The sequence below is a fragment of the Ornithorhynchus anatinus genome, chromosome 1, assembly GCF_004115215.2.
Source record: "Ornithorhynchus anatinus isolate Pmale09 chromosome 1, mOrnAna1.pri.v4, whole genome shotgun sequence".
Classification (NCBI taxonomy): Eukaryota; Metazoa; Chordata; class Mammalia; order Monotremata; family Ornithorhynchidae; genus Ornithorhynchus; species Ornithorhynchus anatinus.
Window position 1 is genome coordinate 88,402,984 of NC_041728.1, and position 144,179 is coordinate 88,547,162.

Consider the following 144,179-nt stretch of genomic DNA (forward strand, 5'->3'; position numbering starts at 1 on the left):
CTGCTGGAATGGAAGACTGATAAAGTAATGACTTTAATCATCAAAAAATAGAGCAGGTTTTCAGCTGGAAAACAAAACCGTGTTCATTTCTGAAAATGTACTTCCACTTGATGTACTATCTGAATATCTTGGCTTGATTTTGACTCCATAATGTTGTGCTGACCAAGCAATAGCACTCTACTAATTGCACCTGCCTGACCTTGATTGGAAAAGTTCAAAATGTCCTGTGACCACAATCATCTTTAGTGGACTGCATTTTGCAGTTCAGGGTGCTTTTTTGTAGGCTTACTCTTGTTCACTCACCTACTAGAATATCTGCTTATAAATTTCCATTTGAAAAAGAGTGGAATTAATTTTATGTTTCAAAAAACAGAGATCCCTATGGAAAAGCACAATAGAATATTAATGAGCCCTGTCATGGAAATCCTAAATCTTTTCAATCAATCAAATGATCAACCATATTTACTGAGTGCTTACTGCGTGCAGAACACTGTACAAAGTGCTTGGAAGAGTACAGTGAAACGGAGTTGGTGCACACATTTCCCCGCCCACAAAGAGCTTACAGTCTAGAGTGCGAGACAGACAATATAAACTAATAAATTATGAATATGTGCATAAGTACTGTGGGACTCAGGGTGGGATGAATAAATAGTGCAAATCCAAGCACAAGGGTAATGCAGGGCTTAGTCAGGGAAGGCCTCTTGGAGGAGATGTACTTTTAACAAAACTTTGAAGGTGGGGAGAGGAATTGTCTGTAAGATTTTGGAGATGGAAGGAATTCCAGGCCAGAAATAGGATGTGGGCAAGGTGAGATGGACGAGATGGAGATACAGTGAGTAGGGTCACATTAATGATAATAATAATAATAATGTTGGTATTTGTTAAGCTCTTACTATGTGCAGAGCACTGTTCTAAGCACTGGGGTAGATACAGGTTGTCCCACGTGAGGCTTACAGTCTTCATCCCCATTTTACAGATGAGGTAACTGAGGCAAAGAGAAGTGAAGTGACTTGCCCAAGGTGACAGAGCTGACAAGTGGCAGATCTGGGATTTGAACCCATGACCTCTGACTCCCAAGCCCATGCTGTTTCCACTGAGCCACGCTGGGGTCCATGCTGGGTTTTTTTAATCATATTTCTTAAGTGATTACTATGTGACAAACACTGTTCTGAGAGATGGGATAGACACAAGTGAATTAGGTTGGATACAGTCCCTGCCTGTCTCACATGAGGATCGTAATCCAAGTAGTAAGGAGAACAGGAGAATTGAGGCACTGGAAGTTAGGTAACATGCCCAAGGTCACACAGCAATTATTTGGCAAAGCTGAGATTAGAACCCAGGGCCTTTGACTTCCAGGCATGTGTTCTTCTATTAGTCTCATCTTCCTGCAGAAATGCTCTGGGCATGTCACTCCCCTTCTTAAAAACCTCCAGTGGTTGCCTATCAACCTCCGCACAAAACAAAAACTTGTCACTCTAGGCTACAAGGCTCCCCATCACCTTGCCCCCTCCTACCTCTCCTCCCTTCTCTCTTTCTCCTGTCCACCCCACACGCTCCGCTCCTCTGCCGCCCATCTCCTCAGTGTCACCCGTTCTCACCTATTCCGCCGTCGACCCCTGGCCCATGTCCTCCTGCTGTCCCGGAATGCCCTCCTTCCTCACCTCCGCCAAACTAATTCTCTTCCCCTCTTCAAAGCCCTACTGAGAGCTCACCTCCTCCAAGAGGCCTTCCCAGACTGAGCTTCCCCTTTTCCCTCTGCTCCCCCTATGCCCCCCCTCCTCTCAGCTAAGCCCTTTTTTCCTCCCTTTCCCTCTGCTCCTCCCCCTCTCCCTTCCCCTCCCCTCAGCACTGTGCTCATCTGCTCAATTGTATATATTTTTATTATCCTATTTATTTTGTTAATGAGATGTACATCACCTTGATTCTATTTATTGATATTGTTTTAATGAGATGTACATCCCCTTGATTCTATTTATTGCTATTGTTTTTGTCTGTCTCCCCAGATTAGACTGTAAACCCGTCAATGGGCAGGGACTGTCTCTATCTGTTGCCGATTTGTACATTCCAAGTGCTTAGTACAGTGCTCTGCACATAGTAAGCGCTCAATAAATACTATTGAATGAATGAATGAATTAGTCCAGAGTGGTATGTTAGGAGGAGGCCAGGTGATTGAATGCTTTAAAGCCAACTGTATGGAGTTTTGCTTAACGTGGAGGTGGATGGGCAACTACTGGAGGTTCTTGAATGTTTTTTTTGCAGAAAAACGATACAGGAGGCAGAGTGAAGTTCGGACTGAAGTGGGTAGAGAGGGTAAGCCGAGAGGTCAGTAAGGAGGCTGATGCAGTACTCAAGAAGAAAAGGTGATGTGTAGGGAGGTTGAACTGACCAGATATGATGACAGATTAAGATATGTGGGCTGAATGAGAAATATGAGTCGAGGATAATGCCTAGGTTACAGGCCTGAGAGATAAGGGGGATGATGGTGCTGTCTTTAGTGAGGGGAAAGTCACAGGGAGGACAGGAATTGGGTGGGAAGATGAGAAGTTCTGTTTTGGACTGAAGTATGAAGTGTTAGAGAGACATCCAAGTAGAAATGTCCTGAAAGCAGGAGACAATAAGAGACTGCAGAGAATTGGAAAGATCAGGGCTGGAAGTGTAGATTTGGGAATCATCCTCATTGAGATGTTTGTAAAAACCACTGGAGCGAATGAGTTGTCCAAGAGAGTAGGTATAAATTGAGAATAGAAGAGGACCCAGAATTGAGCTTTGAGGGATGTCCATAGTTAGGGAGTGGGAAGCAAAGGAGCCTGTGAAGAGATTAAGAATGAGTGGCCAGAGAGATAGGAGCAGAGTCAGGAGCGGACAGTGGCAGTAAAACCAAGATTGGATAATATTTCCAGAAGGGCAAGCCAGGTTTCAGTAGTGGCAAGGAAGAGCAAGGGTCCTGAACTATATGAATGAGGGTCAGGAGGGTCAGACGGTCAAGAACAGGTCAAGGATGAAAGGAAGCTTTCCCATGATGGAGTGGGCTGCCACATTTCTTTATTAAGGAAGAAATAAACCTTCAGAGAGACAGAAGGGAAAGTGAATAAGGGAAATTACAGTGCTAGAAGATCAACACCTCTATACATTAGGGAACCCTGTCCAAAGGTGGCCCTCAGTACAGTGTATCAGTTAGAATCTAAAGGAGAATTTGGGTTTCTTCTGGACAGAATTAAGGGTTGCATTACTCTATGCCCATAAACCAGGACCAATTCCTATGATCCTGTGTTTAGGAGAATCAAAGCTCACTGTGGACTGAGCAACTCCACCCAGAATTTCGTTAAGAAAACTAAGCTCCAGGGGACATGCTTGATCTACACCTACAGACAGAAAAATCAAATATAATTTAATTCTCAATATAGAAACAAGCACAGACTTTTGAAGGAAATGTTCACAACATAATTATGTGCAATTATTGAACAATTTTAGTACTAACACACCATCCACCTAGAAATTAGTTCTCAGCTGGCCATATCAACTGGTAATTTTTAGTAGTGGAAAGAGCATGGGCTTAGAAGTCAGAGGTCATGGGTTCTAATCCTGGCTCCGCCACTTGTTAGCTGTGTGACTTTGGGCAAGACACTTAACTTCTCTGTGCCCCAGTTACCTCATCTGTAAAATGGGAATTAAGACTGTGAGCCCCACGTGGGGCAACCTGATTACCTTGTATCTACCCGAGTGCTTAGAACAGAGCGTGGCACATAGTAAGCGCTTAACGAATGCCATCATTATTATTATTATAATGACATTTGTTAAGCGCTTACTATGTGTCAGACACTGTTCTAAGAGTGTGGTAGATACAAGTGAATTAGGTTTGAACACACTCTCTGTCCCACATAGGACTCACAGGGTAAGTAGCTAAGCTGTTTGAGAGATTCCTGAGTTCATAATAATAATAATTGTGGCACATTTCAAGTGTTTACTATGTGCCAAGCACTGTACTAAGCTCTGGGATAAAGAAAATCAGGTCCCATGTGGGACTCACAGTCTAAATAGGAGAACAGTATTGAATCTCTATTTTGCAGATGAAAAACTGAGACATGGAGAAGTTAAGTGATTCACCCCAGGTCACACAGCAGAGAAGTGGCAGTCAGAATTAGAACCCAGGTCATCCAACCCTCAGGCCTGTGTTGTTTCCATTAGCCCATTCTGTTTCGGTAAAATTTCAAATTTTTCACTAATGATGCCTATGACCAAGGTAGTCCATTCTAATTTTCCTTTATATCCCAAGTGTATCTTGGAAAAACAGAAATTTTACCCTATGCAAACTATATGGCATGCCTCAGTAGAAAGAGCCAGGGCTTGGGAGTCAGAGGTCATGGGTTCTAATTCCGGATCTGCCACTTGTCAGCTGTGTGACTTTGGGCAAGTCACTTCACTTTTATGTGCCTCAGTTACCTCATCTGTATATCCCGGCTAGACTACTGTGTCAGCCTTCTCTCTGACCTCCCTTCCTCCTCTCTCGCCCCGCTCCGGTCTATTCTTCACTCCGCTGCCCGGCTCATCTTCCTGCAGAAACGATCTAGGCATGTCACTCCCCTTCTTAAACAACTCCAGTGGTTGCCTATCGACCTCCGCTCCAAACAAAAACTCCTCACTCTAGGCTTCAAGGCTCTCCATCACCTTGCCCCTTCCTACCTCTCCTCCCTTCTCTCTTTCTACCACCCACCCCGCATGCTCCGCTCCTCTGCCGCCCACCTCCTCACCGTCCCTCGGTCTCGCCTATCCCGCCGTCGACCCCTGGGTCACGTCCTCCCGCGGTCCTGGAACGCCCTCCCTCCTCACCTCCGCCAAACTGATTCTCTTTCCCTCTTCAAAACCTTACTTAAAAATCACCTCCTCCTAGAGGCGTTCCCAGACTGAGCTCCTCTTCCCCCTCTACTCCCTCTGCCATCCCCCCTTCACCTCTCTGCAGCTTAACCCTCTTTCCCCCCCGCCATTTCCTTCTGCTCCTCCACCTCTCCCTTCCCCTCCCCACAGCACTGTACTCGTCCGCTCAACTGTATATATTTTCGTTACCCTATTTATTTTGTTAATGAATTGTACATCGCCTTGATTCTATTTAGTGCCATTGTTTTTACGAGATGTTCTTCCCCTTGACGCTGTTTAGTGCCATTGTTCTTGTCTGTCCGTCTCCCCCGATTAGACTGTAAGCCCGTCAAACGGCAGGGACTGTCTCTATCTGTTGCCGACTTGTTCATCCCAAGCGCTTAGTACAGTGCTCTGCACATAGTAAGCGCTCAATAAATACTATTGAATGAATGAATGAATGAATGAATAAAATGGGGATGAAGACTGTGAGCCCTACTTGGGACAACCTGATTACCTTATATCTACCCCAGTGCTTAGAACAGCACTTGACACATAGTAAGCGCTTAACAAATATCAACATTATTATTATTATATATTCAAACTATCACCAAATCCTGTCCATTGTATCTTTGCAGCATCTCTGAAATCTGCCCTTTTGTCTCCACCTAAACTGTTACCACACTGATCCAAACACTTGTCATATCCCGCCTTGACTCCTACATCTGCTTCTCCCCACTCCAACCCCTACTTCCCTCTTCTACCTGGGTCACTTTTCTAAAAAAATGCTCAGCATTTTAGAGCACAGGCCTGGAAGTCTATAATCCCAGCTCCACCACTTGTCTGCTGTGTGACCTTGGGCAAGTCACTTAACTTCTCTGTGCCTCAGTCACTTCATCTGACAGGGGCCACTATCCACCCCAGTGCTTAGTACAGTGCCCGGCACATAGCATTTATCAAATATCATCATTAGGAGTGTATGGTGTAGTGGTTAGAACATAGGTCTGAAAGTCAGAGGGCATGGGTTCTAATCCCGGCTCTGCCCCTTGTCTTCTCTATGACCTTGGGAAAGTCTCTTAACTTCTCTGGGCCTCAGTTACCTCATCTGGAAAATGGGGCTCAACACTGTCAGCCCCATGTAGGACAAGGACTGGGTCCAACCTGACTTACTTGTACCCACCCCAGCTCTTAGTACAGTGTCTGGCACACAGTAAATGCTTAACAAATACCATAATTATTATCATTATTATTATCTCTACACTCCTCAATACTCTTTAATGTTTGTCTACCTCTGCATCAACAGTTTCAAAGCCACCCTAAAATCTTATCTCTTCTAAGAAGCCCTCCCTGACTCAGCCCTAATTTTCCCTACTTGCTCTCCTCTCTGTGTTACCTACACATTTGGCTGAGTACCCTTTAAGCACTTTGTTACTCTTCCCAGCTTCACAGCATTTATGAACTTAATTTTTATACTCTTCTACTTCCCTTACAACTAATTTAATTTAATGTTTAGCTCCCCCAGTAGCCTGTAAGAACCTTATGGGCAAGAATCATATCTACCAACTCTACTGTATTGTACTTTCCCAAGTACAAAGTTCAATGTTTGGCACACACGGTAAACACACAATGACTACAACTGATGGAGTGATTGATGAATGAGACCTTTAGGTTTTTCAAGACAGGACCCAAAATGTCCTATCTTAGATCCAGTTCCCAGACAAAGAAAAATACATTTTCTTCCTCTCCCCACACCAGACTTTAGCTCCATCCCTGCCAGAGGGGTTTTTCATCCTATAGATTAAGAACAAATTCGTTTCAAACAATTCCAAAACACTCTGAAAGGGTTGATGGGGAAAAGACTATATTATCATTTCAAAACATCTCAGTAGACATTAGTGCGCATAGTTAAAAGGATCCTTTTTCAGATATCAACCAGCGCATTGTAATAATTAGTCTCTTTTCTCCATTGTACAAGTAATTCTCTTACACTTAAGAGCCCGTTCCTATAGTTAAATGACTGGAAGCTCCTCCAGACTGTCAGCTTTTTGTGTGCAGGGAGAATATCTACCAAATCTATTGAATTATGCTTTCCTAAACTCTTAGTACAGCACCCTGCACATAGTAAATGTTCAGTAAATATGATTGATTGATTGATAAGAGAGTCACTGATACAGGCAGCTGTTGGGCTCACCTTACATCATTACGGTCAATATCATATTCAAGGAAAAAAGTGGGATACTGGGGAGAAGAATGAAAACTTTGAAATATAACCATTGGCTTAAAAATGCAGGTCATTCAATTAATCAATCAATTGTATTTATTGAGTGTTTATTGTGTGCAGAGCACTGTACTAAACACTTAGGAGAGTATGATATAACAATATAACAGACCCATTCCCTGTCTACAACAAGCTTACATTCTAGAAGGGAAGAAAAACATTAATATAAATAAATAGATTACAGATATGTACTGTATTGATATGTGGGACTGAGGGGCAGGGGGTAAATAAAGGAATCCAATCAGGGCAATGGTGAAGGGAGTGGGAGAAAAGGAAATGAGGACTTGGTCAGGGAAGGCTTTTGGAGTAAGGCTTTGAAGGTGGGGAGAGTAATTGTCTGTGGGAAATGAAGAGGGAGGGCATTTCAGGCCAGAAGCAGAATGTGGGCGAGCATTCAGCAGCATGATAGATGAGATAGAGGTACCATGAGTGTGTAGGCATTAGAGGAGCGATGTGTGTGGGCTGGGTTGTAGTAGGAGAGTAGCGGTGTGAGGTAGGAGGAGGCAAAGTGATTTGGTGAGAAGTAGTGTGACTTAGTGGAAAGAGCCCGGGCTTGGGAGTCAGAGGTTGTGGGTTCTCATCCTGGCTCTGCCACTTGTCAGCTGTGTGACTTTGGGCAAGTCACTTCACTTCTCTGTGCCTCAGTTCTCTCATCTGACAAATGGGGTTTAAGACTGTGAGCCCATGTAGGACAACCTGATCACCTTGTATCCCTCCAGTGCTTAGAACAGTGCTTGGCACATAGTAAGCACTTAACAAGCACCAATGTTATTATTATTATTATTTAGTGCTTTAAAGTTGTTGGTAAGGAAGTCTCTTCTAAAGCAGGCAAACCACCCTTGGAGACTTGAGTTTGACATAATGGTGTCAGGGAACGGGTTCAGCTTCTAATGTGATAATCTCTATTCACGAGTTTCCCCAATCACCCACGAGATTTTAAAACTTCTACTAGTTTGTTGTTGCCCAAAGACAACATTAAGTTCAGGTTGTCCCAGGTGACAATTTGTCATGGTGCTCTGTGGTTCTCAAAGGGCTCTAATTTGTAATTAGTTCCTTTCACTTAATGGCTCATACAATATCCAATTAATATGCTAGCTATATTAGGGTCAGATTCTGGATTTTTCAGCAGTGGCTTTTACCCTTCATAGTGACATCTGGATGGCATCTTGGAGTTTTCCACTAAGTTTCGAGGTTCACTGTGTTCTTTACAATAAAAAGAAACTCAGAACACGGTCCACTTTTCATCCTCAGATGAACTGGCAGGAAATTGCTTTTAATGCTCTTCATCTCCTGGATTGGAGCCCCACAATTTATGAATGATGAGTGAGACTTAGAGAATCCTATAATGATTATAAGCTTGGAAAGGGGATCCAGAAAAAAATGGCTAAAGGAGTTGGGTATTTATCTTGGAAAAGGGAAATATATAAAGGATGATAATACTAAGAATACTGACCAGCTGTTCTCAATTTCTCCTGATTAAATGAGAGGAAATGGTGTTAGATTCAAGCAGAAGGAAGACATGTGAGATAAAGGTCTTCCTAATAGTAAGTGTTAGGAAAATGGGAATGGGCTACTGGAGGAATTGGGAATTCCTCTTCCTGGGAAATGTTTATAGAATAGTTGAGATATCCATTTGTCTGGATGATCTAAATACTACTATATTAGTATAGTATACTGTATAATGCCTTTGAATTTTTCCTAAGCACTTTCACATCATTCATCATATTTATTTATGTAAAATAGTATAATTAACAACCTTGTCATTGTAGGGAGATCATGGTCCACATTTTACAAATAAAGAGGGCAGGGACATGGCCACCTTTGAGAAAGTCTACTGGTTACAAAAGAGGGAGAAGTGGAGGGGTGAAACCATCTCTGAGAGAAGCCAAGCAATTGCCATCTTTAAGAAGGACTGGGTGACTGCCATCTCTGGAAGATTCTGTGTGACTTCCAACCTGCTTCGGTCACTCACTGTCTGAAATCGGTCTGGTGGTTACCTCTCCTTTCCTAAACTGTAACTGTCTGCTAGGCTTACTATATCATCCTCATTGGACTTTGGTACAGTCCTCATTCACATACCTTCCCTCTTTAGTAGAGAAGTAATAGTAATAGTATGAATAGTACAGCAGTATGAGTAGCTGAGAAGCAGCATGGCTTAGTGGAGAGATCACAGGCTTGGGAGTCAGAGGACGTGGGTTCTAATCCCAGCTCTACCACTTGTCTGCCGTGTGACCTTGGGCAAGCCACTTAACGTCTCTGTGCCTCAGTTTCCTAATCTGTAAAATGGGGATTAAGACTTTGAGCCCCATGTGGGACAACCTGATCACCTTGTATTCCCCCCCCCAGTGCTTATAACAGTGCTTGGCACACAGTAAGCGCTTAACAAATACCATCATTATTATAGAGCACCTCTGATGATATTAGTTTGATATTTTTAAATATTACACAATTCAATCCTGTGTAATTACACAATTCAATTGTGTAATTGCATACTACACAATTCAAAGTTTTGAGATAATGAAAAATACAGGCATAGAGATGCATGATTATTTATGGTATTTATTAAACACCTACTGTGTCCTCATCTGATAGTCTGATACAGAGATCACAGTCTAAGATAAGGTGAGTGGGTATATTATCCCCAATTTACAGAATCGATAGGAGAATCAATGGTATTTATTTAGTGCTTATTATATGCAGAGCACTTTACTAGCACTCGGTAAGGAACCAGAGACCTGTTTACTTGTTTTCATGTGTATATCTCTACAATTTTATTTATTTATATTTATGCCTGCTTACTTGTTTTGATGTCAGTCTCCCCTCTTCTAGACTGTAAGCCTGGTATGGGCAGGGATTGTCTCTTTTTATTGCTGAATTGTACTTTCCAAGTGCTTAGTATAGTGCTCTGCACACAGTAAGTGCTCAATAAATACGATTGAATGAATGAGTGAATGAAATGGCTGAACGGAGATTAGAATCCAGGTCCTTCTGACTCACAAGCCCATGCTCTATCCACTGGGTCATGCTGCTTCTCAAAAAAATCATGGTTCTTGTTAAATATTTACTATATGCCAAGCACTGTTCTAAGTGCTGGGTAGATACAAGTTAATTAGGTTGGATACTGTCCCGGTCCCACATGGGGCTCACACTCATTCCCATTTTACAAATGAGGTAACTGAGGCACAAAGAAGTTAAGTGGCTTTCCCAAGGTCACACAGCAGACATGCAGTGGAGCTGGGATTAGAACTCAGTTCCTCCTGACTCCCAGGCATGTGCTCCATCAACTAAGCCATGCTGCTTCATATGGAGGATTGCTATTCCAGGAAACCAGAATGAAATCAGGGATTCTTTAGTTTAACATCAAGAAATATCAACTAACATTGCCCCATAACCTAAAGCAAAATCGAAAAAAAAAAGATAATGAGAAACTGCACATAACCTGGTTAAAAAAGGCTAAATAAACCAAGAATATTTCAGATTAATAAGTGGCAAATTGTAGCCCTCCTCTCCTCTTCTCCCACTCCCTTCTGTGCTGCTCTTACTTGCTCCTTTATTCATCCTCCCTCCTATCCCCACAGTACATATTTATATATCTTTATATATCTGTGTATATCTGTAATTTGTCTATTTATTTTTTATCTCTCCATATTAATGTCTGTTCCCCCTCACAATGACTGTGAGCTCATTGTGGGCAGGATGTGTCTGTCTATTTCTATACTGTACTCTACTAAGCACCTAGGACTGTGCTTTGAACACAATAAGCGCTCAATAAATACAATTGAATGAATATTTATAGAATCATCCATTGGTAAGATGCATTCTATTAAGTTCTTGGGAAGTACAAAACAAAGAAGTGAGAGGTTCCTTGCCCACAAGAAGCCTTATACTTTAATGGGAGTGACAGGCACAAACAAAAGTGCAAATAGTGTTGTTAAAATAAATAATTGTAATTGAATTTATGGATATTCAGAACAGCCAAGGGGATGTATGAATAAATTCATAAGTGATAGAGGTAAGTGGCGGGTTTATGCAATTTAGAATGGGGGAAATTAATTGGGGAACATGAGGTGGGATTTTAGGAGAGCTTTGTTAGATGCAGAGGAACAATGAAAGACAACGGAGAATTTTGAGGAAAGGAGACAAGTGGGCTGAGTGATGTTTCAAGTAGAGCCATATAGAACAGGTTATCAAAAGGTCAGCTTCATTCATATCAGATTCAAGTTACATGGACAGGTGAAACAGCTTCAGGGAGGCTTTATTTCTTCTTTAACTAAAGTATTGGCACCAACATCAGTTTTCTGTAAGGCATTATTTTCAGGATTATCCTGAGTTCCCCAGACACTACAAAACAGCTGGAAATAATATGTATGTGGACTGCAACCCTAAAATCAAATGAAATGAACATATCTTCTTCAGGATTCATTCTATTTTCTAGTCAGCCTTTTATTTTGACCTCCTGCTTTAGGAACTTTGGGAATTCATGAATCTTTAAAATTACTTTCATGGAAAGTACAAAGCACTGCACCGAGTGAGCAGCTAATAAATTTGACCTCCATTATTGGTACTATTCTCTTCTATGAATCGATGCCTTAGTGGGGTGGGAGAATTTGCGTATGCTGATGAAGTTTAGAGCTATACCATATAGTTTAGAGCTATGCCATATAGGACTACCCATAATGGAAAAAGATCTAATCCAAACATCGGACGAAATCGATTCACCTGTGCTGGGCAGCAGCAGCATAAGGAAGAGTCAAAGACGGATGATCAAGTGAACACAACATTGATTAAACACAATGGCAGAGGCTCAAGTTTTTACTGCCCCTAAAAAGGCAACTGGAAACCACTTTCATATCTTTACCAAGGAAAGTGTATGATTACACACATAGAAGAAAGACTTCATGATAGAAGATGGACATTATGAAGAGGGTGAATCCATGGAGTCCTTATGGGTTGGAAACAACTCAATGGCATTGGATGGGTTGGATAACAACTCCAGTGGTTGCCTATCAACCTCCGCTCCAAACAAAAACTCCTCACTCTAGGCTTCAACGCTCTCCATCACCTTGCCCCTTCCTACCTCTCCTCCCTTCTCTCTTTCTACTACCCACCCCGCACGCTCTGCTCCTCTGCCGTCCACCTCCTCACCGTCCCTCGGTCTCGCCTATCCTGCCGTCGACCCCTGGGTCACGTCCTCCCGCGGTCCTGGAACGCTCTCCATCCTCACCTCCGCCAAACTGATTCTCTTTCCCTCTTCAAAACCCTACTTAAAACTCACCTCCTCCAAGAGGCGTTCTCAGACTGAGCTCCTCTTCTCCCTCTACTCCCTCTGCCATCCCCCCTTTACCTCTCCGCAGCTTAACCCTCTTTTTCCCCTTTTCCCTCTGCTCCTCCACCTCTCCCTTCCCATCCCCACAGCACTGTACTCGTCCGCTCAACTGTATACATTTTCGTTACCCTATTTATTTTGTTAATGAATTGTACATCGCCTTGATTCTATTTAGTTGCCATTGTTTTTACGAGATGTTCTTCCCCTTGACTCTATTTATTGCCATTGTTCTTGTCTGTCCGTCTCCCCCGATTAGACTGTAAGCCCGTCAAACGGCAGGGACTGTCTCTATCTGTTGCCGACTTGTTCATCCCAAGCGCTTAGTACAGTGCTCTGCACATAGTAAGCACTCAATAAATACTATTGAATGAATGAATGAACATTTGAAGAAAAAGATTAGTACTATTAGTACTACTACTATTAGTACTGCTTGTACAACTATTACTACTACTACTAATAATGAGGGTATTTGTTAAGTGCTTACTATGTGCAAAGCACTGTTCTAAGTGCAGGGGGAGATACAAGGTGATCAGGTTGTCCCACTTGGGGCTCACAATCTTAATTCCCATTTTACAGATGAGGTAACTGAGGCACAGAGAAGTTAAGTGACTTGCCAAAGTCACACAGCTGCCAAGTGGCGGAGCCGGGATTAGAACCCATGACCTCTGACTCCCAAGCCCGGGAGCCATGCTGCTTCCCCAACTACCCTCCTACTACTAGAAGCAGCGTGGCTCAATGGAAAGAGCACGGGCTTTGGAGTCAGGGCTCATGAGTTCGAATACCAGCTCTGCCACTTGTCAGCTGTGTGACTGTGGGCACGTAACTTAACTTCTCTGTGCCTCAGTTCCCTTGTCTGTAAAATGGGGATTAAGTCTGTGAGCCCCACATGGGACAACCTGATTCCCCTGTGTCTACCCCAGTGCTTAGAACAGTGCTCGGCACATAGTAAGCGCTTAACAAATACCAACATTTTTTTTTTTTACTATCATCATCATCATCAGTGGTATTTATTGTGCACTTACTGTGTGCAGAGCACTGTAATAATAATGTTGGTATTTGTTAAGCGCTTACTATGTGCAGAGCACTGTTCTAAGCGCTGGGGTAGACACAGGGGAATCAGGTTGTCCCACGTGGGGCTCACAGTCTTAATCCCCATTTTACAGATGAGGTAACTGAGGCACAGAGAAGTTAAGTGACTAGCCCACAGTCACACAGCTGACAAGTGGCAGAGCCGGGATTCAAACCCATGATCTCTGAGTCCAAAGCCCGGGATCTTTCCACTGAGCCACGCTGCTTCTCTGTACTAAAGGCTTGCAAGAATACAATGCTACAGAGTTGGTAGAAATGTTCCCTGGCCACAGTGAGTTTACAGTTTAGAGAGGGAGACAGACATTGATAATAAATACATAGTTTATAATACACAACTTGTAGATATGTACGTAAGTGGTGTGGGACTGTGGTTGGGGCAAATATCAAATGCCCAAAGGTCACAGATATTACCAAGACTACTAGCAAATCAATGGTATTGATTGAGCCTTTACTGTATGCAGGAGAGTATAATACAATACTACAGAATTGGTTGGCAGCTGTGTGACTGTGGGCAAGTCACTTAACTTCTCTGGGTCTCAGTTACCTCATCTGTAAAATGGGGATTAAGACTGTGAGCCTCACATGGGACAACCTGATTACCCTGTATCTCCCCCAGCGCTTAGAACAGTGCTCTGCACAAAGTAAGCGCTTAACAAATACCAACATTATTATTATTATTAGGCATGTTCCCAGCTCAACTATGTATCAGTGCTTAGAACAGTGCTTGAAACATAAAAAGTGCTTAACAAATACCAGAATTATTATTAATTAATACTAACACTACTCCTACAACTACCTTTTCCTCTAGAGGAGTGATTTTTATTAAAACCAGAATACTGACAGCAAAAGGAATTGTGTATATATTAATTATTTTATGTTCAATTTTTTATGAGTTTTTCCCTCTTTCCTTGACCTTGCTTTTTGCCAGTGGTATCTGCATTATTTTGTCCTATTCCCAAAGTTTCTCTGCCTCCCTCACTCATTAGATTGTAAGCTTCTCATGGACAGGTATAATATTTTTCAGATCCAATATACTTCCTCAACTCACTGTGGGTAGGGAATGTGACTATTATATTGTTATATTGTACCCTCCCAAGTGCTTAGTACAATGCTTTGCACACGGTAAATGCTCAATAAATACCACTGACTGACTGCTTGTCTAATAAAGAGTTTTATGTTCTCTCAAACACCTGCTTATTAATATCTATTCCATCACATTGATCAGTCCTTAGTGTATGATACATGTTTAAAAAATACTATGATCATCAGCAGGATCTACTGAACTTTCATTTCTGGTTGATTTTATTTCATACTAGCCCTGTGTCAGCCCACTGCTCCTTTCAATAATACATAAACTTTTCATTACATAGTAGGCTGGATTATCCTAGTTTCCAGCATCTAAAATTCCATATTATCCAAAATGGAAGATGTCATGATGAAGGATACTGGTATTCTTTTTCATATGGGGCTATATTTTTCATTCACATTTTCTCTAACCTTGAGTTGTTATCATTGATTAAGTGATGAGTTACAATAACACAATCACTGGGCTTAGCCCAACTTGCCATTGCCACGTTAGAAAACAGTCAGTATTAAGTTTTCAATGATTGAAATTGCTCTTGATTCTGTTTATCATAGAAAAATTGATTCTACTGCATTTTAAATAAGATGAATTCATCAAATCATAGATTCTCATAGCCGGAAGGGATGTGAGGAGATTATCAGCCTCTAGGTAAGTAATAAATAAACCATCCAGACAGCTGGATGTCTATTAAAAGATTTTCAGAAAGGAGGTTCCACACTCATCTTGATAACCAGTTCTGGTGTTTTATTGCCCAGACATTTCTTTAGGTCACACAGAAATTTCTGCTGCTACAGTTTAACCTTGTTTCCTCTTTTAAGTCTTTTAAGAAAACTGCTGCTCAGCCACCATCCCATGCAGGACCTTGCTATGCATGAAGCCGATTAAATCCTCATTTAGCCTGCTCTTCTCCAGGCTAAACAATTCCCAGTCCTTTACCTTTCTCTCAGGGAAACTGTTCCCTAATTCTTGAATCATATTTGCTGTGCTTCTTTGTACCCTCTTGTACTTTCTCCCTTTTCTCTAGGTCATTTGAAAGAGCAGTGAACCAAATCAGTCCATAGTACTGATACAGTTCTGAACAGTGCAGAATAAAGTTGGAGGGCCATTTTCCTATTCTTGCTCATCATTCTCCCGTGTATACATTCCAGTAACTCTGAGGGTGTTAATTTAAATGGCAAAAAGTTTCTGGCTTAAATTCAGTTTATAGCATTTCTTTAAATTTTAGTCTTGGAAATGTGTGATGTGGGTGATACTTTCTGATTGGATATAGAATAGAGGTTTAGGGAATTTGCTCATTCCTTCCCTCCCCTCCCCTTTGTACCTTCTGCAATTCACGCTTCAGGTGGAGGATTGTTCCATCTGGGGATTTGGGACCAATAAAGCATGTGGGGCTTTAAAGCACTCAATCACTTTGCTCTCTCCTATCTACCCTCTACTCTCCTAATACAGCTAACACACTTCACTCCTCTAATGCAAACTTTCTCACTGCAGCTTAATCTTGTCTATCTCACTGCCGACCTCCCTCCCACATCCTGCCTCTTGTCTGGAACAGCTTCCCTCTTCATATCTGACAGATAATTACTCTCCCCACCTTCGAAACTTCAAAAAAGAAGGCACATCTCCTCCAAGGAGCCTTCCAGGACTAAACTCTCCTTTTTTCTTCTCCCACTCCCTTCTGTGTCACCTTGATTTGCTCCCTTTATTCTTCCCCCATCCTGGCCCCCTAGAATGTATATACATATTTGTATTTTATTTATTTATATCAGTGTCTGTCTCCCTTTCTAATGTAAGCTAAATGTGGGCAGGGAATGTGTCTGTTATACTGGTCTACTGTACTCTCCTAAGTGCTTAATACAGTGCTCTGCACACAGTAAGTGCTCAATAAATATGACTGACTGACTGACTTCCTGACAGGTCGGGGAGCTGAAGAAGCCTGCAGGAGAATTACCCACTTGAAGCCACTCTATAAGCCTAAATAAAAATAGCCATCAGATTATAGTGCACTGCTTTTGGGGAGCATTAGAAAGTCTTAAGAAATTGTGGGGCTCCCTGCCACCCCTTCTCCCTCCCTCAGGTTACCTTATATCCTCTCCAACCTAGACCAGACCAGAGCCCTAGCTCAGTCCCCAGCCCTAGTAGTGTGAGGTAGAGAGAAGTGGGCCCAGAACACAGGTGGGCTTCCCTTTATGTGAGGGCCTCTAATGAAGCTACATATAAATCCCCTGAGCAACATGGAACATACCTCTCTGAACCCCCATCCACCGTCCCTTGACCTGGAGTAATTTTCTTCCTTGTAAAGGTAAACTTGGGGGAGCCACGAGAGAAATAAGAAGTCTGTAATCCAGGCTTCCAGTCCAGGAAAATTTGGGATAAATTGGTGGTCTCTGGAGACACAGTGTTCTAGTTGAGGGATCCCCATCCTACTGTCTCTCCCCCCCCGCCCCCACTCTGCACAAGCAATGCTGAAAACAGGTCTTAGGAGACTTAACAAAGAAAATAGTCACTTTACAAAGCTGCTTTGAAAATTGTCAGTCTTGGAAGTGACCAACAAGGGCATCTCTGGCCAAACAGTTAGAATGGCTTCATTCTGTAATTAATTTATATTGTCTGCCCCGCCCCCCCCCCCCCCCCCCCCCCCCCCGGCCCCAGACTGTCAGCTGTTGTGGACAGGTAATGTGCCTGTTTATTGTTGTTCTGCACTCTTCCTAGCATTTAGTACAGTGCTCTGCATAGAGTAAGTGCTAAGTAAATACAACTGATTGACTGGCTTCATTGGCACCACTATGCAAACAATGCAGCAGGTGTGGTGGTCCCCCAGAGGCCTTCACAGCTTTATTCGCACACAGGTAGGATTTTGCCAACCAAAGTGACATTTTGTAAAGCAATAACCTAACTGGAGTGTGAGATAGAATTTCAAGTAATGTTTTTTTGAGAATCTGGCACAATGGTACAGAAAGACTAACCTTTATGTCACAGGAAAATTTGATTCCATGTAAAGACTACACGTTCCCTGTAAAAGGAAAATATTTGAATGAGTAGTCCTCTTCCTTATCTCTCAAACCACTTTAAGCAAATGAATAAGGACAAATAACCAAAATTCATTTTTTTAATAGATGAAAAATCAGCATTTAGATTTCTGCTTTCTACTGGATGACTTATAGGGCAATCATTTTAGTACAAATGAATCTTTCATTTGATTAAATTTTTTATTAGACCAAATACAACATATTTATATTCCAATTGCATACTTAGAAGCACTTTCATGAAAAAATAATAGTCACTCCAGAACTGAAATTTCATGTGAATTGTAAAACTCCTGAGCAATTTTCTGCTTTCCATAGTCTTCTTTAGAAGTGGAAATAAGAGTCGCTGGAGTGAACACATTCATTGTAAGAAATCTGCTTTCTCATCTAGATTAGGTTTTAACTGAAAATAAACTCGGGATCCTTGGCCTCATTCTTTCCTTGAAGATGAAAAGTGGAATCATTTTTGAATGGTTTAAGAGGGTGGCCAGCCCAGGTAGTTTCTTTCAGAATACATTTTTTAACTGAGTAGATCATAGTGATAAGCCAAGGATTCATAGTTTTTGAAATGCTTACCTCCCTTCTCAATTGGGTCAAAATTATTTAAATAATGATGTGAGGCAATTTTAATATCCTGAATTCATGTATAAAACTACAACTCTGGGGTTGGGTTATTTGAGTTCAGGGTTGTAAGAAGTTTCTAACTGATGCTGGGTAGGACCTTTTCTTCTCAGCAGCTCAGGAGATAATCCCTCTGTACATGGGACAGCACCCACCCAAACTAAGGCTGACCATTTCCACCTTGGACCAGTTTGGCACAGTCTTCAGCTCCTAGACTATGCCTCCCCTGACTGAAATGAGTGGTGGGGAGGCTACTGGGGATGGGGAGGTGTCTGACATATGCCGCTTGGTTTGTAGCCAATCCCTGTCAGCTTTATCACCCACAAGATAAACTGTGTTCTCATCTCTATCTTGGAATGATACAAAGAAAGAAGATCTCTTCCCTGTTCCTGAGCGTTTTATGTTTTAGGTTAGGTCTCAGTACAAACACAACTATTAAATACAAGTCACAAATGATAGCACTCAGAATTAAGAGCACCTAGAGATACTCACAAGTGACAAGAGGATTCTAGAGGCATCAGAGGGAGAATGGTATCATTTATTGAGCATTCATTTGGTGAGGTGCACTGTACTAGATGCTTGAGCAGTACAGATGACTGAAGTGGAAGGTTCTCTGCCCACTAGAAGTTTACACTCTGGTAATTACCAGGATGTTGCTAATATGGGAAGGTTTCAATCAATCATCAGTCAAATAATCAATCAATAGTATTTATGGGCTGATTACTCTGTATAGAACACATGCTAGCCCTTGGAGGAGTCCAGTAGTTTAATAAACGTGATCCCTGTCTTCAAGGAACTTAGTCTAGTAATTTCGTGGAGGAGATGGGTTTTTGAAAGTGAAGGGAAATGATTTAGTTTGGTGATGAAGTGAGAATAGGCCTGTTAAGGCAAGAAGAAAAGGCTTTTTGAGAAGACAGGATTGTGTGACCTGGGCAAGTCAGCCTGGGTTTTTAATTTAGCTCTGCCACTTGCCTGCTGTGTGACCTTGGACAAGTAACTTAATTTATCTATACCTCATTTTCCTCACTTTGTAATGGGAATTCCATTCCTGTTTTCCCTCCCACTTAGAGCATGAGCCCTATTTGGGACAGAGATCTGTGCCTGACCTTATTATCTTGTATCTACACTTAGATTTTGAACAGAATAAACACTTAACAAATGCCACAGTTATTATTATGAATAAATGTTCTTCAAAATCCATCATAGATCAGTGTTTTCTTTCTTTAGGATTTACCATTTGGTTGATTCAAATGGATAGTAACATCTAGGTTATTTTCTTAGTAATCTTAAAAGATTTTTTCCCTGAATAAGACTTGATCCTAAAAGTTCAGTATTGGTGATCACTTGCCAGAACAGAAGAAGCATATAAACTTTTGCTAGCCCAATACACTGTCTGCTTCTAAAGTGAGAGTAGGCAAAAAAATCCTCAGAGGGTCGCTGGTTGAGTCAGAGCCCTTGTAAGTCTTGCTGAAAGGGCTGAGTTCAAATGAAGCTGAACCCCAAACTGCTCCTGATACAATCTTTCAAACTGGTGAATGGTGATAGTGAATACCTTGGAATTTGGGGATGCTGCAACTGGCTACCTTGGGATTTGGGGATGCTGCAACTGTCTACCTTGGGATTTGGGGATGCTGCAACTGGAAAATACCCCTGAAACAACATTTCAGGGGCTAGAGACCCTGGGCTACCAAATCTGGGCTGCTATGGGTCTGGGGAGAAGTCTGAGTCTTTCAGGGAGCCAGGCACATGACACCACAAAGCTAAAGACACAAGTCTGGCTGAAATAGAAAGTATGGGCAAGTAGATGGGAACGGGGGATGGAAAGGAGCAGGAGGTGAAGATTGTACCCTTATAAAAGTCAAAATCAATCAATCATATTTATTGAGTGCTTATTGTGTGCACAACACTCTACTGAAGTGAATACCAATCAGCAACACTTTTTGAGAAGACCTTTTTCTTTCATTAGGAAATCTGCCTTTCTTTTCCAAGGAAACATGCAACCTAAAGCAAGGTCAATTTCTTCTTGCAAATATGTGGCTTGCCACGTCAGCTGCAGTTCTCCAGATCTAGCTTTCAGTCCTGCCATCTTCCTCCGGGACTTGAGGAACCAGATGTTGGGGTGCAATTAATGGCCAGAATGAGAATGTCACTTGTAAAAAGAGTTTTTCTGGGCCTTACCTATGAGCCTCTTCCTTCTTGTTCTCTTGGAATCCCCCAATTTTCTCCAGCTTCTGCATACTTTATGAAAGTGTTCTTGAAAAGTACCATATCACTTGTTTCCCCAACATCTGAGAAAGTCTAAGAAATAACTGGGAGGGTTTGGAGGCCTTAGAAAGAAAGAGAGTCTCATAATTATGGTATTTGTTAAGCACTTACTATGTGCAGAGCACTGTTCTAAGCATTGGGGTAGATACAGGGTAATCAGATTGCCCCACGTGGGGCTCACATTTTTTAATCCCCATTTTTACAGATGAGGTAACTGAGGCACAGAGAAGTTAAGTGACTTGCTCAAGGTCACACAGCAGACAAGTGTCAGAGCTGGGATTAGAACCCATGACCTCTGACTCCCAAGTCCGTGCTCTTTCCACTAAGCTACGCTGCTTCTCTGACTTATGATATGTGTGGGCCTGGCAGGTATTTTTAAAACAACTCAATATGTCTGCTTGGCTGCAGTCCCTGTTTCATGCCCAGTTCTCTCCATTCCACTACAGTTTCCAACATCTAGTCAAGGTAGAAATAAATAAGAGCAAAATGTGGTCACCAGCACTCCCTAGGCAGTGACTGCAAGTCAATCAGGACACAATCTCATGGGCTGTGTCTTGGCCTGAATAATCATGGTATTGTTAAACACTTACTAGGTGCTGAGCATGGTTTTAAGTGCTGGGGTATTGTCCCAGCTGACCCTGGGGGACCGACCATCTCAAGGTCAAATGCTATGTCGTGACCTCCTGAGCCAGCAGGCGGGAACTCAGAAGTGAGGGTGGGACACTGCCCCCACAACCGAAACTGCCAGATTGACAGACCAAGCTGGGAATACAGAAGGTGCCCCTCGCCCCTGTGCCAATCAAATTAGGAATGGAGTAGGGGGGAGGGCAGAGATTGGATAAACTGAGGCCAGAAGCTGGAATGGCCTAAGGGCACAGGTGATGAATACCTGCCGCCTCTAACCTGTGCAGAGGAATGGGACTTGCAGCAGCCGGCTGCAGGTCGCCTCTGTCCAGAGCGTGAGAAGGTCGCTCTGCCTGCACCATGTGAGGAGCCGTGGTATGGGTGAGTGTCCTGTCCTGCTGAGAGCTCGTGGGGTTGGAAGCCAGATGCTTCACCATGGGTATGTAACGTTAAAAATGGATTTGATGTCTAAGTGGGTGCCTCCCAAGTGGGACATGAACAGGGTGGGAGCTAGCCGCCTCACCAAGCGCAAGTAACTATAAGTGGGTAATGCATTACTGGGTTTAACGCATAAGTGTATGTAATGCATAAGTGTATGTAACTCATAAATGTATGTAACTAATTAGTGTTTAACACATAAGTGTATTTCATATAAAGGTGGATTCCTCCTGGGTGGGACAAGCACATGGTGGGAGCCAGCCACCTCACCACGTTGTGAGAAAATCTAAGTGAGCTCGGGTGTCCGGCCACACACAAGTAACATATCAGTGTATTCCTCCCACTAGGGAAGCTCTGACACCATATTCCTCCCAAAGGGGAAGCTTTAACACCATGTTTCCCCCAAAAAGGAAAGGCCGATTGTCGCATCTAAATAATTAATTCAATTCTCCCCGCAGAATAAATTCTATACAAAACTCAGGTTTTCCATCCCCGGCCTCTCTCTCTCTCTCGCCGCACCGATTCCGAAAGAACCTGTCCCCGGTGACGGGTGACAGGTATATCCAAGGTAATCAGGTTGTCCCACGGGAGGCTCACACATTCAACAGATGAGGTAACGGAGGCACAGAGAAGTTAAGCGACTCGTCCAAGGTCACAGAACAGAAAAGTGGCAGAGCTGGATTAGAACCCATGTCCTTTGACTCCCAAGCCTGTGCTCTTTCCACTGAGCCATACTCTTGAGTCTATCTCAGTGTCTGGTGGCACTTTGTCACACAGAGTGATGGGGTCTCCTGTGTAAATGCTACCCAGCCTCAATCCAATGCCATGTGATCCAGAACCTAAGTAAGAAATACATTTTGAGAAGCAGTGTGGCTTAGTGGAAAGAGTATGGGCTTGGGAGTCTGAGTATATGGGTTCTAATCCCACCTCCACCACATGTCTGCGTTGTGACCTTAGGCAAGGCACTTAACTTGTCTATACCTCCGTTACCTCATCTGTTGCCTCATTGTACATTCGAAGCATTTAATACAGTGCTCTGCACACAGTAAGCACTCAATAAATACGATTGAATAATGAATGAAGTGCTTAGTACAGTGCTCTGCACATAGTAAGCATTCAATAAATATGATTGAATTGAACTGAATTGAATTGAATTGAATTGGAAAATGGAGATTAAGACTGTGAGCCCCACGTGGGACAACCTGATTACCTTGTCTCTATCCCAGCGTTTAGAAGAGTGCTTGGCACATAGTAAGAGTTTAACAAATACTGTAATTATTTTTATTATTATTTTCTCCTTGATCCACAGCAATCTGGCTTCTGCTTCCTTCATTACATAGAAACTTCCCTAACTAAGGTCACCAATGACCTCCTTCTTGCCAGATCCAGTGGTCTCTATCCGAATCCTTCTCTACTTCTCAGTTGCTTTCAACATTTGGAACACCCCATTTCCCTGGAAACATGATTCAGCCTTGGATTCAGTGACACTTTTTTCTCCTGTCAACTCTCCGGCTGCTCATTCTCGGTATCTTTTGTAGCTATACTTCTCTCTACCACCCTCTAACTGTGGGCGTGCCTCAAGGTTCAGTTCTGGGTCCCCTTCTATACTCTATTTATACACACTCCCTTGGAGAAATCATTCACTCCCAATACTTCAACTACCACCTCTAAGCCTAGTGAATAGAGCACGGACCTGGGAGTCAGAAGGACCAGGATTCTAATCCCAGCTTCATCAGTTCTCTGCTGTGTGACCTTGGGCAAGTCACTTCACTTCTTTATGCCTCAGTTACCTCATTTGTAAAATGGGGATTAAGACTGTGAACCCCATGTGGGTCAGGGATCGTGTCCAACCCGATTATCTTGTATCTACCCCAGTACTTAGAACAATACCTGCCACATACTAAGTGCTTAACAAATGCCATTAAAAAAAATCTATCTCTCCAGCTCTGACTTCCCTCCTACTCTGCAATCTCACAGGCATCTCTACTTGGATGTTCTGCTGACATGTCAAGCATAAGATGTTCAAAACAGAACTCCTTATATTCCCACCCAAGTCCTGTACTCCCACAACTTTCTCATCATTATAGACAACACCATCATTCTTCCTGTCTCACAAGTCCATAATCACAGTGTTATCCTCAACTCATCTTTCTCATTCTACCCACATAGTCAATCTGTCATGAAATTCTTTTGGTTCAACCTTCACGACATCATTACAATCCACCCTTTCCTCTCCTTCCAAGCTGCTACCATGTTAATCCAAGCATTTATTTTATCCTGCCTTGATTACTACATCGTTACTCCATCACTCCTCCTTGCTGACCTCCATGCCTCGTCTCTCTCTATTTCAATCCACATTTCATTCTTTTGACCAGACTATTTTTCTACAAATGTGTTCAGTCCATGTTTCCCCAATCTATGGGAACATCTAGTAATTGTCCATCCATATAGACTGATGGATGTCCATCAAATAGAAACTCCTTATAAAGCACTCAATGATCTTGCCCCCTCCTACCTTACCACCCTGATTTCCTACTACAACCCAGACTGCATACTTTGCTCCTCTAATGCTAACCTACTCACTGTACCTGGTCCAAAGAGCATGGGCTTGGGGTTCAGAGGTCATGGGTTCTAATCCTGTCTTTATTACTTGTCAGCTGTGTGACTTTGGGCAAGTCACTTAACTTCTCTGTGCCTCAGTTCCCTCATCTGTAAAATGGGGTTTGACACTGCGAGCCCCACTTGGAACAGCCTGATAACTTTGTATCTCCCAAGCATTTAGAACAGTGCTTGGCACATAGTAAGTGCTTAACAAATACCATTATTATTATTATTTACCTCAACTTCGTCTGCATCAGGAGGTGGGAACCTCTCACCCATATCCTGCCTCTAGGCTGGATCACCTGCTCTTTTCAAATCCATCAGATGATAATTCCTCCCATCTTCAAAGCCTTATAAAAGTACATCTACTCCAAGAGACTTTCCACAACTAAGCCCTCATTTCCTTTTCTCTCACTCCCTTCTGTGTTGCCTTTTACTTGGATTTTCATCCTTTATTCACCTCTCCTTCAGCCCCATAGTACTTATGTACAAATCCATAATTCACTCACTAATATTAATGTCAGTCTCCCCACACCTAGAATGTAAATCTGTTGTGGGTAGGGAATGTCTCCACCAGCTCTGTTATATTGGACTCTCCCAAGTGCTTATTCCAGGTCTGCCACAGTAAGTGTTCAATAAATATGACTGGTTGATTGATCCTAGACTATTAACCCCCAATCAGCCTGTATATTCAATTTATCACTAAATCCTGTTGATTCTACCTATGCAAAATTTCTAGAATTTGTCCTTTCCTTTCCATTCAAAATGCTACTATGCTGATCTATTACTTATCACATCCCTCTTTGACTACTACAACCATATCTTTGCTGACATTTGTCTCATTCCAAGCACTTAGTGCAGTGCTCTGCACATAGTAAGCGCTCAATAAATACCACTGAATGAATGAATGAATGCCTTTTCCCCCTCCAGTCCATATTCACTTCCTGTTAAGATTGTTTATTTGAAATACATTCAGTTTACATAGCCCTACTCCTCAGAATCCTCCAGTGGTTGCCAACCAACTCCTCAACAAACCAAAACTCCTTTTCATCAACTGTAAGGTCCTCAATCTGTTCTACACTCCAACTTTTCCTCGCTGATCTTCTAGGAGTAGTAATAATATTTAATAAGTGCTCACTGTTTAGAGCACTGTATTAAGTGCTGGGAGAGAATATACAGGTGGGAATTAGACAAATTTCCTGTCTTTTGGGAGGCTCAAAATCTAAGAATTCAAGTGGGAGAAGGGACAGGAGACTGACACATCAGGAGTGATAGAGCAAAACACAACACAGATACACCAAATTGGCTCAGATCCTCGGCAGGGATGGAAGAGTCAGACAGCTCATGGGAACTGCTTTTGTATCCAGACCAGGGGGCATGGAGATGTCGGGGGCAAGGACCCTTGTTTGTGGAAGGGAAAATAGAAGTCACCATAGTGCTTTACTCGGCAGCGATGAAGAAGTTCATAAGAGCATGGGAATAGTATCCATTTTTAAAATGAAATTTCTAAAGTGCTTACTATGTGTTAAGCACTGTTTTAAGTGGTGGGGTAGTGAATCAGCTAATCAGTTCAAGTACAGTCTCTGCCTTACATGGGGCTCACAGTCTAAGAAGGAGGCAGACCAAGTACTGAATCCTCATTTTGCAGTTGAGAAAATTGAGGCATGGAGAATAATAATAATGTTAATAATGTTGGTATTTGTTAAGCGCTTACTATGTGCCGAGCACTGTTCTAAGCGCTGGGGTAGACACAGGGGAATCAGGGTGTCCCACGTGGGGCTCACAGTCTGCATCCCCATTTTACAGATGAGGTAACTGAGGCACCTAGAAGTTAAGTGACTTGCCCAAAGTCACACAGCTGACAAGTGACCGAGCCGGGATTCGAACCCATGACCTCTGACTCCAAAGCCCGGGCTCTTTCCACTGAGCCACGCTGCTTCTCTAAATAAAGTGACCTGTCCGAAGTCACAAAACAGGCAAGTGGAGAAGCTGGGATTATAACTCAGGTCCTTTGGCTCTCAAGTCTGTGCTTTATCTACTGGGCCATGCACGCTGCTTCCCATCCCCAGATGCCATGCCTACCAAAACCCAGCCCACACACTCTGTTCCTCTAGAGCCAACCTATTCACTCTATCCCCATCTTGTCTATTTTGCCACCAGCCCCTTACCTTTGCCCTCCCTCTGCTCTAGAACTCCCTTCCCTTACACATCCTATAGACCACCATTGTCCCTACCTTCAAATTTCTCCTAAAATCACATCTCTTCCAAGAAGCCTTCCCTAAGATCCCAGTTCACCTATTCACTCTCCCTTCTGCATTGTCATGTATAGCAATAGCAGGTGTATGTATTTGGATCTGTACCCCTTAAGCATTTTGTATTCACCCCACCCTTTCCTGATGTTTATTTAAAATTTTTTTTTTTTATTTTAATGTCTGTGTTTCTCTCTAGATTGTAAGCTGTGGGCAGGTATTATGTCTACCAACTCATTCATATTGTACTCTCCCAAGTACAGGGCTCAGCACACAGCAAGTGCTCAATATTCACCACTGATTGATTAATTGATTGTTACTGATTATAGTTTGTAAGAGGACGGTCAAACTCTTTTATTCCCATCAGTCATGTTTCTGCCAGGGCACTGAGGGTATATAATGAGTAATTAATAAATATAATAACAGTAGAAACAACAACAATAATGATAAATAAGTTCCCAACCTATTACTTTTGAAACCTTCTTATAGCACAGCTGCTATTATCAAAGCCCTTTGATGCAAGTTGGCTGAGTCAAATAGAATTGTCAAAGTCAAGAGAGATGGACTCTACAAAAGTTTTTCTTCTCAATATTAGATTTACCTCTTTAAGACATCAATCTATATGTATTTTCATGGGTGTTGTGTATAAACGTTTGGACTGGTAGATGTGTTTGTATTTGAACATAAAGTAGCATTGTGAGACAAAGCAATATCATTTTTTAACAATTCACCCAGTGATTTTGTGGAAGACTTTAAGCATTGCAAGAAGGTAAGACATTCCAACCTTTGTAATTTGGCACTGGCAATTCTAACATAAGGGCATTTACAGTGTGGAATAGCTCTCAAGCTACAGTTGGAGATGTCTTTTGGAATTAAAAAATATTGGAATCTAGTCCACAAGTAATTTCTCTCCTCACCTATGCATTAGTTTAACAAATGTTTGCTCTTCAATTGCACTGTTGTCTTGTGGGAATTTTCAGGAATTCTGGGCCCGCCATTGACATATAATATAACAAGTGTTATTACCACAAGTATATGCAGAGAACAGGAATAAGAATGCATTCCAAACCTCAGTGAAAATTATGATCCTGACCTCACACTGCTGTGAAGGTTTCATAACTCCAGTTGTGGTGATTTTTTCAAAATCTGATTTAAATTCCAGGGAACGGGCCACCGAAAACCCACCTAATCAATCTACATCTTTGGGCATTTCTCACCTAGGAAACTCACCTTGAAAAACTATCATTCTTCCTCTCTGGTTTCTGAATTATAGTTCTCATCAGCCAGCTCAGTCCTGGAATGGCTGCCACACGGGAAATGAAGTCAGTGTTTAGAACAAGTACAATAGATGGTATATCCCTGTGGTTTCAGGACAGCCTGGGAGATTGAATCTCTCCGTGAGTGTTTTTCATGTGATTCTAATTTTCAACAGCTTCTTGATGAGTTAGGAGAGGAAGCACTGAGGATCAGTCAGGTAAACTAGAAACAATACCATGAAAAGAGGAATACTTCAGAATTGAATCAATGATAAGTCATGGGCAGAAGGGAGGTAGACGGAAAATAACACTGGATTAGGAGTCAGGAAACCTGGATCTATTTCCACTTCTTCCCCCAGACTGCTGTGTGACTTTAGTTAATTTAATTCACCCCTCTGTGACTCAGGTTTCTCATCTATAAAATGAGGGATAAGTTAGCTGCTGCTCATGATTTTTTGACCGTGAACCCTATGTGGAACTGGGACTATTTCCGATATGGTTATCTTGAATCCACTGCAGACTTTAGCACATAACAGATGCTTAATAAATGTCCTAGTTCAGTGACTGCAAAAGTCAGGGCTCGATAAATATCCATTTATTGCTTGATCGTAACCAACTAAACAAAGTAACTATGATAATGGTTCCTAAAAGAAGAGGAAGAAGAAGAGGTGGGAGTGCAGCTGTAGTTTCCATCAATCAGTCAGTCGCATTTATTGAGTCCTTACTGTGTGCAGAGCACTGTACTGAGTGCTTAGGAGAGTACAATACAACAGTGAATGGACACAATACCTGCCCATAAAGAGCTTACCGTTCTTTCATGAAGGAACTGAGCCTTTATGGACCGGGATCCTGCTATTTGGTGAATGCCCTAAGGATTGGCAGCCATGAGCCTGGTGCACTGGGCCAAGTCAATACTTTCCTAAGTCCTATAAACACTGCTTTTATCTTTACTAGCAAAGACCGGGTGGGACAGGGGAAGACAAGCAGGGTTGGACCTTCCTCTTTCCTTCCCCTGTCCCCCTCGCATTTCCCCTGGACTACCCCCATCTCTATCCGGCATATGTGGCCATGTCAGACCCCTGGGAGAAAGCTTTAATTCTGAACTGTTCTCATGAAGCTCCCTGTTCCCTGCCCATATCCCAGTTGGACTTCAAGATTTTCAATTATGCACATTTTAAAACAAAATCCTGATGGGGTGGGGACAGATCCTGTCTCAGGAGTGATGAGGTGCTGGTGCTGCTGTCTTCATTTTCATTCTTCTCAGGCAGTTAGATCCTGTCTGGTGGAACCAATCAGATGCAGCAATCTGTACATGCTCTGTAAATCAGCGTTCTAACTAGTGGAATGCAATCAAAGCTAAAATTTATTGTTGTGGGTTGTATACTTCAGAAAGGCACAGATTTCTCATAAGAACAATGATAACTGTGTTATTTGTTAAGAGCTTACTATGTTCAAGGCCCAGTACTAAATGCTGGGGTAGATACAAGCAAATTGGGTTGGAAACAGAACCTTTCCCACATGGAGCTCACAGTCTTAATCCCCGTTTTACAGATGAGATAGCTGAGGCACAGATAAATTAAGTGGCTTGCCTAAGGTCACACTGCAGACAAGTGGGGGAGCCAGGATTAGAACCGGGTCCTCTGACTTCCAAGCCCATGCCCATTCCACTAGGCCACACTGTCCTCAATATATTACAGAGATATTATCTGCTATAGAACACAATACATCGACACTTTTTTATGGCATTTAAGTGCTTACTATGTGTCCAACCCTGTTTTAAGCACTGGGAAGGGTACTGTTTAATTATGTTAGACACAGTCCCTGACCCCCATTTGCCTGACTGTCTAAGTAGGAAGGAAAACAGGTTTTTCAACCCATTTTACAGGAAATTGAGAAACAGAGAAGTTAATGTGACTTGCCCAGGGTCACAAAGCAAGCTATTGTCAGAGCCGGGATTAGATCCCAGATCCTCTGATTTCCAAACCCATGCTCTCTCCATTAGGCCATGTTGCTTCTCCTTCCTTCTCTCTCTCTCCTCCCCCAACTTTTTTCCTCTCTTTCCCATTCTTTATTATTCCTTTTCCCATCCTCCTCCTCCTCTTCCCCATATTCCAGGAGCATCTTGGCCTAATGGACAGAGCATAGGACTGTGAGTCAGAGAACTTATGTTCTAATCCTAGCTCTGCCAATTTTTGTTTTTAATGATATTTGTTAAGCACTTACTATGTGCCAGGCACTGTATTAAGTGTTAGGTGCAAGCTAATCAGGTTGGACACTGTCCATGTCCCACATTGGGCTCACATTTCCAATCCCTATTGTATAGATGAGGTGGACTGAGGCACAGAGAAGTGAAATGACTTGTTCAAGGTCATAGCACTGACAAATGGTAGAGCCGGGATTCAAACCCACGTCCTTCGGACTCCCAGGCCAGTTCTCTATTCACTAGCCCATGCTGTATCTATCACTGCCTGTGATGTGACCTTAGGTAAGTCATTTAACTTCTGTGGGCCTCAGTTTCCTCATCTTTAAAATGGGGATTAAAAGTACCTGTTCTCCCTTGCCCTTAGGCTGCAAGCTTCAATTAGGCCAGGAACTGTGTCCAAATCTATTATCTTGTATCTATCCAAGAGCTCAGTATACTATTTGGTGCCTAGTAAGCCCTTAATAAATAAACAATTATTAACTGGTGTGTCATTGCAAATTGATATGTCTCAGTTATTCACCCAGCATGGCTTGACCCTTCCAGGCTATCGCCATCTTATATTTCAGTGCCTACCCTCAGGTTTGTTCCCATACATAGTAGTAGCACATCCTTTCCAGACTTGAACATGCGTTACTAACTCTGTTGTATTGTGCTCTGCCAAGATCTTAGTACAGTGCACTGCACAAACTAAGTGCTCAATGAATACCATTGATTGCCTAAAATGAAAGCAGTGTTGGTATCCCCCTGCCACCCTCCAAAACACACACATACACCCCTTTTCTGATTGCACCAATATTATTACTTAATAAATAATAATAATAATAATGTTGGTATTTGTTAAGCGCTTACTATGTGCAGAGCACTGTTCTAAGCGCTGGGATAGACACAGGGGAATCAGGTTGTCCCACGTGGGGCTCACAGTCTTAATCCCCATTTTACAGATGAGGGAACTGAGGCACGGAGAAGTTAAGTGACTTGCCCACAGTCACACAGCTGACAAGTGGCAGAGCTGGGATTCGAACTCAGGAGCCCTGACTCCAAAGCCCGTGCTCTTTCCACTGCGCCACGCTGCTTCTACTTCCAAAGCACATAAGCAGCCACACTTATCAAATGCTTCAGATGACATCTATAAGTACAAATTTCTATGAAATCCTAACCAGAGAGTAATAAATAGGAGAAACAGTTGATTATTTAATTTCTGGTAATGAGAAGCAGTGCACTCTAGTGAAAAGAGCACAGGACGAGGAGCCAGGATTCCTGTGGTACATCTCAGGAGTTCTGAGGTACCCGACAGGGGTGTGGGCTGTTTAAACTATGTCTGATTGGATTACAGCTGTACCCAGAGTCCCCTACATGATCTTCCCTCACTCAGTTGAAGGTTTTAATTTACAGGAAGATTATAAAACACCTTTCCCTCACTCAGTTGAAGGGTTTAATTTACAGAAAGATTATAAGACACCTTTCCCGGTTGGTTACCACCTACATGTACCATGCTCTTTTATTTGTCTCCTGCTGACAGGATCTGCAGCTTTATTAAAACTTCATTAGAGACGGAGAGGATGTTTCTGAAAAATCTAAATTAGTATCTGGGAGGGGTTTGGAGCCAGGGCTTTCCTGCCGACACTAAGAAACTTTATTAAAACTTGATTAGAACATGTATCCTTCCTCATCCCCAGTTCCATTATCCCTCCTGTGGGAGGTCTTTGGAGCCGGTGCTTCTGTGCCTCAGTGGAATCTTTATTAACCCCCTCCCCCACCCCCATTTCCCAAGTAATAGCAAGATCACAGTGGGACACAGAGACTGAGAGAAGGAGAGACTGTTTCTGATAAATCAAAGTCAGCATCCTTCCCCATCCCCAGCCCAACTGCCCCAACTTTGGAAGGGTCTGGAGCCCAAACTGTCACTTCTCTGTGACTTGTAAGCTATGAAGGGCGACAGAGAGAAGGTGGGAGATGGGAGGGGGTAGAAGCTGGGCTCACCAGCTCACTGCTCCTCCTTGGGCAGTCATATCAACAGCTGAAGAAGACCCAGCACCAGGAGATTTAATTTTTCTTTAGGGCAGCAGTGAAGGACCTCTATGCCTCCCTTACATCCTCTCCCACTGCACTGAGAGAAGCAGTGATAGTGGCAGAGGCAGGCACGGTAACTCTCTGCAACTGGCTAGGAGAACCCTGACTGTGTCCACTCAGATTTGGGTAACCCATGCCTTGGGGGTTAGCTCCATTCATTCATTCATTCATTCATTCATTCATTCATTCATTCATTCATTCATATTAACTGAGAGCTTACTGTGTGCAGAGCAGTCTGCTAAGCAGTTGAAAAGTACAATTTGCCAATAGAGACAATACCTACCCAACAACAGGCTCACAGTCTAGAAGGGGGAGACAGACAACAAAACCAAACAAAACAAGTAGACAGGCATCAATACCATCAAAACAGATAGAATAATAGATGTATACACATCATTTATAAAAGAGAGTAATAAATATGTACAGATGTACACAAGTGCTGTGGAGAGAAGAAGGGATAGAGCAGAAGGAGGGAGTAGGGGCAATGGGGAAGGGAGCAGGAGCAGAGGGAAAGGGAGGGAACAGTCTGGGAAGGCCTCCTGGAGGAGGTGAACTCTCAGTAGGGCTTCGAGGAGGGGAAGAGAGTTAGTTTGGTGGATGTGAGGAGGGAGGGCATTCCAGGTCAGTGGTAGGACATGGGCCAGGGATCGATGGCAGGACAGGCAAGAACAAGGGCCCGTGAGGAGGTGAGCAGCAGAATAGTGGAGTGTATGGGTTGGGCTGTAGAAGGAGAGAAGGCAGGTGTGGTAGGAGGGAGCCAGGTGATGGAGAGCTTTGAAGCCAAGAGTGAGGAGTTTTGTTTCATGCCAAGGTTGATAGGCAAGCACTGGAGCCTTTTGAGGAAGAGAGTGACATGCCCAGAATGTTTCTGTAGAGAGATAATCCGGGGAGCAGAGTGAAGTACCGACTGAAGCGGGGAGAGACAGGGAGGATGGGAGATCAGAAAGGAGACTGATGCAATAATCCAGTTGGGATATTATGAGAGATTGTACCAGAAAGGTTCAGGTTCCTCAGGTTCACTCACCCACACTTTCATTCATTCATTCAATCGTATTTATTGAGCGTTTACTGTGTGCAAAGCACTGTACTAAGCACTTGGAATGTACAAATCGGCAACAGAGACAATACCTGCCCAACAATGGGCTCATGATCTAAACAGGGGAGACAGACAACAAAGCAAAACAACTTCAGAAGAAACTGCATTTGCTCCACAATCAGCCTTGGTTTCTTTCTCTACATAAATCCTACATCTCTCTTCTCCAGCTCCTTCCCCTCGCTCTCCAGTTTGGACAACCTAGTAATTCAATATGGCAGACAGATTGCCCCAGAGACATTTAAGTACACTGCCTGATATATCGTCTTGAAGGATTTCACATGAGTAAAGCACCCTAATAGAAAATGTGCTGCCCCCTCATGGAACCGTCCTGGGTTCTGGTCCAGGCTCCCTTACTTGTCTGCTTTGTGATCTTAGTCAAGTCATTTAATTTCTCTGTGCCCCATCTGCAGAGTGGTGATAAAATATCTCCTCTTCTCCCTCTTTGTCTGTAAATCCAGTATGGGTTAGGAACTGTGTCTGCTCTAATTATCTTATACCCACACAAGCATTTAGAACAAAGTTAAAGCAATAATAAATGCCATCATTATTATTAGTTCGGATCCGTTGCTTAATTTCCTTTAGGCTTGATCTGATTTATTTCAGATTTTGGGTTGCTGGGAATTATGGGGGTGGGAATGGGAGTGGATGCTAATTTGTCTACCTGGACTTAAATTGAAAAAGCTGGTAAAGTGTTAGTAATTTTTTTCACCTTAAATTGTATGAAAATTATGATTAAATTTCTCACATTAATGATCATGCTTCATAAGTATACATGAAAATTAAACTAATCATGACTGAAGCCAAATGTTTGTTGAAGATCATTGTGCTCAGAACACCATTCAAAGCATTTAGAAGTACATAATAAAAGTAAAAGATTGCCAACTCCTTTACAGTGGGATCATGCATTTCATTTCTGGCATTTTCTCCCAAGTGCTTACAACATTGCATCACACTCTGACAACCCTTAATGAATACCACTGGTTGAGTGAAATGTCATGGTATCTGCCCTCAAAAGAAATTCATGCCAAAGGAGTAAAAGTAATAGAGCTCTTTTGTGGGCAGGGAACATGTTAGGTACTGGTTAAGTGTAGGAATAGTACTATGTCCTTCCCCTACAAAAAATCTCTGTTTTTGATAGAACTGAAATGTGGATAAAATCTTAAGAATATGAAAAATCACCAAATACCAATAGTATTCCAGGAAATAAATATATGTAGAAGGTACATGGGATATAGACTTTATCTTATGCATGTATGTGAAAATGCTCTACTCATTCCAGTGGATAATTACAAGCACAAGCAAGATCTTCCAAGATCAGAGCAGTTTAAGCCCTGGAGTCTTTGGCATATTTTATATGCCAGGTTAATTAGTTAATGTTTGTAAAGGACTTTGAAGATGAAAAGTACTTTATAAGTGCTAAATATATTTATTAATGATAGTAATTATATAAATATGAACTCTAAATTCTCAATTCCTAATTGGAAGGAATAGACTAGTAGTGGAGGATTTATTACCGGGCAGCATCTGGATAATATATCCAAATAAAATGTGTCTTGCACAGTACTACCAGAATAGGTGCAATATTGAGAATGGGTTGCTAACTTCCCTGTCTTTAAGCACTGGAACTAGGTCACCAATTTTTAGATATTTGTTTCAAGTTGTGTATATCTCTTCTCATGGATTTTACAGGCACTCAGTCATCCACACAGTTAAAATTTGCGTTACCTATGTCTACCTTTTTGTAAGGGATAGCCAAACTTATAACCCTCACAGAAACTTCCACTCTCAAGAGTCCAGCATTTAATCAGTCAACTGTTATTTATGGAGCACTCACTGTGTGCTTGGGAGAGTATACATTCCCTGACAATAACGAGCTTACAGTTTTCTGCTAACGTCCTACATGTCCTTTCTCTTGATGTATAAATCCACACCCTCAACATCAACTTCTCTGTTAACTCAACTCTCTCACTCCCCAATCTTCCATCATTCTCACATCTGGATCACCTCTACATTATGCTCCCTTCACTTCTATGCTTGGTCATCATGCATTACCTCCCGCATCCAGGAAATCTATACCTGGATGTCCCATCAGAACCTTAAGTTCAATGTATCCCAAACTGAATTCTTTATCTTCCTTCCCATCCTCTTATCCATGGTACTCTCTAATCACAGTTGACAACACCACCATCCTTTCTGTTTTTCAGTGCTGAAATCTTAGTATTATCCTTGACTACCTTCAAGATGACCTGGAAACAGTGTGGTCTACTGTATAGAGCATAGGCCCAGGAGTCAGAAGGACCTGGGTTCTAATCCCAGATCTGCCAATTGTCTGCTTTGTGACCACGGGCAAGTCATTTCACTTCTCTGGACCTCAGTTACCTCATATGTAAAATGAGGATTAAGACTGTGAGTCTAGTGTGGGACAGGGACTGTGTCCTACCTGATTAGCTTGTATCTACTCCAGTGCTTAGAACAGTGCTTGACACATAGTAAGCACTAACAAATATCATCATTATCAATATTATCATTATTATTGTTCTTCTCTTTCCCAGCACCAACTCTTGTTCATGCCCTGCCCTGGGTCTGAAACACTCTGCCTCTTCAAATCTGATAGATCACAGTTCTCCCCAGTTCGGAAATCACATTTCTTCCAAAGTTACATTCAACCCAGATTCCAGTCCCATACAACTGTCACTCCTGCTATACCTAAGCACTGGGGGACTCACAATGCCCATTTCATTGATGTACATACCTTCCATAACCTACTACTTAATCATTACCTTATGTATATATTTCATGTCTGTAAATCTTCTATTATCCACCTCTCCAGGTTGAATCTGGCCTCCTTGAGGGTAAAGAGCATGTCTATTCACTCTACTCCCCCAAGCATTTAGGCCAGTACTCAGAACACAGTAGGTGCACAATAAATATTATTGATTCCTTAAAGTGCACCTATACATACATATTTCCCCATATGTGAGAGAAAGAGACCTTCCCTTTCTGCCACCTTTTGTAATTTTAGAAGAAAGGATTAGGTTATTTCAGGAAACATCTTGACTTGTCTTATGTTGTCTTCTCATCTCCAACCCATAGGGACGACATGGACACATCTCTCCCAGAAGGCTTCACCTCCATCTGCAATCATTCGGGTAGTGTATCCATAGAGTTTTCTTGGTAAAAATTCGGGAGTGGTTTACCATTGCCTTCTTCTGCACACAAGAGTCTTAACCCTCAAATCTCTCCCATTCTGCTGCTGCCCAGCATTTGGAAGTTTTGACTTTCATTTATTCATTCAATAGTATTTATTGAGCGCTTACTATGTGCAGAGCACTGTACTAAGAGCTTAAAATGTACAATTCAGCAACAGATAGAGACAATCCCTGCCCAATAACGGGCTCACAGTCTAAACAGGGAGACAGACAGCACAGCAAAACAGAACAGAACAAAACAACTTGTAGCAGATTGCCTTCCACTAGCTAGCCACTGCCCAAGCTAGACATGGAATGGATATGCTTTTGTGTGACTCTCCTTCCCATAGTCAAGATTGGTAGAGTACTGGAAACTCTCCAGGTGTGACCCTGGGAGGGGTTAGGAAACATCACAGCTGTATCAACAGTATTAGCAGTGGTAGTAGTCAGTCAATCATATTTATTGAGCACTTACTGTGTAGAGCACTGTACTAAGCACCTGGGAGAGTACAATATAATAATATAACAGACACAACCCCTTGCCCAAAATGAGCTTACAGTTAGACATAGTAATAATTATGGTATTTGTAAGCGCTTACTATGTGCCAAGCATTTTTCTAAGTGCTGTGGTAGATACAAGGTAATCAGGTTGTCCCAGATGGGGCTCACAGCCTTAATCCTCTTTTTACAGATGAGGTAACTGAGGCACAGAGAAGTTAAGTGGCTTACCCAAGGTCACACAGCAGACAAGTGGCTAAACTGGGATTAGAACCCACATCCTCTGACTCCCAAGCCCAAGCTCTTACCACTAAGCCACTGTTTCTATTAAGCCATGCTAGTAGTAGGGGCAGCAGATGTTTGCTTCAGTGAACTTGACTAAGATTTGGGAAGTACAGAATAATGAAGTGGCATAGACCCTGCCCACAAGGAATTTAGGGGTCTATTTGGGGGTCAATTATAAAGCTGCTTACAACACTATCAAAATAAATGAATTGAAAACATTAGAGTAGAACTGGAAACTTACCTCTCACCACTGGCTGCAAAATAATTTCCACAGCTCCTTGCAGCCTGGGGCTATGTACTTGGGGGACAAATACCCTCATTCTCATACCATTCTCACCTTGGGAACTCTGAATCTCCCAAAGCCCCATGGATTTGGGACTTAAATGAAGGTCAATGAACTAAAGCTGGGCCAGTTGATTGATGGCTTGAAGACACTATTAAGAGCTCAATTTTCTTCTGGAGAATCCTTAGGAGTAATTACAGAAATCCAGGGATGGGAGTGGCCAAGCCAAAGTGGAATTTTAAAATCATTTTAGCAGTTCTTATAAAAAATTGCAGAGGAAGCCAAATATCCATTTAAAACCCATTTTTGCCTGAAGAACTTAGATATAGGATGCTAAGTAGGAGTAATTTCATCAATTTAGAGTTGCAGTTGCATTCATATGCCTTTTATGGGATCACTGAAAAAATTTACCATGGCAGTAAGAGAGGGCAGTGACTCTCTCCCTCCCTCCTTCCCTGCTCTCTCTTTTCTCTCTCTTCTGAGAGGTATCTCTCTATTCCTTCCCATCATCCTATCTCACTGCATCTCCCTTTCTTGGGACTTGCATCCTTGTTGAGAATAAGTAAACACTTGACAGGATATGGTAATTATGCTGTGATTTCTCATGTGATAACTGAACACTAAAATATTCAGGAATGAGGAACAGGCTAGCTTTGCTTAGAAGCCCAGAAATGGCCCAAAGAAGAGACATATTTTCTGCCTTTAGTATTTGAAAGATTATGAAAAAGGCTAGAGATTTTGCACTCCATTCAGAGGGTCAGACGGACTGAGAATTAATAGTGTGAACTTGTACCTGATTCTAGTTCAAAGGCTTTATCCACCAAAAGAATTAGAGTTTATGTGATCTGAGGCAGCAAAGTAAGATGCTTGGATAGAGCTATACACAATTAGTTATTTTAAAAGAGATTGACACATTTATTGGTGGACACAAGAGCAAAACACAGGCTGATGGATATAGAACTAAAATCCCAGGATTCATTTAACCAAATAATTTATCTCTCAGCATCTGCAAATCATCCTGTGGATCTATTAACTTAGGATTTACTAGTGCTAACCTCAATCTGCTTTTAAATAAGGCTTGTAAATTGTAAATTGTAAATTAGGCTCATTTCCCAAAGAACAGGATGTATTTATTGTATTTCATCCTTATAGGCATGCCCCAAACTCAAGATTGCCCATTCAAAGCTTCATCAAAATTCTCTCTCCACTCACTCACTCACACACACACACACACACACACACACACACACACGCACACACACACTCACACACACACACATGCGCAAAGCAAGTAGGCATCAATACCATCAAGATAAATAGAATCATAGATATGTACACATCATTAATAAAATAGAGTAATAAATAATATATACAAATATGCACTAGTGCTGTGGGGAGGGGAAGGGGAAGAGCTGAGGAAGGGAGTAGGGGGAATGGGGGGGGAGGATGGGCAGAGGGAAAGGGAGGGCTCAGTCTGGGAAGGCCTCCTGGAGGAGGTGAGCTCTCACTACCGCTTTGAAGAGGGGAAGAGAGTTTGGTGGATGTGAGGAGGGAGGTGTCACCTGTCACCGGGGACAGGTTCTCTCGGAATCTGCGCAGGGAGAGAGAGAGAGAGAGAGAGACGCTGGGGATGGAAAACCTGAGTTTTGTATAGAATTTATTCCGTGGGGTGAATTGAATTAATTCATTATTTAAACGAGACAATCGGCCTTCCCTTTTGGGAGGAATATGGTGTTAGAGCTTCCCTAATGGGAGGAATACACTGATATGTTACTTGCGTGTGGCCAGACACCCGAGCCCACTTATGATTTTCTCACAATGTGGTGAGGCGGCTGGCTCCCACCATCTGCTCGCCCCATCCAGGGGAAATCCACCTTTGCATTAAATACACTTATGTGTTAAACACTAATGAGTTACATACACTTATGAGTTAAACCCAGTTATGCATTACCCACTTATGGTTACTCGCGGTTGGTGAGGCGGCTAGCTTCCACCTTATTCACGTCCCATTGGGGAGGCACCCACTTAGACATGAAATCCATTTAAACATTACATACCCATGGTGAAGCATCTGGCTTCCAACCCCACGAGCTCTCAGCAGGACAGGACACTCACCCATCCCACGGCTCCTCACTTGGTGCAGACAGAGTAGCCTTGTCACACTCTGGACAGAGGCGACCTGCAGCCGGCTGCTGCAAGTCCAGTTCCTCTGCACAAAAGGTTAGAGGTGGCAGGTATTCATCACCTGTGCCTGTAAGTCATTCCAGCTTCCGGCCTCAGTTTATCCAATCTCTGCCCTTCCCCCCCTCCATTCCTAATTTTATTGGCATGGGGGCGAGGGGCACCTTCTGTATTCCCAGCTTGAACTATCAATCTGGCAGTTTGGGTTGTGAGGGCAGTGTCCCACCCTCACTTCTGAGTGCTGCCTGCTGGCTCAGGAGGTCACGAGGCAGGATTTGACCTTGAGATGGTCGGTACCCCAGGGTCACCTGGGACAGGAGGGCATTCCAGCTCAGTGGTAGGATGTTGGCCAGGGGTCGATGGCGGGGCAGGCGAGAATGAGGCACCATGAGGAGATTAATGGCAGAAGAACGGAGTGTGTGGAGTGGGCTGTAGGAGAGAAGGGAGGTGAGGTAAGAGGGGGCAAGGTGATAGAGAGTTTTGAAGCCAAGAATTAGGGGTTTTTGCTTCATGCAAAGGTTGATAGGCAACCACTGGAGGTTTTTGAGGAGGGGAGTGACATGCCCAGAGCAATTCCGTACAAAGATAATCTGGGCAGCAGAGTGAAGTATAGACTGGAGCGGGGAGAGATAGGGAGGATGGGAGATCAGAAAGGAGGCTGATGAAATAATCCAGTTGGTATATTATGAGAGCAGCAAGGTAGCAGTTTGGATGGAGAAGAAAGGATGGATCTTGGTGATACTGTGAAGGTGAGACCGGTAGGTGTTGGTGACGGATTGGATGTGTGGGCTGAATGAGACAGCGGAGTCAAGGATGACCCCAAGGTTGCGGGCTTATGAGATGGGAAGGATGGTAGTGCCATCCACAGTGATGGGGAAGTCAGGGAGAGGACAGGGTTTTGGAAGGAAGATAAGGAGCTCAGTCTTTGACGTCTTGAGTTTTAGGTGGTCGGTGGACATCCAGACAGAGATGTCCTGAAGACAGGAGAAGATACGAGCCTGGGGGAAGGGAGAGAAAACAGGAGAGGAGATAGAGATTTGGGTATCAACCACACAGAGATGATAGTTGAAGCTTTGGAATCAAATGAGTTCACCAAGGGAGTGAGTATAGATGGAGAACAGAAGGGGACTAAGAACTGACCCTTGAAGAACTCCTACAGTTAGCGGATGGAAGGGGGAGGAGGAGCCCATGAAGGAGACCGAGAATAAATGGTCACAGAAAAAAGAGGAGAACCAGGAGAGGACAGAGTCTGTGAAGCCAAGGTTGTACATTCATTGAATTGTATTTATTGAGCTCTTACTATGTGCAGAGCACTGTACTAAGAGCTTGGAATGTACAGTTCATGCTTGGAATGAATGTGTTGAGGAGAAGGGGATGGTCAACAGTGTCAAAGGCAGCTGAGAGGTCAAGGAGGATTAGGATAGAGTAGGAACCATTGGATTTGGCAAGAAAGACGTCATTGGTGACCTTTGAGAGGACAGTTTCAGTGGAGTGGAGGGGACGGAAGCCAGATTGGAGGGGGTCCAGTAGAGAGGTGGAGAAGAATTCAAGGCAGCAAGAGTAGACAACTTGTTCTAGGAGTTTGGAAAGGAAGGCTAGGACGGAGATGAGATGATAACTGGAAGGGCCAATAGGGTCAAGAGAGGGTTTTTTAGGAAGGGGGAGATGTGGGCATGTTTGAAGGCAGAGGGAAAGAAGCTGTTAGAGAGTGAATAGTTAAAGTTGGATGTTAAGGAAGGGAGGAGGGAAGGGGTGATAGTTTTTACAAGATGAGTGGGAATGGGGTCTGAAGCACAGGCGGGGGTAGGGGATGGCACTTGCGAGGAAGGAGGAGATCTCCTCTGAGGATACAGCTGGGTAGGATGGGAAAGTAGGGGAGAGGTTTGGGAATGGGAAGGATGGAGAAGGGGGAGGGGTGATTTTGGGGAGCTCAGAATTGATGCTGTTAATTTTCCTAATGAATTAGGTGGCCAGATTGTTGGAGGTGAGGGATGGAGGAGGGGAAGGAATAGGGGGCCTGAGAGGAGAGTTAAATGTCCGGAACGGTTAGCGGGGGCCGATGGGCATGGGTATCAGTGAGGGAAGAAAAATAGTTTTGCCTGGCAGAGGAGAGGGCAGAGTTAAGCAGGAAAGGATAAATATAAAATGAACAAGGTTGGCTTGGTGCTTAGACTTTTGCCAGCAGCATTCAGAAGCTCTAACATAAGAGAGAAGGAGGCAGACAGAGGCAAAGATCCAGGGCTGCGGTTTAGTGGAGCGAGAGTGACAGTGGGAAAGGGAAACAAGAAGGGGTGGAGTTGAAAGCAGTAATCTGATCATCAAGAGTGGGAAGACGCACATACCCATTAACTTTCCTTCTCCTACTTTAATTAATGGTATTTATTGAGCATTAACTGAATGAAGTACACTATGCTAAATTCTTGGTAGATTATAATACCATAGACTTTGTAGGCATGATCCCTGCCCTCAAGGTAAATGAATTAGAAACACTTATATGAAGTCATCTTCAATTTTTTTTGTTGACATCAAGGGGATGTCCCCTTCCCATTGTCTAGATTCTACAGGTTATGACCTAAATGGTTAACTCTTAGTTCCGAGCATTGTCAGAGATGCCACACAAATTACAAAGAGAGTGGCCACTGAATCAATCAGTCAATCCATCAAATTACAAATTGATTATACTTAGTATGTCCAGAGCACTGTACTAAGTGCTTGGGGTTTTTTATGTTATTTGTTAAGTGCTTACTGTGCACTGGACATGAACTAAGCACTGGGGTAGAGACGAGCTAATCAAGTTGGACAGAGTCCATGTGCCACATGAGGCTCATGATCTTAATCCCCATTTTACAAATGTGGTAACTGAGGCACAGAGAAGTTAAGTAACATGTCCATGGTCACACAGTGGACAAGTGGCGGAGTCAGGATTAGAACCCAGGTCCTTAAACAATAGTAATAATGGTATTTGTTAAGTGTTTACTATGTGCCAAGCACTGTACTAAGCACTGGAGTGGATGCAAGCAAATGAAGTTGAACACAGTCCCTATTCCATGTGAGGCTCACAGTCTCAATCCCATTTTTCAGATGAGGTAAATGAGGCACAGATAAGTGAAGTAACTTCTGTAAGGTCACACAGCAGACATGTGGCAAAGCAGGGACTAGAATGGGGATTAAGTCCTTTTGACTTCCAGGCCCGTGTTGTATCCACTAGGCAACACTGCTTCTTGGTAGACATGTTCCATGCCCACAGTGAGTTTACGGTCCATAAGGGGAGACAGACATTAATATGAATAAATAAATTATGGGTCCATCCAAACTGATATATATATATATATATATATATATATATATGTAAATGATGGATATGTAAATAAGTGCTGTGGGCCTGAGTAAGGGGTGAATAAAGCTAAAGCATGACACAGAAGGAAGTCATGGAAGAGGAAATGAGGGCTCAGTTAGGGATGGCATCTGGAAGGGGATGTGCTCTCAATAAGGCTTTGAAGTTGGGAAGCACTTAGTGCAGTGTTTTTCACACAGTAAGCGCACAATAAATATGACTGAATGAATGAATAGAAGAATGATCATCTGTCAGATACAAAGACGGAGGGAGTTGCAAACCAGAGACAGGATGGAGGAGAGAGTTCAGTGGCAAGATAGACGAGATCAAGAAACAGTGAATAGATTGGCATTAGCGGAATGAAATGTGTGGCCTGGGTTGTAGGAAGTCAGAAATATAAGGTAAAAGGGGGCAAGGTGATTGAGTGCTTTAAAGCCTATAATAAGGAGTGTCTGCTTAATGCAAAGTTGGATGGATACCCATTGGAAGTTCTTGAGGAGTGGGGAAAGATGGACTGAATGGTTCTGCAGAAAAATGACCCAGGCAGTAGAGTGAAGTATGGACTGAAGTGGGTAGAGAAAGGAGGAAAAGAATTCAAGAAGGAGGCTGCTGCAGTAATCAAGGCAGGAAAGGATAAGTACTTGGATTAATGTGGTAGCAATTTGGATGGATTTTAACAATGTTGTGAAGTTTGAACAGACAGGGATTTGGTGACAGATTGAATGTGTGGGTTGAATGAGAGAGATGAGTTGAGGATAAAACCATGGTTACATCTTATCTGTGAGACAGGGAGGATGGGGGTGTTGTCTACAGTGATGGGAAACAGAGACAGAAGACAGGATTTTGGTGGGGAGATAAGTTCTATTTTGGACATGTTAAATATGAGGTGTCAGAGGGACATTCAAGTAGAGATGTCTGTTGAGGGAAGGGAATATGTCTACTACCAATATCATGTGTACCCTCTCAAGAACTGAGCCCAATGCTCTGCACACAATAAGCATTCAATATATGATTGAAATACAAGACTGCATAGGAGGAGAGAGTTCAGGTGTGGAGATGCAGAATTGGAAATCATCCACATAGAGATGGTAGCTGAAGCCATGGAGCAACTGAAAACACCAAGACACTGGGTGTAGATGGAAAATAGAGGAGAACCCAGAACTGAGCCTTGAGGGACTCCCATAGTAAAGGGGTGGGAGGCAGAGGAGGAGCCCACAGAAGAAGCTGGAATAGGCCAGCTAGAGAGCCAGGATGAAAGTCAGGAGAGGGTAGTGTCAGTGAAGCCAAGGTTGTATAATATTTCCTGGAGAAGGCGGTGGTCAACAGTGTCAAAGGCACCTGAGAGGTCAAGGAGGATTAGATTGGAGAAGACGTTCTTTGATTTGGCAAGAAGGAGGTCACTGGTAGTGCTAGAGAGGTCTGTTTCATGTAGTGAAGGGGGCAGAAGCCAGATTGGAGGAAGTCAGGGATTCACTTGGAAGAGAGGAAGTGAATGCAAAAGGTGGAGACAACTTTCTTAAGGAGTTTGAAGGTGGTTCATTAGTTCTGAAGATGATTAATCACTGAATATGATTTATTAATCATTAATACAATTAATAATCAAAACAATCCTTTTCATCTTCACTGGGCCTTCCCAATTCCTCAGAATCAATATGAAAAAGGACTTATTTTGATCATATTTATAAAGAAAGACCACCCGGCTCTGCCACTTGTCTGCTGTGTGACTTTGGGCAAGTCAATTAACTTCTCTGTGCCTCAGTTCCCTAATCTGTAAAATGGGGATTAAGACTGTGAGTCCAAGTGCAACAGGTATTGTGTCCAACCTGATTAACTTGTATCTACTTCAATGCTTATACAGTGCCTGGCACAAAGTAAGTGGGTAACACATAGTATTAAAAAAAGAGATGCAAAGGTAAAGGCCATCTTTTCTTTCTTGCCTCCCATCCAGCTACATGAGGTAGATTCTTGGTGAAATCCATTCCAACTGAATCATCTAAGATGGTTTCAGTCACCCTTGAATTCTCCACACACAAATATGTTGTGGTTGAAATGCATCCAGAACAACTAGGTTCCTGATGCCTTTTAAATATTCCTACCAACAAAGAAGAGATCTAGGTGGGAACCTTTGAAAATTCAGCCTTAACTGATTTGCCTAAAGTCAGAAAACCATACCAGAATACGTCAGTTCTTTTATCTCAGTTCTATATTCCAAGCTAGATTCCCCCAATATTGAGTTATTCAACAGATGAACAAAGAGCAAGGGTAATCATTTGAATGCTGTGCTTGCTCAGTGGAATGTTGAAAGATAGTGAATCACCTTCAGGTGAAGGTATGGGATTGCTAAGAGAAAAAAGTGTACTCCAGCTAAAACCTGAATGATTATGAGAAGCCATGTGGCTAATGAAAAGGGCCTATGGGTCAGAGGACCTGGTATCTCATCCGGGTTCCACCACTTGTCTCTTACTATGTGAAATTGCACGAGTCACTTAACTTCTCTGTGCCTCAGCCCCCTCATGTGTAAAATTGGGATTCAATATCTGTTCTCCCTCCTTCAAGGCCTGTGAGCTTCATGTGGGGCCTGATTTTCTAGTATCTACCTCAGCGATTAGTACAGTCTTGATCCAAAATAAGTGCTTAACAAATATTATTATTATTGTTATTTTGTAAAAGCCCCTTAGATCCTCTGTTAAGATTTCCACTCAATTCCCAGTCTCTGGAAATCAAGGTGCTCTCTACATACTCCCTTATGGGAGCCCAACCTAGTTACATTTGATAATTCTGAGGTCTTCAGGGAGCTGTAACCCTGTCTAAGATACATTTTTGTTGTATAGATACAAAGCTGATCCTCCCTTTCCCTGCTACTTCAACTGTCAACAGTGTGAACTTACCGCTGCAGTACATGTCCTGACAGCCAAATGTAGAGCAGACACACTTGAGTCAACCAATTCATTTTGTCCTTTGGAAAACTATTGATTGTGCTGACAGAATAAGCACACACAGGTTAAGAGAAATGATTCTGAGTTGAAAACATAAACGAGCCTTATCTTCTGATTGTGATAGATGAATCCCAGGAACCAGACTAGCATAGCAAATCTATAATTATTGGCACGGTACACTGTTGCATAATGAGACCATGACTCTGCTTCCTGTTACATTTGAATGTGGTAATCATGCCAAAAAGACTTTATCTTTTGAGAGCAGCACATGCCAACTTTTTCAGGATATGAAGTAACTGTTATTATGGGAAAAGTCGGCTTTAATTTGAAAATAGTTAAGCTCTTTTTTGTTTGCAGTCTCTCTCTCTCTTGCTCTCTATCCTCTAATCCTTGAGTTATTTCAGACCTTGAGGCAAATACTTTAATTCATTTTTCAATAAGGATTAAACCTAAGAACTGAGGCCTAGAAGCTAGGTGTAACAGTTGTGTTGCTTGACCAGAGTGTCATTTAATCTGGAACACTCCAAGAGGTTATGGAAAAATAATGTGGCCCACCAGAAATCCCATCATGTACAGGCTGACCCCTTTCCCCAAGGCATCCCCCTGAACTGCTTATTATTCACTTTTTAAATTTCGCATAACTGAACCAGCCATCCAAGGCCTTAGCTCTCAGGGTGTCTTTCCATAGCAGGCCTATGAGGGACATAAACTGTAGCAAGCAACATGACCCTTCAGCCTCCCACCTGACTTAAGCAAGCATTTAGTACATTGCTCTGCAAAGAGTAAGTGCTCAAAAAATACCACTGAGTGATTGTCCTCTGAACAGATCTATTGGGAATCCCTACCTGCATCTCATCACCCCCCAAATTTTCCATCCAGTACCTTTGCTCCTGACCTACCCTTCCTTCATGGGTCATTGAGGGATTTAAACTGTCATAGGGTAAGCATCTGGCCACAGGGTGGAAGTATTGGTAATTCCTCCCCAAGTACCACTTTCCAAACTGCCATGTGTTAGAATTGTATTTTACACAGCCAAAATCTTAATACGGTGGTCTGCACATGGTAAGCACTCAATAAATGACAGTGATTGATTGAAAATGGGTCACTGAGGGAATTAAGCAGCAGAGGCACACCTCCACACATTTCATACAGCAGGGTTTAGTGGGAAGATTCAGGCCAGGGAGTCAGAAGACCTGGGTTCTATTCTAAGCTCTATCACTTGTCTTCTTTGTGAGCTTGGATGAGTCACTTAAGTTTGCTGTGCCTTGAGTTCTGCATCTGTAAAGTGGGGATTCTAAATCTGTTCTCCTTCCTACTTCGACTGTGAACCCTTGGGACAGGACCTGTGTCTGACTTGATTATCTCGTATCTACCCCAGTGCTTAGAACAGTGCCTGGCACAAAGTGCTTAACAAATACCATAAAAATAGGATCCTGAAACTTTACTTGCTGCTCTTCTTGTATTTATTGTCCTTTTCTTCCATGCTGCCTACCCTTTTTTCAACTGTATCAAAATTCCTTTTGTGTTTGACTCCTAACCCCACCTACTCTCTTATTCTTATTCTGTGAGCCCCTTGAGGGCCAGAGACTGTATTTAATTCTTGGTATTCTTCTAGTGCTAACTAATAATGGTCAAACTCTGTTTTAAGCTAATTAGGTTGGACATAGTCCCTGTCCCACACTAGGCTCACAGTCTGAATCCTCATTTTACAGATGAGGTAACTGAGGCACAGAGAAATGAAATGACTTGCCCATGGTCACACAGCAGACAAGAGATGGAGCCGATTTAGAATTCAGGTCCTTCTGTCTCCCAGGCCCGTGTTCTATTCACTAGTTCACACTGATTCTCTACTGTGCTTTGCCCAACATGGGCGTGTAATAAAACCACCTATATCACTACTAGATCCAACCAAAGCTGCCACACAGAGCAAATTTAGGAGGAAGCTTTTTTTTACCACTCCATCAGTGTATAACAATTTCAAGGAGAGCAGTAAATCATCAAAAATCTTATTATTTAAAATTATAATAATTGTTTTCCTCAAACACAGAATAAACACATCTAACATCTCAATCAATGCAAAATCATCTTGGTGATACAGGTCCATGAGTCCATGGGCTAACCTGTTACAGACTATTTCTCTTGAGCAGAAGCTGAACGAACAAGTTGGGTGGTCCTTTTCACACTAGCTCCAATCAGTCTAGCTGCTAGCCAGATACATGGGGGAGAAATGTGCCCTGCCTGGATAGCTGGACTGAAGCAAAGTCTGTGTCAATCTGGGTCACAGATTCCACCTCTGCTGGAGAGAAAGCAGCTACTCTAATCAAGACAGATTCCTTAGCTCTAGCCGATGGCTTCCAATTGGATCAACTCCATTTGGGCCTAAATCAGCACAACCCCAGCATAAGTGGATGCACGGATATGGCTTTCATCTGGTGCTGCAATTTATTTGATTAATGGTTGGTCTGTTGATGACTTGATCTTTGAACATCCATGATGGCTTAATTTTTGAGGCTTTGTTATAGTTCTTAATTTTCACAATCTCTCGCAAAACCCATCTTTGAAAAGAGGCAATGGCTAATTTTTGTATCTTTCAGGATTGCACTTTTTTCTTTTCATATTGCAACCAAGTTGTGCAAAACTTTCTCATGGACTCTCATTACTGTAAGAAAGAAAACTTCAAACACATTTATTTGAACCCTAAATTGAGTTTGGTTTTGTGTGGCATTATTTAATAAGCATCTAGAGTATTGGTTGGGAAAGTAATGATTAAACTTACCTTGCAGTGGGAATGATTTGCAAAGAGAGATTTTGCATGATTTTCACTGAGGGATTTTACATTATTCTCTCTGACCGCATGCTAGATAACTTGAGTTATTTAAGTCAAATTAATATTGCAAGTGAAATACTTGCAAATACATACACCATATAAAGCACAGCTCTGTGTACACATCATATAATCAGAACCTCTTTTTTTAAGAATGCTAACCTTACTATCAGAAAGTCGCAATCCAAAAAAATAGTATTTCATCCTCATTCTGCCCACCAAGGAAAGGTGTATGCCTGGATACAAAAATAACAGTGGTAGTGATAGTGGTATGTAGTATTTAGTAAAGATCTGAACTATGGGCTGAGAATAAATACACAGGTTAAAATTAGATACAGTCCATGGGTCCCAAAGAACTCATGATCTAAAAATTAGGGAGGAGAGAAGGGACAGATAGCAGACACACAAGGAAGGACGAAACACAAAAACAATACAAAAGCCAAGGGCAATGATGAGATACAGGGAACAATGGCTAGAGAAACAGAGAATCCGGCTCTTCGACACTCTGAGTCCAGTAATCACAGCTGCAGCCATAGTCATAGTTTTGGTAGTAATAATCACAGTATTTCTTAAGAGCTTACTATGTGCCAAAGCACTGTATTAAGTTTTGGCATAGTTATAAGCACTTAAGTTATAAGTTAAGTTGTAAGTACAGTATTCTGCACATAGTATGAGCTCAGTAAGTACAAGTGATTGATATAAAAATAATCAGGTTGGACACAGTTCCAGACCTATATTGTGGTCACAGTCCAAGTGGGAAGGAGAGCAGATAGTGAATCCTCATTTTACAGATGATGAAACTGAGCCCCAGAGAGGTTAAGAAACTTGCTCAAGGTCACACAATAGGCAGGTGACAGGGCTGGGATTAGAACCCAAGTCCTCTGACCCCCAAGCCCATACTCTTTCCGCAGCCTTCCTAACTTTCTAATAGGAGAGATGGTTTCATGCTACCAATGCTTCCTGGTGGCATGTGTTTTCTCCCTTGCAACATTTTCTGACAGTTTGGTAATAATAATAATAATGTTGGTATTTGTTAGGCACTTACTATGTGCAGAGCACTGTTCTAAGCACTGGAGGAGATACAGGGTCATCAGGTTGTCCCACCTGGGGCTCACAGCTTTAATCCCCATTTTACAGATGAGGTAACTGAGGCACAGAGAAGTGAAGTGACTTGCCCACAGTCACACAGCTCACAAGTGGCAGAGCTAGGATTCGAACCCATGACCTCTGACTCCCAAGCCCGGGGTCTTTCCACTGAGCCACGCTGCTTCTAAGCAGAGGATCTGAGTTCCCATCCCAGTCCTGCTGCTTGTCTGCTTTGTGACCTTGGGCAGTTCATTTTACTTCTCTGGGCTTCAGTTTCCTTTCTAGACTGTAAACAAATTGTGGGCAGCAAATGTGCCAGCTATATTGTTATATTGTACTCTCCCAAGAGCTTAGTACAGTGCTTTGCACACAGTAAGCACTCAATAAATACAATGGACTGGTTGATTCATCTGAAAAATGGGGATTAAATCATTCTCCCTCTGACTTTGATTTTGAGCCCTAGGTGGGACAGAGACTGTGTCCAACCTGATTATCTTGAATTTACCTTAGTGGTTAATCATTGTCTGGCACGTTACCATAAAAACTGTATTCAACTCCTTCTCCACATTCTATAAAATACACTCTCATAAGGTATCATTTCATAATTTTCATGTTGGCATTGTACTCTGACCCTTCTTTCATTTTGCCTAATAGTGTTATATAATTTTGGTCAATACTCAGAACCTACCAACAATGTGTCATCTACTACATGGTATCACATGAGAGAAAAACAAACTTAACAAACCATGCCTGAAATGGAACAAATGTGAATAAAGTAGAATCAGGTATGCCTATCCCAAACAGGAATATGATACTGGATGTTTCAACATTCTAAAGTGAACAATTTAATTTAAGAATGATTCAAAGCAATCTTGGATCTCTAAAGGATTAGCAGTTAGAAAGTTTTACTTTGTATCAAGTCAAGCCTAAATAAAGATAGATGGGACTCTTTTAGCAGTCTAATTTAATACACTGAAATCTGAATCTGGCCCAGACTTGCTAACTTCAATTCAATTGCTGTAATTTCTTAACATTGGGAAATGGGGATAGTTAGTACATTTCAGGTATTTTTCTTATATTTTTAGGTATACCTTTCCAATGTGTACTATCTTCCTCTTGTTACTAGTCTCCAAACCTCTTGATAGAGTTGTCTATACCAGCAGTCTTCACTCTCTCCTCCAATTCTCCCCTTGATCCCCCACCCTCCTATTCTGGATTCCACCCTCGTCACTCCACAGAAACTTCCCTCTCTAAAGTCACCAATGACTTTCTTCTCGCCAAGTCCAATGCCTCTATTCCACCTTAATTTTCCATACCACTCATCTGCCTTTGACATTATGGACCAGCCCCTTCTCCTTCAAACATTATCCAACTCTGGTTTCACTGACACTGTCCTCTCTTAGTTCTCCTCATATCTATCTCTCTGGCTACTCCCGTTCAGTCTCTTTCACAGGCTCCTCCTCTGCCTCCCACTCTCTCATCGTGGGCATCACTCAAGCTCAGTTCTTGGGCCCTTCTACACTCACTCTCTTGGAAAATGAATTTGCTTCCATGGCTTAAACTGCCATCTTTACACAGATGATCCCCCAATTTACCTCTCCAGCCTCTTGTCTTCTCTTCAGTCTTACACTTCCTCTTGCTTTCAGGTTATCTCTACCTAGATGCCCTGCCCATCCCTCAAACTTAACATGTCCAAAACAAAACTTGTAATTTTCCCACCCAAACACTGTCTTCCCTGTGGCTTTCCCATCACTGTAGACAGCGCCACCATACTCCCCATCTCTAAAATCCATAATCTTGGTATTATCCTCGATTGATCTCTCTCATTCGACCCATATATTCAATATGTCACCAAATCCTGTCAGTTCTACCTTCACAACATTGCTAAAATGTGCCCTTCCTCTCCATCCAATTGCTACTTTGCTGATTGAAGCAGTTATATCCCATTTTGACTACTCTTCTCTGATCTCTCTGCCTTCCATCCCTTCATACTGCAGTCCACACTTCACGCCACTGCCTGGATTATTTTTCTAAAAAAAAGTTCAATTCTCATTTCCCCACTCCTCAAGAACCTCTAATGGTTGCCTATTAACTTCTTTCTCAAAAAGAAACTCCTTATCATTTAAAGTATTCACTCAGCTTGCACCTTATCTCACTGATTTTCCACTACAGCCCAGCCCACACACTTAGCTCCTCTAGCATCAGCTGGCTCATGGCACCTTAATCTTGTCTGTCTCACAGCTGGCCCCATTCCCATGTCCTCCCTCTGCCCTGGAACTTCCTCCTTGTCCATATATGCCAGGCCACCACTCTACTCTGCCTTCAAAGCCTTTTTAAAGTCACATTTCTTCCAAGAGCCTTTCTCAATTTATGGTATACATTGAGCTCTTACTGCATGCAGAGCACTGTACTAAGCATTTGGGAGACTACAATACATTTGAGTTGGTAGAAAAATTCCCTGCCATCAAGGACTTGCATTCTAGACAGGGACAGACATTAATATGGATAAATAAATTATGGATATTTGCATAAGTGCTGTATGGCTGAGGGTGAGATTCAAACCTTCTTTCCCCCAACTCACTACCCCTTCTGTGTCACTTATGCACTTGGATCTGAATCCTCTGAGGAATCAATATTTTTAATGTATTAGTATTTACAGAACCTTGTGGGTATTTACATCACAATCTGTATTCTTCAATAAGCCATAATTATTGCATCACTTTTCACATACTGTACTCTACCCTAGTCATTTTCTGATAGTTAAGGTGAGAAACAAGTGATTCAAAGAGAACCAATTAAGTTGGCTCAACCCTGTAATTTAAAGCTTCCTGAGCCCGGAAGTGAGGGGGACATTATTGTCTCCGGATTTAGGTCTGTTCGAGAGTTTCAGTTTATGAATACAGGAACCTGAGGGAGGGTAGAAAATTTGAGTAAGCGGATTACCACTTCCTCTGGAGGAGTGTGTTGCTGCTATAACAGTATAGCAGTCACCAAATGTCATGGAAACTCACCAGATCGATTTCAATTTGAGAAGCCTAACTTCAGAGATTGGTGTTTTCATGGTTTCTGACTCAGCTTTTCAAGTTCCTAGTGTGCCTTTTCTTAAATGAAATTGGAAACTAAGGTATATTCTAGGACACATTACAAATAATTCTTTATGCCTTCACTGCTGTGGAACCAGAACAAAACAATTTCCTTATGATTTACAGCTGTTGTTTATGTGGATTTTTGCAAAACCACACGAAGAACACATTTTATCAAGCTAAATGTTCTGTGAAGATGTGAAACAATATCCTGCTTAGGACCATCCAGTTATCATGATTAAGCTGATAAACACATATATTTAGTTGGGGTAATCTGTGGCAACGTCAACTACAGGCAAGCCTCAAGAAGAAAGATTTTTTTTTTCATTTAAGGCACTGGCCCATTTGTTATTGAAGCTTTTTTATGAACTGTGATTATGCAACACAGGACATGTTTTCTGATTCATGTTCATGATTTCACAAAATACTCAGCAATGTGTTTGGACAGATGCCCATGTTTTCTGCTTTATTATCTGGTAACCCTTAAGGGGGTTCCATCTCTTATTTTTGATTTTTTGAAACGAGACCTGGTGTTGGCCAGATTGCTCTGGATCCTATTTGCCAGTAAATGCTTGAGGCAATCAAGTACCTCACACTTCGCCGCACAAAAAAAGGCTGTGCCTTCCACTGTTAACTGGGCAAACCAAAAACACTCTTCAAATGATCAGATTCCTTCTTGCCTATCGATATATTGAAAATAAATGGCCAGAGAGGTGAGTAGGTGTGCTTTGAACAGCCTTAAAAGAACATCTGAAGAAAGGTTAAAGTGTATTCTTCAGTTAACAAAGCAGATTTCCTCTTAAAATGTAGACATTGTTTTATATAGAGAGGACACTTTTTTTATGAATTACATTTGCTGTGAGAAAGCCCTTGTGGAAACTAAATGCAAAAATGTGAATGGCAAACCAGTTTTCAGTATATGCCTTCTTCATTACCCCCTCTCCCCTGCCCTGCTCTTTGATCTTCCTTTTCTTCCTGACAGCTATATGAACTAACCCAAGGGAATGTCCTTCATTTCCTACCAAGTCCCTGTTAGCGATAATAACATTTGCCAAAGAAGCAACTACTGAAAGCATTACCACAAAAAAAACAGAAGCAATTGATTCTGTGAGGTGTAATCTATTTAGTATTCAACTAAAAAAAAAAAAGTCTTAAAGATAGAAAACACTATTTCAACAAAATCCAATCTGTCACCAGTACTAAATCTTAGTTGACCTGGATTTTATGCACCTTTATCATCTTCACACATTTCCCCACCTTTTAAATAACCTCAACAGTTGGAGGGGGGAGGGGTTTTATTGCTATCTTGGGAAATAAAAGTGTACAATATACGGCATGGCTTAGTGGAAAGAGCATGGGCTTAGGAGTCACAGGACATGGGTTCTCATCCCAGCTCTGCAACTTGTCTGCTGTGTGACCTTGGGCAAGTCACTTAACTTCTCTGGGCCTCAGTTACCTCATCTGTAAAATAGGGATTAAAAGTGTGAGCCCCACGTGCGACAACCTGATTACCTTGCAACTACCTCAGTGCTTGGAACAGTGCTTGGCACATAGTAAGCGCTTGACAAGTATTATTATTATTGTTATTATATCTCAGCAACACACCTAAAATGAATTTACCCTACTTGATGAGAAGCTCATTATTTTCACAAACATATTCCATAGGAGCTATTTTTCTAGGCAAGACCTCTAAAATTTCATTTCCCCAAACATATTTTTAAACCTGGTTTCTCATTACTCTCATAATGATGAGAGAACACGCCTCTTTGTCTCACTTTAACCCCTAACAAAGTCTTCTAGAGTCAAAAAAAAAAGTTCCAAGTTTGCTTTAAACTTTACTTTCATCTCAACTCAGCAGGCAACAGACCTTTCTTCATTTCAGAAGCTCATCTAATCAACTTTGATGTTCTGAAACAGACTCCCAGCATTTAGAGCAGGTATTTCCTCATTCTGAGGGGGAACTAAAAGCTAGCAGCTTCTCTGGCTTCTCTTGTGTGCAAAATTGGCTTTCTGCTATAAAGAAGAAAAAATCTTCAGTGATTCATCTATAACTTCAGCCTTTTTATTTCCTCCCAAAGAGGTGTTATTTGATATATTTAGTTTGCATTAAGAGTCATCTTTTAGCACTTTGCAAAATCATAGACTCTTTCATAATATCTTATACTTAAATGAGGCATTAGACTTACAGGGGCATTAGACTTAGACCTACAGTTAAGTTTAAAAGAGAGTTTTTCTTATGAGATGGGGCATTTCACTATATGTGTTCTTTCAGATTCATTCAAATATCTGTATACAGAGACTCCCTTTGTATTTAGAGTGACACAGAAAACTCTCTCTTGATGTCTTGGAGACCTACACTAGTGGTGCTGAGCTGCTGTTGGGGGAGGCAAGGACACTGCAGTGCTTTAAAACCTCTCCTTCCTCCATTTGATCTTTTCTAACCCAGCTGTTTCCTCTCCCACTGCGATGGTAGATATGTATGGGCCATCTACAGCTGCATATCTCCTCTATTAACAGTAAATTATACTTGCTCTCATCTTATAAAAACTCTCACCTCTTCCCTCCTCTCCGACCACCATCTTCAACTGCTTACTCTCCAACGGCTTCTTCCCCTCTCCCTTCAAACATGCCCATGTCTTCTCCATTGTAAAAAAACTCTTCCTTGACCCCACAGCTCTCTCCAGTTATTGCCCCATCTTCCTCCTACCCTTCCTTCCCAAACTCCTGGAGTGAGGCATCTACACTCACTGCCTTGAATTCCTCTCTTTCAACTTTCTCCTGGACCCCCTCCATTCTGGCTTCAATCCCCTCCACTCCTCCAAAATCACCCTCTCAAAGGTCACCAAGGACCTTCTTCTTGAGAAATCCAATGGCTCCTATTCTATCCTAACCCTCCACAACCTCTCAGCTGCCTTTGACACTGTTGATCATCCCCTTTTCCTCATCACATTATCCAACCTTGGCTTTATTGACTCAGTCCTCTCAGTTTCTCCTCATTTCTCTGGCCGTTCATTCTTGGTCTCCTTCGTGGGCTCCTCCTCTCTCCGCCCCCATACTCTAACTGTAGGGGTTCCTCAAGGGTCAACTCTTGGTCCCCTTCTGTTCTCCATCTATACTCCCTCCCTTGGTGAACTCATTCGCTCCCACGACTTCAACTATCATCTCTACACAGATGACACCCATATCTACATCTTCCCCCTTCTCTCCCACTCCCTCCAGGCTTACATGTTGTCCTGCTTTCAGGACATCTCCACCTGGATGTCTTCCCACCACCTAAAAATCAACATGTCCAAGACTGAGCTCCTTATCTTCCCTCTCAAACCCTGTGCTCTTCCTGACTTCTCCATCACTGTGATGGCACTACCATCCTTCCCGTCTCACAAGTCCACAACCTTGGTGCCATCCTTGACTCTGCTCTCTCATTCACCCCACGCATCCAATCCGTCACCAAAACCTGCTGGTCTCAACTTCACAACATTGCCAAGAGAGGCCCTTTCCTCTCCATCCAAACCGCTACCTTTTTAGTACAATCACTCATCCTGACTGGATTATTGCATCAGCCTCCTTTCTGATCTCCCACCCTCCTGTCTCTCCCCACTTCAGTCTATACTTCACTCTGCTGCCTGGATTATCTTTCTACAGAAATGCTCTGGGCATGTCACCCCCTCCTTAAAAATCTCCAGTGATTGCTTATAAACCTCTGTATCAAGCAAAAACTCCTCACTATTGGCTTCAAAGCTCTCCGCCACCTTACCCCTTCCTACCTCACCTCCCTTCTCTCCTTCCATATCCCAGCCCGCACACTCCACTTCTCTGGTACTAACTTTCACACTGCCCCATTCTCACCTGTCCCACTGTCAACCCCTGGCCCACATCTTACCTTTGGCCTGTAATGTCCTCCCTCCTCACATCTGCCAAACTAGCACACTTCCCCCCTTCAAAGTCCTACTGAAAGCTCAACTCTTCCAGGAGGCCTTTCCCGACTTAGCCCCCCTTTTCCTCTGCTCTTCCTCCCCTCCCCATTGCCCCTACTCCCGCCCTCTGATCTACCCCCCTCCCTGATCCACAGCACCTGTGTATATATGTACATATTTATTATTCTATTTATTTTATTAATGATGTGTATTTATCTATAATTCTATTTATTTATATTGATGCCTCTCTACTTGTTTTGTTTTGTTGTCTGTTTCCCCTCTTCTAGACTGTGAGTCCATTATTAGGTACGGATTGTCTGTATTTGTTGCCGAATTGTACTTTCCAAGTGCTTAGTACTGTGCTCTGCACCCAGTAATTGCTCAATAAATACAATTGAATGAATGAATGAAGGTATTTACTTTGCTCAGTAGATACTCAATAATCAGTTGAAAAAGCTAAGGGCTGGGTATGGATTGTCTTTAAATAAAATTGGAATAAGGTCAATTGAAAAGAATTTTAAAAGTTATCCTAATATAGGTTTCAACTTGAGGTTATACTTCTTAACTCAGCATGACTGGTGTTGACTGGAATGAGATTTGATAATGTGTGGATTGATCTTGCTAGGGATTAAGTTAGGCTGTTTTTGCTGCTCTCCCAGTCCCCTATTAGCCAGTCACTCACTAGACACGGTTAGTATTTAGTTAATAACTGGATTAGAGCAAGAACACATTCTTGCTTCTATGAAGCCTTCCCTGATTAATTGGAAGAATGTCATCACCTGCTGACCCCTTTAAAGTACCTACTGAATCCCTGATCCCTTAGACTGTGAGTCCCAGGTGGGACCTGTTCATCTTGTATTTACCCCCAGTACTAGTAAGCACTTAAATACCACAATTATTATTCTCCACCTTCAACAATAAACTTACTGAATCAGTTTAGACCATGAGCCTCATGGGAGTCAGGGACTGTTTTCCATCTGGTTGCCTTACCCCACTGCTTAAAACGGAGTTTAGCACACAATAAGAATATCACAAATCTCATATTATTACTATCATTATTATTGATACTAATGAAAATAATAATATACTCAATTGATGTTTGTCAAAGCAACTCTTTGGACTTTATTTATCTGCTCGCCTTAGTGTTGTCTGTCTTAGCCTGGAATCTCTTCAGAACTGTCTTTGTGACTCACTTGTTCTAGGTTTTAATTTAAAATGGCCAGATTTTCTCAAGTTCAAAGAGAACTTGAGAGAACAGGAAGTGAGGCTTTCAGGGGGGAGGGAAGGCAAACATCCTTGCATGGCTGGAAGAAGAAAGAGGGATGACAGTGGGAGTTAGAGCAACAAGAAAAACTTTGAGAGACAAAAACTGGTTCTCAAGTAAGGGCAACTCCTGTATACATACAGTCAATCACCAAATCCCGTTGGTTCTTTCTTCCCAACTACAGCTCCAGAATCCATCCCTTTCTCCCCTTGCAAACTTCCGTCATGCTAGTTCAAGCTCTGTCCTAACCCAACGTGACTACTGCATCAATCTTCTCACAGACCTCCCTGCCTTCAATCAGTGAATCAATCAATGCCACTTACTATGTGCGGAGCACTGTACTAAAGGCCAGGGAGATAAAACACAATGATATAGCAGACATATTCCCTGCCCACAACGAGTTTACAGTCTAGAGGGGGAATCCACACTTCACTCTGGTGCCCAGATCATTTTTCTAAAACGTCATCTTTAACACATCTCTCCACTAGCCATAAACCTCCAGTCATTGTCCACCCTTCTCAAACTCCTGATCATAATCATTAAGACACTCAACTAACTCTCTCCCCACTCCTTGTTATTGCTCCTGTACCACCACACCCCATCTTGCAAGCTTTGTTCATCCCAAATTTGCCTTCTTACTGTGCCTCACTGACATCTCTCGCACTACTGACTCTTGCTCATGTCCTTCCTACTGCCTGGAACACCTTTCCCTTACATCCAGAAGTCTAGTGCTCCTCCCATTTTCAAAGACCTTCTGGAATCAGATCTTCTCTAGTAGAACATCCCTGATTAATCACTCATGTCTCCATCCAATTTTCCCCCTACTACCACTTCAGCACTTCCACATCACCTAAGCAGCTATTCACACATCTTTAAACTCTCTGGCTTACCTCAACTTGTAATTTATTTTAGTGTCTGTTTCCCCTGTCACTCTATCAGCTCCTTGAGGACAGGGACTGTGTTTACTAACTGAATGTTCTGCATACAGTAGGCACTCAATAGATATGATTGGCTGATTGATACTGTACTGTCCCAAGTGCTTAAAATAGTGCTTGCTCCAAAATTACAACTCAGTAAATATTATTGACTGATTTATACTGTTATGAACAACACACAGAGGGAGGAGAAAGATAACTTATCCTGAGAAGGTGTCACTCATAACCCGGGGATGGGTTCATTTGGGAAACAGCATGGTGAGAGAAAGAGAACAGAGACAGAAAGGCTGAATCTATATAAAATTTATGCCATGAGGTGAATTGAACTTCCCTATCTGGAAGGACATAATTATTTGATTATTTTGGATGTGGTGAATTGAACTTCCCTTTTGGGAGGAATATGATTAATTACTATATTGGAGCTTCCCTATCAGGAGGAATATACTTATGCTTTACTTGCATATGGAAAAAGACCTACTTCTGCACACGACCCCTTCCCACCAGGGGGGAATCCACTTATGTGTTACACGCCTGTGGCAAAGCGCCCCAGCTTCCAGCTCCATGAGCATTCAGCAGGACACTCATCCATCCCATGGCTCCTCACTTGGTGCAGGCAGAGCAGGCATCCTATACTCTGAGCAGAGGTGACACCCAGCCTGGGGCTGCAAGTCCCAATCTGCTACCCAGGAGGTCAGAGGCTGGAGAAATTTATTACCTGTGGTCCTAAGCCATTTCAGCTTCTGACTTCCACTTATCCAATCCTCACCCTCCTTCCTCCTCCATAGCTTATTTGATTGGACACCTTCTGTACTCCTGGCCTAAGCTGTCAATCTGTCAGTTTCGGTTGCGGGGCCAGTGTCCCATTCGTGGTTCCAAGTTTCACTTGGTTGCTGAGCCAGCCAAGAAATAGCATTTGGCCTTGCATTGATGGATACCACGGTTCACCTTGGGACAGTAGGTGGGACAACTAAATCCCACAATAAAGGAAAAATTGAAAAACAATCAACACAGACACATAGTAATAGTAAGCTCCTTGTGGGCAGGTCATGTGTCCACTAATTCTGTTAAATTGTACTCTCCCAAGTACTTAGTACAGTGTTTTGAACATAGTAAGTGTTCAATGAATACCGTTGTTTGACTGATTAGTAATAGTGTTTATTAAGCACTTGCTTTGTGCATAGCACCATGTTAGCACTGGGTGAAAATACATAGGTAGGAAAACATGGTTCCTACCCCTAGACCCGTAAGGGACAAAGTGTATACACACATACACAACAGACACACACGCACGCACACACACACACGAAGAAGAGTAGAAGAAAAGGAGAAGATAGGAAATAGCTGCAAGTGTGCATAGCAACTGACATCACTGACTCTGAAATTCAGGGACTACAGCACACCACTAACTAGATCTAGTGGGGGCAAAAAACATTGCCTGTAATTTTGGTAAGCCAGTGGTTGTGGTTACTGTATTATCATGCTGCTAGATCTCACCCCCTGCTTCATCTGAAAACTCCTTGAGTGCTCATTACTGCTGCCACTAGCGTGAGCAATGGCAGGAGGATGTTTGCCTGTACTGTAGGTGGAACAGGTTAGGCAGTATAGGTTGAAAGTTCAAAGGTAGGACTTTTCTGAAGACATTTAAAGACTGGAATCACAATGCAAACAGAACCAAAAAAAAAAAAAGACTCTCCATTTCTGAGTATATTAAAAGTTCAAGTAGAGGAACAATTCTGATTTTCTGCATAAAGGCCGAAATACTCACACATGCGCCATTTTGAAATGGTTTATTTCTGTGAATGCACTGGGCTTTGTTCTTACATGCAAAGTGATTCATGCAAATTTTTGAGCTAGTCAAGCTTTGTGAAAGCAAATTTTTGTTGGTAAGACAAAAATATCTGCTTGCCACATAAAATGGACACTGCTTTATTGAAGCCCAGATTTTTAATTTCCAATATGCCACATCTGTGCCCAGTGACCACGACCAATACAACATGTACTCTGGGTATTTTGAGAACAGGTACTTTAGTGAGTGTAAGCTTCCTGTCTCCGTCCTCTGCCAAAATAAATAAGTAAATAAAAGTAAATGGTTAAAGTAAATGGTTGTGAATTAGTGACAAGTGCATGGGTGGAGAAGCAATTCTTAATTGAGGAAGGGGAAAACAATCAAATTAGTAAGGTTTTTTTGATAGCATCTGTGGGGCCTAAAACCACGTATCTGTTATAAACCGGTCAACCTGATACCCAGTATGTTGATTCCTCTTCTTGTTCTGACCACTTATTACTATTGCATTATGAATGCCATGTTGGGAGGTAGCACAGCTTGTGTGTATTTCAAATGTTTGTTTTAACAAGTTATTGTCCTATTAAAATTTAATTTACATCGCTCCTAGGAAGAGCAGCATTCACCGTCAGAAAGACTTTAAAGCCCACGGGAATTGAAAATGTAAACACTGTTGTAGAGCCTTATATTGCACAGTTGCAGGAAGAAACATACTATTAGGGTACCAATAAACCATGTCAGGAAAAATATCTCCTTTGCAACAGTAAAATTAATCAATTTGTCAAAATTGCAATTATTCCTTGAATGACACCAAAAAACCAGCAAAGCCTTCCCAATTTTAATGCTCCAGTATTTGATGTGTTCCTTTTGGCTTTTCCTGACCCTATGCATGACACAGAGCAGGTGATTTTGCAATCATTTTCCACCCTGCTTATCTGATTGGGTTCATTGTGAGCTATTTGTAGACATCACAAAAAGACAAGATGAAAATCAATACAGACGCCGTGTTCCCACACATGCCCTGTATTTATACATATTAGAAATGGGAATTAGTCATCCAGCAATATAGTTAAGTATTAAAAAATGGTGGTCCTCAGTTCAGATAAATGAAATTTCCTTGAATTATAGCATGTCGTCTTCTTTCATATACTGTCTGACACAGGTTTAAGAGAAAGTTATCGTTTTGCTTAGATCTTTATGAAAATATTCCTCAAGAAAGAGGAATAACTGTTTTCACATCTAGTGATTTGCTGACAGTTGTAATTTTTTGTTACCTTTGTTCTAACTCTGGAGGCACAGTTGGGTAGAGAGTAATGTGATTATACTTTTTAAAGCTGGAAACTACTTTCCAGCTTTCTAAAATGCAAACAGTGTGACATCTCTAAATCACTGAAGCTTTACAAGGTTTCAGAAGTAAAAAAAAACAAAAAACTGAACAATGAAAAAGAAAGCTGCAATTACAGTTGAAAGGATAATAAAGTGTCTATGGCATATTACCTAAAGAAAATTGTGTGTGCTAATTTCTATGGATATTTATCTTAGACACAATCCCCCACTCAAATTACTGTATTTTCTAGCAACTTAGTCAATCTTTAACAATTTTGCAAGTTGTAGTTACCACAATAATGTAATAAGTATGGTGTGTACATAGATGATCAAATATAGCCTAGTATTAGGCTAGGTGTTCAATCTAAATGCATAGATAGAAGGAAATATTCTTTAGATCTGAACGTATTAGATAGTAAGCTCCTGGGAATCAGGGATCATGCAATTTATTTTGATTATACCTTGGCATATGCCTCATTCAGGACTCGGCATACCACTAGGCACGTAAATGCTAACAATCAATACCTTTTATTGAGTCCATTCATTCATTCAACATATTTACTGAGTGCTTACTATGTGCAGAGCACTGTACTAAGCACTTAGGGGAGTACAGTACTACAATGAACAGACACATGCCCTGCCTAAAGTGAACTTACAGACTAGCGGGGGAGAGGCAGAGATTAATAGAAATAAATAAATTGCAGATAAGTGTGGTGGTTCTGGGAAGGGGGATGAACAAAGGGAACAAGTCAGGGTGATGCAGAAGGGAGTGGAAGAAGAGGAAAGGGGGCCTTAGTCAGGGAAGGCCTCTTGGAGGAGATGTGCCCTCAATTAGCCTTTGAAGGTGCAGAGAGTAATTGTCTGTCTGATTTGAGGAGGGAGGGCATTCCAGGCCAGAGGCAGGATGTAGGCTAGGATTTGGTAGCTAGGTAGATAAGACTGAGGCAAAGTGAGAAGGTTGGCATGAGAGGAGCAAAGTGTGCAAGCTCTTATTATGATCCGAACACCACAGTGTTTGGAAACGTATAATACAATGGAGTTAGTTGGCACAGTCTTTACCCTCAAGGAGCATAGTATGGAATGAAATACTCTTTTAAATAAACAATAATTTCTCATTTCTCTGGCATCCATTCTAGTCATGTTTCAGGAGATAAGATAATGATTCAAAGTCACAGTCCGTTTTTGGTCAGAATGGTTTCCAAGACTCTCCTCTAATTGAGATCATAGACCAGCCCCATTTACTGATGGATGGAAGGGAATGTTATCTTTGAGGTCTAATCCACAGCTGCCAATTCAGCCTCCATTAACCAACTATTCATTCATTCATTCATTCATTCAATAGTATTTATTGAGCGCTTACTATGTGCAGAGCACTGTACTAAGCGCTTGGAATGAACAAGTCGGCAACAGATAGAGACAGTCCCTGCCGTTGAAGGGCTTACAGTCTAATCGGGGGAGACAGACAAGAACAATGGCAATAAATAGAGTCAAGGGGAAGAACATCTCGTAAAAACAATGGCAACTAAATAGAATCAAGGCGATGTACAGTTCATTAACAAAATAAATAGGGTAATGGAAATATATACAGTTGAGCAGTCGAGTACAGTGCTGAGGGGATGGGAAGGGAGAGGGGGAGGAGCAGAGGAAAAGGGGTAAAAGAGGGTTTAGCTGCGGAGAGGTGAAGGGGGGGTGGTAGAGGGAGTAGAGGGAGAAGAGGAGCTCAGTCTGGGAAGGCCTCTTGGAGGAGGTGAGTTTTAAGTAGGGTTTTGAAGAGGGGAAGAGAATCAGTTTGGCGGAGGTGAGGAGGGAGGGCATTCCAGGACCGTGGGAGGACGTGGCCGAGGGGTCGACGGCGGGATAGGCGAGACCGAGGGACAGTGAGGAGGTGGGCGGCAGAGGAGCGGAGCGTGCGGGGTGGGCAGTAGAAAGAGAGAAGGGAGGAGAGGTAGGAAGGGGCAAGGTGATGGAGAGCCTTGAAGCCTAGAGTGAGGAGTTTTTGTTTGGAGCGGAGGTTGATAGGCAACCACTGGAGTTGTTTAAGAAGGGGAGTGACATGCCCAGATCGTTTCTGCAGGAAGATGAGCTGGGCAGCGGAGTGAAGAATAGACTGGAGCGGGGCGAGAGAGGAGGAAGGGAGATCAGAGAGAAGGCTGACACAGTAGTCAAGCCAGGATATAACGAGAGCCCGTAGCAGTAAGGTAGCCGTTTGGGTGGAGAGGAAAGGGCGGATCTTGGCGATATTGTAAAGGTGAAACCGGCAGGTCTTGGTAACGGATAGGATGTGTGGGGTGAACGAGAGGGACGAGTCAAGGATGACACCGAGATTGCGGGCCTGAGAGACGGGAAGGATGGTCATGCCGTCCACAGTGACAGAGAAGTCTGGGAGAGGACCGGGTTTGGGAGGGAAGATGAGGAGCTCAGTCTTGCTCATGTTGAGTTTTAGGTGGCGGGCCGACATCCAGGTGGAGACGTCCCGGAGGCAGGAGGAGATGCGAGCCTGAAAGGAGGGGGAGAGGACAGGGGCAGAGATGTAGATCTGTGTGTCATCTGCATAGAGATGGTCGTCAAAGCCGTGAGAGCGAATTAGTTCACAGAGGGAGTGAGTGTAAATGGAGAACAGAAGAGGGCCAAGAACTGACCCTTGAGGAACTCCAACAGTTAAAGGATGGGATGCCTCCTCACCCAGTGGCTCCTTGATCAGCATCAAGGTAATTCAGCCCTCCCCACCACATCAAGGCCCTCTCTTCTAGATTCTGACCTTCAAAATGTGGGATGCAGAGTCAGAGCTGGATCAGAGCTGGAAGGAGCATCTTCTTGAGTTGCTGCCCTGGGCTCTACTACTATTGAACTGCACCCAGAAAGCTCAGAAATCCTGGGAATGTGGCAGCTGGGAGTGCCAAAGGAACACTTCTGCTTCAATCAATCATAGTTATTGAGCATTTGCTAAGTGTAGAGCACTGTCCTAAATGCTTGGGAGAATAGAGTGTAACAGACACATTCCCTGCCTTTACGTTTACAGTCTAGAGGGATCTTACATCTAAGTCATGATGACAATAATAATGATGATAATAAACATTACAGTATTTTGTTAAGCACTTAATATGTGTCGAGAACTGTTCTAAGTCACCTCTCAGGGTCACACCTGGAGAGTTTCCAGTACTGTACCAGTCTCGACTATGGGAGAGAGAGTCAAGCAGAGACACACCCATTCCATTTCTAGCTTGGCCAGTGACTAGCGAGTGGAAGGCAATCTGCTACAAGCCAAAATTCACATGTGAATGATTTACTGGGATTCAAATGAGAACCCCATTCATTCAATCATATTTATTGAGCTCTTACTATGTGCAGAGCACTGTACAAAATGCTACGGCAAATTCCTAGCTTCCCAACACTAAGAGTGGTATAGTATTCAATGGTACCTAATTGAAACTGGTATTTTGGATGTAATAAACCATTTCCCTCAATTTCTAAGGAAAACAACACTGTTCATTCTCAAATACCAAAGACTGACAACCTGAAAGCATGAATTATAAGCACATCGGGGCCAAATACATTTTCACTGCCAGAAAGAACCCTAAAGGTAAGACACATTTCTGGATTTTAATTTCAAGATTTCCCTTACCTACCAACATCCTACATTTGTTTTTAGGGCCTGGGTTAACATTAGGTTGGGAGGAAATCCAGAGACTATGCTTGCTAGAAACCACTTCCTGCCCTTCCAGGCACAGCAAACAGGAAAGAGACCAAGTTACCTGAAGATTGAAAATGAAGGGTAGAAAAGGAACAGAGCAGCTCTCTAAGGATTGCCAAGCAGTTAGGAGTCCCAAATCAGCAGGCTAATTGTTCTAAAACTAAGTTACTATACTTAATGAAAGCAGACGTGCTTTTAAAGAATATGACACATTTGTTTGGAATATTATATTTGACAAAGAAATTATATTTGAAAAGAAATTTGATAAGAAACTATCTGATTTGCAAAGATATTTTGAAGCATCAGTGGAAATCATTACTGTTCTTGTTGTATTTGAGTGCTTAGTCAAGCACCGTGCTCAGCACTGGAAGAGATAAAAGTTAATCAGGGTGGTTACAGTCCCTGTCCCACATAGGGCTGACAGGCTAAGTAGGAGGGAGAACAGGTAACCAATGACAATTTTATAGATGAAGAAACTGAGGCACAGAGAAATTAAGTGACTTGCCAAAGGTCACAGAAAAAGTAAGAGCTGAGATAAGAACCTAGGTCCTCTGACTCCCAGCTCTTGCTCTTTCCACTAAGCCATGCTGCTCCTTGAACCTGACCACATTTTGCTGCAATATCTCAGGAGTTCAACAGAGATGGAGTTTAATGAGCTCTGAGAATCTTGTATTTTCTGAGAAGGGACCACCTCCTGAATTCAAAGGGAAGCCTAAAATACTTTAAAAAAGTTTTACTAATTTTATTATTTGTGAGTCTGCATTCTTGTTGTGTGCTGAAACACCAGTCCTTACTAGAAGTTACAGGTAATGGACATCCTTCTGTCCCTTTACCAGCACACTCTCTACCTTGGGAAGGTTCCTTGTAAAGGTGGAGATCTGCCCCAGATCCTCCAAATGAGAAATGGTGTAGGAGTCTAGGATTGACCAGGATTCATCTCTGCAGTCAAGGAAGGAAAATTCTCATGTGTCAAATTAGAATGAATTAATGTGATCATTAAAACAACTGATCAGTCCTTGGGAGAATGCAATAGTAAAAGACATGTTCTCTCACTCCAGGTGCTTACAAGTGAATCAGCACCAACCACTAACAGTCCTCAGAACCCAGTATAAAAGCCTCTGTTTGTTCTGGGAAGGTAGTTTTAGAAAGTTGTTTTGGTTTTTTTACTTTTATGGAAATATCTGTTTGGGGAACAATGTATCAAGCAAAAAATTTGCAGGAAAGCCTCAAACAGATAAAGAAAATGGGATCAGAATATCTTTCAAATTGAAAAATGCTCTTTGGGCCTTTTCCAGCCTGCAATCCTGTTCACTTATTCAGGAGGTTGTGAAAGCAGTTATCAGAGTCCAACCCTATGACAATGATGATCAGGGGAGAGAGGAGGTGAGCAGACAATGAAATGCTGTAGGATCTTTTGGTAACAGTACAATCAGACAGTCTACTGGGTCTCCCAGTAGAAGTGGACCAGGGCACAATCACTCATTTGAAAATCACCCAAGCCCCATGATATGTATGTCAATATTCAATACATCAAAGGTATTTATAATGGTGCTCAAAAAGCTAAGTGCATGGAGGGTACATGATTCTCTCTGATCTCCCTTCCTTTCTCTCTGATCTCCCTTCCTCCTCTCTCGCTCCACTCCAGTCTAGTCTTCATTCCACTGCCCGGCTCATCTTCCTGCAGAAACGATCTGGGCATGGCACTTCCCTTCTTAAACACCTCCAATGGTTGCCTATCAACCTCCGCTCCAAACAAAAACTCCTCACTCTAGGCTTCAAGGCTCTCCATCACCTTGCCCCTTCCTACCTCTCCTCCCTTCTCTCTTTCTACCACCCACCCCGCACGCTCCGCTCCTCTGCCGCCCACCTCCTCACCGTCCCTCGGTCTCGCCTATCCCGCCGTCGACCCCTGGGCCACGTCCTCCCGCGGTCCTGAAACGCCCTCCCTCCTCACCTCCGCCAAACTGATTCTCTTCCCCTCTTCAAAACCCTACTTAAAACTCACCTCCTCCAAGAAGCCTTCCAAGACTGAGCTCCACTTCTCCCTCTACTCCCTCTACCCCCCCCTCACCTCTCCGCAGCTAAACCCTCTTTTCCCCCTTTCCCTCTCCTCCTCCCCCTCTCCCGTCCTACCCCCTCAGCACTGTACTCGTCCGCTCGACTGTATATATCTTTATCACCCTCTTTATTTTGTTTATTTTGTTTAATGAGATGTACATCACCCTGATTCTATTTAGTTGCCATTGTTTTTATGAGATGTTCTTCCCCTTGACTCTATTCATTGCCATTGTTCTTGTCTGCCTGTCTCCCCCGATTAGACTGTAAGCCCGTCAAGGGGCGGGGACTGTCTCTATCTGTTGCCAACTTGTACATTCCAAGCTCTTAGTATAGTGCTCTGCACATAGTAAGCGCTCAATAAATAATAAATAAATGAATGAATGAATGAATGAATGAATGAATACAATAGAACAGATTTGGTAGGCATGTTCTCTGTCCACAATGAGTTTACAGTCTAGAAGGGAGTTAACAATCTTTAGTACTTTACCTATCCCTAATCTGCTTTAATGGCTCCCTCCCTTTGCAGACTGTGAGCTCTTGTGGAGAGGGACTGTGTCTACCAATTCTGCTCTACTGCACTGTCACAGTGTTTAGTACAATGCTCTGTACACAGTAAAGCAGCATGGTGTAGTGGATAGAGCACAGGACCGTGAGTCAGAAGGTCGTGGGTTCTACGCTTTGTACAGTGCTCTGCACATAGTAAGTGCTCAGTAAATACGATTGAATGAATGAATGAATAATCCCAACTCCATCACTTGTCCGCTGTGTGACCTTGGACAAGTCACTTTACTTCTCTGGGCCTCAGTTTCCTTATTGGTAAAATGGAGTTAGGGACTATGTCTAACCCTATTTACTTGTATCTACCCCAGCTCTTAGTAAAATGAATGGAACATAGTAAGCACTTAACAAATGCCATAATTATTATATTATTATTATTAATTGCTCAATAAATATCATTGATTGAATTTAAGACCCCCGAACGCATAGTCGGAAGGACTGATCCATGAGGAAAGCAGTCAGCTACCAATACCCCTGACTCGTATTTGAAAATGGGATTATGAATGTCTGTGCTGTTGAGAAACTTGTGGATTTGGGATTTTTTTTGTTTTTGTTTTTACATGCATACTGTAGTGTGCTGTGTGCACAAGACCGCCATCAAAAAAAGCTATAAGTAAAGTGGATGTTTCCTCTGGAATTTAAATGCTGTTGAATGATTCATTATAGCTATCACAGACTATGCTTTTAGTCTTTCATTCTGCTTGGGTCAGTTATCTACTGTCCTCTTGAGTACATGCAAATCTCCCACATTAAGAAGATAAAATAGAAAAGAAATCACATAGGTTGACGGAAGAGAGAGCAGGGGTGAGTCATCGTAGTCTTCTAGAGGGCTGAAGAATTCTTTTACTTAAGTGAAAAGGTCACGCCATGGAAATTCTGAAAGCAAAATACTGTTTAGAGGCCCATTATACAGTTATTTTTAGTTCATATATGAGGAAGAAAGGAATGAATGTAATATGTGAATGGTGCATTACATTAGGCTTTTCAATATGCCCTAGATGGAGGTTGGGAATGAAAGAAATGTATACAATGCATGAGCTAAGGTCTTATTTAAGAATAGGTGGAGTGTCTGGTTCATGGGGGTGAGAATACTGTGGGCTTTTTGCTTTCGCTGATCAGAAGTTTTCACTCTCTCAGCTAGTTTAGTGTCACTATTGCATTAGCATATGTATGTGTGTGGGGTGTGTGCATCCATATTTGGTATTGAATTAAACCAAAAACTGAAGAGAAATAAAAGGGTTGGATTAAGTAATACATGTGGGCTTGGACACATGTTCCACATGTGTTTTGTCCTTGATATTTTTGGTACACTGACTCCTTTGTAATGGGGGAAGGGCTGAAGGAGACACAACCCAGCTGTTATATCTCCTCCTTCCTCATAAAGATGCTCTCTGCTCCCAAAAGCCAGTAGTGAACCAAGTTTGTGCCTTGGGGACGGGGGTGGGGCAGTGGTGGGAAGTATGTCCCTGCTGACATATTTCTCTTAATTTGGGGATGGAAAGTGGGGCTCCTTCATTCTGGGGACAGTGACCCAAATTCCTTCCCATGGTTCAGACTCTTTCTTCCAAAATATCCAGAATGGCCCCAGAAAATCTAGGGAAAGAAATACTACTCAGAAGGAAACAGGTCTTTCCCTAAAAGCGAAGCTTTATGCACAGAGACAAGGGAGAAGAAACGGCATGGTTGGTAGTTATGTGCATGTGACAGGGATTTCCTGTTTCAGGGCTGACAGAGAAGCTTCCACTGACAGCCAGTTGGCAGGAACAGCAGCTGCCTATAGCAAAAAACAGGAGGAACAATATGCAAGGAAATCATTTATTCATCTCTCCCACAAGCAAGTTGCTGCAGAGAAAACACGTCAAAACATTACCACATGTGGATTTGTGTGTGTGTTTTATATATATATATATATATAAATACACAAACATTCTTGTATACATATAATATTGAGACTCTTTTTCATGTAATGAATGACTTTGTAGTTGGTAGGTGAGGCCAAAATTTATTTCTGAGTGAATTCTAATTAATTATGTTTGGCATTACATAGCGTAATATTGATAGGAATAAATTAGAAAATCAATATGATGCTATGATATATGAAAAGAAACATCAATAAAGGTAATACAAATTAGCTCTGTGATTCCACCATCACAGGAGAATAGAGAAATATAAACTCTTGAAATGAACCTTCATTTGTGCACACTGAGGTTTCCCTCATTCATTGATGCCTTCATTCATGACCTAGAGGGATGAAAAATATACTGGTGACATGCACAAATGCAAACAATCACCACAACTATAATCAGTTTCTTCACATGGGCCCATGGCCTTGATGTAGAAGAATAGAAACATTCTAGGTGCAAAGTGGTTTTAAGTACAGCATAACATAATTGCTAACCTGTATTGTGCATGTTCAGTAGTTGGTTAGGTACCTCTTGCCTTGGCCTCTACACAAATCTGTCAAAAACACTAGAAGTGATAAAGCTGAGCCTTTGACCATTATTCTTATTATTAAGCACCTTCTGTGGGCAGAGCAGTATACTAAGTACTGGGGAGAATACAACAGAAGTAAAATATATTACATTCTAAAGGAGAATTTGTCAATTCTCTCCATTTCAACCAATTTGTCTTCTCATGCTCTGTACCAGGCAAGTGGTTCAGATGCACAGGAACTGGATCCTTTAGTCTGAATAGGAAACTAGGCCCTGTTCAACATAGAAATTTGATAGTATTGATTGAACACTTACTATGTGCAAAAGACTGAACTAATTGCTTGGCTACATTAGTAAAATAATAATAATAATAATGTTGGTATTTGTTAAGCGCTTACTATGTGCCGAGCACTGTTCTAAGCGCTGGGGTAGACATAGGGGAATCAGGTTGTCCCACGTGGGGCTCACAGTCTTAATCCCCATTTTACAGATGAGGGAACTGAGGCACAGAGAAGTTAAGTGACTTGCCCACGTCACACAGCCGACAAGTGGCAGAGCTGGGATTCAAACTCATGAGCCCTGACTCCAAAGCCCATGCTCTTTCCACTGAGCCATGCTGCTTCTCTGCTTCTAGTAGGGAGGGTAGTAAGACACAAGAGCACTTGTCTGACTCAGGGACTCTGAAATGCAATGATATCAATACCTGCACTTCTTTCATTTCCAAGAGAGACTTTGATAAACTTGTTCATATTTGCAGCTTATTAATGAAATATGACATCTCAATAAGGATTTTTTCCCCCTTAAGGATTACATCAGTGTGCAGATAAAGAATGCAGACTCGTGAGCAGATACCTTGGTGTCATTTCTGATCTTGTTGGGCAGGGAGAACTTGGACCCATTTCTGAACTTGCTCTGAGGTTTAATGAGGAATCCCCCAAGTGATATTTTGCTGAATTCAGGGACAGAACCTTAGGACAGGGACTCAGTGATCCTCCACTTCCCTCAGGAAACTGCATGGCCTAGTGGATAGACCACATGCCTGGGAGTCAGAAGGACCTGAGTTCTAATTCTGATTCTGACACTTGCCTGCTGTGTGACCTTGGGCAAATAACTCACTTCTCTGTGCCTCTGTTACCTCATCTCTAGAATGGGGATTAAGACTGTGGGCCCCACATGGGAAAGGGACTGTGTCTGACCTGATTAGCTCATATCTCCCCAGCACTTAGAACAGTGCTTGGCACATAGTAAGTGCTTAACAAATACCAATATTATTATTATTACTATTACTCTTTGTGAAAATTCACATTACTTAAATAACTCAGTTGAGAGAAATGGAGTACAAATATGAAATTTTAGAATATTAGGGGGTTTGATGGTGCTACATTGAGAGTGATACACATGCCTTGTCCCTGATTAAGATCCCTCTCCCTAAGGTTCACTAAAGCACATTCCTCTCCTCTTTCTAAGTCCTCTTGCCAAGACACTTTCTCCACAAAATATTTCCCACTTAATTCTCCCCACTTTCCCATATAACAAATACACACTGGCACTCCCATATCTCTTCAGCCATTCCCACTTCAATAGCCATGTCAGCACACTCACAGATAGTCAAGGTACAATTTCAGTGAGCATGGATCTATCAATCAGTAGCATTTATTAAGGGCCATTTCATCTCTTACCCTTAAAAAAAATTATTTAACCCCCAAGGCTCCCTCCAGTTATTACCCCGTCTCCCTCTTAACTTTTCTCTCCAAATTTCTTGATAGAGTTGTTCACATCCACTGTTTCCACTACCCGTCCTCCAATTCTCTCCTAGATCCCTCCAATCTGGCTTCTGCCCCCTTCACTCCATAGGAACAGCCCTCTCTAAGGTACCCAATGATCTTATTCTCACCAACTCTGATGGCCTCTACCTTTAGTTCACTGACACCATCCTCTCTTGGTTCTCCTGCTATCTCTCTGACTGTTCCTTTTCAGTTTCTTTTTCCAGCTTTGCCTCTCACCCTCTGACAGTAGAGGGTCCCTCAAGGTTCTGTTCTAGGTCCCTTTCCATTCTTCCTCTACACCCACTCTCTTAGATAACAGCGTGGCTCAGTGGAAAGAGCACAGGCTTGGGAGTCAGAGGTCGTGGGTTCTAATCCCGGCTCCAGCACTTGTCTTCTGTGTGTCCTTGGGAAAGTCACTTAACTTCTCTGTGCCTCAGTTACCTCATCTGTAAAAATGGGGATTAAAAAAAAAAATGTGAGCCCCAAGTGGGACAATCTGATTACCCTGTATCTACCCCAGTGCTTAGAACTGTGCTGTGCACATAGTAAACACTTAACAAATACCATAATTATTATTATAACTCATTTACTCCCATGACTTCCTTTATCATCTATGCAGATGATTCCCAAATCTACCTCTCCAGTCCTGACCTGTCTCTTTCACTGAAATCTTACATCTCCTCCTACATTCAAGACATATCTATGTGGACATCCTGCAGACATCTCAAATTAAATATGTCCAAAAGTGAGCTCCTTATTTTCCCACCCAAACCCTTTCCTTCCCATGTCTTTCTCATCTCTACAGACAATATCACTATCCTCCCTATATCACTAGCCATAACCTTGGCTTTGTCCTCTACTCATCTCTTTCACTCCATCCACACATTCAATCTGTCTCTAAATCTAATCAGTTCCACCTTTATAACACTGCTAAAATCTGCCCTTTCCTATCCATCCAAACTGCTACTATGCTGATTCAAACACTTATCTTGTCCCCCCTTGACTAGAAGCAGTGTGGCTTAATGGAAAGAGCACAGGCTTGGGAGTCAGAGGTCATGGGTTCTAATCCTGACTCCACCACTTATCAGCTGTGTGACTTTGGGCAAGTCACTTCACTTCTCTGTTCCTCAGTTATCTCATCTGTAAAATGAGGATTAAGTCTGTGAACCCCACATGGAACAATCTGATTTCCTTGTATCTACCCCAGCGCTTAGAACACTGCTTGGCACATAGTAAGCACTTAACAAATACCATCATCATTACTATTATTATTATTATTAATTTATCTGCCCCAACGCTGACTTCCCAGCCTCCTGACTATCCCCTGCCTTTAATCCATACTTCACTCTGCTTCACAGATCATTTATCAAATTGAAAAATTCAGTGCATGTCTCCCCAATCTTCAAGAACCTCCAAAGGCTGCCCATTCACCTCTGCATTCATTCATTTATTCAATCGTATTAATCGAGTGCGTATCAAGGGAGAGTGTGTATGGCATCGGTATGGCTAGGACATGACTCAGCGTGGCTCAGTGGAAAGAGCACAGGCTTGGGAGTCAGATGTCATGGGTTCGAATTCTGGCCCTGCCACTTGTCAGATGTGTGACTGTGGGCAAGTCACTTAACTTCTCTGTGCCTCAGTTCCCTCATCTGTAAAATGGGGATTAAGACTGTGAGCCTCATGTGGGACAACCTGATTGCCCCGAATCTATCCCAGCGCTTAGAACAGTGCTGTGCACATAGTAAGCACTTAACAAATACCAACATTATTATTATTATTATTATGACTCGACTGCATAAGACCACAACAACATAAGTACTGTGGGGCTGGGAGGAGGGATGAACAAAGGGAGTAAGCCAGGACAACACAGAAGGGAGTGGGAGAAGAGGAAAGGAGGGCTTAGTCAGGGAAGGCTTCTTGGAGGAGATGAGCCTTCAATAAGGCTTTGAACGGGGAGAGAGTCATTGTCTATTGGAATTGAGGAGGGAGGGTGTTCCAGGCCAGAGGCAGGATGTGAGTAAAGGGTCAGTGGCAAGATAGAGGAGATGGAGGCACATTGAGAAGGTTAGCATTAGAGGAGTGACGTCTGTGGGTTGGGTTGTAATAGGAGAATAGTGAGGTGAGGTAGGACAGGGCAAGGTAATGTCTACACATTGTAAACACTCAATAAATACTATTTATTAAGTGAGCATTTACTCAATGTCAAGTACTGTACAAAGCACTTCTGAGAACAATAGAGAGAGCTCCTACCCTCAAGAATCCTACAAATCTAGTAGATAGACATGTACTTCAACATTTTAAATTGCTTTAAAAATAGTCGAATGTAAAATATGCCTCCAAAATGTCTTACCACACTAAGAATTTTTACAATAATTTCAGTCATTAATATCTTAAGCTTCCACTTTTTCTGGAAGTTTCATATGATCATGAGAAGTCAAAATAAGTGCTACATTCCTTACTGACATTTGAAGAATTTCTGAATGAAATTTCCACAAATTCAGTAGGAGTTTAATTTCTTAGACTTGGGAAGGAAAGTATTACCAAAACTCCTTAAAAAGTGTAATTGCTGCTGCAATTTACTGCTGCAAACATGACACGTTGCCATAAAAAAGACACATTAGGTGAAATCAGAAAAAGATGACATGGTCTACCTGTTTTTTCAAAGAACATACACATTTTCCCCATTAGTTGGAATGCAGTTTAGTGCTTTTAGTTCTGGGTGGATAGAATTCAAAAAATGTCAGTGTGTTTCTCCACAACCGGAAATCAGACATAAGATAAAATTCTACATTCCCAAATCATTAATTCCTAAAGTGGTGTTGTGGCCAATTTTTTTTTTAAATGCATACTTCAGTAACACTGAATGACTAAGAGGATAAAGGATTTCATTACACATCTGGTTATTAACCTTTTCCCGACTCATTTAACGAAGTAAACAGAAGAGAAGTGGACAGTTTGAGTCACCATGTATTCCCAGTTTTTTTCAAATTCCCTCATTCCCTCTTATTTTAATGACCCCCCCTTTAAAATATCAGCTGCTTTTGTGGCTGAAGCATAAACAGTTTTTCCATGCAATAATGTTTTGGCTCTTGTCTACATAAGGAAAGCATTTCCAAACATTCGGTGTTATTTAACCCTTCATATTAATTAGCTATCCCTACATATATGTTTTTTTTTCCTTTATGGAGGTTGACCCAACCAGCTCATTACCTAGAAACCTCAGAAAATTTACACAGAGTGGCCTTGAATAGGCCAATAATAGAGCATGCCGTGGGACAGAAGATATGAATCTAGGAACCACAAATCACATACCCCCAGATGAATGTCAAAAAATATGGTTACTATAATTACTACAGAGTACTGAGGCAGATGAACATCAGGGCCAACATCCTTTTGAAAACAGAAAGTGGATCGTATTACCCCTGAGAAAATGGTAGAAAAATGGGGCCATTTCTGTGGTGAAGAGGCCCACGTATTAATAACCATTCCATTTTCAGATAAGTGCCATAGTGAAACCTATGCTTACATATGGTTCAAGCATGGTCTGGAAGTGTTACATGCATATTTTCTCTGAGTTGGAAATGAAAAAGATAAGAAAGGAAACATGAGAGGTTAGTCAATGACAATGAGAGAGTATGACTCACACAGATTTGTCTTTTTTTCACTGATGTGCCTTTGGAGGGACATTATTTATGACTCACTCTATGGTGAAGGGCTTGATAAATTCTACTGTGGATTTTGAAAGTGCATTTTGGATGTATATCAAATGCTCTGGAATAATTGGAACACAATTAAAAAACGGTCAGAAGGAAAGAAAGAAAGGTGAGTTACTCATCATGGCAGGAGTCTCTTATTTTTTTGACTAAATCAGCACTGCTATTCTTTTGAAGTAGTCAAAACTGGCTGGAAATAGAACTGTGAACATTTTTTTGCATTCAAAGTGAAATTAGCAAATTTATTGGCTTTCATCCAGCTAGGCTTAGACATGAACACTTTGGGAATTTTTCCACTAGGGATCCTGGGTGCTTTGTGGGAAACAAATTTTTAAGAAAACACAGACTTTTCAGCAAGCCCAACTGTTTATATTTGGAAAAGGAAGCGGATACACACACACACACACACACACATGCCCTCATCAACATGTCCAGTTAAACCTGGTTGAAAAGAGGACTGACGAAATGTGGGTTAGAGTAACTCTCCATAAAGCAACACACAAAAAAGACATTGCAAAATGATGCTTTTACATATTTTACAAGCCAAAAAAAAATACGACATATGCACACATGCTTGTAAGCACACAGACACACACACACACACATACACACGTCACAAATGTTTTAAGGAAGCTTTAGAGTTTTATCCCCAGGGAAATGTAAAATTAGAATCCACTTGCAACCCTTGCATTCCTTGGAGCCCTCCCAAATGCCCTGGGGACATACCTGTGCTGCTTTGTTTTACTCTACTTCTGTATACAGTACTTAAAAGCAGGGGAAAATGTGCTTTATATATACATTGTTGATGAAACAAGATATCAGATACAGTCATTAAGAGGAGGAAGGAAGAAAAACAGGAAAGTTCTCACAAGGAAAGGAAGAGTAGAGGTCTGAAGTCGGAGACACTCCTTCCCTGCCACTCCTGGAGATATTCCAGGACAGAAGAGCACATGAAATTGTGACACATTGAGCCAATCATACCAAGAGCAAGTTCGAAGCTTTGTTACAGATATTTCCAAGGAAATTGCAGTTGTGGAGGAAAGGTTATGCTCATGAGACAGTTCACTTGAAAGCACTCAAAAGCCACAAAATGCATCGTATGCTGATTGAATGGACTGGGAAGTCATTCTTATCCCTTAAGACTTATAATGTCATCAAGCACAACAAAATGGAGGTTGGTCAAATTCAGGAGCTAATTTTGTCAGTTGTCTAATATTGAAACAGTAGCTGAGGTTACTTGTGTAACTTGTCAAGGATGACTGTGACAACAAAAGCAGGAGAAAAAGTCTGATATCAGGCACTCTGTGTGCTAAATACTACAGCGCATCTTTATAAAACAACCTTTATATGCCTACAGTGTATCAAGATTTCATATCTGAACCTAGAAAACCAGACTGTATCATACATATGTTTATAGAAAGTGTACTGATATCACCTTGCTAGTGTGTGGGGTAAAACACTAATATGACAGACAATGACAGAAATGCAATTCAGTTCATTTAAAAAATATAATTGTTGTATTTGCAGACTCCTCTCTAGACTTTCAGTGTTCACTTTTTCTCTAAAGGGAATGATACAAAGACAAATGCCTTAAAAAGTGAAAACAAAAAATACTCATCAGCTTCAGCTTCGAATGTCAAAAAAGGAAGAAAACTGTATGTGGTTCTCTAAGGTGCCATGACAAAGAATTTTAACTCTGCAGATATGTCCTTTACCTAAGAAAGACTGGTGAGAATGAACCATACAGATTTTATATATCCACCATATTTATTGACATAAATTAGGGACTGGGAGTCAAATAAGGTAGTGATGAATTAGTCTGGTTCTATTAGAAAGGATTAAAAATAATCTTGACTTTAGGACTCCTCACTACTCATAATTTAGAGACTTAAGGGAATAAGTATTAAAAATAAAAAATTAACAACTATATTATTTGCTAATAAAGGAACCTATGCACTGAATGGTGCCTGTATCTCACTGCAGGGATAAACTATTGCTGCTAGGGTAGAATGCATTTTGACAATTATATTCCCCATGGGTCTGCCAGAACTGCCTGTTACATCAGAGCAAGATCAATTCCACAGTCCCCTTCTTTCCTCCCTAGATGCCACAGCCTGATGAAATAAACAGAGGCCTGAATAATGGCAAAGCCACTCTACATTTTGGCTGACTAGTTTTTCTTTGCCATTCAATAATGGGAGCCAAGTGTCTAGCGAATATATTTTCACTTGCGTAAAATAATTCCTCAGCAGCTTGGGAGCATATCTGGAGCTGTCCCTAGTCATCCCACCACTTCTACTTTGTAATATTTCCCAGATCTTTTTCTTTTCTCTTTTCCCTTACATCCTAGCCTGGTGATCTTACAGCTGAATTACTCTAACAACTACTTTACTGGTCTCCCTGTGTCCAGCCTTGGTTTCTTCAGGCTTTTCTGCAAATGACATTAAATGCCTTTGGAAAATGAGCAATTAGAGTACAACACTTCCTTCTTCAAATAGAACCTCACTGATTTCATATAAAGCACAGTGTCTGGACCATCACTTCAAGGCTCTCCCTCAGTTGACCCCCTCTTAACTAACTGCCCTGTTATCTTCCTACACCCCAGTTTATGCTCTTTGCTTCTCCTTATTCTCTCTTACTTTGACTCTCTCACTTCCTGTCCATTGTCCATACCTTTCTCAGTCTGTACCTCTCCATTCATTTCCAGCTTCATGAAAGCATAAAGTTCCTCTAAAAAGCTATCTCTTCCAGGAGGCATCTATCAATCAGTCATATTAATTGAGCACTTACTGTGCGTAGAACACTGCACTCAGCTCTTGGCACAGTACAAGCAGCATGGCTTAGTGGATAGAACACAGGTTTGGGAGTCAGAAGGACCTGGTTCTGCCACATGTCTGCTGTGTGACCTTGGGTAAATCACTTAACTCCTATGGGCCTCATTTACTTCATCTGTAAAATGGGGACTAATAATAATGATAATAATGATGGTAATTGTTAAGTGCTTACTAGGTGCCAAGCATTGTTCTAAGCCTGGGGTAGATACCAGGTAATCAGGTTGTCCCACGTGGGGCTCACAATCTTAATCCCCATTTTACAGATGAGGGAACTGAGGCACAGAAAAGTTAAGTGGTTTGTCCAAGGTCACACAGTAGACAAGTGGAGGAGCTGGGATTAGAACCCACATCCTCTGATTCTCAAGCCTGTGTTCTTTCTGCTAAACCATTTTGCTTCTCAGCATGATTAAGAATGTAAGCCCCATGTGTGACAGGGACTGTGTCCAACCTGATTGACTTGTACCTACCCCAGTGCTTAAAACAGTGCTTGGAACATAGTAAGCACTTAACAAGTACCATAATTATTATTACAAATAACAGAGTCGGTAGACATGTTCCCTGCCCAAAATGAGTTTAGTCTAGCAGGGCATACAGACAGTCCTACAGATAATTACAGGTATTTACATAAGTGCTGTGGGGCTGATGGAGGGATGAATAAGGTATTTCTTGAATATTCCCTCACCTTTCCAGTCTTGCCAACCTATCAGCCATCTCAGCACTCCTGTGCCTATCTTTTTTATTCATTTATCAACTTGGGTCTATTATTTATATCTTTTCTTCCACTAAACTTAGTATATTCAGTCACTTATCTTGGTGTTCTGCCCCCTTTATAATGCAAGTTCCTTGAAGACTTCAATCACATCTTTTCTCTCTTCTGTTTGACCCCCAAGTCCCTAGCAAATTCCAGCCCTAGTGTTGATACTGATAGAATAGACTATATCCAAATGATAAAGCAGAGTCTGACTCAGTGCCATGACAGGAGCTATGGTTAAATTGGCACGGAGTGAAACGGATAGCAGAATCCACTTTTCTTTCTTAGAAAGCAAATGTGTGCAACCTCATTTTCAGGTGAACAAAAGAGAGATGAACATTATTGATATTTCTCATTAGTTAGCAAGGAACGGCCTAAATCCAACCAGTTAATGTTTTACAGGTTGTATCATTGTGTCCTTTGATAAATCTTTTTTTATGGTATTTGTTAAGTTCTTCCTATGTGTTTGGCACTGTACTAAGTGTTTGGGTAGATACAAGTTAATCAAGTTGAATATAGTTCAAGACCCACATAAGACTCATAGTATTAATCTCCATTTTACAGGTAAGTTAACTGAGATACAGATTGTGGTGAGCTGCCTTATTAGTGAATGTTTGTGATCCCACAAACAACAAGAAGGAAGAGACTGGCGAAGGCATTCATTCATTCATTCAGAAGTATTTATTGAGCGCTGACTATGTGCAGAGCACTGTACTAAGCGCTTGGAATGAACAAGTCGGCAACAGATAGAGACAGGTCCTGCTGTTTGACGGGCTTACAGTCTAATCGGGGGAGACAGGCAGACAAGAACAATGGCAATAAATAGAGTCAAGGGGAAGAACATCTCATAAAAACAATGGCAACTAAATAGAATCAGGGTGATGTACATCTCATTAAACAAAATAAATAAAATAAATAGGGTGATAAAGGCACTGATGGGCTCTACCTGAGGCAGGTTATTGCTGGCCTGTGGGGCAGAGCATGGAGGGAGGCATGCCTTTCTGTCCCTGTTCTACCCAATATGGAGCCTGGATCAATCACTAGCTGCCACAGAGAGCCACAGCTGTGAAGTCTAAGGCAGATAAAAGGATGTCATTTTGAATCACAAGGAGGTATCTTGAAGCAGCACTGAGCTCCCCCACCGCCCCCCAAAAAAGCACCTGGAGAGAAGTAGCACAGAGGTATGCAGGAAGCAGCATGCAGAGCAGCAGAAACAGCAGGAGAGCAGCATTAAGAAGCAGCAGAAGGCAACAGCACTTGGAAGCAGAAAAAAGAAGCACTGACAGGATGGGCTCCCTTGACCAGGAGACTCGTACTGGACCCTTGGTGGAGGGAGTATATGTATATGTCACTCCATTGCATGTTGGTAAAACTAAGTAAAAAACATTCCCCATTAACCTTAGTGATCAGAGAGTTGTGATTTGACTTTACCACATGTCAATTAGGCTCCCTCCATCTAGGAATATCCTGGTTGGTACTAGCCGGCGGGTGACTCATGACATACATAAGTAAAATGACTTGTCCAAAGTCACATAACAGGCAACTTGGAGAGTAGCATGCTGTAGTGGATAGAACATGGGCCTGGGAGTCAGAAGGTCATAGATTCTAATCCTGGCTCTGCCGCTTGGCTGCTGTGTGACCTTGGGCAAATCACTTCACTTCTCTGAGCCTCAGTTACCTCATCTATAAAAATGGAGAGTGAGACTGCCAGCCTCATGTGGGACAGGGACTGTTTCCAACACAATTTGCTTATATCCACCCCAGTGCTTAGTACAGTGCCTGGCACAGAGTAAGTGCTAAACAAATGCCACAATTATTATTATTATCATTATTAGGTGAAGGAGCTGGTATTAAAACCCAGGTACTTCTGACTCCCTGACCCAGGCTCTATCCACCGGGCCATCTTGCATAGTTTTTAATTGGCCCAGGAATCCCCTAGATTGATAATTGTCTTACAACAGTGCTTAATTTCTGTGAGCATCTACGGAGGATTTGCCATTTTTGCCCTTTGTTCTCTTATAGAAGTTCTGTTATAACAAAGAGTTCCCACTCAGATATGTCATTTCACACCAGGAGAAACCATAGAAGCCACAAACACAGCTCCCTCCAACTGCCCCAATCTCATCTCTTACCTGATCTCTTCCCATCTGGATGCCAGAACCAAGACTCCTCCCAGCCACCTCACTGATTCTAGCTTGATCTACAATTCTAGAATGGCACAGGCCCAGCCAGGAAAGTGGTAGGATATTGAGAAAGGGCTAGAAGCAGCAGCAGGAGGTGGAAAAGCCTGAAATGTGTTGTGTACATCAGGAATGTATGGATTCTAGCTTTCTGGAGAGGTCTTGGGCACAAGATTATTAAGCACACTGCTACAGGAATCATTACCTTGGTATGCACGACACTATCCCTATTAATGTTAGCCTGGTGCCAAAGATTAGATTTACTCGGAATTACTCAAGGCAAATGTATGGTTGGGTTTTTTTTATTTTTGCTTTTGTTTTTCCACAGGCAAAACCTTTCAAAAGATATACCAGCCCATGCAGACTTGATCATGTGTCTGAGATGCTGAAGATTATAGTTGAGCTATAGACAAAGGACAAGTCTAAAATAAGATTCCCCAAACAAAGCTGAGGCCAAAGGGAGTGGATTGCATAACCACCGTAATTATTTTGCTCTTGAGAGTGTTGGGAACTGCCTGGAAGTAATTTCGGTAATTTGTTGTTGATTATATCCCCAGTTCCAGCCAAGCACTTTTAGCAGGAGTTGTACCTGTATTAAAATAATGTACTGGTGGAAAGGCTGGCGATGAGACAGAGGCAGAACTGACAGAAGTTTCCGTTTGGAAAGAAATCAGCTTGATGGCCTTGAAAGGTATTGCAGAAAGCCTCATCACAAGTGCCTGTTCCATCTTGTCACAGTTTGGAAAATACACTTGTCATGCAGCTGACAAGACTGAGCATATTAGAAAAGAGGTTTTAAAATACTGATCCTTCCTTTTGTGATTTGCAATGTGTATATTTGGAAATAGTTTATGTTTAGTCTGACAACTCTTATACGGGGTTAGTCTAATGTTTTCATTATAAAAAAAGAGGATTCATAGCTGATTACCCATTAAAATTTTCCATATTAGGTACTAAAGGAAAATGCATTGTAATATTAAAATCTATAAATATGGATCTCTCTACATCGAAATTTGTGTAATACTGTCTGTATCCAACTTGAATATTTTGAATTCAAAATATTCAATGGCCCCAGTGCTTAGTGGAGTGCTCAATACAGAGTAAATGCTTACAAATATGACAATTGCTATTACTACCATTAATTTTTAAAACCTCAGGAACGGACCCACAGACTGAACAAATGTTTCCCCACTCCAAAGCATTTCCATTGTTATCAATCCATTTGGAAAATCTGCCACCATGATAAAATGAAGTGGCACAGCTTTATTTTGGGAGAGGCTTCGCGTGATTTCCTCCCCCCCCCCCCCCCCCCCCCGCCCTGCACCCCTCCACCACCGCAGCCTCCCCCTCTACATCCCTTGCTTCCTCTACTCTTAGAACAGAAGAGAGATTAGGAGAATGAATGATCTTGCTGCAGCATGTCTTTCCTAGCCAGAGGCCAATTAAATTGGCTCTCCTAATCACTTGGATACAAAGAAAGTAGTTTCCCCAAACAAGGAAGCCACCAAAATTACGCAACTCTCTTTTCTGTTCAAATGTCTCTGTTATTTTCAGTTTTGAAAGGTAGGGTTAAAATGCTGGGTTAGCCTGTCTATATGAAAGCTATCTGGAACCCGCCATTTCTTTAGCAAGTCATGGGACTTGAATTAACTTGAATTCCAGAGGTATTTAAGGATATTGGAGCTGTTTAGCCTTCATTTAATTCTGAGATGTGTTCATTAGAGGGGTGCTGTATTCAACCTGTGGTACAATTTAATCTGTAGTTAATGTAGTCAGTTCTCTGACTGGTGATGAAAAGTTTGTTATTCTGTTGTTTGTAAATAAACCCTACTCTGCATTTCCATCTTTCTTCTAGATGAATCCTCTCATTTTAATTCCAATGGAAGGACTTATTGGAGCTAAAGTTTCTCTTCCAGGTGGCAATTAAAGATTTAGTACTGGATCATATTTTTGAGTGTGTGTGTGTGTGTCTCCAGAACACCCCCTGGGCTATTTCTTTGACAGTTTTCCAAACAGGATTTGGCAAACCTAAATCAGGAGAGATTGCTAATATATAATTAAAGCCAAAAGTTCACATTTCTTATCCCTAGTTCTAGCCATGATAGTAAAGACATGGGGATAGTGTTTTGAGGTCTACCAAAATGATTTTTTACTTTTTACTGTAAGCGTCTACAGCTAAGAGGTTATTCCTTCATTTTACCTCTGCTTGAAATGCAACCCAGGTGCACAGTGGGGAACACAGCAGTTTTGACCATCTAGCATGCTGGTAACAATGACCCATCTTTTTACATTAAATGACAGCCACAGCCCACCTTCACATCGACTCAGCTCTGTTTGCTCCTGAACAGTCGCCACTTTGGTCTCAGGGGCCCAGGGACCTGTATTCAATTCAGAGGTTGGTCAACTGAACCAGCAGATTAAGCAGTCATTACTGCTGACAACCTCTCCTCTAATCCTTAATTTTTCTGATTTTAGAATGTCCCCTCAATTCCTCCTTCCAATCATCCCATCCCTGTCCTTCCTTCCTATTATCCACCCACATCCCCCTCTATTCAACCCCTCCCCACTCCTCCCCTTCCCTTCTCCCTGGTCCATCCCTGTCCTTCTTTCCCAGATAGGCCCTTCATTGCCTTCTCCTTTGGGCCAAATGTGGTGGAATAGAGAAGCACCATGGCCTAGTCGATAGACCAGGGGACTAAGAGTCAAAAGGACATGCATCATAATCCCGGCTCCACCACTTGTCTGCTGAGTGACTCTGGGCAATTCACTTCATTTCTCTGTGACTCAGTTACCCCATCTGTAAAATGGGGAATAAGTCTGTGAGCCCCATGTGGGATCTGGACTGTGTCCAACTTGATTACCTTGTATCTACCCCAATGTTTAATACAGTGCCTGGTACATAGTAAGTGCTTAACAAATGTCATTTTAAAAAAAGGGAAATTCAGACACCTGGCTGACATCATAAATCTCCTCCTCACTTTAATTTTGCTATCTTCTCCGTGTGGCAACAATAGTTGTCCAAAGTTATTGACTCTTATACCCATTACCCAAATCAGCTGTTTAATTCACCCCTCAAAGCCCCTGCCCCCTTCCCCACAATCAGCCAATCAACCAAGAGTATTTTTATGTGCTTACTGTGTGTAGACCAATGGACTAAGTACTTGAAAGAGCACAGTAAAGTTAGTAGACATGATCCCTGTCCTCAAAGAGCTTCTCAGACAATACCCTATTTCTTCCTCCTATCTGCAATTTCTTTTAGTGTTTCTCTTTTCTCCTCTAGATTGCAAACTCATTGAGAGAGGGATCATGTCCACTAACTATTGTATTCTCCCAAGGACTTAGTACAGTGCTCTGCTCAGAGTAAACACTCAATAAATTATATTGATTGATGATGCAAAAATTATCGAGCAAAAACTCAGCCCAGCCCATCCAATCTGCTCCTCTGCTGCTGCTAACCTCCCCAGTATGCCTCGTTCTCGCCTGTCCCACTGTCAACCCCTGGCCCACAGCTTACTTCTGGCCCTCCTTCCTCACATGTGCCAAATTAGCACACTACCCCCGCTTCAAAGCCCTACTGAAAGCTCACGTCGTCCAGGAGACCTTCCCAGACTAAGCTCCCCCTTTTCCTCTGCTCCTCCTCCCCTCCCTCTGCTCTACCCCTCTCCCTGCCCCACAGAACTTGTATATATATGTACATGTTTATTATTCTATTTATTTTATTAATGATGTGTACATATCTGTAATTGATTTTGATGCTATTGATGCCTGTCTACTTGTTTTGTTAATCATATGTCACCCCCTTCTAGACTGTGAGACCATTGTTGGGGACGAAATGTCTCTATTGGTTGCCAAATTGTACTTTCCAAGTGCTTAGTACAGGGCTTTGCACACAGTAAGTACTCAATAAATATGATTGAATGAATGAATGATGCTACTGATGATGATTCAGTCATTATCTGTGTATGCAGATGCAGGGGAAAAAAGAAATCAATTTTTGCTCCACAGACCCCTCTACAACATGGGCATAAAAGCAATGTCATTTATTGAGTGCTTACTGTGTGTATGGTATTGTACCAAGCACTTGGGAGAGTGCAATGCAATATAATTGGAAGACATGTTCCCTGCCCACAAGGAGCTTACAGTCTAAAGCAGGAGACAGAAATTAAAATAAATGAGTTATGGCTATGTTACATAAGTGCTGAGTGTCGGGTGAGTATAAGGGGCTTAAAACAGTGGAGACCTAGGTGACACAGATTAGCACTTGTTATTTCACCCTACCTTTAGCTCCACAGCACTTATGTATATTATCTATAATTTATTCACTGATAGCAATGTCTGATCCCTCTATAGACTGTAAGCTCACTGTGGGCAGGGAATATGTCTATGAACTCTGGTGAATTGTACTCTCCCATGTGCTGAGTTCAGGGTTCTGCACATAGTAAGTGCTCAATAAATACCACTGAGAAGGGAGAAGGAGTAGGGAGAATGAGAGCTTAGTTGGGAAAGGGCTTCTTGCAAGAAATGTGACTATAGTAAAGCTTTGCAGGCAGGGAGAGTGGTGGCCTATTGTGAATGAAAGGGGAAGGAGTTATTTGAGTTACATTACAACTTGAATTTCCTGTTTCTGAATTTGCATTCATAACTTGTGATCTGTTCCAAGCAGTGATAGAAGGAAGGCTAGAAAAGCAGTAACAACAGAAATAAATGTAGAAGTGGGTCCAATGAAGATCCCCAACTAGGAGCTGAAGTGGGTGGTAGCATAGGGAGTGGTAGATATGGTGACACTGGATCAAAGGAAGAGAAGGAGAGGGAAGGCTGATTCCATCCCCTTTCTCTGTGAGCTAGGGAGGAGTGGGAGAGAGTGAGTTCCTCTCAAGAGAGAGAGGACACCAGGAGAAACAGTGTCATCAAGCAACAGCCGTGTCTCAGTGATGGGGAGAAGGAGGAGGAGGAGGAGGCCAGAAAGTTTTGAATCATCATGCCTTGACTGATATCAGGCACCTGCAGATAACTGTTTCTTCCTACACGGCACTTACGTTAGCCAGAGTGTGTGGATGATCACCCCTACTTCTTCCATACTGGTATATATATAGCACATATATAGCAGAACCAGAGGGATATTAGATACAATTAGATATTAATCTGTACATGCATATTAAATTTGAAGAAGAAACATGGCCTACAGAAATGGGCCTGGGAATCTGGAGACCTGGGTTTTAATCATGGTTCTGCCACAAGACACATTTTTCCTCTTACCTAAAGTTCCTCATATGTAAAATAGGGATGAAATCCTACTACTTCTACTTGGACTGTGAGCCCCATATTGGAAAGGAACTGTGTCAGATCTGATGATCTTATATCTATCCCACTGCTTAGTATAGAGAAGCAGCGTGGCTCAGTGGAAAGAGCCCGGGCTTGAGAGTCAGAGGTTGTGGGTTCTAATCCCAGCTCTGCCACTTGCCAGCTGTGTGACTTTGGGCAAATCACTTAACTTCTCTGTGCCTCAGTTACCTCATCTGTAAAATGGGGATTAAAACTGTGAGCCTCACATGGGACAACCTGATTACTCTGTATCTACCCCAGCGCTTAGAACAGTGCTCTGCGCATAGTAAGTGCTTAACAAATACCATCATTATTATTATTAGTATAGTGCTTGACACATAGACGGGGCTTCACAAATAAAATAATAATGATAATAATAATAATGTGATTATAATAATAATTTGTGTTTTTTCTTAACATGAGGAACAGAGAAAATGCCACAGAACGTGAGCCTCCTCACCATCGTTACCATCTTCAAGAAGAAAGACAAGAATGGTGCCTGCAGCTGAAATGAGATGAAAATACAAGATTAAAAAGGCCACAAATCCATCAAAATATTGACAAACCATGAAAGTAAAGATAGCCTTGAATGGGAAAGGAGGGCCAAGGGGAGGGAATAGGACAATTTAATCAATTTAATTTGTGCAAAGAAAAACATGTTATAAAGGTATTTCTGAACTCAAATGGTAACTTTTTATTATTAAAAAAAGGACTGAAATTTCACTGTGCTCAGATAAACACAGAGAATGGCATGAGGGAACTGTTGTGAGATGGGATTCAGATATGTTTCTTCCTTTTATCCATAAGGATAATGTCATTCTAAGCAAATCCACATTCGATAGCACTGATGAAATCCCACAAACCACAGCATGTGTGGTGGTGGAACAGATGTCTGGAAGTCAATAGGAAGTATATATCTGCCCTAAATCCTGCAAGACATTACTGATCTCCAGTTCTCAAAGGAATAGGCTTTTTAATCTTGCCTCCAAACCTGGGTGGCTCAGTTGGAATTTAAATCCAAATCCTTAACCCAGTAAATAGGAAAAGATACAATCAAGTGAATCATTTAGGTTATTCCATGAAACAGATGCATTTAGACTCCCAAATCAGATTTTGAAGAATCTCTACTAGTAGTACATAGTCTCTTCTTTTTATCCTGAGTTTTTTTAAGCAGACACTGTCATAATCTTGCATTTTGAAAAAGGTTTTGGGTAATATAAAGGACATTTTGCAGCCTAGTGTTCTTTAATCTGGGTTCCTTGTCTGTCTGGATATTGAAAAGTAAAGAAATTGAAATTCAGAAACTGATAGTAGCTTTTGTGTAGTAATTCCTATTCACATTTTTACCATGTATTTGTAAAGGAATTGGCAGATTCAACTGCCCACAACTTTTCCAAATTTACTGGAGTCCTTACACAGTAAGAGTCATACATGGAAACTGCTGGCAAGGAGTGGTGGAGAATTCAACTGTGGGAGTTTCAATACAATAGTGTCGCAATAGATAATGGATAAAACTTTCTTTCTTTTAGTCATATTACAAACACACCCAGAGGCAAATGTATCCAAAAAATAAATAGTGAAAGAACTCAGTGTTCAAATACCCAGCAGAGTTATTCATAGACTCCTAAAACCATAAGCTAGAAGAGATTTTGAGACGTCTTCCTGCCTTCAAATAGGGTCACGCTTAAACATCCCAGACATATGAGTACCTCTCCTAATTTTAGAGACCTCCAGAGAAGATGACTCCACAAGCTCCCTTGATAACCCATTCCAAATTTGAAAAAACATGTCAGAAGTCTTTTGGCATTTCAAATCCAATTCCCCTTGTAGTAGACTTAGTGGAAATTGAAGCTCCAGTTACCATGAACATCTCCATGTAAGAGATCTTGACCTATAGAAGGCCACTTTAAGCCTCAGTTTTCCAGTCTCCAGATTAAATACCCTCTGCTGTTTATCTTTTCTAACACAACCTACTTTGCAATTCTTTAATTGCCATTGTGACACTCTTTTGAACTATTCCCAAATACTCTATTTCTCTTACGGGCTTGAAATCTTAAGAATATTAAGAACATCACCAGTGCTATTACTGGGTCTGAACTTGGTTCATCCTGATCCACTCTGCCTCCGGAAATGCTGATAACAAGGATACTCAGGTGACCAGTATCATGCTTCTCTTCTTTTCAGTGTTTGGCATTATAATATTAAGTATGGTACTTGCTATTATGTGACAAGTACTATACTAGATAGATCAATAAATCAATCGTATTCACTGAGCACTTGCTATGTGCACAGCACTTTACTAAGCTCTTGGGAGAGTTCAATATAACAGATACATCCTCTGCCCAACACGAGCTTACTCTCTAGAGGGTAGATAGAAGTTGATCAGGATTGACACAGTTCCTGTCCCATGAGGGGCTCACAGTGTAACTAGAAGGAATTAGGAGTTAATCCCCACTTTAAAGATGAAGTAACTGAGGCATAAATAAATTGACTTGCCCAAGGTCACTCAACAGACACGTGGCAGAGCCCTGATTACAGCCCAGATCCATGCAGTTTCCAGTAGGCCCATCTGATTTCCTAAAACTAATGGTAATTGTTAAGTAGTGTGGCTCAGTGGAAAGAGCATAGGCTTGAGAGTCAGAGGTCATGGGTTCGAATCCTGGCTCCACCACTTGTCAGCTGTGTGACTTTGGGCAAGTCACTTTTCTCTGTGCCTCAGTTACCTCATCTGTAAAATGGAAATTAAGATTGTGAGCCCCACATGGGACAACCTGATCACCTTGTATCCCCCCCTAGATCTTAGAACAGTGCCTTGCACATAGTAAGCTTTTAAATACCATTATTGCTATTATTATTATTAAGTGCTTACTAAGTGCCAAGCACTATAGTAAGTGTGGAGCACATACAAAATAAGATAATTAGATCAGACAGTCTCTTTCCCAGTCAGGTCTCATACTGTGTCTCGTCTGATTAACTTCTATCTACCCCATTGCTTAGAAGAGTGTTTAGCAAATAGTGAGTGCTTAATACCACAATTATTTGTATTATTATTGAAATATGTTCCCATTTTGTAGAGCAGAATTGGAAATATTCAATATTGGAAGTTTCATTGTAAATTTGAAAAATGGGAGTGCCATTTCCAAGGCAGATTCACTAAAATTTGCCTAGGAATAGATTGCTCCATATCTACAAAGTATCTAGGTGTACCTTTAAATAATTAATATGTTATAAAACTAGTTTGTTTCTGGGGAATTAGTTACTTGCTTGTGGCAAGGAATAAATTCCCAAATGCTGTATAATTTAATGCATCAGCTCACTCCTAGTTTTCAGGCAAAACTAATGTGCATGTATATACACACACAGACACACACACACACACACATCCCAACTTCCCTCTCTTGCACTGTTCATCAAGCTCTCTCCTCTTCGGAGCAGTTTGTCATCCACTTGCCCTCCACTCAGAACTTGCCTTCTATTTCCCTATCTATGCTCTGGTGCTCTAGTGCTCTACAGTACTGCATTTCTATGGGGAAGCAGCATGACCTAGTGGATAGAGCATGGACCTGGGAGTCAGAAGGACCTGGTTTCTAATCCTGGCTCTACCAGTTGTCTGCTGTGTGACCATGGGCAAGTCACTTCACTTCTCCCTGCCTCAGTTACCTCATCTGTAAAATGGGGATAAAGACCATGAGCCCCATGTGGGACAGGGACTGTCCCATCCCTATTAGCTTGTATCCACCCCAGCAATTAGAACAGTGCTTGACACATAGTAAGTGCTTAATAAATGCCATTATTATTGTTATTATTTGAAACTCACTTTGGGTTGCCATTTTAAAACTGGCACTGAAACATGCAGGAATTTTTGCCACAGTGTTTTAAGCTGAAAATACCCCTGCCATGGCTGCTGTCCTCCCTCCCAAATCTCCTGGCCACCACTTATCACCATTTATGTACTCTCCACATAGTAAGTGCTCAATAAATATGATTGAATGAACTTAAAGCCACAGTAGCCCTCACTCGTCCCTGTCCTGGTTATGCAGCAACTCCTCTCTCACTACCACCTTGTCCCATGCAGCACCACCTTCATTTTTGACTTGTAGTTCCACTGCTTCCTTCTAGTCTCAGCCTCAGGAATGGAACTGGGATGGACAGGGATTAAGGGGTAGCCATAACTGTTGCTGTGGAAGCTGTCCCCTGTCCCTTCTACCTGGCTGGGGCTTAGGAGGAGAGGAGCAATGGAGTGATGGAGCTAACCACCCTGGCGATAACAGATGCCACTATGAATAATGTTGAAAAAATTAATGCTGGAGAAGAGCTGGGACAGAAGCAAGTTTAAGGTTCAAGTGTTAAGGAAGTCTCTAGGAACAGTGGAGGGGAATAACCACAGTAGGAGACTATTTGGAGATTTTCATGGAAATTTTTATATACCATTAAGACCTAGTCTTCCTGTGGGGATTGATGTGAGTTGGAATCTAACAAACTGCATGTCAGGCTGTGGGGAAACATATCGTGAGGTTCAATCTTTCATCAATCAGCCACATTTACGAGGTGTAGATTATGGCTGTATTGTGAGTAACCATCTGAATCTGCAGAACAAATTTTGCAGCACAGTATTTTGATAACTATTCATTTCTGCACTTAATTCCCACTTTCTCACATATCAATCAACATTGGTACAATCAATCAATGGTACTTATTGAGAAGTTACTGTCATCAGAGCCCTGTTCTAAGACCTTGGGAAAGTACAATACAACAGAGTTGGTAAACATGTTACATGCCCATCAAACTTGTTTTGGGTGGTCACTGGGAAGATTAGCCATTTTCTCATACTTGATTCTGAAATTGTTTCATTTTACTAATTTGACCTCTTCAATTCTGCTTGCTGCTGATTTGAACAAACAAGTGAACTATTTGCCCAGTGTATTAACCTCCATGCTTCTGCTTCAATAAAAAAGTTCAGAGTATTTTCACACCCTCTCAGTTGTCAACCACGGTGATTTTAATTTTATTGTTTCACATCACTCTTCCTCCTTTCTCTTCTACAAAGTGGAAACACCTAAATCCTGCTCAACTTTATTCTGATGAATCTAACTAGTGACTTCCCAGTAGCCACAAACTGTTGCTAAACACTGGGTTTATCAACACTTCTGTGATTGTAATCTCCATCCCCTGATGACCATGACATTTTAATTTAATGGGGTAGTAGCACATTTTCCTCTTTGCTTTTCTAATTGCAAAATCAATTCCTTGACAAAGGTGCAGAAACATGACTTGTCCATAAGATTCATTAAATTAGAAGGCACATGATTTAGCTTTAGAAATTTACACTCATGTAAGAATATTCCTTTCCTAATACGTGCACAATGTTGCTTCTGTTTTAAAACTTGAACAGCTGCTGAATATAAAGGAAGATTATTCTTAGACAATTCCAACATTTGTCAGACCTGAAGGTGGAACCAGATTTTTTAATGGGGCTTCAACAGGTTTAGGAAATTGAGTCTTCAAAAGCTGTTTCCTTGAAATTCATATGGACAGCTGTTACTTGAGAGCTATGGCACAATGTGAATGAAAACATTGTGGAAAGTTAACTGAGACCAAACGCCTTGCAGGTCAGGTCAATGGGCACTCTAACAGATATATTTTGTTGACATCTCCATTTATTCACATTTTTAAGAGCATGAGGTAAACAGTAATCAGACTAAAGGTCAACCTAAATAAACTCACCCTAATGGGCTAACTAGAGGGAAATTAATTACTTATGCTCTTGGATATCTGGCTAAATTGATTTGTGAAGGGGAACATGGCATAATCAATAAATCAAACAATAATATTTGAGTACATATGTGTGCAGAGCACTGTACTAAGCACTAGGGTGAGCCTAATACATTAGAGTTAGTAGACAGTCTCTCTAGGTCTTGAGATCCAGTTAACACTAATAATGATAACTGTGTTATTTGTGCTATGTCTAAATGCACTGTTCTAAGTTTTGGAGTAGATAGTATAGAAACATAATCCTTGTTGCCTACGGTGTTTATAGTCTAAGAAGGTGGGAATACAGTTATTTTGTCTCCATTTTACAGAAAAGGTGACTGAGACACAGAGGAGTTAAGTGACTTGCCCAAGTTGACACAACAAGCAAGCAGCTGAGCTGGGGTTGAAACTCAGGTCTCCTGATCCCCAGGCCTTTTCCAGTAGTCCACACTTCTGTAACAGGGAGGTAAGGCAGAGGGATAGGAAAAGGAACACTAAAGAAAAGGAAAGAGAGTTACAAAAGAGGATCGAGCAAGAGGGAGAAAATCTATCTTTGCTTCTCTCTCTTCTTTTCCATAGGGAAATGTGGCCTATACATACATATGCACCCACGCAAATAATTAAAAAAAAAAAAAAACTTTAGGAAAACAGTTGCCTCTTTACTTGAATGTTCAGACATCTTTCTCCTTCCCAAGCTAAGCACCCACCCCATGTGGCTGGAATTGGCTTCAAGGGTGAGGCTGCAGTTTTCCCAAATATACCCTCCTCTCTCAGGATCGTTTTGTTTCTTTCTCATTCTCCTCCTCAATCTCCTGTTATCCCTTCAAAAAATTAACCATTCTTTCATTCTCCCTCACTTATACACATTTTCCCACTCTCTCACACGTTCATAAAGGCTGCCCTGATCTAATAATAATAATGTTGGTATTTGTTAAGTGCTTACTATGTGCAGAGCACTGTTCTAAACACTGGGGAAGATACAGGGTAATCAGTTTGTCCCACATGAGGCTCACAGATAATCCCCATTTTACATATAAGGTAACTGAGGCACAGAGAAGTTAAGTGACTTGACCATAGTCACACAGCTGACAAGTGGCAGAGCCAGGAGTCAAACCCATGACCTCTGATTCCGAAGCCCACGCTCTTTTCACTGAGCCACACTGCTTCTCCAAGCACTTTCAACCTTCTGTTTGGTAACCAGAAACATTCAGTATTCCATTTGTAGATTTCATAAGCATATGAAGACAAGGCAAATTCATTTTCCTCAGAACTGATTCCTTGGATCCTCTTTTGCCCAAAATTTCATTCCACAGTGTCAATCAGGTCCTCTTCCTTCCTAATCCTTTCCTCCATCTAATATTCCCATCACAGCTGACACCACCACCATCATCACCACCTGTGAACCTGGTAACCTTGGCCTTTACCCATGACGCATCTCCTTCTTTTAACCCCCATATTCAGTCTGTGTACCTCCACCATATTCAACAAAGTCTGACAATTTTTGTAGTTATCCCAACAACTGAGGTTCAATCAATCCATCAATTATATTTATTGAGCACTGTGTGTACAGCACTAAACTAAATGCTTAGGAGAATACAATATACCAGAGTTAGTAGACACTTTCCCAGCCCACAGCAAGCTTACAGTCTAGCGGGGTAGACAGACAACAGACATGGATATACATAAATTACAGATATGTATGTAAGTGTTGTGGGGCTGAGGGAGCGGTAAATAAAGAGTACAAATCCAAATGCAAGGGTGACTCAGAAGGGAGGGGAGAACAGAAAATGAGGGGTTGGGAAAGGCCCTTTGGAGGAGATGTGCTTTTAATAAGGCTTTGAAGGTGAGTGATTGTCCATCAGATTTAATGACTTTAGGCAAGTCACTTCACTTCTCTGGGTCTCAGTTACCTCATCTGTAAAATGGGGACTGTGAGCCCCACGTGGGACAACTTGATTACCTTGTATCTACCCCAGAGCTTAGAACAATGCTTGGCACATAGTAAGTGCTTAACAAATACCATTATTATTATTATTATTATTAATAATGAGGGATGGCATTCCAGGCTAGAGACAAGAAATAATCAAGGGCTCAGCAGCTAGATAGATGAGATTGAGATCCAGTGAGCTGGTATTAAAAGGAGTGAAGTTTGTGGGCTGGGTTTTATTAGGAAATCAGGAAAGTAAGGTAGAAAGGGTCAAGGCTATTGAGTGCTTTGAAGCCTATAGTAAGGTGTAAAGAGTTTCTGTTCGATGTGGGGGTGGATGGGCAACTAATGGAGGTTATTTGGGAATGGGAAAACATGGACTGAATGATTTTGTAGAAATTTTCTACTCATTCCTCCAGTCCTCCTCTGGATTGTATTCTTGAGGGTGGGAATCATGATTTAGCAACTCCATTGTACTGTACTTTAGTGCAGTGTTTTGCACACAATAAGCACTCAATAAAATGTCATTGATTGATTATTTTTTACTTTCCTCCTTCCTATTCTTCTCTTATTTAACATTCTCTTCCCCTCACCTCCATCACTAGGACACACTAGGACACAATATTACGTGTCAGTCAATTCAAGACACAAAGCCTCAGGCCCTGTTCTCATTTTGTTCTCAGGGTCAGTTTCTGCTGAAAATGAAACACAAAAATGCTATTTTCAAGCCAACAGGAAATACAAAAATAAGTTAAATGGATGATCACATTTAGGGTATGGCAACTTTCCTGTGGAGGATAGATTTTCTGCCTTATAGTTGTTTTAACTAATTAGCTTGGTCTTCAGTGGTTTAGGTTGTTGGGGTTTTTTTCCTAAACATTCCATTTCAAATGGCCCAGGGTGTGCACAGTCCCAAGAGCAAATCAGAGTCCAATCTAGAACGTATGGCTGAGGCTGAGCCGAGTGGTTCCCCCTGTAGTGTTTCTCAGTGGCTTCAAGTGAGAAGTGTAATCCTGGCCAGCATTATATGTCTTGGTCTCAAAATAAGTTTAGGTCATGACCTTTTATTTCTTTCTTCCTGAAAGTTATTTCCACAGTTATTCCCCGGAGTCCATTAGGCAAGTTTACTATCTGTTATGGGGTCTCTGGAAAGAGATGAACTCACATTCCTGAAGAATGTGACACCAGCTGAGTCCCTAAGGCTCTCACTGCAATTCTTTTGCGAATTCTGTGACGCTTGTATTTTAAGATGATGATCACGAGATTTGGGTTCTTGCTACATTTCGCCTTTCGTGGGTCCAAAAGAGAAATATCTGTGAACTCTATTACCCTGAGTGTCCAATGTCTGACTTGTAATCCCATCTCTGCTGTCTTCAATGGAGTGGCCTCTCATGGCCTCGACTTGGACTTGATGGTGCCTGCACAGATTTTATTCAGTGTGGGTAGCACCATAACCCATGCCTGATCCTGGACCCAAACCACCGGGACAGGATAACAGATACAAGTCTAGGATTTTAAGTAAAAAGACACAAATACTTACAATCCACACTGAATTTAGGACCTAATTTCCAAGTCAAAGCCTGTGAAGTGATGTCTGGGAAACTCACTTCAAATAAATTTCTTTCAAGAATCTTGGAAAGCCAGTCAAATCAAAACACTGCTTTCCATAAACTATTAGAGTCATCTCCACTAGAAAGAAGGAACCACATTTGGCTGTCCCACATTAGTTTTTCAGGCACTACACTCTTTGAGGAGTTGAAGTGGAGCAATGCAGAGGAGTAATGAGATTCAACCCACTCCAGGATGTACATGATAAAGTTGCACTGGGCCCCCATATAATGATAACAATAATGATGATGATATTTTTTAAGTGCTTACTAAGTGCTACACACTGTTCTAAGTGCTGGAGTAGATGCAAGGTAATCAGGATGTCCCACATGGGGCTCACAGTCTTAATCCCCATTTTGCAGATGAGGTAACTGAGGCACAGAGAAGTTGTGACGTGCCCAAAATCACACAGTTGATAAGTGGCACAGCCGGAATTAGAACCCATGACCTCTGACTCCCAAGCCCATGCTCTTTCCACTAAGCCAGCTGCATCATCAACGACAGTAATTATGAGTGCTCCTATGAGCACACGAGACTGCTTATTTGGGAACGTGCATAAGAAACAAAAAATACTTTCCTGTCCTCGAGGGGCTTATACACTGAAGGTTTAGCCAGCCCTACAGGTATCTATTGTTGGCATAAGCAGTTAACACCCATGCTAATTTTAAGAAAGTCAATGTGAGTGCCTAAGCAGAATTTGGATTGATCATTTGATATCCACAGGGAATGCTTTCAACCTTGTGGATAATCAATCAGTCATATTTATTCAGAGTTTACTGTGTGCAGAGCACTGTACTAAATACTTGGGAAACTACAGTGTAACAGAGTGGGTAGACATCTTCCCTGCCCCAAAGGAGCTCAAAGTCTAGGAGGATATATCAGTGCTGTGGGGCTGAGGGTGGAATGAATAAAGGGAAACAAAACTAAGTGCAAGTAAGACACAGAAGGGAGAAGTAATAGGGGAAATAAGGGCTTATCATGGCAGGAGAGTTTGAGAATACTGATGAAGCTTAGAGCTATGCCTTTGAGAGATACTCTCTCACCAGGGTTGAGAGGTTGAAACTTCTAAGCCAAAGTAGCTGACAAAGTTGATTCACCTGTGCTGGGCAGCAGCACTGTGAGAAAGAGTCAAAGGTCTTGTTGAATACAGATCAAAGACACCTGCGGAGACTCAAGTTTTTACTGTGCAGAAGGCAATGGTAAACTACTTCTGTATTTTTTACTAAAAAACTCTATGGGCATTAATTCATTCATTCAATCATATTTATTGAACACTTACTGTGAGAAGAGCACTATACTATGCGCTTGGAAAGTACAGTTTGGCAACAGAGACAATCCCTACCCTACAATGGGCTCACAATCTAGAAGAAAGTAAGTTGGACGCAGTTCCTGTCCCATATGGGGCTCACAGTCTCAATCCCCATTTTAGAGAGGAGGTAACTGAGGACCAGAGAAGTGAAGTGACTTGCCCAAGATCATACAGCAGCCAAGTGGCAGATCTGGGATTAGAACCCATTATCTTCCGACTCCCGGGCCCGCTATCCACTATGCCCCGCTATCCACTACAGATGAAAATGGGATGCTCCGAAGAAGATGTGTCCATGAAATTGCCATGGGTTGGAAGCGATTCAACAACATTTGACAGCAAGGTAATTGAATACTTCAGCAAATGAGCCAATGATAAGGAATTTTGATTGGAAGTAGATGGGCAGAAACTGGAGGTTCTTTAGGAGTGGGGAACCATGGACTGTTTGTTTTGTTTTGTTTTTGGAAAATCAACTGGGCAGCAGAGTGAGGCAGTCTCTGGAGTGGAGAGACATAGGAGACAAGGAGCTCAGCAAGGAGGCTGATGCACTGGTCAAGGGGGATAAAATAAGTTTGGATCAGCATAGTAGCAATTTGGATGGGGAAAAAAGGACAGATTTTAGCAGTGTTGTTTAGGTTGGACTGACTGAATAAGTGGGCTGAATGAGATAAATGAATCAAGGATTATGCCAAGGTTACAGACTGTGAGAGAGGGAATATTGTGGTACTATCTACAGTGATGGGAAAATCAGGAGAAGGACAGGTTTATGGTGGGAAGATGAGGACTTCTGTTTTGGACATGCTAAGTTTGGCTAGCTCATTTAGCCAACATTTTTTCTTGTGGTTTAAATTCCATTTGAATGTGGCATTGTGCTTTTAATTTTCCCAAAGAAATTTTATAAATTTATTGAAACTTTGCTAAACTTCATCCTACTTATGACAGGGCATGCACATGAGTGTACTGGCAGCCACATACTGTAGATGTCTCCTACAGTTAGAACATTTCTTAATTGTTGGTTCCTTGCTTTGGCATGCAAATACAGCATTTGCCTTTGTCCTTCTAATTAGTGAGGAGTTTCTCCTTTCAGTTTTGGTGTGAAAAGGCCACTTTGACACTCCCAGAAATATTTCTAAAATGTCAGAAAACAGAAATAGAGCAAAACTAAGCTTGGTAAATGAGAGAAATGATCAGTCAAAAGTAAGCTGAAGGTCAACAAGGACCAGTACAAATAAGATGTCTTAAGTATAAAAAATCAATAATTGGATAATCACACATGCAGAATAAAGCCCAGAAGAAAAAGTCCTAGTAGATATAATAGTCCACAAGTAAAAAATAAGTCAGCAGTATATGAAGTTATTAAACAGAGAGATGAATAGGACCATGACAAGCCTATAAGTAGTCCCCTGGAATTGTTCAGCAGTGTCTAAGTTCTTGTTATAATGCTGTGTCTAACGTCAGGTATTAAAAATTCAGTCCAAACTGTGTGCAGAGTAAGCAGTGTGGAGAAGCAGCATAGCTTAGTGGATAAAGCAGAGGTCTGGGAGTCGAAAGAACCTGGGTTCTAATCCCAGCTCTGCCACTTGTCTGCTTGTGTGACCTTGGGGAAGACACTTCACTTCTCTGGACCTCAGTTACCCCATCTGTAAAATGGGCATTAAGAGTGTGAGCCCCATTTGGGACAGGGCTTGTGTCCAATCTGATGAACTTGTATCTATCCCAGAGTTTAGAGTGACTGTTACATAGTAAATGCTTAATGAGAACCATTATTATTATTGCTAATTATAATTATTTTGCCAAAAAACATTCTTTACTGATGCCATTCTTCATTGATGCCATATTGGACTTCCACATCATTTCCTCCAGCACCACCTATGTAAAAGTTTATACTCAGTGGAGAGTCATGAGTGCACACAATGAAGTCTTGGAATGGAGTCAGATCATGAGCACTGAAGCAAATGCTCATGGATTGTGGCCCCACTGAGATACAGGGACCATGCCTAATTCCTGACTGTTTTGGTTTTTTTTTTTCTGTCCCAGGATTTAGCATGGCCTAATTGCAAGAGCACAGGCTTGGGAGTCAGAGGACATGGTTTCTAATCTCAGCTCCGCTATTGGTCTGCTGCATGACCTTGGGCAAGTCACTTAACTACTCTGTGCCTCAGTTACCTCATCTGCAAAATGGGAATTAAGACTGTGAACCCCATGTGGGACAGGGACTCTGTCCAACTTGATTACCTTTTATGTACCCCAGCCCTTAGAACAATCCATGGCACATGGCACAAACTCCTGCATGGCTTAACAAATACTGCAATTATTATTGCTCTGCATGCAGTAAGCACTTAATAAATACTATTAATGCTATTCTTCATATTCCTCATAGTTCACTTTTCTAGGCAAAATATTTGGGCAGTTGCTGGCAGGATACCTAAACATCTGTGCTGTGCAGCGAGGTCAAATGGGGTAATTATAAAACAGGGAGGTGGAAGAAACACTTTAAATCAATCAAAAAGGATCTAGGTTCTAATTCTGACTCTGCCACTTGTCAGCTGTGTGACCTTGGGCAAGATACTTCATTTTTCTCGGCCTCAGCTACCTTATCTGTGAAATGGGGATTAATAATAATGATGGCAATTGCTGAGCACTTACTATGTGCAAAGCACTGTTCTAAATGCTGGGAGGGAAAGAAGGTGATCAGGTTGTCCCAGGTGGGGCTCACAGTCTTAATCCCCATTTCACAGATGAGGTAACTGAGGCACAGAGAAGTTAAATGACTTGCCCAAAGTCACACATCTGGGATTAGAACCCATGACCTCTGACTTCCAAACCCGTGCTCTTTCCACTGAGCCATGAGAGCTCCATGTGAGACAGGGACTGTGTCCCACCTGATTATCTCCAAACTACCCAGGTGCTTAGTACACTGCCTGCCACATAGTAAATGCTTAACAACTACTTTCCCCCTCTAGAATGTAAACTCAATGTGGGCAGGGAATGTGTCTGTTCATTGTTATATTGTACTCCCCCAAGTGCTTAGTACAGTGCTTTGCACACAGTAGGCATTCTATAATTACAATTGACTAATTAAAGACATAATGAAGCAACACCTGGAACAATGTGGCATAGCCATGTGCAGTTGTCAGAGAAAACATGTCAGTTTGGTGTGTGGAAGTAGGACAACAGTCAACTGACTAATCAGAAATCAAGGATTTTAAGTGCAAAGACACAAATATTGATAATTCACACTGAATTTTTGTCTCTATTTCCAACTCAAAGCCTGAAAGGGTAGGGGAAGCAGCGTGGCTCAGTGGAAAGAGCCTGGGCTTCAGAATCAGAGGTCATGGGTTTGATTCCTGGCTCTGCCACTTGTCAGCTGTGTGACTGTGGGCAAGTCACTTAACTTCTCTGGGCCTCAGTTCCCTCATCTGTAAAATGAGGATTAACTGTGAGCCTCACGTGGGACAACCTGATTACCCTGTATCTACTCCAGTGCTTAGAACAGTGCTCTGCTCATAGTAAGCGCTTAACAAATACCAACATTATTATTATGATTATGTCTGGGAATTCACTTCAAATAAATATCTCTCTAGAATCTAGGAAAACCAGCCAAGTCAAAACACTAATTTCCATTAACTATTAGAGTCAGCTCCACTAGAAGGAAGGACCGTATTTGTCTGTCCCACTTAGGTTTTTCAGGCACTATATTGAAAGTACCACAGTGAGGAGGGGTGGCTGCGATTCACCCCATTCCAGGATGGGCATGATAAATCTATCAGTGGTATTTATTGAGCTTTATTGTGTGCAGAGCACTCTACTAAGCTTGTGGGAAAATACAATACAACAGAGTTGATAAGCACATTGCTAGCCCAAGGAACCTACAGTCTAGAGTGAGAGAAAGAGACCCTGACAGAACTTATGGAAATGTATTTTAATAAATTACAGATGTGCAATTAAGTGTACATAAATGTTTTGGGACTGAGAGTGGAGTGAATATCAAGTCCATAGGTGACACAGAAAAGAAAGCGAGTATGGGAAATGAGGGCCTGATTGGGGAAGGCCTCTTAGAGTAGATGGAATTTAATAAAGCTCTAAGGTGGGGAAAGTGGTGGTCCGTTACATATGAAGGAAGAGGGAGTTTCAGGCCAGAGGGACAATGTGGACAAGGAGTCAGCGGTGAAATAGGCAAGATCACCAAAGGAGTTGGATTATAGAAGGTGGGGGGAAGCTGATTGAGTCCTTTAAAACCAGTGGTAAGGAATTTCTTTTTGATGTGGAGGTAAATGGGCAACCACTGGAGGTTCTTGAGGTGTGTGGAAATGTGAACTGAACAGTTTTTTAGAAAAATGACCCAGGCAGCAAAGTGAAGTAAGGACTGATGTAGGGAGAGGGGGAAGCAGGGAGGTCGGCAGGAGGATATGACAAGTGTTTGGTCAGTGTAGAAGCAGTTTGGATGAAGATGAAAGAGTGAATTTTAGTGATGATGTGATGTAGAACTAAGAGGATTTGGTGATAAATTGAATTTGAGGGTTTACTGGGAGAGATTAGTTGAGGATAATTCAAAGAGTACAGGACTGGGATACAGAGAGGATGGTGGTGGTGTTTACAGTTAAGGGAAAGGCAGGGAAGAAGAAGTGGAAAGATGAAGAGTTCTTTTGGGGGCATGTTAGGTTTTAGGTAAGCTCATAGGCAGGGAATGTGACTATTTAGTATTGTATCATACTCTCCCAAGTGTTTAATACTGTGCTTTGCACAAGGTAAGTGCTTAAAAAATTCACTTGAGTAAATGAGTGAATGAATGGTGTCTGCATGATATCTAGGTAGAGATATCCTTCTAGCAGGAGGAAATGCAAGAATTCAGAAGAGAGATATCGGGGCTGGAGAAGTAGATTTGGAAATCATCCACAAAAAGATAGTAGATGAAACCATGAGAGCAGATGAGTTCTCCAAGGTTGTGGGTGAAGATGTAGAATAGAAAGAGACTCAGAAGTGAACCTTGAGGGACACCCACTGTTAGAGGGAGGGAGAAAGAGGAGAAGCTGGTGAAGTAGACTGATAAGGAGCAGTGAGATAGAGATCCAGGAGAAGAGTATGTCAGTGAAGAAAAGATTTTATAATATTTCCAGGAGAAGAGGGTGGTCCTCAGTGTGGAAGGCAGCTAAGAGGTCAAGGAAGATTCGGATACAGTAGAACCCATTGATTTTGAGAAGAAGAAATTCAAGAGCAGCAGCAAGGCATAATGGATAGAACACAGGCTTGGGAGTCAGAAGGGGTTCTAATCCCGGCGCCGCCACTTGTCTGCTGTGTGACCTAGGGAAAGTCACTTCACTTTTCTGGGCCTCAGTTACCTCACCTGTAAAATGGGGATTGAGACTGTGAGCCCCATGTGGGACAGGGACTTTGTCCAACCCGATCTGTTTGTATCCACCCCAGTGCTTAGTACAGTGCCTGGGACTTAACAAATACCATAATTATTATTATTATTATTGGTGACCTTAGAGAGGGCAGTGTCCTTGAAATGAAGGGGACAGAAGCAAGATTGGAAGGGAACAAGAGGAGAACTGGAGGAGAGGAAGTGGAGGCTGTGGGTATAGACAACTTACTTGAGGAGAGGTCTCTGGAAGATCATGATACAAAGAAAGAGAAATGAAAAGAGCACCAGGTGCTGTGGTAACAAAGTATCAATACAGGAGCATGAGAAGCAGTGTGATATAGTGGAAATACCATAGGCCTGGAAGTCAGAGAACCTGGGTTCTAATCTAAAAATATTTCAAGAGACAATTTATGCATGCATGGAGGGATGAAGAGATCATAAATCACAGTTTAGTCTTATCAGCCATACCTGCACACTATCACCATCAATAGCCCCACCTTTTGCACTAAGGACACTGTATATGGGCATATATAATAATAATGTTGGTATTTGTTAAGCGCTTACTATGTGCAGAGCACTGTTCTAAGTGCTGGGGTATACAAGGTAATCAGGTTGTCCCACATAAGGCTCACAATCTTCATCCCCATTTTACAGATGAGGTAACTGAGGCACAGAGAAGTTAAGTGACTTGCCCACAGCTGACAGAGCTGGGATTTGAACCCATGAGCTCTGGCTCATATATGTATATACATATATGTATATACTCACGTACAACACCACTGCTGGCAGTGAGATCCTATCTACATGGGCAAGTGACTGATATTCTTTTCTGTATGTCCAAAAGAACGTGAAGGAAGGAAAACTTGGAAGCAAAAAAGGAGTTGAAAATTGTTTTTTAATAATACTGATGGTATTTGTTAAGCGCTTACTATGTGTCAAGTGCTGTTCCACACTCTGGGGTAGACACAAACTGATCAGGTTCGACACGGTCCCTGTTCCACATATGGGGCTCACAGTCCTAATACCCATTTTACAGATGAGGTAACTGAGGCACAGAGATGATAAGTGACTTGTCCAATGTCACCCAGCAGAGAAGTGGTAGAGCCAGGAGTAGAACCCAGGTCCTCTGAATCCCAGGAACCTGCTTTATCTACTAGGCCATAGTGTTCTTTAAAGTAGATTGTTCTTATTAGAATGTGAGGCCCTTGTGGGCAGGGGAAGTGCTACTTTTTAAATTCTGTAATTCTCAAGTTCCTTGTACAGTGCATTGCACACAGTAGCTACTCAGTAAATATATATGGTTATATATTTGCATGGACAGGAGCAGAACCAGATAAATTTCCAAATTTCTCATGATTCTATGTCTAAAACAAAATAAGGATCAACAAAGAAGAAGAGCTGACAAATTTTTTTTGGTACAATAAGACCTAAGAGAGGCAGACACTATTGTAACAGAGCTAGGCGGAAGTAATAGGGCATATAGTTATTCACATAAGTGCTATGGGGGATTGTGCATACTTAAGTGTGTGAGTGGCACAGAAATGCTAATGGGGAAATAAGGGGATATAAAATTGAAATATTAGAAGTCAAGCTAATCCTGGAGGAGTTGTGGAGACCTGTAGTCTGTCAGGTGTAAGCAGGGAGGGAATTTTGAAAATGGAGAGAATGGTGGACTATCTGATACAAAATGGGGAGAAGTTTTAGGCAGGGGGTAGCAAATGTAAAATAAGGGTAAAACACTTATTCTTTCTATATCTTTGACAGTGATTGTTTCACCTACCCCAATGCTTAGCACAGTGCTTTGCACATTGTAAAATACCATACTAAACTGCATATTTTGAAGTTAACTTTATTTTGTCTGGCTTTGAGAGTAATAAATGCATTTTAAAATTATTGGCTTGTCTGCTCTCTTGAGGTCTGTTTTCTTAAAATCAGTTTTACGAGTTGGTAATGGACCACTCTAAAGGTTTATTGAGAACATATTTCCTCTGTAAACAGCACCTCAAACTTTGATGGCATATGACAGTTATTTTTATGAATTGACCTCTATGGCATCTGTGGGATTAAGCACTTTCGTTTTCCATTTCAAAGAGTATACTGGTTATTACATAAAATATCCTGAATGCCTTACAAATATATATTTATTTTTTTTTTAGTTTTTCCACTTCTGGCAGCTTGCTTAAACATTGAGACATTTACTGACCAAAGGGATTAGCCCCATGTATTCAACCAATGCTTACTGATCATCTGCTCTGCTTACACAGTAAGCAATAAGTACCATTGATTGATTTTATTTGCCTGCCTGAACAGAAGAAATTTTGGTTAAACTCAAAAGATTTTTCTTTTTCACAGTAGACAGGTATTCACTTAAACAATAATTCTTACATTATTTATATTCACAGTGAGGACTTCTTTAATTTTGCAGTGTTTTAAAGAAAAAATTATCTTGTGTCTGGTTCTCCTTACTCCAGCTATATAAACCCCTCCCCACACCCCACCAAATAATCACTCAATAGTGATCAGATTAATATTACAAATTCAGTGAATCAGGGTTTTATAGGATTTTGACTTTGGAGAGGATGTCAGCAATGTGCTTAAGATGTGCTTCTGTTTATCTAAAGATGTGCTTCTCAGGAAAGCACAGTCTTCTATGAATAGATACAGAGGCAAGAGGGGCTGATAAAAATCCTCCTCTTGCATGCAAAGTGAGGAAGGTAACTTTGAACCTGTCCATGACCTGCAAATTGAAGAAAACTAAAGGAATCTTCATCAATCAATACATAGACTATATCGTGTGTCTACTGGATGCAGAGCACCTAAGTGCTTGGGAGAGAAAAAACTCCCTCTATCAGTGAGTCCAGTAGGGAGGACTGACATCAAATAATTTCCAGATAGAAGAAAGAAAAAATGGAGTCTTGGATATGTGGATGTGTAAGTATTGCAAGTCAATATGTAACAAATTGATACAAATATTTTTGAATACAGAGGTGATATTTATGACCTTAATAATAATAATGTTGGTATTTGTTAAGCGCTTACTATGTGCCGAGCACTGTTCTAAGCGCTGGGGGAGACATAGGGGAATCAGGTTGTCCCACGTGGGGCTCACAGTCTTAATCCCCATTTTACAGATGAGGGAACTGAGGCACAGAGAAGTTAAGTGACTTGCCCACAGTCACACAGCCGACAAGTGGCAGAGCTGGGATTCGAACTCATGAGCCCTGACTCCAAAGCCCGTGCTCTTTCCACTGAGCCACGCTGCTTCTCTGACCTTGACCTAGGGAGAAGAAAAATTGACTGGGAAAAAATCTCCTGGAGAAGGTGAAGCTTCTATGAATATGGGGAAGCTGTAGTGTGGAGGAATTTCTGTGTAACAAGGAAGGAAGGGAGCAAGAGGTTGGGGGCTTCATTAACTTCTGACCTTTGGCTTTATAGCCCTTCATCAGCTCTCTTCCTCTTACCTACTCTCTTCTTCTTCTCAGGTTGCAGTCTTCTGCCCTCTTAAGCTAACCTGAGAAGAAGAAGAGAGTAGGTAAGAGGAAGAGAGCTGATGAAGGGCTATAAAGCCAAAGGTCAGAAGTTTCTCCTTGATGTGAGGAATGGGTGGTCATAGGAGACTTGTGAGAATTGGGGAGATGTGTGCAGAGCAAGGACTTAGAAAAATGATCTAGGCATCAGAGTTAAGTATTGGCTGAGAAGGAAGAGACTCCAAGTAAAGAGATACAGTAGCCTCCACAATATGCGAGAAGCCACTAACTGTACCTGGGGATAGTGGTTCAGATGAAGAGAAATAATTACCAGCTTCAAAGCCAGACATTAACTTATATGATGGGAAAATTAAGTGGAAGAGTGAATTTGGAACAGAAGATGAAGAGGTCAGCCACGTGGAGATGTCCTAGAGTGAAGGGGGAAATGTGAGATTTCTGAGGAAGTGAGAGGGTGGGGCTAGCAAAATAGATTTGGATATCTTCCTTTGTGTTGTTCCCAAATTGTGCAATGAAAACTCCTGTTGCAGCAGAACTTGGGGTGCTGGTTTCCTTCCTGGTTGCTAAAGAGGCAGCTGTGTTTCGCTGGCATCTGTCATGCTTCAACAGTGCTAAACAGAAATGAGCAAGGGGATAGAAAAAGTGGTCTTCAGTCTTAACATGAGTAAAGTCTAGTAGAGACTTTCTTTTCAGTTATTATCAAATGCAGGAAATCTTGCTGTAATTAGTTTCATCTTTTAGCATAGAGGGCAACTAGGCACTTCAAAACCATCCTTAGTACAGTGCCTGGCGTTTGGTAAATGCTTAACTACAATTAAAAATAATTTTTAAAAGTTTCTCCTTTGAATGCCACATCTCAGTTATTGGCCTCTATCTTGGAACTGCAATTCTTGGGCATGATTCTGCAGCCAACTCCCACTTTGCCATTTGAATAAACTGGGGGAGTGGGAAATAGAATGAGAGCAGGTATCTCATTTCTATTGTACAGAGAAGATTTGTGACTTCTCCAAGGCCACAGAGCAGAGCAGTGGCATAGGCTAGGGTTAAAATTCAAGTCTCATAGTTCCCAGATCTAGGCTCTTTCCCGTAGGCAATACTGTCTCTCAGGACATGACCACTTTCAAAGGAAGGAGTAGAGGTGATCCTTTGTCAAATCCCAAGATAGGGCTTACCAACTTATTCCCACTCACTTTTTCCCAGACCAGTGTACAGCACAGGTTGAGGGTGAGAAACCCAGTCTCTTCCCAATGGGCAATGAGATAAAGTGAAGGACAGAAGTAGGCTGAAAGAAAGAGCTGTATAAATCCTGGTTTATCAGTGATAGGACACTGAGGCTGAGTAGGCTCAAATCCTATGGGAGAGTGTGAATCCTGGTTGGTTTCTAACATCATAGAAAGTGTTGGGATTGCTCTGTAGGACCTGACTCAGAAAGGCTTTCCCAGAATTCACTCTTGGGTCACTGTGTACACTAGGTCCCGGACTGTCTGGTGTAGTGGATGGGAGGGCTCAGAAAATTACTGATCAACACTGAGGGTTGATCTAGCCCATTAGAGCCTTCAAAGCTTTAAAAAATGAAGATCAAAGTCCTCTCTATGACTTGGGCAATATCAGTCCTGTCAACAAACTGGAATATTGTTAGTTGCTCTTTGTATCTCAGTATATTATCCTGTATTTTATAATGTAATGATTTTTTTTCAAACTTTTCTTTGTTCTTTCACTGTTTGCCCTGAAGGAATGGAGGGCTATAGAAAGAGCAAAATTAAAATAAGGCAAAATAACAGCTTCCTTTCTTCACAGACTTTCTTACCGTGTTTTATCTCCTCTCCACTCCCCAAAGCTCTTTTTAATGGGGTTCTCTTTTAATTAATGGGGCTCTTTTTGTTGACAATCAAATTAATCAACACACATTTAGAATCCTGTTGGCCAGTTTTCCCAACCACTCTCAGGACACTGAACAAGGCTCTTTTCTGGTGGATTTTTAAATCAATCCATCAGCAGTATTTATTGAGAGCTTACTGCATGCAGAGCACTGAACTCAGATCTTGAGAGAGAACTATACAACAAAGTTGGTAGACATGTTGCCTGCCCACAATAAAACTATAGTCTAAAGGAGACCATGAGGCTACAGAGTGGCAGAAGAATCGAATGAAGGCGATTAATAGAATGTCCTTTAAATTTGAAAAAAATAAATAGGCCATAGAGCCTTGAGACCTTTTAAGGAAAGGCATCATTTCCATCCATCAATTATATTCGTTGAGATTTCCACCATATATGTGCACCTCTTCCGCAGCACTATAGTGTACATTCTTAGCTTCTCCATAACAAACCTTAACTTTTTCTCACTTGGTGTATCCTGTTTCTAACTCTTTGTCCATAACTTTCCTGCCTCACAGTATCCTATCACCTCTAATCCTCCAAACCACATCAGTTCTGACTTTTAAAGCCCTCTTCTCCAAGCAGCATTAGTCATAGCACCCTATCAGTGATCTTGGTATGTACATATATTTATCTGTTTATTCAATTTGTTATTCATATTTTCAATAATTTAATAGAAAATTCTCTTTTTACAAATTTTTTGATTATGTATTTGGCATTTGTATTTGTCTCTCCCATTAAGTTGTAAGTTCTCTGAGAGCAGGGCAGCATCTTTTCTTTCTACTGTCTGCTTCTCATAGTCCTCTGCCCATAAGAAGCAGTACTCAATTAATGATGTCTAGTGTAATGATGACACCAGTAAAATTTTACAGAAAAGCATCTAGATATTCACAAATATTTATAAATATTATCTACAACTTGGCACCACTAGAACTTATAAATCAATAGTATTTATCTAGGACCTACTCTGTGCAGAGCTCTGTGCTGACAAATGAATAGTCCAGAGTTCCAGCACATGGAATTGGACATTCCAAACTCAATTAATAAAAAATGCTAGTCTGCAGAATTTCATGATAACCTGGAAGACATACTATCTACAAAATATTAGACAATGCACTAGTAGAATATAGATGTGACAAGGGATATTTTCCTGCTCCATTACCTACAGTTGCTGAAAATGTGTTCTCACATGTAATAAAAGTTAATCTTTTGTCCTTGAGTTCCAAATCAAAGAAAATCACCTTTCCTTAATAAATATTCTATAGGAGAAAAATTAAAAGTTTTGTTGAGGTAAATAGTTTGAAAGAAAATATCAGGAAGGATGAAATAACATGACATTATCCTATGTTTTGGAAACTACAAATTGTATTTGCATTTCTGAGGATCTTTAAATACAACTCTATTTCCAGTCACTTGATCAAGATATACTGACTTGCTATTCTAAATTGATGCTAAAATTCCAGTAAGGGTAATCTCCAAGAAAACCTTCCAAATTGTCTACATGCCTCATGATGGGTAGAAATGATTAAGTTCTGGGAGGGGGCAATGGCCTTTCAATTTGAATTTTAATCTTTTTCAATTTAAAAGGAGTCTATCCTGCAACAAGGAATTCAGAAATTGAGTGTCACTGGGTATACTATAACTTATAGTTTTAGGAAAAAACCAAGGGGAGCAACTTTTTTTTGGCAACAAAATGTTCACCATGCCCTAATGTACCTGTCTTTGATTTTGTGCCAAGGCCTGAGATTTTACAACCATGCTCAGGACAACATGGGGCCTGCCCAGCAACCAGGTGTAAGCTTAAGTGCTGTAAAATGTTTCAAGATTTTGATGGGACAGTCAGTTTCAGGTTCAAACAAATGTACAAAATAATCTGAGTTTGATTTAGATCCTTGGCTCCTTTATGAAATTTTTCACTGCAGTTTGAGTCAGTGGAATTTTCCAACTCTAGAAGGTGAGGCATTTTTCAAGATTGTGATTTTGCAAAGTTTTCCCTATCCCTCCATCCATCTCATTCTACTGTGGTAAGCCCAAAACAAGCTGCCTTTTTAAGGACTGTTTTATGCGATCCCGCAAACAACAAGGAAAAGACTTTGCAAAGGCACTGATGGGCTCTACCTGAGGCAGGTGATTGTGGACCTGTGAGGGGCGGAGCATGGAGGGAGGCTTGGCTTTCTCTCCCTGTTCTACCCAGTAATGGGCCTGAACCAATTGATCCCTGCCAGGTAGAGTCACAGCTGCCCTGCCTAAGGCAGATGAAAGGCAGTTGCTTTGAAGCACATATTCTCCCAAGGAGGCAGAGAGGGAAGCACCTGCACCAGGAGAGCAGCAGCAGCAGAATTTGGAAGTAGAAAGAAGAAGCAGTGGCAGAATGAACTCCTTTGACCACAAACTGGTATTGGACCATTGGTGGAGTGATTGTGTGTATGTGTCACACCCTTGTCTGCTGGTAAAACTAAGTAAAAAACTTTTCACAGTAACTTTGGTGATCAGAGGTGTGGTTTGACTTCTACTACATGTCCCAGAGGCTCCCCTGCTCCAGGAAGGTCGTGGTTAGTATGAGGCCGGGGGGCTTGTGACAGCTACTAACCCTATTAACTCCTATTCTTTAAAAAAACAACCTTCTTTGATTTTTGGCTCCCTCCAATTATTGTCCCATCTCCCTCCTACCATTCCTCTCCAAACTCTTTGTGTGTGTTGTCTACAACTATTGTCTCCCTTTCCTTCTCCTTCAATTATCTCCTCGAATTCCAATCTGGCTTCCGTCCCTTCACTCCATAGAAACTGCGTTCTCTAAAGTCACCAGTGACCACCTTTTTGCCCAATCCAACTGCTTCTACTCAATCCAAATCCTCTTCACCCTCTCAGCTAACTTTGACATTGTGGATCACCCCTGTCTCCTGGAAACACTGGCTTCTGTGACTCTGTTCCTCTCCTGGTTCTTCTCCTATCTCTCTGACTGCTCCTCTTCAGTCTCTTTCACAGGCTTCTCCTCCATTTCCTGCTCTCTAACTGTGGGAGTCCCTCAAGACTCAGTTGCCAGGTCTCTTGGAGAATGCATTAGCTCCCAACAGCTTCAATTACCCTTTCTACTTGGATGATTACTCTCCAGGCCTGACCTCTCTCATTCTCTGCAGTCTCACATTTCCTCCGGTCTCAGGGACATCTCTACTTGGATGTTCCTCTGACACTTCAAACTTAACATGGCCAATACAGAACTCCTAATCTTCCCACCATATCCTGTCCTCCCCATCTCTTTCCCATCACTGAAGACCATGCCACTACTCTCCCAGTTTCACAAGCCAGTAACCTTAGCATTATCTTCAACTTATCTTTTCATTAAATCCACATTTTCAGTGTCACCAAATACTGTGAGTTCAATCTTCACACCATTAATATCTGTCCTTTTATCTCCATCCAACAGCTACTCTAATTCAAATACTTATATCCCATCCTGACTGCTGACCTCCTGTCTCTCCTCACTCCAGCCCTTACTTTGCTCTTTGGCAAGGATCATTTTGCTAAAAAAAAACCAAAAACCTGTTCTGTTCATACCCCTCCACTCCCCAAGAACCTCCAATGGTTGCTTAACTACTTCTGAATTAAAGAGAACTCCTTAGTCTTGGCTTTAAAGCACTCAATTAGCTTAAACCCTCTTTCTTACCTTATCTAGCTGATTCCTATGAAGCAGTGTGGCTTAGTGAAAAGAGCATGGGTTTGGGAGTCAGAGGTTGTGGTTTCTAATCTCGGCTCTGAAACTTGTCAGCTCTGTGACCTTGGGCAAGTAACCTAACTTCTCTGTGTCTCAGTTATCCCATTTGTAAAATGGGGATTAAGACAGTAAGCCCCATGTGGGACAACCTAATGACTTTATATCTATCTCAGTGCTTGGCACATAGTAAGTGGTTAACAAATGTCATCATTACTATTACAACAACCCAGTCCACATGCTTTAGTCTTCTAACTATAACCTACTCATTTTACCTCAAGCTCGTCTATCTCACCACTGAAGACTTGCCCATGCTCTCCTTCTGGTCCGAAATTCCCTCTCTCTGCATTCACAACAGACCACCACTCTCTCCACCTTCAAATCCTTATTGACATTACATCTCTTCCATCAAGAGGCCTTCCCTGACTAAGCTGTCATTTCCCCTACTCTTAATTCATTCAATCATTTTTATTGAGTGCTTACTGTGTGCAGAGCACTGTACTAAGTGTTTGGAAAGTACAATTCTGCACCACCTCTTTAAGTACTTGGTATTTACCCTTAGCCTCATCATCTTTACATGGCTTTTCCCTCTCTTGAATGTGTGAGGTCCAGGAGAAATGGGCATCACAGGAAACCACAATCCCAGCTGGGTTATGCAGAGGCAGGGCATATTCTCTCCTTTTGTGTTACTGTTTTGCTTTTGCCTAGACCGTAAGCTCCTTATGGTTAGGGATCATATCTGCTAATTCTGTTGTATTGTACTCTCCCAAACCCTTAGTACAGTGCTCTGCACCCAGTAAATGATTAATTATCTCTTGATTATTACAAAACTTCTGAGAGTTGCTCCTTTCTTGATGGCAGTTCATCATTTTAATTTATCCTCATCCATTGACTGCTACTTGTCAGCTGAGATGAAACACTGTCTGAGGCTTTGATATTTTAAAAATTATAATATCTCCTCTGCTCAAATTACTTTTAGTTTCTCTGCTTCAGCTCAGCATACAGTAGTTTGGGTTCTCAGCTGTCTTTCTTTCTTCTCAGGTGTCTCCATCTAGAGTAACTGTGTTGGGGTAAACAACTTCTAAGACTTCATTCCAGAACTTCATTACTAGTGATCCTCTCTTACCTAGTAGAAAATGCAAAGGTCTGGGAATCAGAAGAACTAGTTTCTAATCCTAGCTCTGCCACTTACTTGCTGTGACCTTGGGCAAGTCCAATTAACTGGTCTGTAAATCAGTTTCCTCATCTGTAAATACCTGTTCTTCTACTCTCATTTCAGACTGTAAACCCCATGTAGGACAGGAACTGTGTCTTTGTTGATTAGCTTGCATCTATCCCAGCACTTAGTGCATTGCTTAGGACTGGGTAAGCACTAAAATACCACAGTTATTATTCTTAGCTCTGGGTCGACAACATTCAGCTCAGCTGTAGGCTTGGCTCTCCTAGTTCAGGCTGATTCTTCATCTAGGTTTGCTTGCAATTTATCAGCAAATAATCCCTGTAGATTCAATTAATTGTTTTACAATCCTATGTTTATCTTTTTGGATGTGTGTTTCTTGGACATAATCATCTGCATACATCAATTCTTGAATGACTATCTCTTCTTAGATGATGCTCAAAGTCTGTTAACAATAGTAATAATAGTAATTTTGGTAGGAATTAACCGCTTATTATGTCTCAAACACTGTAAACTTGTTATGGGCAGGGAATGTGTCTGTTTATTGTTGTCTTGCACTCTCCCAAGCATTTAGTACAGTGCCCTGCACACACTGTGTTCAATGAATATGACTGAATGAATGAATTAAAAGATAATAGAGAGTTCCTGTCCCACCTGGGGCTCACAGTTTAAGTAGGATGGAGAGAAGATGCTTAAACCCCCATTTTAAAGATGGGTCAACTGAGGCCCAGAAAAGTTAAATGAATGGCACAAAGTCATACAGCAGTCAACTGGCAGAGTTAGGACTAGAACCCAGGTTTTCCAATTCCCAGGTCCATGCTCCTTTCACTAGCACCTTTCTTCTGCCGAGTTTGACCATTTTCCCACTGGTGCAAAAATGTATTCTAAAACTCCCATCTAGGTCCTATTTTGCATCTTCCTACATCTAGGCCTCTATTTGCACCTCCCATAGCCTAAGGGATAGAGCACTGGACTGGGAATCAAAAGGAACTGCATTCTAATCCTGGCTCTGCCAATTGTCTGCAGTGTAATCCTGGGCAAATCTTTCAAGTCTGGGCCTCAGTTACCTCACCTGTAAAATGGGGATTAAGACTGTAAACCACATGAGGGACAGGGACCATGTCCAATCCGATTTGTTGTATTCAGCCCAGCTCTTAGTACAGTGCCTGGCACATAGTAAGCACTAAAAAAATACCACAGTCATTATTATCTCCAAGTATGGTTTCAAAGAATGAATTGAACTAGATTGGGTCTTCTATAAATCCTTGCTCTACTATCCTTGAATTGAGGAAATGGTTCAGTCAGGGCACTCTCAGCTCTGATCTGGCCAGCTATGTCATCATGAAAGCACTCTAAGAATCCTGATGAACTTTTCAGGGCACTGTGATTGGCTTAAGTTCCAGAGCCAGATATAACAGTGATGTCAGATGCTTTCGTCAGATTTATGAAAACTATGTCTAAATCCTGGTGCTGTTTCCTGCACTTCTCCTGTCTCTGATAGTCAGCAAAGCTCATGACTGCTAGGCCAGGCTGTGGTCTGAAGCCACAGTCTGATTCTGGAAGAATTTGGTCAGTGATAATCTTTGGAAGTCAATGAAGGATTAGAATCTTGCTCACAATGGAAAGTAATGAAATGCTTCCATGATGATTGCTATCTCATCTTTTGAATTTCTCCTTGAAGAGAGTGATGATGGTGGCAATTTTGAGAACCTGAGGCACTTTCTTAGTGACTGATGCGCTGAGGAAGAGCTCATATAAGGGCTCAAGAAGGGTGTCCCCTCCATACTTGTTAAGATCTCAACAGGAACTATATAGATCTGAATGCTTTTTTATATTTTTTATTGCTCTAACTGCTGCAGTAGCTTCCCTAATTGTTGGAACAATTGCTATGACTTGGAAGTGTGGTAGGTGTTGCATTTTTTGCAGTTCCACCTTCACTAATAGAACATATGATGAGAACTTTGAAAAGCCTTTGTCATCCTTCAGGTTTTCCATCATCTCTGGGGTGAAGTTAAAACCATCTCTGCTCTTCAGAGACACTGTGAGGGCATGAAAAGAGCAAAATGATGTCTCTGATGTGCAGAATTTTCTGATTTAGTGGTGGTGTGATTAGTCCCCTGAACTGCTTCCATTTGGGTACAGTCACTTGTTGCTAATGCTCCTTAATGTGTTTCACATTTAATATTTAGGTTTCTGAAAACCTCATTTCTGGCTGACTTCTAGGTTGCCCCAAGATGCTAAAGGCATCTGAAAGCATCATCAAGGTGATGTTTCACAGCAAGTAGGCCTTTTGTTTAGTTTCTGTAGTCATATTTATTTAGCTTCCACTGGGTGCAGTACTAAGCATTCATTTGCATTCAACCAATTTGTTGACCTTTCTTGGCTGTGCCAAATACCTTTATTACTGATTGTAATGCAGCATCATAGAAAAATGTTCATGCATTGTGTTTGTTGGGAATTGTAGTTTGATTTTTTTCCTTTTTTTAAATCTCAGGACTGTTATGTGTTCGCTGCACAACTCCTCGTGGATATCTATGTTCTCCAGAAGCTTAGTGGCTTGGGGGTTTGTAGGACACTTTTCAACATTAATGGTGTGAGCTTCAAGCATAGGAAATGATGTTCCACTAAACATTTTACTACACATGTGACTGCTGTGATACAGATGTCTTTGACATCCCCCCAGCCATATTATGATGCAAGAAAATGATGAGAAGCAAAGCAGGGAAGACCTAGTCATCTGGAATCTTGCAATCCATGCCCCCTAAATAGCTTTATTTGTGAAAAAGGCTACCTCTCTAGACAAAGACACTCAATCCAAAGTAGAATTAAGCTCAAAATACAGGTGGATGGTGTGGGGATAGCAGTGTGCACAATCCTATCAGAGCCCTTGAAATAGGAAAGTATTTCTATTGTGTACCCACAATGGAACTAAAGAATACATGCGCTACTTACTGGTCTCAAATATTCTAGGTAATCACATATACCATTAAAGAATCAGGTTTAAAGCAATGCCCATTCCCTTTCCCTGACTCCTGAAGTGACTAAATAGAGTGTGAGCTCACTGTGGGCAGGGAACATGCCTGTTCATTGTTGTACTGTTCTCTTCCAAGCATTTAGCACAGTGCTTTGCACATAGTACATGTTCAATAAATACAATTGAATGAATGCATAATAATAGTAATTATAATTATGGTACTTATTAAGCACTTACTTTGTGCAAAACACTAATCTAAGCACTCGGGTAGATACAAGTTAATCAGGTTGGAAACAGTTGCAGGCTCATATGGGGATAGTGTTCTTAATCCCCATTTTACAGATGAGGTAACTGAGACAGAGAAGTTCCTTCTTGCCAAATCCAATGGCCTCTACTCCATCCTAGTCCTCCTTGACATCTCATCTGCCTTTGACACTGTGAACTGCGCCCTTCTCCTGGAAACGTTACCCAACCTTGGCCTCTCTGTCTCTGTCCACTCCTGGTTCTCCTCTTATCTACCTGGCTGTTCATTCTCTTTTGTGGGCTCCTCCTCTGCCTCCTACCTTCTAACTATGGGGATCCCTCTAGGTTCAGTTCTGGGTCCTCTTCTATTCTCCATCTACACCTATTCCCTTGGAGAACTCATTTGCTTCCATGACTTCAGCTACCACCTCTACGCAGATGATACCCAAATCTACAACTCCAGGCCTGATCTCTCTCCTTTTGTGCAGTCTCACATTTCCTCCTGTCTTCAAGATATCTCTATCTGGATGTCCTCCCATCACCTCAAGCTTAACATGTCCAAAACTGAACTTATCTTCCCACCCAAATCCTGTCCTCCCACTGACTTTCCCATCACTGTAGAGGGCTCCACCATCCTTCCTGTCTTACAAACCCTTAAGCTTAGCGATATCCTTGACTTCTCTCTCTTACTCGCCTCACATATTCAATCCATCACTAAATTCTACTGGTTCCAACTTCAAAACATTGCTAAAATCTGCCCTTTTCCTCTCCAACCAAACTGCTACCATGTTAATACAATCATTCATCCTAGCCTGCCCGGATAGCTGCTGCATCAGCCTCCTTGCTGACCTCCTGGCCTCCTGTCTCTCCCAGTTCCAGTCCATACTTCACTCTGCTACCCATATCATTTTTCTACAGAAATGTTCAGAACATGTCCCTGCTTCTCAAGAAACTCCAGTGCTACCCATCCTCATTTGCAGCAAACAAAAACTCCTCACTGTTGCCTTTAAAGCACTCAGTCACCTTGCCTTCTCTTACCTCACCTTGCAGCATGGCTCAGTGAAAAGAGTACGGGCTTAAGAGTCAGAGGTCATGGGTTCGAATCCCGGCTCTGCTACTTGTCAACTGTGTGACTGTGGGCAAGTCACTTAACTTCTCTCTGCCTCAGTTCCCTCATCTGTAAAATGGGGATTAAGACTGTGAGCCTCATGTGGGATAACCTGATTACCCTGTATCTACCCTAGCACTTAGAACAGTGCTCTGCACATAGTAAGTAATACCAACATTATTATTATTACTCTCTATAACCCAGCCTGCACAATTCACTTCTTCTCTCATTCATTCATTCAATCATATTTATTGACCGCTTACTGTGTGTAAAGCTGTACTGTACTAAGATTAGGAGAGTACAATAACAATAAACAGACATATTCCTGCCCACAACGAGCTTACAGTCTAGAGGGCTCCTCTTGTACCAACCTTCTCATTGTGCCTTGGTCTTGCCTGTCTCACCACCAACCCCTCGCCCACATCCTGTCTCTAGCCTGTACTGTCCGCCCTCTTCAAAACTGACAGAAAATTACTCTGTCCCTCTTCAAAGCCTTATGGAAGGCACATTTTCAAGACGACTTCCAAGACTAAGAACCCCCTTTCCTCTTCTCCCACTCCCTCTGTGTCATCTTGACTTGCTCCCTTTGTTCTTCTCCACTCCCAGCTCCACAGTATTTATGCACACATCTGAAATTTACTTATTTGTATTGATGTCTTTCTGTCCCCTCTAAGCTGTAAACTCACTGTGGGCAGGGAATGTGTTGTATTGTAGTTTCCCAAGCACTTAGTACAGTGCTCCACACACAGTAAGTGCTCAATAAATACAACTGAATGAATGAAAGTTACGTGACTTGTCCAAGTTCACACAGCAGACATATGGCAGAGCTGGGATAAGAACTCAGGTCCTTCTGACTCTCTGGCCCATGCTCTAGCCACTAAGCCATGCTGCTAGAGCTCACTGTGGAAAGGGATTGTCTCCTTGATTGCTGCATTGTACTTTCTCAAGCAATTAGTGCAGTACTCTGCACACAGGGCTCAAAAAATATGATTGATGGATTGATAGAATCAATAATTTTAGATCATTTAAACAATCTGAATGATTTCCATGGTCTGATTTGGGAAGTTAAAAGAAACCAAATTCTTCAGTGGCTGGCATAATTGTATGCTTCCTGGCTGTGGGAACTGCATGTTCATCTGTCATATTCACCTAAGCATCTGTTGTTCTCTCCGTGGTAGGAACCACATAGTTTAAGAAGATTTGAACAAATAAGATTAATGAAGTTTCAATGCACTTTGGATGAAAAAAAGGCCATAGAGACTTGAGACCTTTCAAGGGAAGGAATCATTTCTATCAGTCAACAGAATTTTTGAGCTCTCCATCAGTTGGTCCTCCTTACCCCCACACTGATATAGTGCAACTCCATTGTACAATTCCAAGAGCCTAGTACCATGTTTTGAACTCAGTAGGTACTCAATAAATTCCATTGATGAGGATGTTGATGGGAGGGTACATCTTCCCCAAGATAATTTACTTCATTCTCATCTATCTCACCACCAACCTCTCGCCCACTTTCTGCCTCTGGCCTGTAATGCCCTTCCCCTTCATATCCAACAGACTATCACCCTCCCCACCTTCTAAACCTTAATAAAAGCACATCTCCTCCAAGAAGCTTTTCCTACCTAAGACCTCATTTCCTCTTCTTTCACTTCCTTCTGCAATTCTACTTGCATTGCACCTTTTATTCATCCCTCAGCCCTACAACACTTATGTATATATTCATAGTTCATATGAATGTCTCTCGCTCCAGACTGTAAATTCATTGAGGGCAGGGAACTTGTTTACCAAGTTGGTAATACTGTATTCTCCCAAGCACTTAGTACAGTGCTCTGCACAAAGTGCTCAACAAATATGATTAACTCTGAGTTTAATTCCAGATCCCCATCAATAATAATAATGATAATAATACTAATTGTAGTATTAGTTAAGTGTTTACTATGTGTCAGGCACTGTTCTAGCAGCTGGGGTAGATACAAGATAATCGTGTTGGACATATTCCCTGTCCCCCCATAGGGCTCATGGTCTTAATCCCCATTTTAAAGTTTACAGAACTGAAGCACAGAAGAGTTAATTTACTTGACTGAGGCCACACAGCAGACAAGAGGTAGAGCATGACTTATTTCTGATAATGTTGTTCTCCTTTTTCAGGGAAAATTCTCCCTCATCTCAATAGTCCCTTGAGATGAAACTCTGGCTCTGTTATTATTATTAAATTTGCCAGACCTCTTTCCAATCATGCATTTGTCTGAGGAAATGGAGGGTGAGATAATGGGGCTGAATGGCCCAGACCATTGATAGTACAATATTATTATTGGAATAATAAGTTTCAATCAAATTGCTTCATCTTCAGCTGAAAGCTTTTGTACCACTGAGTATTCTCAGTATTGAGTTTCTTCTCCCTGGATAAGCTTTGTTGGAGTTCTAAATAGCTTTGTAAGGTGGGAATTTGATCAACGGTGTGAGCTGGCTTCCTCCTGAACTAGTCTATTTCCTCACCACCACAGATCCATTTCCCAAACTCAGTGCCGGGCTGAGGGACAAATGGCTTCTCACTGCCTTACCATTTTGTAACTATAGAGGGAAAAAATAACCAGCCTCCAACAACAAACTAAACCAGCACCATGGCTGTCGCTTTCCCTACCCCCCCAAACAAAATGTAAAACTTCGTGGATCCCAAAGAATATTCCTGGAAAATCTGGAACATGTTTTCAGTGAAATAGCATTTCTTCAGAGGGTTTTGCAATGTTTGCTCATCACTAACAAGCATACTGAAATCTTCAGCCTTTTAGCCTGCAAACAACTTTTATTGGGCTTAGCAAAAAGCTCATTTTATTGTTTTAAATTGGAAATGCAGGCTGCGAGCAAGCTGAAACCACAGAAATTATGCAATTAGTTTTCACGTCCTCGGCTTGCTTGCAGCATAGAACTGCCCCTCCTTGGAATAGGAGAATCAAAAGAAACTTTGTAGTCAGTACAACTGAAACAAATGTGATGGTATACAGAGCCTGGGAAGAGATCAGAGGCTATAAAGTCTAAGAAAATTCAGACTATTGCTTACTTTTCTGTTTTTTCTTATGCTTTTAGCTTTATACTTCCTTCTTGGGACATACAGGCTGGAATCCTGTTACTAATTCTTAACTTATTTTAATCTTTCAGCTTCAGATTGATTTAAACACAACACATGATTGTGTGCTGAGCTGTCACTGAACACGCTATAACATGTTAATATTAGCTGGCTCTGTAACGGAAATCTTTGAGTGTTAAGTAATTACAGAATTTTCTTTTAGCCTGTAACCACAGCCTGTTAGCTTCACTTCTTGCATAACAAATGATAGGAGCCATTTGATTCAGTCCCCATGAATAGGTTGCATTTTTAAGAAACCCTGGTTTCACCACAGGCTAGTTGGAGTAGAAGCAAAGAGGAAAAATTGAATTAACCACTATTAATCTCCAGAAACAAATTCTCATTACTTTTCTTGGCCGAATGTTTTGGGGGTGGGGGGTGCTGGGAAAATGGGCTGGTGTGCGGACTTTGGCAGTTTGATATTCGACTAGTATTTTAAAACAAAGACATAGGTTTTTCAGCTTCTCGCAGATGACAAATATGTGGAATTATCTGAAGGGGAAAAAAAACGTACATCTGTTTGGCAGTGTGCAGGTGTTCCTAGCTAGAGGGCCATCTTTTCAGGCAGTGAGTCATATCCATTCATCCTCATGACTCTTTGAAATTCAACCTGACAAGACTGTTGCACATACACAGTGGTTTTCTGTTGGGAGCTTCCTGGCTGCAAAAGAAGCAGTACTTCGACAACAACAGCCATTTCAATGGTGACCGAGAACTTTGATGCATTTCCTCCACCCACCACACAGCCCACAGTCCACAGAAAAGCACTAGGTTGGAAAAATATATCTAAGTTTTTTACAAAAATCAGGCACAAGAAATGCTTAGAGAGCACTAAAAGACACCTGCAGATTTTGTCTTCTTTCATCTGAAAACAATAGGTGCACCATAACTAAACCTCTAAGAAAAAGGAAAAAAACTGCTTAAATTCTATTGCATTAATTAGATAATTGGGATCAGATTAGAGGCCCAAGATGATCTTACATTCCATATGTACCTGTTTTCAGACAGGAACAATTAATATTTAGAGCCATAATAATGTTTCTTTTCTCTTGACTTTCATCCCTGGGAGTTTAAAGATATTAACTACTACATTTTAAGCTATAAAGGGAGGAAGATTACAGAGGTAAAAATAAGCAGTTAGAAAGCTGAACAATTGCCAAAGAACCCAGAGTAATCCTATAACAAATGCTGCTCTTTTATCAAGTCCTCACCTCTGATTATAACCTTTAACCAACTGGGTGAGGACTGCATCTAATGAACTTTCAGAATTCATTGATTTTGAAATAATAAAAATTATCCCATTCATTTATTGGTACTAGATAATACAGATAAATGACACCCTACTCAATCCTCCTTTGATGGAACACATGTTCGATATTCAGGAAAATGTGCGGAAAATGTGCAGCTTGAACAAGCAAGCACAAATAGGCCTTGCGTTGTTGTAGTTTCTGTTTGTCAGTGACACAGTGCCATCCAGAGGGATGATATAGATCATGGAGACAAGCACTGGCCTAGGGATTCAAGACCAACAAGTTCCCATCTGGATTTGCATCAAAGAGGCAGTGGCATTCAGTGTCATGAAGTACTGATGGCAATTTGGAGGAGAGGCAATCTCCCACAGGATTTTTGGTTAAATGGGACATTCATTTTTGGAGGTTTTCACTCTGAGGTTCCCCTGGGACAAATCTATGAGAATGATCTTCAACCTTTTTCCCAAATACTCTAAACAGTTGCCTGGATTCCCCACTTTGAGCTTCCTGCAAACTAGGGGTGGCAGAGGCAGAAGATATGCTTGACTTAAGGTGAGTAAAGCCTTTAGTTCCTCTCTGGCAGTGGCAGAGGGGAGAGCTTCTGAAGTCCTTTAGTGAAACTCTAAGGAGAATGGGGTGGAACTGACCTTCTGGCCAAATTTAGCCAAAGATCCTTCTGGCTTCTTGATTTAACTCTTCTAGAGCCTTTATGAGGCTTGAAGAGGTTGAGGACATTTTTAGAGGTGAGAAAACTTAAGGGTGGAATCACAGCAAGTCAGTGGTCCCAGCCAAGTGCCTTCTGTGAAGGGAATGTTCTTGTCTGCTGCAATAAATGAGTTGCAAAAATTCCCTTATTAGCTATGGAGAAACATGAGCTCTCATTTATTCCTTCTCACTAGCCATACAGATGGCCACAAGCTGCCCACTTTCTGCTGGGAGGAAAAAAAAAAAGATAATGATGCCTGGGTCTCCTCTGGGCAAGCAGGAGGCATCAAACCAACACTCTCCTGCCCCACAAACGCTAGAATGCAACCCATTCTGAAATGGACTGATCATTCATGATCATTCAGTTGGTAGACACATTCCCTGCCCACTACAAGTTTGCAGTCAGGAGGAATTGGAGAACAACATTGCTAATGTTAATTGAATGTTAATGCCTTAACATTCTTTGAGCCATACACTAATTCTACCATGTAACTGCTGCCCTCCACCTTCTTTTATCACCTGGAAAGTGAAATTTGTCTGTGCTACGTAACCGCCTCAAGGCATTAACAGCATTTCAGTTTTTCAAGTATGCCTAAAGAGTTTCTAGCCGCATTACAAGATAAGACTGCTGTTTTGATAGAGTTCAAGACTGAATGTATTATGATTTGAACTTGACAACATAAAAAATAGCCACCTGTAGAAAACTGCTTTCTCTATCCCCACCTTTTTCTAGACCTTAAGAAAAACAACATGCATTTTAACTGTCATCTGAACAGAAGATATGATTAGCAAAAAAAAAAAAAGCTTTTAACGACTTTTAATTTGAGAAAGACAATTTTTATATGAGAAATGTTTTTCTTTTTTCATTTAGATTGGAAAGGTCAGGGAACTTCTAAATGCTTCTCAACAGCTTTAGGAAAGTAAAAATTATTTCACTATGAATGTAAAAGAGTTTAGTAGTGGTACTGGAATTATGTTTTGAATTCAAGGGTATTCAAATTCTTGTCTTTGCCTACTCTAAACAAACTTTTTCAAACATAGTTACAGTGGGAAGAATTGTTATATATCTTGTAGATGTGAAAAAGGGAGACATTCTGAAATGCAGTATTAAGGGCAAAATAAGAAGAATCAAGAAAATGAAGTGTCACTTTAATGATTTTTCTTTAATGATTAAATCAAGTCAATAAAACTGCAAAAAAATCATGTAGACTTGTTTTATAAAATTATGAATAACCAATTTGCATATTATCTTTCCCATTACTTCATTATCATAGTAGCAATAGGTTCTAACAATTTGGTTTCAGTCAGATATTTACTAATAGATAAATATTTCTCCCTAAAAGTGTCCTAACAGATTAATACCATACAGTATAAACTTTAAGTTATTCATGAAAATGTCATAGTTAATCAAAATTCAAAGATAATAAAGAAATAATAATGATAACCATTATAATGGTATGTGTTAAGTGCTTACAATATGCCAAGCTCTGTTCTAACCACATAGGTAGAAGCTCTGTTCTAACCACATAGGTAGAAACACATTAATCAGGTGAGACACAGTTCCTGCCCTACATGGGGCTCACAATCTAAATATGAGGTAGATAGGGTATTGTTTGAATTATCATTTTACAGATGAGGGAACTAATGCACAGAGAAGTTAAGTGATTGCCCAAGGTTACACAGCAGGCAAGTGGCAGAGCTGGGATTAGAACTCAGGTCCTCTGATTCCCAGACTTGTGCTCTTTCAAATAGGTCAAAGCTCCTAAAAACTCATTTTACAAAGTAGTTTGTTGTTCTCCAATTCCTCCAGACTGCAAGCTTGTAGTGGGCAGGGGATGTGTCTACCAACTCTGTATATTATTGGATTTAGGATTTAGTACAGTGCTCTGCACACAGTAAAGGCTTAGTAAATGCCTAGTAAAATTGCTTTATTCTTCTGTTGTGTTCTCAGAGTGTAAATACATTCAGCAAGGTACATTATCCCAGTCTCCTCAAATATCTGGTCCTATAGAGCTTAGATTCTGAGGATAATTTTGATTCTCTAGAGTGAGTCTGATCTTCTCTCAATCCAAATCAAAGGCAATCTGCACTATTTGTATTATTCTTTGGGATATTGTGCAAAAATGTTTTAAGCTATGTAAATGTTTTCTCATTTTACAAGAACTTCAGAATCATGTTGAAACCAGAATCTACATTTATATCAGACAACATTTTTATACATGCTACATCAGGAATATTGTAATGATGCACCAAAAGGAATTTTTGTAGCTTCAAGTCCACTCATATTGCTTAGTTCACTTGTCTTTTCAATGTATCAACCCAACAATTGCATTTTCTTTTCTTTTGAAAGAGGTAAAATAATTATGGATTCAAATCAAAGCCCCTTAACAGATGCATTTGAGGTTTACAAAAATTAATATTTGGCAAGTATATTGCTTAAAGTATTCTGCTTCAATTTTACTGCTACTTTTGTTTTTAAATCAATCAGTGGTAGTTATGAGCACTACTGTGTGCAGAGAACTGTAATGTAAGTTTAGGAGTATATAAAACAGTCGGTAGACAGGATACCTGCTCTAGAGAAGCTTAAAGAACATATACTACAAATACAGAAAGAAAAGTACAGTTATATTAAACAATTATGAACCATTTACTACTACTGTATAAGACTGTTAGGTAAAAAGAAACATTACAGTATGAACTTCAGATTAGCCACTGTGGTCATCAGATTTGTGATTTGCACATTTGAATCTTCATTCAATTTTATGATTTGAGTTTCTAGAAATTTAGCTACAAGGCTTTATATTTCCATTCCGGTTAAATTTACAAATGTATATCTGTTCTTATCTGTTATCTGTTTTCATAGAAAAGTAATGCTTTTCTATGGCTCTAGTGAATGGAGAAAAATTGGTAGTCCCGAGTAGCAGTTTTGAGCTAGGAGCTGGGTTTTAATACAAAATAGCCACCATAGTATCAGACACTAGCCTGATTATGATTAGTAAGATTTGTTTTTTCCATCCAGTCTGAAAATTTCTGCTAGTTCCACATACAACTATTGCTGATGAGAGGAATTTAATAATTAAGAGACCCCCCCCGCAGGACATAAGTGAGAACTTCAGGATTAAACAGAGAGTCAAAGCTTGTCTGTGGGCATTCAGTGCCTTGACAAAGACCAACGTATACCGAGATTTAGTTTTGCAGTTGCATATAATTGGGATCAGCCCATAGTTTTATTTCAACAATACTTCTTTTTACCACATTTACACAAAGGTTTCCACCTACAGAGCCAAAAGTGGAAACATTAAATGAATGCCTGAGTGGTCTCTGTTCTAATCCCTGACAAACAACTAGGACAAAGTCAAACAACTTTGTCCACCTAACAAAAACACCATAGTAGATTTTTTTAGGGACACTGTCCTGGATCACAAAGAAATTTTAAAGGAAGGCTAAATAAGTACTGTCAGAATAATATTTCAGGGTGACTGAACAATGAGACGTTGAGAGACAATAATAATAATGGTACTGGTTAAGTGCTTACTATGTGCCAAGCACTGTTCTAAAGCACTGAATTCATCCTGGAATGTCAGATAAGAATCTATGTTTTGTCAGATTTGAAATAATTTGAGTTACCCTAGTTACATATACTATTTCTCCACTACCTTATCTTTCTGGACATTCAGCATATTCAGGGTGAAAACCAGAAGCCTTATCAGATCTGAAGCTTTTTTGGAGAAGATAAACATCCTGATCCTGGAATTAAGGAATCTTTGGTGAAGGAATATGCCTTAGACATTCTTCACTTAATCTGATCGATGGAGATGGTCCAACCAGGTAATGCAAGCTAAATATCCATTGTAGGATCTGAGTGATCTGACTCACCTGTGAATTAATTGGAATAAACACTGACGATCCTCTTCTCTATATGCAGTGCTGTTCCAGCCTAAATGATCCATTTAAAGCTAGAGGTGTTTCTATCGGAAGGAAGGCACAGAATTTTCTGCTTTCAAAGTGGCTCTCCCTTCTCAGTCCATCTAAGCTCTAGCTAGGTGGAATGGAGAAGCAGCATGGCCTAGTGAATAGAGCACAGATCTGGACATTAGAAAGTCCTGAGTTCTAATCTCAGTTTCTCCACTCTTTGGTAGTGTGATCTTGGGTAAGTCATTTCACTTCTCTGTGCCTCAGTTACCTCATCTGTAAATGGGGATGACTACTGTGAGCCCCATGTAAGACATAGATTGTGTCCAACCTGATTAGCTTTTATCTACTCCAGTGCTTAGTACAGTGCCTGGCACATAATAAACACTTAACAAATACCATTTACAAAGTAAAGCTCTCAGAGTTAGGCAGGAGGAGAAAACAGCTGGCAGGGTTAAAATAAGGATCTCAATGGTCAGAAGTAGGGTAGGAGGGGAACAGCTGAGGATCCCTTTATCATGGTATGCATGTGTTAAGAGTGTGAGCAACAGTGTGTGTGCTTGAGAATGTGTGTATGAAAGAGAAAGAAAAGAAAATGAAAGATAAATAGAAAGAGGAAAAAAAAGAAAATGAGAAGAAATTATGCAAATATGTCTAACTTCCTCCTCCTGCCTCTCTTCATGATTATACCCTTCAACTTCATTCTAGCTCTGATCATCTCTTTATTCATGTGGCTTAACTGACTGATTGAAAGCAGCCACCCGGAGCACTTCATCACAAATGCTAACCATTTTCTTATGGGTGACTTTTCATAGAAACACTAATCCTTGGCGATATAATTTGCCTTAAAAATTAACATGCTTAGATCATCTGAAAGTAGAGTGCTACTTGGCAATGGATACCATTTTTATAAATATAGCTGTCCTCTGGGTTTGAGGATGACATTACTGACAGTGAGATTTCGTCCATTTGTGCAAGTGTGGCTGAAAAGAATGATGTGCCACTGATAATTCTTTCCACACTATGCACATGTAAAATCATCTCTGGGCATGCTATTACATTGCTATTTTGAGGTCCTGGTGTTAACTTTTGCTACACATTGGTATCCACAGTGTCACTGTCCTTTAAGAATCACTCTTTGCTTTCAGCAGGTAAGTCTGTGGTTTTTACGGGAGCCTACTATGAACAGAACAATGGACTAAGCTCTTGGGATGGTTCACCAGGAACAAAAGACTTGGACTTTGCCCTCTAGTGACTTATGATCTATAGGAAAAAATTGCAGATACAAATTTTTTTACAGAGAGTTGGGGTAGGAGGAAGAACAGTGATATAAAGGGTGATAGTGGCCTAATGAACATGAATTGATTATACATTAGTATATTAAATCATAACAGTTTTCATGATATTTGTTAAAAGCGCTTATTATGTTTCAGATACTGCCACTCAGGATTGAAAGTACCTGAGAGCTCACAGTCCTATCCACAATTTACAAATGAAAGATAAACTGAGTTAACCTGAAACCCAGAGAAGTTTAGCAACTTGTCCAAGGTCACCTAGCAGACCATTCATTCAATAGTATTTATTGAGCGCTTACTATGTGTAGAGCACTTTACTAAGCGCTTGGAATGAACAAGTCAGCAACAGATAGAGACAGTCCCTGCCCTATGACGGGCTTAAATGGTGGAAACCTAATTGGAACCCAGATCCTTCTCACTTCCAGGCCTGTGCTCTATCCAGTAGACTATGCTGTTTTCTATGCTCTGGTCCTTTGGATTAACAGGATTTGAGGCATTAGAAATGAATCAGTAAAAACTTCCTGGAGGCTGGAGGATTTTTACCAGAGCTTTGTGGCAGATTTGGAAGGCAGGGCAGGGGGAGAAGCATGATCTTGAGGTCAGAGGTGGGGAAATAGTGAACGAGGTACACCTAGATGATGAGCATAGAAAAAGAGAGAATGCTATTCAGGTGTGGTAGGGGAAGAAGTAGTAGGTCAAATGGAGAAACTGGTGGAGGGACTGGTAAAATGTTCTATTTGATGAAGATGGAAATGAGCAACCATTGGAGGTTTCTGAGGAATGGAGATGTGTGCTAAGTAACATTTAAGGAGACCTGTTGAGACCCGAGTTAATGGGAGAGATGTGAAGGTTATTTGACCAGAAAGGGTATTGATTCCACGAGAGTCACTATTCTAATCCCAGCTCTTCCACTTGCCTGTTGGGCAACCTTGGGCAAATTACTTAACTTCTATGTTCCTCAGTTTTCTCATCTGTGAAATGGGGATTAAATACTTGCCGCCTCCCCCACCCCCCAACTTAGGTTCTGAGCTCCATGTGGGACAGAAATTGTGTATGATATATATACTGTATCCTAGTGCTTAGAACAGCGCCTGACACATAGTACATCTTTAAATAGTATTATTAATTGTTATTATAAATTTAATGCTTCATTGAGATTCTGTTTCACAATATCATTAAAGTGATTCATCTGCTTATAAACGTTTGTAAAACTGTTGTTCATATATTTGGCTGTCATCCATTATCCTCACATGTCCTAAATTTAAAACTACAATGGAGAGCATTTCTTCAACACTCATAGATTAATTGCAGTCTCAAAACTGGTTTGTGTTCTTATTCTTTAATCTAGTTTGTGTTCTTCTTTTACCCTTTCATGTTCAATAGATTGTAAACATCTTGAGGGGAGGCATCATGTCTACCTATTTTTTGTAGTCTCCTAAGAGCTTAGTTCAGTACTCACCACACAGTAAGCATATAATAATTAAAATAGACTGATATAAAAAGCACCAGTACATTTATGGGAATTATTATGGTGCACCCAGTCCTCAAGGCAAAACATGAAACTTCATGCTACAACTGCTCTGCAGCTTTGGTCTGAGTTCAATAATACATTTGTGCCACTTATAGGTTAGTTGTTTATCAATCAGTGATATTTACTGAGTGATGATATATGTTAAGTGTTTACTATGTGCCAAACACTGTTCTAAGAACTGGGGAAGATACAGGTAATCAGATTGTCCCATGTGGGGCTCACAGTGTTAATCCCCATTTTACAGATGAGGTAACTGAGGCACAGATAAGTTATTTGCCCACAGTCACATGCTGACAATTGGCAGAGCCAGGAATAGAACCCATGACATCTGACTCCCAAGCCCGGGATCTTTCCACTAAGCCATGCTGCTTCTCAACTATGTTTCCTGTACTAAGTACTTGGGAGAGTACAGTTGACTTCCTGATCTATTCTTCCACGTCTCTATGTATTCATACATCACTGGTTGGTTGTTGCATCAGAAGTAGAATTACTGACCAAATTTCAGTTCTCAACCACCAATTTATTATTTGATTGTGTATAGTGATTCTTCCAGCTGCCACATTCCCTCTTGTTTCAGACCAAATATTCATCTAAATGACTTACTGAACTACAAAAAGCAACCAATCAATAATGTAATTGTAATAATAATTTAAATAGCTAAGATATTTAAGTGCTTCCTATGCACCGAAAACTGTTGGGTTTTTTTTAATGGCATTTATTAAGTGCTTACTATGTGCCGAACACTATTTTAAGTACTGTGGTAGATACAAGGTAATCAGGTTGTCCCACTTGGGGCTCACAGTTTTAATCCCCATTTTACAGATGAGGTAACTGAGGCACAGAGAAGTTAAGTGGCTTCTCCAAGGTTACACAGCTGACAAGTGGCGGGGCTGGGATTAGAACCCATGACCTTCTGACTCACAGGCCCAAGTTCTACCTACTAAGCTATGCTGCTTCTTTTATATATTGTTTGTTGTAAGAGGATTTAAATAGGACAGAATGATAGACATAAAGGACATGATCCCTGACCTCAAAGAGTTTGAAGTCTAATGGGAAAGATCAACCAGTGGTATTTATTGAGCATTTACTGTGTGCACTGTACTTAGTTCACTGTACTAAGCACTTGGGAGAGTCCAACATAACAGAGTCAGTAAACATGTTCCCTGAGGGGGAGACAGACAATATAAACAAATAAATTGTGGCTATGTACATAAGTGCTGTGGAGCTGAGGGAGGGGTGAATAAATGGTGCAAATCCAAGTGCAAGAGTGGCACAGAAGGGAGTGTAAGAGGAAATGAGGGTTTATTCAGGCCTCTTGGAGGAGATGTGACTTCAATAAGGCTTTGAAGGTGGGGATGTGAAAAGGGAGGGTGTTCCAGACCAGAGGTAGGATGTGGAAGAGAGTCGGCAGAGGGATAAATGAAGCTGGACTACAGTGATTAGATTGGAATTGGAGGAGGGAAATGTGCAGGCTGGAATCTAGTAGGAAGGCAGTGAGATAAGGTAGGGGGAGATAAGGTGATGGAGTGCTTTAAAGAGTTTCTGTCTGATGCAGAGTGGGAAGACAGGAAGACAAATTATTTACAAAGAACAAAAGAGAAAAAGATTTAATTGGTAATAGGAAGAATGAAAGATGGATAGGTGAATAAGTAGATCATGTTTTCAATGTATACATGTTGATAATCAACATGGCCTAGTGGATAGCATATGGGCCTGGTAGTCAGAAGGACCTGGGTTCTAATACCGCTCCACCACTTGTCTACTATGTGACCTTGGGCATGTCACTTAACTTCTCTGTGCCTCGGTTACCTCATCTGTAAAATCGGAATTAAGAGTGTGAGCCCCTTGTGAGACAGGTACTGTGTTCAATCTGATTAGCTTGTATCTACTTAGTGCTTATTGCAGTGCCTTGCACATAGTAAGCACTAAACAAATACCCCAGTAATCATTATCATAAGTATGGCTAAATATACCTCTTTCAACGCGCATATTCAATCTGTATCCAAATTGTTAGTTTATTCTTCCCAATATTTTTGGATTCTACTCTTTTCTCTCCATCCAATTGGCCCCCACGATGGTCCATATACTTGCCAAATCCCAGGTTGATTATGATTTAGGTATCCTCATTAGTCTCCCCACTTCCAGTCTTTTCCTTTACTTGCAATACATCACTCTGCTGCCCATTTCATCTTTCTTAAGGCACACCTCTCCATCCTTGAAACCTCCAGTGGTTGTACATCTACCTCTACATCAGTCAGGAACTTCTGATCATCTGAATCAAAACACAATCATTTATCTCATCCTACTTATCCACCCTCTTCTCCCATTAAACCCCAGCTCAAATATTTATTTCCTCTTCCACTACCAACTTCTATCTCAGGCATCCCCCTGCCTACAACATTTCCCTTAACATTCATATACTCATCTGGAAATCATGTCTCCTCCAAGAGGCCTTCTCCAATTAATTTCTCATTGTTTCAGCACTTCCATACCAGCTAGGAATCACACACTCCTCAGAGCATGTATGTGCATATATTTATACTCTATTCTCTCCTCTTATCTGTAATTTATTTTAGTGTCTATTTTGCCTACTGTGGTGGATAGAACACGGGCCTAGAAATCAAAAGGACTTGGGTTATAATCCCTGCTCTGCCACATCTGTTGTGTGACCTTGGGTAAGTCATTTCAGTTCTCTGTGCCTTAGTGACCTCATCTGTAAAATGGGGATTGATACTGTGAGCCTCGTATAAGACAAGGACTGGTGTTCAAACCAATTTGCTAGTATCCACCTCAGCCCTTAGTTCAGTGTTTAGCACTTAATTAATACCATTATTATTATTATTAGTTTGGAAGCTCCTTGAAGGGAGAAATAATATCCACTAATTCTACTGTACTTTCCTGAGTGCTTAATGCAGTGTCACCTGCATGAATTAAATAAACACTATTTATTTGATTAATTCAAATGTATTGGACAATAGTTGCCTTGTTAAATTGAATGATTTCCCCATGGATGAGCAGGGTATTTTAACACTAACTTCAAGATCCTCTCCTACATTTGCAAGCATCGTTGTTTAGAATAAACGGAATAGAACTGACCCAATTACAGAACCTTGCTGATCTTCAATAGTGATGAGGAAAGCATTAGATGAATCATTCTCATTTTTGTCTGGAAAGGTCATCCTATGGTTGAATAACAGGAACAATATCAATTCACAAAAATTATGTGGCTAGTAGCACTATCTGCTGGCACTATCCTAACAGCAGATTGAAAATATTTCAGTCTCTGCATGCACTTCAGTGACACTAACAACATCTGATTCATTAGCCAATGAATGGTAAATGGTTATAATATTATTGCATTGTATCACAATCCAGCATACAAAGATTGAAAAACTATAATTTGTGTAGACAATTGCTTCGTGGAACACCAGGATGCTTTATAATATACAGAAATTATTCAGTATGCAGAACAAACTTGTGGCATGTGAAACTAGTTAGAGGCAACTGAGTCGATTTAGTGAAATAGGATTTCTAGATGAAGAATAGTTCCCAGAAATTAGGTGCTGAATTCTCTTATATAAATGGTATGTAGCATTTGAATAGTTCCCTCAGTCATACAGAAGATAATAATAATGTTGGCATTTGTTAAACGCTTACTATGTGCAGAGCACTGTTCTAAGCGCTGGGGTAGAGACGGGAATCAGGTTGTCCCACGTGGGCCACAGTCTTAATCCCCATTTTACAGATGAGGTAACTGAGGCAAAGTGAAGTGACTTGCCCACAGTCACACAGCTGACAAATGGCGGAGCCAGGAATCGAAACCCACGACCTCTGACTCCAAAAGCTGGTGCTCTTTCCACTGAGCCATGCTGCTTTCTAAGATTGGATGCTAAAATATATCATTAGGCTAGTCTGACTCAAGGTCCTGTGGTAATTATTATAGGTCAAATGGTATCCTTGCTGATGTCAGGATCCTGATGGGGCCAGAGATAGGATTAATGGTATATGACTTTCCAAACTCTCTTCTCTCATGATCTGAAGTATGATTGAATATATACTTCATAGACGTATGTCCCAAACTCGTTTTACTGACATAAAAAATTACCTTCAAATCAAACTTTCACGAGTTACAACCGTTTTATTTTATCAAGACGATCTCACTTTCCATAGCGTTGCAACTAAAATTCTAATCTAATGAGCAGCAAGGGTGTGAAACATTTAAGGTTCCATAATGGCTGATATATATATACACCTAAGACTGTTGTAAGCCCATCTACACTGTAAGCATTTCTGTGGGGTTCTTGTCTAACACCTCTACTGTATTGTACTGTTCCAAGCACTTAATACAGTGCTCTGCACTCGTTAAGCACTGAATAAATACCAGTGATTTATTGATTGATCAAAGAAACCCAAGGAAGGGGCCACTGTAGGCTATGGCTTCTGAGAAAAACAAAGAATCAGCCATCTAAAAATCTATTGAGTCCATAGAAAAGGCAAGTTCTCTCACTGAACATCTTTTTAAAAAAATAACTAAATACAATGTGATTTATATCTTATTCCTGAGATTGATGTTTACAGATACGTACCTGTACAATATTGTGAGAAATACTAGCTAGATTATACTTTGGGTGCATAATTCACATGTTTTTGGTAAGCAATGATCTAAATTCAGCAATAAAATATGTTTATTGCAAATATTCATAGGCAATAAATAGGAGTAAATACTATTGATTGGTTAAATTCAATATAGACATAATGTGGCCTTTCATTCTGCAAGAAAAAAAAAAAATTACCCCAACCTGGAAGATCAAACTGGAACAATTAACTGAGAGCAATTCTTCTTTTTCCATTTACATAGAAGCTTACTCTAATTATGCAGCTGGGCTATGTTCCTTGAAATATGATTGCATTGTGGGGTACATTTTCTAATAGAATTGTGATTTTAATTAGTAACCATTTCAGAACCTCTGGGAAATTAATAAGAAATTTCTTTGTGTGATGTATACTGTAATCATACATGTAGATAAATTATCGTTAAATCCTTATTAAGGCGATTCAAGGCATAAGGTTACATATTAAATGAGTTGCAATATGATTGTGTCTTGGAAAGAGATTACAAAAATAAAATCTTGTTCTGATGAGTGTGGTAGTACTTTAATGAAGAATCTGTCCAACCAAGAGCGAACAGCAGCCTTTTCAATTTATCTTGATGTAACTTGAGGCAGATCACTGTTTCTGAATAACTCTGTACTTTTGAACAACTCTCCCTAAAAGAGAATTATTTTTCAATCGTATTTGTCTCTTTCCAGATAATTATTCCAAAACTTCTTTATCCCAAGATTTTTGCTGATGGTGGAGAAACTGTAAATTATTTTTCATTTCTTTTGGTCATTTGTAATGAGCATTTGAGTGACAAAGCTTCATAAGATTCTCACTGGACAATTCTTCTGAATGTCAGGCTACTGATGCATCGATTTCTGCATTGTTCATTTCTAAATTACTTTGCATCTCCAGTTCAATAAATTTGACTATCTACCCTTCAACACCTTGAAAAATTTGACACAGAAGGTAAGCAGAACTTTCTCCAAGATCTATTTACCACTGAGTATTCAATCTCAGCCCAATAAAAAGGGAATAGGGAGGGATTTACTTATCTGAAGTGCTCAGCTATAACACCAGGGTTGGTCAGGTGTATGAAAGGGGTTAAAAGCAGTCAAGCAGTAGTGTCAGTTGCCCAGGGTGGATGTAAACTCATTGTGGCAGGGAATGTGTCTATGAACTCTGTGTATTGTAATCACAGTAATAATGATGATGGTATTTAAGTGCTTACTACTTACGCAAGCACTATTCTAAGCACTGGGGTTGATACAAGGTAATCAGGTATGTCCCACGTGGGACACACAGTTTTAATTCCCCATTTTATAGATGAGGTAACTGAGGCACAGTGAAGTGACTTGCCCAAAGTCACAAAGCTGACAAGTGGCAGTGCAGGGATTAGAACCCACGAACTCTGTCTCCCAAGCCTCTTTCCACTTAGCCACATTGCTCCTCACTTGTACTCTCCCAAGTGCTTAGTATAGTACTCTTCATTTAGTAAGCACTCAATAAATACCACTGATTCATTTGATTGTCTTATAAATTGTGACTGTCATTATTATACTCAGATAATTCAAGATAGCTTGAGGAACACAGAATCTTATTAGCTTTAGCTTTACATGGTTTTTTTTTTCCCCCTTATCTTTGATCACTTCTTTTTTGTTTATTATTAATCAGATGCCTCACATGGGCAATTTGGCTCTATTTTATCTAACTAAGATTGTTTGGTGTTATGTGAATTTGCCAAATAGAACTACTGTATTTGGTCACTGGCTGAATCTCTTGCCTGATTTATGAATTGTAATTCAATTGTGGAATGCCTCCTGTAGGAAGTTGAATTTCAGGAGGACTTTTAGACAGGGTGAGCTTTAATCTAGTATAAGTTAAGGCTGAAGTCTTTCATTATCCACTGACATTTAAGAGAAGAAAACCAGGATGTTGTTTGTGTCATTTATTGATTTTTCCCTTTTAAGTACTATAATATCCATTTTATAATCCTGTACACATCCAGATACCAAGACAGAAAAAAAATGGGTTGGACTCCGAAACTGGGCCAACACTACTTTGAATTCACCCACTCCAATTTAAAACTGGATTCTTCACTTGCAAATTGAGGGTTTGCAAATACATTTTAGTGCCACCAATTTGTTCACTGGAAAATTGTAAATGCCCTTGATCTGCTTACACTTTCTGCTGTGCCTCTATAGCTTGCCAAAGTCCTCAAATTTGTACACATGCTCTGGGGTCAAAAAAAGTCTAGTGGAAATTTTGAAGAAAATATTTAAAGATATCCCTTTGGAAACATGGTATTCTTGCCTTATGCATATTAACTCTACCTATTAGAACACCAAAAATATAATTATGAGATAAGCACCACATATGCAGTGGTTTATAATATCCAGAAGTAACAACAGAGACAGATAAGACATGAAAGGATAATTTTGCTTATACAAAATAGCAGACTGAAAATAAAATCAAGAAAAACAAACAAGCAGATGGAAAAAGTAAAGATGGCAAGGCACAGCTGTGAGCAGGATTTAAACACCCAGATGCAAAATAATTCAGAACGGAGGTAGAAAGCGTAAGGGAGAAGCTGGGAAGAAAATATTGCTATCAACATTACTGAGGATATGGTGGAGATTCTGTTTCTGAGTCCTTTGCCATCTACCTAGCCATGTCAAATATTTTGAAAGATAGAAAAAATATCTACTTTCAGTATACATGCATACTATATATGAGAGAGGAAGGCAGAGAGAAAGAAGGGGGGGGGGGTAGAGGGAATGGAAAAATACCAAATACCAATACCAAACACAAATGCTTTCTTGGCATTAAAGATTTGCATCACAAATCAGTTAGATTCAGTCTTATTATTAGCAGTATTATTTATATAGTATCGCACATGCTCTCACATGTCAGGTCAAGTGGCAAAGTCAGAACCAAAATACTCTGCTGAGTTTAAATGTCAGTAAGAACATGGGGATACACTGTTTGGTACTTAAAGCAAGTACTAAATACAAGTGCTTAGAACAGTGCTTTGTACACACTAACTGCTCAATAAATATGATTGATTGGAGCAAAAATAATAAGGCCATGCTTTCCTATTGCTTTCTAGTGTCCCATTATGTTTTAACAACTCAAGATGCTTATGTGAGTAGGAAGGAACAGAGGAGGGGGAAGCAGGAAATAGGAAATTGTTGAACTGAAATGTTTCACAAGGCAGGGATGGTCTACTGTTTGCAAAGCACTGGATGAAGTATTAAGAAATAATACATGGGTGAGAACTAAACAGTCTCCAGTCTGAAAGGGACTCTCATTCCAAGAATAAAGGAGGTTAGGAATATCGTGGCAGACACAAGGCAAGATGAACTAATATAATTACAAAAAGGCAAAAATGTAGGACAATGATAAATGAAATGAGAGTAATAGGGTACTATTCATTTGTTCAATTGTATTTATTGAGCACTTACTGTGTGCAGAGCACTGTACTAAGCACTTGGAAAGCCTGTTGTTGGGCAGGGATTGTCTCTGTTGTCAAATTGTACATTCCAAGCGCTTCATAGAATGCTCTGCACACAGTAAGCACTCAATAAATACGATTGAATGAATGAATGGAAAGTACCATTTGGCCACAGAGACTGTTACAGATACTACCGACACAGGTACTATGGCTAGAGAAGAACAGTTTCAGGCTGCTTGTGTTGGAGTCCAAAAGGCAGAACCACAACAACAGCCTTCCCCACCTGCTAAAGGTTGAAAAGACTTCATAGTGCTGATGCTCCATCCTGCCAAGGCAGGGCAGTTTTTCTGACAAGCTGCAAGTTTCCACCATTTTGTGGTTAAGTAACTGGCTGATGCTACATACTACTGGTGTCTCTTTCTATTATTATAGAGTTCATTGAGCTCTTTAAGTCCAGCTTACCACTTTTTAAGGAGAAGTTTCCTAGTGGCAGTAATGAATTGGAAGTAATCAGAAACCCTTGGGGTCCTTCTAGAAGAGTAATGGAACAGGTGTGCTCAAGTACGAGAATCAGGGAAGAATGCTCAACCAGGGTATATCCAGCTTCAGCTATGGATTAAATTTGGTTCCATGAAATATGTTCCACAGATGCGCTGGTAAAAAACTGAAAAATGCAGATATGGCCCTGATTGATGGGTAATGCTGTACCTTAAATAATGCTAAGTTCCATGTGGACAAGGAACATGTCTACCAGTGCTTAGTAGTAAGTGCTCAATAAATACCATTGATTGATTGAAACAATGGCTTTTCAGGTGGAAAAGAAACTGTGTTTTTCTACTGTGTTGATTCACACATCACATGAAAACAGTTGGAAAGGTCATATCAAACTATTGAGTACTTCTTCCAATGGTGCAACATTATATTTATCCCCTAGCATTCTAGAGCAAAAGAATGGTTGTGCTTGTGAATGGATTCCTGAAGTCCCACGATTTACCATGTATGCTGACACCAAGTGGCAGATTCTTGAACTAGAGAGTGGTTAAAAAAAACCCCAAACACACCAGCAAAAGCAAGCTCCAAACTCAAATATAATCCTAGTGTTAATGAACTGATAAAGTCACTCTTCTAAGGTTCCCCATAAATCAGCAGCACTTGTAGTCCTCAATTTCTGCTTCCAAAGTAGCTTACTACTAACACATCAGTGTAGAACTACCTTGCTTTGCATTCCCCGTACATATCCACCAACAACTATAGATGGCACAAATCCCGAACATCAATGGACTCATACAGGAAAATAAATGTCAAAACATAAAAGGCAGGCTAGCATTTTTGTCCAAAGATCCATGCAAATATATTCACAGAGTGCTTAATAGTGCAAGTGTGCTTTTCCAGAGTTCAACATTCTGCCATCCAAATAAAATATCACACCAATTACTATCAGGGTCAGATGAAACACACCAATGAAGGAAATTCAATTTTAAGTTAGATGAAAACAAGACAGTTTCCAATGATCTCTAAGAACTTTACCCTTGGCTCTGACAGCCTGTCTCAAGTTAATCTTTACTACTATGACAGTCAACCTTTCTCATCTAGCTGAAATACAGAGATGGAAGGAGATATAAGGATCATTAGATCAAAAATAAATCCAGTTGCTTTGTAATATTTCAAAGAGATGAATGTAGATTATTAGCTTTTCCTGTAGATTGTAAACTCCTTGTGGCCAGGGGTTTATATAAACCTACTCAGTTGCATTGAACTTTCCCCAGCATTTAGTATAGTGCTCTTCACACAATAAGCACTTAATAAATGCCATTACTGATTGAGATGGTAATTCTCTGAGAATACTAACAAACAGCATTCATTACTCTTCTCACCCGAGTGGCAGAGTTTCACCATTCCACCTTGACAGGTTATTCTCTATTAACCTCTTGGTAATATAATCAGTCTCTTTATCTCTTGCTCAGATTTTCCCCAATCCCCATCCTTATATCTTTACCAAAACATGGGTTGGATTCTCTCTATAAGAATGCTTCCTATTATTCTTAATCAAGACTCAGATCGACTCATTTGTCTTCACTGTTGTCTGCAGGATCACAATAATCATGACCATGACATGTAGGTTAGTTGATCTACTAAAATTTGGAGGGTTAGAATGGATGACAATCACTAATGTAATCTTACAGTTAAAAAAAAGTCAAACCTTATTCTGATCTATAAAGAGCAGTTGAGTAGAGATGAAATGGTACAACTCTGGAAATCAGGAGATCTCATGCTCTCATCCTGGAGAATAGTTCCTGGAGCTATGCAAAGGTTTTGAGGAAAGCAGCATCTCGGGCATTACAAGATACAGTTAAATCATTGGTAAAATGGGGATTAAGACTGTGAACCTGATGTGGAACAGGGACTGTGTCCAACCCACTTTGTTTGCATCACCCCAGCACTTAGTACAATGCCTGGCACATAGAAGTCCTTAACAAATACCATAATTATTATTATTATATGGATCCTGAAAACAAGATGGGTGTTGTGTGTAGCAAAGACTTGAATACACTACCAAAACAGGTCACCCACTGGGTTGTGAGGCTGCACAAAGTCAGCCTGCTACTGAATTGATCCTGCATACCTTTTGTGTTATCTCGGCAATCTGCTGCAACTATAACCCATCTTCTGGTCCATTTCATTTCATGTTCAGCTTGAAGGGAAGAGAGAGTGGGAGCAGGGCTGCGCCAGTCACTGGCAGTATAGTCTATTCCTTCATTCAGGTTCATGATCTTGACCTCTCAGAAACCAAGAGCATCCATTATTCTTGCCAGGATCCCCTCACTGGACTCTATCATTAACAAGAGAAGCATGAAGAAACTGCTATGAGCTTCCAGCTCGTACCAGTTAGCCTCCATGACACATAATAGTGAGACCAAACCACCGGGATTATCGTGGAAAGTTTTACTTAGTTTTTTACCATTCATTCATTCAATCACATTTATTGAGCACTTACTGGGTGCAGAGCACTGTACTAAGCACTTGGAATGTAAAATTAGGCACCAACATGCAGGGGAATGACACATACACACTCTCACTCATACCCACTTCACCAAGGGTCCAGTACCAGTCTGCTGGTCAAGGGGGCCTGTTCTGTCAATCCTGCTTCAGGAGGTTGGGAGAAATTCCTGGCAAGAAGATTGCTGATGTTGCAAGCCTCCCTCACACACCGCTTCCCCCTAAATGCTGCTTCCTACAAACTCTGCTTCCTTCTAAAGCTGCTTCCTTCAAGTCGCTTCCCCTTTCTCACAGTTCAAAGTGGCCACCTTTTATCTGCCATAGGCATCATAGCTGTAACTCTACATGGCAGTTGTCGATTGGACCAGGCCCATTACTGGTAGAGTAGGGAGAGAAGTCCATATCTCACTCCATGCTTCAACCCCACAGGCCTGCAACGACCCACTCTGAAATAGGGCACACCAGTTCTTTCACAGGTTTCTTTTGTGTCTTTGTTGTTGTCTGTGGGATCACAGTCAGTCACTAGTAAAACAGCTTAGTGCAGGCTCATCACAGAAAAATTCCCTCTACTTACCCTCTGGGCTCCTTGTGGACATGGAACCTATCAATCAACTCCTTTGTACTGTTCTCTCCCAAGCACTTACTATGGTGGTCTGTACATGAGAAGAAGCATGGTCTAGTGGACAGAGCACCGGCCTAGGAGTTAGAAATACATGGGATCTAATCCCAGCTCTGCCACTTTTCTGCTGTATAACCTTGGACAAGTCACTTAACTTCTCTATGCCTCAGTTACCTCATCTGTAAAATGGGGATTAAGACTCTGAGCCCCATGGGTGACATGGACTTTGTCCAATCTGATTATCTTGTATCTACCCTGGTGCTTAGCACAGTGTCTGGCACATAGTAAGCACTTTACAAAAGCCATAAAAAAGCACTCAACAAGTACTATTGATTGACTTCACAATGTCGGTCTTTGCTAGAAGAAATATACAGAAAATTTGGAGTCAGCCAAGAGCAAATTAGTAAAAATGATCAAAGGTTTGGGAAATAATCCTATGAGGATAACCTCAAAGTTATAGTTTTAGCCTGCAAAAGAAATGCTGAGAGAAACTTAATTACAGTCAATAATGCAATCTGTAGGTGACTCTGGTAAGAGGCAATCAGAGGGAGACAATGTTCTGCATAATCAGAGGCTTCAGGAAGACCATAATTCTAAGAGGCAGAATTCAAAACAGGTAGGTGCTGCAAGTCACAAACATTTCCTTATCAAAAGGACAATACTTATGCCCAGCGTGGAATGAACCTATATTTTCTCCATACTGACAAGTTGGGATACGAATCTCACCAGGTGAGCATGGCTTAGTGAAATGAGCAAGGGACTGGGAGTCAGGAGACTCTTAGCCTGCTCTGAAGCCTGGGGCAGGTCTCTTAGTCTCTTTGCACCAACAGTTTCCCAATCTGTAAAATGGGTATAAACTATTCTCCTTCCTTCATAGATCGTGAGCCCCATGTAGAACAGAGACTGTGTCCATTCTAATGATCTTGTATCTATCTCCATGTCTTAGGGTATAGAAAGCACTTTATAACAATAATAATTATGATATTTGTTAAACACTTACTATGTGCCAAGCACAGTTCTTCGCACTGGGGTGGATACAACTTGATCAGGTTGTCCCACGTAGGACTCAGTCTTAATCTCCATTTTACAGATGAAGTAACTAAGGCCCAGAGAAGTGAAGTGACTTGCCCAAGGTCACAGCAGACAGGTGGAGGTGCCGGGATTAGAAACCATGACCTTCTGACTCCCAGAAACCACTACACCTTGCTGCTTCCCTTACGCCATAGAGAATATAGTTATTATATGTATGCATGTATATGCAGAAACATACACAGATATTATCAATTGTGGTTTGTATATATTCATAATTAAATTCTTCATGTCTCTTTGACTACATCAAAATATCATATAGTGTTGAGTAGTGGAGGTCTTCGACAGCATCTCTTGCTGCCTCATATTTCAAGTCAACCGCAGTTTCACTGGCAGGTCCTCGACCTTGGTGGGGAGGAGAATACATTATATATTGGGACACACCTGCTTTTGAAGTCACCTCTTTTTGATGACGAGTTCCTAAGCATGCACATGATTGGGTCAAAACAAGGGACTTGGAGCTTCCCTTTAGTACCTGTTTGCAGACCCCTCCTGGATCCCTGCCTCACAGCTAGTATATCCTGGCTGTTCCTACATTTTCATTTCTTATTAATATTCAATGTTGCCTTTGTTCAAGCAGTTCTATAGCCATCCTAAGGCTGCAGGGTGCCTGCTTAGGCCACCAACCCCATTCTCTCCAATCAGTGCCCCTGACCACTCACCCAATTTGTGCACATGTACTAACCTATTCCAATATATCATAGTACCAAATCTTTAAGGCAGAGCTTTTATGGTCTGTAAAGAAAGAAGATAGTATAGGAAGCATCAGGAAGACATGCTGTACTTGTGTAGTATCATATGAAATTAGGAGGAATACTTGTGCTGGCTCTGCCCAAAGATGGCAAGCATAATATATACATGTATGTGTGTGTGTATATATATATATAGATATAGATAGATATATAGATATAAAATTCTGCTTTGTCATGATAGCATGACTGGCATGCTCTGACCTTGCAGTATAGAAATGTCTTGGAATCAGGACCCTCCAGCTGCTCATGTTGACTTTATGAGGTTGGAGTTCCATTTCAAAACTGGAATACATTCTTCACATGCTTGTATCAATTTCCATAGCTTTCTGGGCTGTGGAGTATTAACATTTACCAATGGAGGGCAATTTCCCCCCCCCCCCCACTCTAATTTTCTCTTCACTACACAATCCTTACTATAGTCAAGAGGGGAAGGAAAGCTGCACAAACATGCTGATTTCATTAAAAATAACCTGTCCTGTTCAGTTCATTCAATCATTCATTTAATCATATTTACTGAGCACTTACTGTGTGCGGAACACTGTACTAAGCACTTGGAAAGTAAAATACAGCAATAAAGAGAGATAATTCCTGCCCGCAATGGGCTTACAGTCTCGAGGGGGGACACAGACATCAAAACAAGTAAACAGGCATCAATATAGATAGAATTATAGATATATACATATATTCAAAAGTGCTGTGGGGCAGGAAGTGGAGGGGAAGAGCAAAGGGAGCAAGTCAGGGTGACCCAGAAGGGAGAGGTAGTTGAGAAAAACGGGACTTAGAAAAAGGTAATCTGGGCAATGGAATGAAGTATGGATTTAAGCTATGTGTTAAGCCCTGTTCTAAGTGTTGGGCACTGTTTTAAGCACTGAGCACTATTCTAAGCGCTGAAGGCCTCTTGGAGGAGGTGTGCCTTCAGTAGGGCTTTGAAGGGAGGAAGAGTGATTGGTGGATTTGAAGAGGGAGGGTGTTCCAGGCCAGAGGTAGGACGTGGGCCAGGGGTCTGCGGTGATACAGGTGAGATC

General features: G+C 41.3%; 1 non-coding gene across 1 annotated transcript; it reads left to right on the forward strand.

Annotated features, from left to right (window-relative positions):
• The first annotated feature begins 65,118 nt into the window (after positions 1-65,118).
• Positions 65,119-65,256, forward strand: LOC114816144. Its single transcript, XR_003763928.1, has one exon. It is a non-coding gene; the product is annotated as a small nucleolar RNA SNORA7 (small nucleolar RNA).
• The last annotated feature ends 78,923 nt before the right edge of the window (positions 65,257-144,179 follow it).